This window comes from Bactrocera dorsalis, chromosome 5, assembly GCF_023373825.1.
Source record: "Bactrocera dorsalis isolate Fly_Bdor chromosome 5, ASM2337382v1, whole genome shotgun sequence".
NCBI lineage: Eukaryota > Metazoa > Arthropoda > Insecta > Diptera > Tephritidae > Bactrocera > Bactrocera dorsalis.
In genome coordinates, this window is record NC_064307.1 from 12,499,256 (window position 1) to 12,643,434 (window position 144,179).

Consider the following 144,179-nt stretch of genomic DNA (forward strand, 5'->3'; position numbering starts at 1 on the left):
ATTTTTAATTATATTTTAGCTTAAATCATCTCATAGCTCATTGCTACATTTTTGACTTTTGCTTCTCTTATTCATATTTGCTTCTTATTCATATACTTTATTTATTTACGTGTTTAAAGTCACATACCTGGCCTTGAGCTGCAATTTGATTGCCGTAAAAATGGACACATGTCACAAATTTTGATATAGGAACACTACTGGAATATTCAAAGTCGAATATTTTGCTTCAGCTTTTGTCATCCAGATATTCTATGAATGCAGCAATCTGACAGCCATAAATTATTTTCGCAAAAATTGAAATTTGAAAGTCCACTCAAACGCCTTTTTGAGAGGATACGAGTGATATGTTCAAACGCCTGTGTGTGTGTGTGAATAATGCAATCAATTTCTGTTATTTATTCAGTGGGTTTCAATAATTTTTGTCAGTTTCAATGAATTCCTGTAGTGCAACGTCGTAAACGTTGACCGAACAATGGCTTTATCGTTTGGATAAGCCTTATTCACAATTTCGAACAATTGAAGAAAAGTTTGATTAACGACAAATGTCTTCGCTTTGACAGCATAATTGAAATATTTGTTGCAATAAAACGTTGTTAAATTTTTTTGGTGGAACGGGAAAAAACAGTGAGAAAAATTTATGAGTTTTTTTTGCTGGCTTTGTTACATTTTTCATCTTCATTTCATTTTTAACTTTTTGTATCTATTTTTAGATCTATATTTAAAACTCTGTCCTTATGTCCCTCCATCTCGTCCTCTTTCCTTTTCTTTTTCTTCCTCTCCCGCTTCTGCTCCAGCTCCAGCTACTGCTTCTTATCCCTCTCTACCTCTATCTCTATCTTTATATCTATCTCTATCTCTATCTCTATCTCTATCTCTATCTCTATCTCTATCTCTATCTCTATCTCTATCTCTATCTCTATCTCTATCTCTATCTCTATCTCTATCTCTATCTCTATCTCTATCTCTATCTCTATCTCTATCTCTATCTCTGTTTCTATCTCTATCTCTATCTCTATCTCTATCTCTATCTCTATCTCTATCTCTATCTCTATCTCTATCTCTATCTCTATCTCTATCTCTATCTCTATCTCTATCTCTATCTCTATCTCTATCTCTATCTCTATCTCTATCTCTATCTCTATATCTATCTCTATCTCTATGTCTATATCTATCTCTATCTCTATCTCTTTCTGTATCTCTATCTCTATATCTATCTCTATCTCTATCTCTATCTCTATCTCTATCTCTATCTCTATCTCTATCTCTATCTCTATCTCTATCTCTATCTCTATCTCTATCTCTATCTCTATCTCTATCTCTATCTCTATATCTATATCTATATCTATATCTATATCTCTATCTCTATCTCTATCTCTATCTCTATCTCTATCTCTATCTCTATCTCTATCTCTATCTCTATCTCTATCTCTATCTCTATCTCTATCTCTATCTCTATCTCTATCTATATCTATATCTATATCTATATCTATATCTATATCTATATCTATATCTATATCTATATCTATATCTATATCTATATCTATATCTATATCTATATCTATATCTATATCTATATCTATATCTATATCTATATCTATATCTATATCTATATCTATATCTATATCTATATCTATATCTATATCTATATCTATATCTATATCTATATCTATATCTATATCTATATCTATATCTAACGTCGACTCTATATCTATATCTATATCATCTATATCTATACCTATCTGCATCATATAGCAGGACGGAAATTGTGAGTAACTTATAGAGTTTGGTCTTTGTTCGTCGAGAGAGAACTTTGTAGAATGTAGTCATGTGTAGAAGTTCACTCAAAGAGAGGAAAGTTCTCTGATCGATGATGATCTGGGTAGGCAAAAAACATCCGTCAGAAGGCGAACCATCCCTCACCAGGGTTGCGCTCTGGCTTTGGGACCATTCACGTAAAAAACCCTACCAATGAAAAAAAGAAAACGGCCTCGGTAAATTATTGAATAGGTACATAAATATTGGATCTCTTTTTGGCTTTGATAAGAACGGTTTGGTAGCTACAAAAAGGAGTAACTTAGATTCAAAACTATCGATGGCACGACAAGAATTCGTATGTTTGATGGACCCACATTTCCATTCATTCCGGTTTCGTAAAGTTACTCCGAGGTAGTTTCACATTCAACTGACAAAAGTAGGACACAGCCAGAACTGAATCGGACATACTCATATTATTTATCGTATATCGTATTTAGAAAGTCTCTGCAGGCTTATCGCAGGTTAAAGTGATGATATCCGATAAAAAAATGGGACCTCTGTGTAAGAAGGAAGAATTAGAGAAGAGCTTGGTATAACTTGGCGGTTTTGGTGGGCTCGGTCAATTACTTTTGGTTGTAAAAGTATACAAAGAATCTGATAAAAACACCTCTCAAAAATCTTCATCTGCTAGGAAGATTCTCCTTGAATTTGTTTGTACCCTCCATTTTCTGTTTCGCGAGGTTGAACTGTAAGCTTCTCTCCTGCTATTTTTATTATTATTAATACTGTAATGCCGATCTGCTCGACCGTTATTTTAACACTTTGTTATTGCAATTTACGAGCTTTTGGCCGCGCCGGAGATAAGGCAACGACACGTTAAATTTTCAGTAACCGTAAGTAGATTATGGCGCCTTTTCTTTTACGTGTACTTCAGCGCCATCAATAAACGTGAACAAAGCGAATTACAACAAACAATTCATATGTCTTTCATAGCAATTGACAACAAAGGCATGCCGAAGTCACTGTGTATGTATGTGTGCCTGTGCGCGCGCTTCAATCACTGTGACTCGCGGCGAGCGCACGAAAAATGGCGATTAACATAAAAATTGATTGTTAGCGCTGCGCTATTAATAATAAAAGACCGTTAAGAGAAGAATCGAAGAGCAAATGGCGTCTTGGTTATGGCATTGCCATGCACATACACGTACACTTATAAAGTATATGCGACCATAAGCGCATTTGTGCAACTTGCGAGCGCCGTTTGCTGCTCGTTGTGGCAATTTTCCGCTGGTAATTCGCCCAAACGCATTAATTGCCTTTCGGAAAGCTGCTTGAAAAACATTAAATGGTCGCTCTTGACGCGCCGGCAGTGGAGGGGAAGTACTCGCAGTTGTTGTTTTTGTTGTTGCATGATGAGCCACTTATGGCGACCACAATATTTCCGCTATAAAAGTGCGCATAAAGCCGCCAAGCAAATTGTGGCAGTCAAGTAAGTGAAGTTGCACGAACAGACGCGCGCTTGTGGCTTGTGCCATAAAAAAGTTGCAAGAAAATTTTGTGCAAAAAAACAACACACACACACACGCGTACACATATAGTATTTATATATTTTTTAATAATAAAGTTCTTTGCGTTTTTTGTGTTTTTTTTTATTTCCTTGCTGTTTAATTTGTGGCATTGTGGAATTTATTTATGCAACGGCATAATTTATGAAATTTATAAAAGAGCAAAAGCAAACGCGAAAACAAAAAACACAAGCGGAGGCAGCGCATAAGAATGCAGTGAAAATGGCCATGCCAAATATGCAAAGGACAGCGCCTACTGAGCGGGTGCCGCGGCGCTGGCGGTGTGTGCCGACACGCACGTCGGAATGTTTTAATAACAAAATAAAAATGGCATTGTTAATTTTAATATGGACAACAATATGGTGCAGGCGTGAGTGTGTTGCCGCGGCACGCCATAGCAATCAAGCTGTGTATAATAACTACAACAACAAGAGTAATTTGCACGAGCAGCTGGAGATTAATGTTGTAGACGACAATGAGGATGTTGAAGCGATTGTCAGCAGCTGGGATGAGGTGCTGGATGGCATTGTGCCGGCCGATGTGGCTGCTGAACGCCGTGTGGAGCAAGGTGAGCAATCGAGTGCAATCAATGCAAAGTTAAAAGGGGCGATAATGATATAGAATATCCTTCTTACTTGTATTACCTTTTTCTTGATTTAGAGAGGTATACATATACTACAGTATATATAGTGTAGGCTCGATCTAAACGATTTGTTCGAAGATTGCAGAGTTTCTTTCGGCTTCAATTTTCGCCGAATTTTGTGAAGATATCTCGTCAAATAAAAAAGTTGTCCATACAAGCACTAATTTTTTACTTTTACTTGAAACTAATTTATCCGTATGAGCAAAAGGCTTCTGTATTATAAATTTCAATCAAACACTCTGAAAAACAAATAATATGCTAAGCTCTGCTCTGCCAGCTTCCCTAGCTATTTCAAGTGTACTATGTGGTCTGATCCCGAAAAAAGTTCGGGATCCCGAAATCTTCTTTTCTAAATCCCGAAGTGCGGAAATTTAAAGGAAACCAAAATTGAATGATTTGCTGTATAAATAAGTATTATAGGGATCATTTAGGGTGATCCGAAAATTTGTTTCCGAATGTTCGTAATACTTGTGTACATATGTATGTATGTATGTACAAATGCACCCATTTTGATTGTCTATATGCAGGGTGAAATTTTGTATATTAGATTTCTCAAGCTATCCACATAGAGGTTATTAATATTTCGTGACTATATGTACATATGTGCTGATCCCGAAATATTTGACTGTAAAATATTGATTTCAAATTTCTGTATATTTTTACATTGTGTATTTTTAAAGTAAAATAAATTATTATATTTATCATTTTCTTTTAAACTTAATCAAGTACTTCATTTTGGCACATGTTTACAAAACGTATTGTAAGAATACACATTTCGGGATTATTCTGATATTTCGGGACTGCCTGTACTAATCCCGAAATATTTAAATTTCTTTCAGAAGGTTCAAAGCGTATTTTACGACTTTTCGTTTAGATACATTTTTTTTGGTTTTAATTTTTCGGGATCTTTCCGATATTTCGTGATTGCCTGCACTAAACCCGCAATATTTTAACTTTTTTAAAATGGTTCAAAAGGGTCTTTCTAACTTTTAGTCGAGCCACAATTTGTTTTTGGTTTCAACCTTTCGGGATTTTTTCGGTATTTCGGGATTGCCTGCACTAGTCTCGAAATATTTGAAAATTTTTCCAAATGGTTCAAAGGATTATTTCTAAATTTTTGTCGAGACACAATTTTTTTTAGTTACAACCTTTCGGGATTGTCAGGTCTTGATTGTTCTAAGTTTTCCTCGAGGTATACACATGTAGTTCTAACGTTATGAGATTTTGTATTATTGTATTCGGAAGCAAATTTTGTAGAAACTCAATTTTTTATATCCTTTGAATAACGTTTTCATGTTTTCTTCGATAGATTTTCGTTAAAGAAGTTATAAAACCGTTCCTTCAACGAATAGAAAAGTTCCGATACTAAGTCTTTTTTCCCAAAATCTTACCCTATCTTACGAAACTTACCAAAATTTCGAATGAAAGTTGTCATGAACACGAGAGTGTTACAAAACAAAATCGTCTCAAATTTCTTTAATATTAATCACCGAATTTATTTTCTATATTTTTTTTTATTTTTTCGGCAAAAAGTGTAATTTTGTATCTTTGTTGTACAGTGTTATTCAAACGAGATGCAGCGAAAGCGGCCGAAGGTGAGTCAGCAGAGCTAAATGCTACAGCCGGGTATGAGTTCACAACGTTGGACGCGGTAATGACAGGTGCGGCCGATACAAAACGCATGATGACCCAACAAACAATTGAAATACATACTGACGCAACAACAACAACAACACCAATGTATGATAGCAACAGCGTGGCAACAACTATGAATAACAGCGTCGAAATTAATGAGTACGAAAATGTGAAAAATAATGGAAATGAAAATGCCAAGCGACCAAAGGTTGTTGACAGAAAAATTATAGCAGCCACAACAACACCAACAGCATCGTTATTTGCAGCAGCACATGTAGAAAGCGCCACAGAAGAGGCAGCAGCAGCCACACCACAAACTGGCGACCAACAAAACTTTGCAGAAAACTCAGGCGAGGGGAAGGGGGATGCGCGCGAAACGCAGACGAACGCTTGCGAACCACCGGTGGATGTGACAGCCACGTTGCAGCAGCAGTTAATTTATGAATTTGCAATTAAATACAAGCACATACCGCGTGTCACGTACTTCACCTGCCGCTGGTTGAGCCCCGCGCCCGGCCACACTTTCGGCGAACAAATGACATACTTAAATATGCAGACGCTGGCGATGTTGCAGCGCATGTACGGCGGCAGCAAGGCAGCGGACGAAATGAGGTCAGATGGCGGCGCAGCAAAGGCGAAAAAAGCCAGCGCTGACAAGGTGACAACAAAGCGCAAAAGTGCGCCTGCAAATGCACCGAGCGCAACAAAAGCAATAACAGCAACAACAGCGCGCACAGCAGCCTTATCTAAAGCTGTCGAAACAAATGCCCGGACAGTGCGTGGCAACGGAAATACGCGCGGCAAACGTTCGACCACTGCGGTGCTGAATAACGGAAATGTGACGCAGAGCGGAAAAGGAAGCAACCGTGCCAATCGCCGCGCTACCAGTGAAGCCTCCACCGCTAATGCCACCATCCCCACCGCCGCACCACGGGACATTTTAATTAAAGTTGTACATATCGATCAATTAATCAATAAACGTCCAACCGCTGCCAATAACAAGAATAGCAAAAACAACAACCAACGCTACAATTGGAATGTGCAACGCACATTTGGCGGTGGATTTGCCGCTGGTGGCGGTTATGGTCGATCAGCAGCAGGTAGTGCCGGCGCACGCAATGCGTACACGAATGCAAATTGGCTGGCACAAGTGTTGCGCGACGATGGCAGCCGTCAGGTGGTGGCGCTGAATTTGGCATGCGGTGCAGCGAGTCGTCGGCTGCTCGAAATGGTAAGTCGCATGTGGAAAAATGGTAAAGTGTCATCTGGCCGAGAGGTATGCGTTAGGTAAGAGAGAGAGAGTGGTGTGTATTTTTAAGCCATGTGTACCCGGTTGAATAGCGAATTTTTAAATGCGGTTGCGTATACGCAGTGTAGTGCTCAGAATCTATGATTCTCATGCTTCAAATGTAATGTTTGCTGCAAAGTTTTAATACTTGTATTTGTGTAATATTGTATGAATTTCAGTTTAAGAAACTCTTTAAGGATTAAATACAAATTATTTTCAGATATTTTATAAACTTTTTTCGCCTGAAAATAGTTATAATTTGATTTTTCCTAATAAGAAATATTAGTATCTTTTTAACTTAGTTATTGAATTACAAATGATTGGGGATTTCGATTTTTGCTATATATTACGATGTCAAATTTTGGCTTTGCCACGTAATTTTTAAAAGAATTACAAGGTCTGTCGCAGGACTGTTAAAAAAAAAGCAAAAAATTAATATTTTTCAAATGTTATATTTTTTATTCAAAGTACTTTCCCTGTGCTTCGATATAGCGTTTAGCCCGGTCAATTAGCATTTCAAATGAGTGTTTAAGGTCATTTTTCGGAATGCTCTTGAGAATATCGGTCGTCGCCTTTTGGATAGCTGAAATGTTCTGAAACCAGTGTCCTTTCATGGGCAAATTAAGTTTTCCAAATAGGTAAAAATCACAGGGTGCCAGATCAGGTGAGTGATTAATGGTTAATATGGACTTTTTTGTCAAAAAATCAGTGAGAAGCGTCGACCGATGACACGGCGCATTATCGTGCAACAGCCGCCAGGACCCAGCCTCACAGTATTGTGGTCGAGCACGGCGAATGCGTGACAAAAGACGCTTCATAACATTAATACCAAGGTAAAACACAGCAACAATCGTTTGGCCAGGCGGGACGAACTCTCGGTGTACAAGACCCTCGGAATTGTAAAAACAAATCAGCATTGTCTTAATTCTTCTTCTGAAGACGACTTTTTTTCGGTGACTTTTGATCATCACAGAGGTCCTCACGACCTTAAGTTATATTTAAAAAGTTCTGTTTCTTTTGTGACAGACCTTGTATATATATTTTTGATCATTTTGTCTGCGTATAATAAACTATCTAATTAAAAGTGTTTTATATAGCCAAATATTTGTTATAGTAAAAAGAAATCGGGAAAAAATCTGGAGAAGTAAACTTGTGAAAGCAAAATCATTAAGATTTGACAGGAACAGGCGGTAGTCACTTGGTCTCTGATTCACTTTATAAGTGAACGCATATCAACTTTCCGAAGGAGTCCCTGGTGGTTCTGACTAGTCATAGCCGATCTATGTGGCCTGGCGTTGTCTTGATGGGACGTAATTAGTTTCCTATTGGCCACTTTTGAGTCATTGCTTTCTACAGACAGTTTACAGTGCAGGTCTGAATTAAGTTGTTCTTTATATGAAAGTTCATAGCAGCTGATTCCCTCGCAATTTCCCCAGGCACATAGCAAACTCTTCCTGCCCGTTAATCCTGTCTTGTTCATGGCTTGCGCAGACTTACTTTGACGGGGCTTTCGGTTGACGTTGTCTTAAGTGATAAATAACCATCCGCTCAGAAATGGATCAGTTTTATTGCAATTCATCAGTTATTTGTTGATGAAAATTCTATCCATGAGGACCCCTGTACCTGCAGTTGACTTTTGACCGAAAATATCTGTTAATGTATAGGATATACAACTCAAATTTAGACTAAGACTATACTGACGATAGTTCCTCTGGTAATCAAAAATTGGCTGAATCGGCTCAATACTTCCCCGAGTCTCCATATACCTAATAGAAATATTTTTGAACTTCCAGGCGACTTTATGCTGGATATATCGGCCAATATTTGAGTTATGTGAATAAAAATTACAGACTGTGTTTTAGTGATAGTAGTGTATTTTTAGGCCTAAAATAGATAAAAATGAGGGCTAAGACTATCGTATGAATTCAAATGTTACGTATACGCCCTGGTTCACATACATATGACGTATTTGATAGAAACTATAGAAGATGCTAATTGTAGGTAGAGATATTAGAAAGAGAGAGCTTTGGATGCAGCAGCTTTTTGCATACTTTATGCCATTTATGAAAGGGATTGAATAATATGAAAGTCAACCAAAAAATTTTGTGAAAAATGCATTTTTGCTGGCCTACTGGCCCTACAAAATGTGAATTAATATTTGTGTTAAATTTTGAGATTATTTTTTTTTACTTAATTTATAAAAAACTTAGTTTCTACCGTCCTTACGTTCCAAAACTTAAGTCTTCAAAAATCATTTAAAAAAATTAAACATAAATGATCTCGTTGCAATGGAAATTTTTCATTTATAGTTTTAGTTTAACTAGATTATTAAATTCGCGAAGTTTGAAGCTTAAAATTATTATTTTTTTGCACTACCAAATTTTCTTATTTGAGTTTTAGTTTTAAAATTTCTTTGTTGGTGTCTGAGAAAAGTGGTATGTGAAATGTGTTGAGAATATAAATTATAAATATCCTTAGCTAATAAAATTATTTAAAATAAAAACCTTGAAATGGAAAATAACATCCAGTTACACTTGAAAACAGCTGCATCAAACGGATTATAACGGCATAGCTAAATTGAGTTTTTGCATTAAAATTATTATTATTATAGTAACGTATAGTATCAATAGCGTATGCATTTCACCCACACATGCTCAAATGTGCACATTTATTGAGGCTTTGTCCGTCTGCCGCTTGCCACGCCATGCGATTGCCGCCAAATGTGTTTGAATATCGATATTTGCTCAGATATAGTTACAACTAAATACAGTTTAACTGCGGGCCATTCAACTGTTTTTTCGGAAATTCGTTTGCGGTTCTATACTGAAAGCGCGCTGCAGGAATCGCAACTAATGAGCACGCGCATGTGTGTGTGTTTGCGTGTGCAAAATCGGCCATTCGGCAGTTCCATTTATGTTTGTTATGCACTTTGTGTTCGATTTGCCGTCGATTTGTTGCTATAGGGTGATTTTTTAAGAGCTTGATAACTTTTAAAAAAAAAAAAAACGCATAAAATTTGCAAAATCTCATCGGTTCTTTATTTGAAACGTTAGATTGGTTCATGACATTTACTTTTTGAAGATAATTTCATTTAAATGTTGACCGCGGCTGCGTCTTAGGTGGTCCATTCGGAAAGTCCAATTTTGGGCAACTTTTTCGAGCATTTCGGCCGGAATAGCCCGAATTTCTTCGGAAATGTTGTCTTCCAAAGCTGGAATAGTTGCTGGCTTATTTCTGTAGACTTTAGACTTGACGTAGCCCCACAAAAAATAGTCTAAAGGCGTTAAATCGCATGATCTTGGTGGCCAACTTACGGGTCCATTTCTTGAGATGAATTGTTGTCCGAAGTTTTCCCTCAAAATGGCCATAGAATCGCGAGCTGTGTGGCATGTAGCGCCATCTTGTTGAAACCACATGTCAACCAAGTTCAGTTCTTCCATTTTTGGCAACAAAAAGTTTGTTAGCATCGAACGATAGCGATCGCCATTCACCGTAACGTTGCGTCCAACAGCATCTTGAAAAAATACGGTCCAATGATTCCACCAGCGTACAAACCACACCAAACAGTGCATTTTTCGGGATGCATGGGCAGTTCTTGAACGGCTTCTGGTTGCTCTTCACCCCAAATGCGGCAATTTTGCTTATTTACGTAGCCATTCAACCAGAAATGAGCCTCATCGCTGAACAAAATTTGTCGATAAAACACATTTCGAACCGAACACTGATTTTGGTAATAAAATTCAATGATTTGCAAGCGTTGCTCGTTAGTAAGTCTATTCATGATGAAATGTCAAAGCATACTGAGCATCTTTCTCTTTGACACCATGTCTGAAATCCCAAGTGATCTGTCAAATACTAATGCATGAAAATCCTAACCTCAAAAAAATCACCCGTTATTTTGTAACTGTTAATGCTTATTACTCCGCACATTTGCAATGTCGACTATTCAAAAATTCATCGCCGCACTAAATATAAATGCGCCCGCATGTTTATGTGTGTGTGTGTGTGTGTCGGTGTGCCTTTACAATTCGATGTTAGGTGTAATTATACGGTTTGAGCTTTTAGTTTAAATTGATTGTAAGCCGCCACACATTAGCTATTCAATTCAATTAGCATTAAAATTCGCAAATACATACATATAAATTTATTAAATTTGTTGCTTGTGAATGGAAAAGCTGCCGGATATTTGAAAATTAGAGCCGCATCAATTGTGGCTTTATTTTCAATTGAAGCGCCATTTTTAATTGTGGGAACGCATTTTACTTTTGGTGAATTGAAATTCATTGTTGAATGTGAATGTGAGATTTGCGAAATTATTTGCGTTAAATAAACCGGGAAAAAACAAATAAGAACGAGCTAAGTTCGGTTATAACCAAACATTTGATTTTTTTCCAAATTGCAAGGGTTAAGCCAGGGAATATGGGATTTCGGACGAGTTTTTTCTCCATTTTATTCATTCTAAGCAAAAATAATGTGGGTGACTGACTACCTAAAACTACCCTTAAAATTCCTGTTTCGATTTCTTGAATAAATGAATGCATAAAGTCGGTATGTAGCTTTTAAAGCTTTTGCTTTCAATTAGAAGCCAAAGTTGTGTGACAGATTTTTGGAAGAATATATATAGAACATTATCCGTTCTTCTCCGTATAACCTAGAAAAGAATTTAGTTACGAAAGTGGAAATAAATATTTTCTACTCAGAAATACTTTCCACTGAAAAAATTTGATCTCCAAAGCTATCATTTTTCCGCTGAAATCGAAATAAGCATTAGCTTGTACTTAGAACTGTAGTGTATCAAATCAGAAAGTTATGTATAAACTGAAAAAAGGAGTAGCCAATAAAGTTGTTCTATAAAAAATGCAAATCAAGCTTTGACCATGATACATCAAACGCCAATGGCTGTTTGGCTGCTAAGGAGCGTTGAATCAGCGCTAACAAGAGCAAAAGCGAAATCACGACTTACAAGCAAATCTATGCAATTATCCATGCTTATTGATGTTTTGCGAGAAAAAAGACCAGAAAGATGGGAAAAAGAGCGCTCGCAGCGCATGAAAGTAAATGAATCAGCGAGGAATACTTACAAGCGACTGCTGCAGTTTGTTAGGGTAAAGATGTTTTTGTACAGATTTTGATATTTTTTTTTTGTATTTAACATGCTTTTGTGAATAACAGTAAACAGAAGTAAATGGAGATAATAATAAAAAAACTAAAAGCGAAAATAATACCCTAACACCCTTGTATAAATGCAAAAGATTCCTTCTAACGTGATGTTGATCAAATAGTTTATATGACAGCTATATGTTATACGAGTCCGATGTCGAAAATTTTTTCACATATAGTACCGTTGTTTTAAATAATACTTTGTACCAAATTTAGTGAAGATATCTCATGAAATAAAAAAGTTTTCTATACAAAGGCTTAATTCAGATCGTTCAGTTTGTATGACAGCTATATGTTATAAGAGTCCGATCTTGAAAAGTTTTTCACATATTATACCGTTGTTTTCGATAATACTTTGTGCCAAATTTCGTGAAGATACCTTGTCAATAGAAAAAGTTTTCCATACAAGGACTTAATTCCGATCGTTCAGTTTGTATGGCAGCTATACGCTATAAAAGTCCAATCTGGAAAAATTTTTCACATAATGTACCGTTGTTTCAGGTAATACTTTGTACTAAATTTAGTGAAGATATCATGTCAATAGAAAAAGTTTCCCATACAAGGACTTAATTCCGATCGTTCAATTTGTATGGCAGCTATATGAAAAAGTAGTTCGATATCAGTGGTTCGAACAAATGAGTATCTTCTTTGAGAGAAAAGAGTGTGTGCAAAATTTTAGATCAATATCTCAAGAGCTAAGGGTTAGTTCGCGTATATACTGATCAACGGACAGGCAGATGGACTTGGCTCAATTGACGCAGCTCGTTACGCTGACACTTCAAAGACTCTTCCACGTTTTCTTTTGGTTGTTAGAAACTGCAAAATAAATTGAATACATCCTGTTCAGGGTATAAGCAGCAGGAAAGTGCGCAGAGAGCAGACAACTTACACTTTTCTAAGCTAATGACTCACTTCTATCGATATTTGCTAGCAAAGAAATCAATTTTATTAAGTTTTTTTTTGAAATTTCTTAAATTTTCACTCGACAACGCATCTTGACAAGCTTTGCTATTAACGGTACTTCAACAATGCACAAAGGCGAGTATGGGAGAGTACCGTAAAATAAATATTCAAAATCCCATTTGAAACGTTGGACTAACTTTTTCACTTTCTCACTTCCACTTACATACAAATGAACGCTACATTGTTACGTCAAACAACTCCTACGTGTATACACACACACATGTACGTGGCTGAACGTACGAATGCCAAGGCATCGAGCAAAGCATTGTTCAATGCAACCTATCATTGGCTGTTGATTGAGGATTATACATTTAATCGGAATGCTGACATCGATGACAACGCTGACAACGTTCACAGCGACAACAACAACAGCAATAATAAGAATTGCAAGCGAACCAGCGCACAACAGAATAATGAGACAGTCGACGACGACGACAACAATAAGAGCAGCAACAACGACAACAACAAGGCCAGCAACCTTACCAATAAGTTTTTCGAACAAACTCAAACGCAGCAGCTGCAAAGGAACAAGCAGTTGAATGCGGAGGAGGTGGAGCAGAAGCAGAAGCAGCTGACAGCGACAGCGACATCAACAGTTGCCACTTGGAGTACTTCGATTGCGTCGCCGCGCCCAAAAGCTACTCTTACAGCGACGCCGGTGACTGCCAATAATGAGAACACCATGGAGATTATTGAAAAGTATCTGGAAAAAATCAACATCAACATAAATACTGAGTTAATATTGGCAAAGCGGCACACACGGCGTATACGTGACGGCGCTGCAACCGACGATAACAAAAAATGTGCGGGCGGCGGTGTGGCTGATGGTGATGGAGATGCTGATGGTCGTGGAGATGATGGTGTGCTTTCTGGCCGCGGCTGCGGCACGTCTGACAGTGAAAGCGCTACTAATAATACACTTCAAAGGAAGGATTACTACCGGCTCTACGATGTTTGGTAAGTTTCATTTTATGCTTTTTATACGCGTATTATTTGAGTTGTTGTTGTTTTTCTGTTGGCGTGCGGCATGCACGGCGACGTCGTAAGATATACTCATTAAAAAGGATATGCCTGCTTGCGGAAGATAAACACACACACACACATACACCCATAGAAGAGATTTAAGTTGAATATGTGAGTTTGCGTGTGTGTGTAGTCGTATGCTGCCGTGCTCTTATTGAGTATTGGCAACATATGTGCCGTTACAGCGCAGCAGTTTGCCGTTTGCGTGCGCGTTTTGTATTCTTCCCGATGACAATAATCTTTTGTGAACTTCTACGTGAAATGTGCAATGTGTGTGTGTGTATGTGTGCGTGTTGTTAAGCGAAAGTTTTTCAATTTGCTGATTGAAATTTTTTACGCGTTGCCAAAGTTTGCTTTTTGACAATAATGGGTAATGCCGGCGTATAGCAAGGAAGGCCTTGAATTTGATGTGGTAGTGTTCTTTTATATCTTGTTTTTTAAATAATTGTAGTTTAAAAATGCAAGGGAGCGTTTAAAATATCTTGTTGTTATCATCAAAGTTAGTGAATTTTTGTCGTTGGTCTAGAAATGAGATGATTATGAGAAATATATAAATACTATTTTGAGTAAAAAACAGCAACATTTTGTTCATAATTTTAAAATTCTTCATTTATTCTTTAAAATCTATGTCGTCCCTCTTGGCACCAATATACTTGTGCCAACGCTTTTTTCAAATTCTCGAAAGAGTTCCTAATTTCCGGAATATCCTTCAACGCGTGTAGCGAATAACTTTTGTTGTCTTCAATTGGTTCAAAACGGTTTCCCCGGAGTGTTCGTTTGTATTTAAAGAATAACCAGAAGTATGATAGAGCTAAATCAAGCGAAAACGGTAATTGCGGCAGGATATCGGTTGAAAATTTGTCGAAAAACTTACGAAGCATCAATGCAGTATGCCTTCACATATCCTGGCATTATCCTGGTGCAAAAACCAAGTGTTGTCGGCCCATATTTTTGGTCTCTATTTAACGAATGGGTTCACGCAAACGACGCATAACACGCAAATAGTATTCCTTGTTGACGATTTGGGCGGTCACAAGAAATTCGGAGTGCCCCACACCTCGATAATTGAAGAAAACTGTCAACACAACCTTGATTTTTGATCTGCCTTCACGTGGTTTTTTCGCCGGCGGCTCACTTTTGCCACAATATTCGGCCGATTGAGCTCTTTTGCTGGATCGTGAGCCTAGATCCAAGTCTCATCGCCATAATAATAACTTTCATGACATCCTGACCAGCCGGAAAGCATTGTTTTACAGACGTTAACGCGACGTTGTTTTTCGAAAAAATTGATTTTGAAACCAACCGTGCTTTCACTTTTCATAGGCCCAAACGATCTTTCAAAGTGACTTTCAGTAATCCCTCCAATATTCCAACAATGCTCGTAAGATCTCTGACTATTAGTCGTCGATTCTAAATTTCTTTATTTTTATTTCTTTAAATTATTGAATTGTAATATTTGAGTTTGTCGCAAGTCTCCGTGGGTGATCTTGGGGTGAGAGAAAGGCACTTAGGTGGGGGTTTCTGCAACTGTGTAGTCTCATGGGCGGTTGTCGAACTGTGGTGTTGGTTGGCGACTCCATTGTTGGGTATTGCTTGGCAGACTCCTTAAGCATGGACACACGGAATAGACTGCACGAGGAACCAGCAGTTGCTGAGTGGTTCTCGGACGAGGATCGGAGCGGGATGAGAATTGGGGAGAGGGCGCTAACGATCAGAATGGAAGTCATGATGCCTGATTGAGCTCATATGTATCGTAGGGGTCCTTTGTTGGCCATTCGGATGGCGTAGCGGCATTGCGACCGAGCTTGGTGCAGATTGTAACGTGAAATCAACTGTCTGGGGAATTTTCCGCTTGCTCGCTGCCCTCTCCCTCACTAAATCTACATTCCCATATTCACAAACTGGAACTGGAACTGGACGAATCAGTACAGACTTGATCTTAATATTGTAGTCGATGGCTTTAAGATTCCGACTGTCAATAATCTTAAGGTTTTAGGTGTAACACTCGACAGCCTGTGCTTCTTCACTCCACCAGGACCGCGATTATTGTCAAAGTATAGAGCCGTATTAAAATCTTCAATTTGCTGACCGGCAGCACTTAAGAAAGAAATATTGTCAGCAACATACAAGGCAATCGGCCGGCCGGTCCTTAAATATGCTGCACCAATATGGTCGCCTGGATGCAGTGAAACGTGGACGAGTAAGCTTTAGTCATGAAAGAACTCTTCACTCTGGACTATTAAGGGATGATTTTTAATATCTAGTATCGAACATCTGCACAGTGAGGCCCGCATGCTCCCAGTTAAGGACCATAATGAACTCCTCTTCAAACAGTTTTGCTAAGGTTTTTCGTAGAAATCATCCTTGCAGTCATCTGCTTGAAGCGGAACCTCCTCCTAACTATATCGACGACATAAGTCAATACGCCTATCAAACTTCCGACAGAAATCGGAACAATCTATGGGTAGAAGTGAAAAGGAGGGTGAAACATCTAGCTCAAAGTTGTTTTCATAAAATGAACTCAGGAATTTCATAAGTGATTAATTTAGGAAAAATATTTTTTTAATAAAAAAAAAAAGAAAATTTCCAAAGCTTAATATTGAGACGTTGAAACCTGGTTTATTTATTGGCCCTAAAATCTGGCGATGCATGAGAAATACAGTTTTTGTCATAGCGCTGTTCTGGAAAGTGAGGCTAGGAAAATTTTGGTGCTGGCCGTCGAAAATCTTTCTTATTATATATATATATATATATATATATATAGGGCAACAAAACCCCCGTACCCCTGTTTTATTTCACAAATTCTCGAATTTTACTTGTAGCCAATGAAACCGAGTTATTTTTTTCACGGAAGTAATTTTCTAATACCGTTACTGGACAATTGTGTCCCTCAGAGTAAATAAGAAAATCAAATGAACTTCAACGGTACACAAAATGTTTACCAAAAAGGGCACAAATGTGTCAGCGTACGTAGATACACGTACGTACATATTGCTACCAAAAAGGGACCATGCACACACGCACAGAAAGAGGAAAAAGGCGGGAGAGAAAATAATAATACGGAAATCTACGGATAAACTAGCCGCAAATACAAAACGAGCGTAAAATCGACAGCAAATCTAATATTTGTTTGCCCATTCGCTTAGTCGCACACACACACATACATACAAATGTGTAAATGTTGGATATATAGTATGTGCATATGTAGTACAATAGTGTATATGTATATAGTATGTGTTTACTCGCATATGCATGTATGTGTAAGTATATTATTTGCTGTTTCTTTGTTGACCACAATAGGAATCCAGGACTACAATATGGCGGCCAATTGAACATTTCGGAAATTGGATATTTCGCACTCGATGATGGTCTACAAATTGCCCTCTGGTATCGTAGATCGACCACAATTACGAGGCGAATGGACATGAAGATGGCACGCATCCGTTGCTTGATTGTGGTAAGTGGTGTGCTCAATGGCAAATAATACAACAAATAAAAATTATATACATACATACATATGAGTACCCTGGGGGTATAGAATTCAAAGACATAGTGGACAAAACAGAATTTTGCATAACATTTGGACTGTTCGGAAAATCACTAGTACGCGATTAGTTATACACATTTTTAACTTACTCGAAGAAGTAAGAATTCCCTTAGAAAATTGTAATGCGGTTTTGATTATGTTTAGATACCATTTTCGGATTAGGGACCCGCCTCGTAATAAACCCTACTAATGAAAAGAAGAAAGCAGCCTCGGATGAGAGACCTCCCTTTTGATGACGATCCCTGCAAACGTGTTAATGACTACGATTTGACAACAGAACGATTTTCTACTCGACTTCATTCCTGTTCTCTGCAAAAGAACAGCTGGTACGATGAGGAGTGCCGTGTCACAGCTGAGAGAAACCAGACTGCCTACCTCGTAACATTAAACGTGCGGGATAGGATAGATACCGAGAGTTGAAGAGTTAAGGATTTGCAGACAAATAAGGAGAGAAGACAATGCTCTGTAAATTGATGGAAGAATGTTCTCAGCTCTTTTCTATTTATGTTGGGAATAATAAAACTTAGACTTAAGACATATTTGAACTATTCAGATGATCCACAATTGACTGCCTGCCTCTTCTGTCCACTTTCTTTCCATTTATAGATAATTTCATTATTTTTACACTCAAAGAAGTGCGACTAGTCTTAAACTATAAACAAAGTAATATATTCTATGATAGTTACCGATTATAGATATACAAATTCACATATTCTCCCGTTCACACTTACGCAATAATGCCTGCAGGGCAAAAATTTAGTGAAGATGTGTTACTTAATGGGAATAAAGAGCGCAAACAGTGTGGAACCGGAATAAACCGAAGTGCCGTGCTGTAAAAAAAAAAGAGTCATGTAAAGAAGTAAACTATTGAACAATAGCAAATAAACAAACAAGCAAACAAATAAAAGTTGAGCAGCGCAAATTTGAAAACGCTTAGTTGATTGCGACAGAGGGCGATGTGATTGTGTGATTAGAATGGAAATGCGAGAAAAAGAGCATGGAACTCATATTTGCTTACAGCTAAGCCTCTGCTAACTTGACACTATTTACATACAAACATTCATACATATATGTATATGTTTATAGGGAGTGTGCACATGTGGGCCATAGCACGGTGCTGGTCCTTGTTTGTTTGGTGTCACAATGTCCTTTGATTTCCCAAGTGGAAGTGCGTTTATCTCCTGTGCTTTGCATTGTCCTGCGGCAAAGACCTTTCAAGCGCTCACACATACATATGCACAGCTTATGTATGTGCATTTATTTGTATTTATGTGTGTGTGTGAAATTAGAGTTTGTGTCATTTTTGTACAGCCAAACAACAAGATGTGTAATTTAAAAAAAAAAAATTTAGCAAATTGTCAGCTGAGACCGACCAGGTAGCAAGTAATATGAACAGTATTGATTTTTTAAAGCATTGAAAATATTTTTTTTTTTTTATAGTAATAAAATATTTTTCAACGGAAATCAGTGAGTAACAATACTAGAGTCATTATGGTGTACTGTGTTTTTTCTCTGATGAAGATTTGAAATCTCATCGGCTCGGCCACTAAAGTTGTACAGAGAAGGCACTTGTTCTTGGAATACAATAAATATAAATAGACGTATAAGTGAGCTGTAAGCGCCGGTCAACAACCAGCACTTGTGCGGCTGAGAGAGTCTTCTGAGTCAGAGTGAACCGTAATATGTTCCTTGAACTACTAACTCTGTCCAATAATCTCACACGCGGTGCTGTTAAATATTGGATAGTCGAAAAAGTCTTTTCGTGTTTTTTCAATAGATGTCGTTGCAGTCGTATATCTCCAGTGCTACCACTCATATTGAGTCATGCCATATAGAGTTGGAAAGATGAGGCAATATATTTAGAAATTTTTGTATAAAAAAGGGAAAAAGGTTCGTTAGCTTTCGTTCTAGAAATTTCGATGTGAAAGATGCACCTCGCTTTGGTTGACCTATCTTTGAAAAAGTCAATTAAATCGTGAAAAACATTGACCAAGACCGTCACATAAGCAGCCATGACATCGCTAAGAAACTTAAGATTCCTCATCAAACGGCTTTGAATCATTTTAAAAAAGGCTGGGTTCAAAAAGAAGCTCGATGTTTGGGTACCACATGAATTGTGTGTGAAAAATTTAAGGGGCAAATTAACATCTGCGATTCTTTGCTGAAACGAAATAAAATCGAACCATTTCTTAAAGCGAATGGCAACTGGAGACGAAAAGTAGATCAAATGCGACAATAATGTGCGAAAAAGATTTTGGTTTCTGCGTGATGAAGCTCAACAAATGGTGGCAAAGCCAGAATTGACGCCTCGAAAGGTTATGCTGAGTGTTTGATGGAAAGGAATCATCCACTATGAGCTGCTCCAGCCGGATCGAAGGTTTGATTTTTCATTTTACTGACAACAACTGATGAGATTGAAACAAGCAATCGAAAAAAAAAACGGTCAGAACTGATCAACAGAAAGGGTTTCGTTTTCCATCAGGGCATCGCTAGACCACACACATCTTTGATGACTTGGCAAAAACTAGGAGAGCATGCGTGGGAAGTTTTGATGCATCATATAGTCTTGACCTTGCACCAGCGGACTACCATTTGTTTCAGACAATGCAGAACTCCCTTAGTGGAGTAAAGTTGGCTTCAAGAGAAGCCTGTGAAAATTACTCGCAGTTTTTCGCCGAGAAATCACAAAATTTTTATACTGATGGAATAATGTCTCTAGCTGAAAATTGGCAAAAAGTAGTCAACCAAAATGGTACATATTTCGTTCATTAAGGTTCAATATATAAATATAAAAAAATATGTTCAAATTTCAGTAGAAATACGAAAAGACTTACCGGTATATTGTCGAACGCTTTTTACCAAAGCTGAATGGAAGAAGACTAGATCGAATAATCTTGGTACTATTTCTTTTACTGTCTAACTTTTACCAGAGTTAGATTGAAAAATCATACACCTAGACACAGATTCTTGTTAAATGGCTTAACAAATTTATGAGAATTTGGTAATCCAATTTAAGGAGTTTTTAACTAAAAACAACGCTCACAGCTCAAGTGAGATCCAGCGCTATCTTTGCCCTGAGTACCAAAGCAATGACCTAACCTAACTTAACCTAAAAATATTTCGCTAAGCTTACATTATTTTTCTTAATTTTTCTGACACCGGAGAATTTACTATACATTTTAAAATTCTAAATAACCTTCTTGTCTTAGCTTTTTCGACAAGTTTTTCTGGGTAACGACATATTATTCCAGTTAGCTAGAGAGATTGGCAGCACTAAAAGGACCTAAGGTACTAAAATTTGATTGAGTATGTAAGATTTGTTATCACATACCCACTCCTAATTGTAGGCAATGATTTTAGTAACTAAATAACCGTTGCCAACATTTGGGCTGCAAATGTGTAATGTGACCACTAAGGAAACTATAATATGATTCAAATGTAATTTAGTCAATGTAATGAGAAGTTTGAACATTTTCCACAAAAAATTAAAACTAAAATTTATTTTTAATAAAAAAAGGTGAGCTTCCCATCTCTACGCTCTTAATTCTTAAAAATGGAGCTTTTAGAACAGATATTTAGAACTATATCTCGTACATTGACACGTCTATATGAGAAATTTATTAACCTTTTTAGCCTTAAGTGTGCAATTATACAAAATAATACCCTCGGGACACTCTAAACACTTCGCAATTACACGAACACACCTTTTTCATATATTACTCTGTACACTCTTCGCTGTTTTAGAGAGAGTATGTACTCCTTTATTTATGAAAATGTAGAAGTTCCAAGTATTTTTACCAAAAGAAGTGCGTTTTTCTGTCACGCTGAATGATTATTCCCAAGACGTTACTCATTTTCAGCTGTTTTCAGCTCGTCTTAACTTTTTTCCTAAGTTACTAATGGAAATATACTTTCAAAATGACTTACTTTACCATATTCTCTAAACATACTTATTGATGTTGCTGTTATTGTTGCTGCCGAATTTTAGCAATTTCACCATTCTCTGTGTATTTATTTTGCAGGTAACGAACAAAAATCACACGGATACTCTGGAGCATTATCTAACCGCACACTACGACACGCATCTGGATTCAATGAATCGCTTCAATTTCGCACTACTCTCGAACGTAAGGGACTTGTTCAATTTCAGGTTCGTTACGCAATGCATTTTTTCCTCGATACTTTTGCCGTTTGTGTGTTGCAATGAAAAAAGCAACTTTTCAGAAGAGATTTTTTTTTATTTTTTATTTTTACCTCATTCAAAGATTTCTCATTTTCATCGACATATCTAAGAGAGTGCTTTATAAATATATGCATATATGTAACGGGTGATTTTTTTGAGGTTAGGATTTTCATGCATTAGTATTTGACAGATCACGTGGGATTTCAGACATGGTGTCAAAGAGAAAGATGCTCAGTATGCTTACTTACTACTAACGAGCAACGCTTGCAAATCATTGAATTTTATTACCAAAATCAGTGTTCGGTTCGAAATGTGTTTCGCGCTTTAATTTTGTTCAGCGATGAGGCTCATTTCTGGTTGAATGGCTACGTAAATAAGCAAAATTGCCGCATTTGGGGTGAAGAGCAACCAGAAGCCGTTCAAGAACTGCCCATGCATCCCGAAAAATGCACTGTTTGGTGTGGTTTGTACGCTGGTGGAATCATTGGACCGTATTTTTTCAAAGATGCTGTTGGACGCAACGTTACGGTGAATGGCGATCGCTATCGTTCGATGCTAACAAACTTTTTGTTGCCAAAAATGGAAGAACTGAACTTGGTTGACATGTGGTTTCAACAAGATGGCGCTACATGCCACACAGCTCGCGATTCTATGGCCATTTTGAGGGAAAACTTCGGACAACAATTCATCTCAAGAAATGGACCCGTAAGTTGGCCACCAAGATCATGCGATTTAACGCCTTTAGACTATTTTTTGTGGGGCTACGTCAAGTCTAAAGTCTACAGAAATAAGCCAGCAACTATTCCAGCTTTGGAAGACAACATTTTCCGAAGAAATTCGGGCTATTCCGGCCGAAATGCTCGAAAAAGTTGCCCAAAATTGGACTTTCCGAATGGACCACCTAAGACGCAGCCGCGGTCAACATTTAAATGAAATTATCTTCAAAAAGTAAATGTCATGAACCAATCTAACGTTTCAAATAAAGAACCGATGAGATTTTGCAAATTTTATGCGTTTTTTTTTTAAAAAAAGTTATCAAGCTCTTAAAAAATCACCCTTTATATAAGTTACAATAGTTCCCTATTTGAATTTCCCTTCCCCCCCTTATTCCTGAGTGTTTTGATTGATTGTGTGTGGCGCTGATTAAAGTGGGTGTGGCAACAAATTGAAAATGGCAAAGTATGTACGAATTACTCTGACATGCTTCGTCACTTTCGGAACTAAACACTTATTTATTCCTCTTTCACTTTTTTTTGACAGCCACTCACACACACATAAGCGGCGAGCTTAGATACAACTCTTTTGCTGTTGCCAACAATTTGTCGATAGTCATGTGTAAATTAAGATTTCCCCAGTGTTGAGTAGTAGGAGGGAAGAGAAAATGAAAGGAAAATGTTTTGCAACACGAGTTTTCATTTTCAAATGTATTATATACTCGCAATACATAGACATACTTATACTATATTATATATTATATACTTATTGCATATGTGATTGGGTTATATTTGAATTTAGATATGGAAATTAGAACAAAATTAGCTCGAATGATCAATAATCGATTCAATTAGACATTGTAAGTTTTTTCTATGAAAGCATTTTATTATAAAATCCAAATTTCGAAATAAATTATTTAATAATTATCTGAGTTCGATTGGAATAAGCTTTAGTAAGTAGGAAATCGAACACATTGTACCAACTGTTCAAAGAGACGTTCTGCGGCAGTCATTTTATATTATAAGCTGATCAAATCGGTACAATTTTTCCAGTTTGGTACAACCTTTTTTATATTCATGAGAAATTTGATCTTCATATGTCAATTAGTAGGTGTTTGGCAGCTGTTTTTTTACAACGCGGTATTTTACCATAAAAAAATGGTTAACGAGTTTGTTTGAAATTTTGTTCTGAGCAGTCTACTTTACCATAAATACAAGCACTTGAATGGCATAAAGCATGCGGTTAAGGTTCTGAATTCAACGTAAAATTATTTCGTGTGAGTTACTCTCCCCCTGTTAATGACGGTTATATTGAAAAAGTTCGAGGAACAGTACATTAGAGAGATAGCAGAAGATTTAAACATCTCCAATGAGCGACAGGTCATTCTCCGAATGGATGAGAACACTCCAGCTTTGAGAGTTTTCGACGAAGTACCCTCCGGGGTAGCAGCAGACGAGTAAGACATCCACTCCGCTGGAAAGACCAGGTGGAGAAGAACCTGGCTACACTTGGAATCTCCAATGGGCGCAAAACAACAAAAAGAAAGAACGACTGGCACTTTGTTGTAAACCCGGCTACAATCGCGTAAGGGCTGTTGACGGCCAAAAAGAAGAATTGGTTAACATGTCTCTAATTAATGAACAACGAAACAGAAACAGGGAGTCTTGCCTTTAGAATTGCTCTAAAATCAATATAAATTTATAAACTATTAGGTCTACAAGTTTGATTCCGCCGTTATCTAACAGATGTCTCTAGGGCCAAGCACTGGTCGATTAAATCGTTTTATATCGATCTTGGACATTTGTGTCAACATTAACCTAACAAAATACTTGTAGAGATCTGTTTGCATCGCAAACTTATTCTCAACTGAAAATGCCACTTTTTGAGCCGAATTGTCGACATTTGCGGGAAATTTTGCTTTTTTTTAATTCCAAGAAAAGTGCGGCTGAGGCTCATCGAATGCTTTCGGATACGTACGGTGGGGCTGTCCGAAGTGAAAGAACATGTCGCGAATGGTTTCAACGTTTTAAGAATGGTGATTATGAAGTCAAAGACCGGCATGGTGGTGGAAGGGAGAAGATTTTCGAAGATGCTGAATTGGAAGCATTATTCGACTAAGATGCGTTTCAAACCCAAGATGAATTGGCCGAATCGTTACAAGTGACACAGCAACCGTATTAAAACGCCTCAAAGCAATGGGGATGATTCCGAAACAAGAAAACTGGGTTCCTTACGTCTTATAACCAAGAGATGTTGATCGGCGCTTTTTTGCATGTGAACAGCTGCTTCAAAATCACAACCGAAAGAGATTTTTATATCACATTGTAACTGGGGACGAAAAATGGGTACACTACGATAATCCTAAGCGAAGAAAGTCATGGGGAAAGCCTAGACATGCCTCCACGTCGACGGCAAAAGCGAACATTTACGGCGCCAAGGTCATGCTCTGTGTTTGGTGGGACCACCTGGGGGTGATATATTATGAGCTGCTAAAGGCAAGTGAAACCATCACAGGAGATCGATACCGAACGCAATTTATGCGTTTGAGCCGAGCGCTAAAAGAAAAACGGCCACAGTACGAGGAAAGACACGATAAAGTAATTCTCCAGCATGACAATGCTCGGCCTCACGTCGCAAAGGTGGTCAAAAAATATTTGGTGACGCAGAAATGGGAGATCTTACCCCACCCGCCGCATTCTCCAGACATTGCTCCATCTGATTACCACTTATTCCACTTGATGGCACACGGTATAGCTAACGAGCACTTCAGTTCTTATGAAGAAGTCAAAAATTGGAATGATACTTGGATCGACTCGAAAGATGAAGAGTTCTTTCGTCACGGAATACGCATGCTGCCAGAAAGATGATCAAAAGTAGTAGCTAGCGACGGCCAATATTTTTAGTAACATTTTTGTAACCGTTTTTATACAATAAAGCCTTAAATTTACAAAAAACGGCGGAAGCAAAGTTGTAATAGAATAATAAATACTAAACTAGATTCACAATATTGAAATAAAAGTCTCATTACTACTCTCCCTCTCTACTATTGAAGTTAGTATTAAACTATAATCAGACCACAATTTTAAACTCATAAGACAATCAAAAGAGAATAAATCATGAGTACATTTTTTTATTATAAAAAGTGAGGTTATGAAAAAGTTACATAAATCATATTTGTTTGTTGTTTTTTGTTTTAGGCTGTGAACAAATTTAATCATGTAAAATTCAATTAACACAAAAAATTGAAAATTTTCATGCATACATATGCACAGACACTGTTAAATATGCATACTTTTTGCTTACTGTCAAACATTTTTTTTGCAGTTTCGTGATGTCGAAGACTGCCAGCTGGGGCTACCTGAAGAATGGCAAATTCGATGGCATGATAGGAGCGCTGGTACGCAAACAAGCGGATATTGGTGGCTCGCCGATTTTCTTTCGCAGCGAACGTGCCAAAGTGATTGATTACACGACACGAACGTGGGTGGCCAGGTGAGCAAGCGGGGGAAAGCACACAAAACACACATACAAACAAGCCGGTAAATAAACGGAAAAAATTGCTGGCTGAGCGAAAGTGATAAATGGCAGAAAGAGCGGGCCAAGTAACAAAAAGTCAGTGGGTGTCGGGAAGTCAAAGCAGACAGTGTTTTTTTTGATGTGGTCGACGATGGTTGTTATTCACAGAGCTGTTGCTTTTTCTGTGTGTTGTTGCTTTTTCTGTGTACTGTTGCTTTTTCTGAGTGTTGTTGCCGCGCAGTTATTCAGCATGGGTGCTGCTGGTGTGAGACGAAAAAAGTGACTTATACTAATTCCTAGCAGTGGGAGCGCACAAGCGGTCAACCGCTCAACAGTCACGTGGTGCGCCGCGCTAAAGCTCTTAAACGTGATTGGAGTGTTGGCTATTGTTGTTGTTGTTATTTACGTTTGCCGACTTTTTTCCAGCTTTTTTGTCATGTTTAGCACAACAATAATAGTTGTTATTGCATTTATTGCTTGTGGTTCTTTAGCAAATTTTAAAAAGCAATTTGTCGAAAGCTTTGCACATGAAAGCGCGGCCCAGCTCGGCTCGGTTCGATTCGTTTCGGTACAGCGCAGTTGAGTGACGGCAGCGCGTTTGACGTGAAGGCCATGCCGCCACCATGAATTGCATTAAGTGGTGCGGTATGAAAGTGGTGCGCCTGCTTCGCTTATTTCCCTAATGCTTTTATTGTTGTTGGCTCACCTGTCACCTTTGTTGCTCTCGCCGCACTTGTTGGTGTTATTGTTGCGGTTTATTTAATTTCGCATATTGTAAGCTGTCAATGGCATGAAAAATGATATCAGCACGACTGACACGAGACCCGTCGCCGTTTAACACTAAACTTTTTTGCCATTCATTTTACATTACCGTTATTTGTGTATTGTCGCCAATTGTTGCTTTTGTTTGCAATGCTGTTGTTGCTGGTTGTGGTTTTTGTTGTACCTCGGTATTATTATTGCCAAGATAAATGTTTGTAAGTTTAGCCTTTGCGGTTGACACGCATAAATCTTGTGGACAAAATATCGCCAACAAAAAGTCGCACAGTGTGGCAATGTATGTATGTATGTACATATCTTGAACCCCGAACAATGACATTCGTTTATTGCCTTTATTTATAACAACAATGAATATTTATATGTGTATTAGTTAGTCATTGACAGTTGAGTGCTGAGTATGAGTGTACACTGGTGGCTAATATTGACTTACTATTTCTGTTGCTTTAATACAGAATATCTGTAAAACACCAGTGGTTGTAACAGACATTTTTGATTCCAATGAATTATGTTTTTGAGGAGTTTTGAGAGAAACTATTAGAAAATGACTAGAAAAGTACGAAGCATTCTGTAATATTATATTATAGTGTCACGTTCCGATCGACACTTAATCACAATATTTAGGCTCTTAAGTAGATTTCCTCACTAATCTTCTAGATTTGATCATTTGTTAATCTCGTCACCAAGTAGATTTGAAGTGAATATAATCGAAATCTCCCTGTGCGACTCTGATTTGGCGCCATCTGTTTCACTGATGTAGACACTTCTTCTTCTTTATTTCTCTAGACACCGCTTACTCACTTAAAGCCGAGTTTACAACAGCGCTCCCGTATTTCTTGCTTTTTGCTCTTGGCGCCAATTGAAGATTCCAGGCATAGCCACATCCTTCTCCACCTGGTCTTTCCACCGAATACCCTCAGGGGCAGTGTGTTTTCATCCATTCGGGCGACTTGACCAGCCGGCGTAGCCGTTTTCCATTAATTCGCTGACCTATGTCAATGTCGTCGTACAGCTCACCGTTCCAACGACTGCGGTATTCGACGTTGCTAACGGGCAAGGGACCATAAACCTTCCGCAGAACCTTTCTCTCGAAAACTCGTAACGTCGACTCATTAGATGCTGCAGCATATAGCAAGACGGGAGAATTGAGTGACTTATAGAGTTTGGTCTTTTCTCGTCGATAGAGGACTTTACTTTTCAATTGACTACTCAGTCAGAAGTAGCACCTGTTGGCAAAAGTTATTCTGCATTGGATTTCAAGGTTGATATTGTTGTTGCTGTTAATACTAGCTCCAAGATAGACGAAATTATCTACTACTTCGAAGTTTTGACTGTCAACCGTGACGTGGGAGCCAAGTCGTGAGTGTGACGTTTGTTTATTTGATGACAGGAGATATTTTGTCTTGCCCTCGTTCACTACCAGACCCATTTGCTACGTTTCCTTATCAAGTATGGAGAAAGCAGAACTAGCGGCTGGGGTGTTGCGGTCAACGACTATTATTGAAGATTTTACCTGCTGGATTGAGCTCTGCAGCTCGAACTATTTTCTCCATCAGTAGATTGAAGAAGTCACACGATAGGGATTCTCTCTTTCTTTGTTGTTTTTCAGACAAGTAATTGCTATTTGGACTTCTTCAAGGTCGCACAATGAAACGTCCGTTCCATCGTCACCGATTGGGGAATCGTGTTTACCATCTCTTGGTGTTCTGCTTCCACTGCCATTCAGCTGCTTGGATCCCCTCTGTCGTCTCAAAATGCTTATCCTTCATCGGCCTTTTCAGGCAAGGAATCAAACAAAAAGTCAGCCTGTCACCTATAATTACGTTATTCGAAAATTGGGGGTCACTTTTCCACATGTTCAAAATTTCTTGGCACACTTCCACTTGCCGCTATTTCTGGTCGTCAGTGAGTACTTTTGGGATCATCTTCGTGCACACCTTGCGCATGTTCAAGTGCTTCTTCACAATGTCATGAACCACAGATTTTGATAAATTCAACATCTGGACAATTAAATGAATATTTAGTCGATGATCTGAGTTCAAAAACTTTGCACACATGAGTCACATTATCGGTGTTAGTCGAGGTCCCAGGTCTTCCAACATGGTCTTCATCAGCGACCTCTTGTTGGCCCTCCAAAAAGACCTGGTGCCACCCAAACATCTGGGTAAGCCTGCTTGATCATATCAACGTCTATGCTACAGATTTATCGAGTTTCACACAGAATTTAATCGCGTACCTTTGCTCTAACGAACGCTGGATTTTCTGCTTACACCATTCACAGAAAAACGTTGCGGGAAAATGTTTGTACTGACTCTTCAGGTGCTCGGAGACAACTGACCAGCCGCTCGTTCTTTAGCTAGGAACGCTCTCTACCAAATTCATGGTCATCTTCATCGGAAGAAGATCAGTTCTATTACTTTCCGGAAAAAGCCCTGTATATCGAATTGTCGTTGATCAATTTACCCAGCGGAAGAAAATGATCACATGGTTGTAAAAGTAATCCGTAACTTTCTTTAGACCACCACTGTAGTCTTGTCGTATCACTTCGTTTGGTGTCTTTCCACACTCCGCCGATTAAATACTCATTTCTCTTGTTAAGCGGTGCAAATTTATGCGCTGCTCAATTTTTGCGTCGCGCTTTCGCTACGCTTCTTATCGCTGTGCGGTGATTTGTTGCACGCGTGCTTGTTGCTGCTGTTGTACTTACGCTCATTGCACCCGAGTTCAATTTTATTTGCGTTCTTTGATTTGTTGTAGTCATTCTTTTTGCTCGCCACTTCACCTCCAGCTGTGCTAACGACAATTTAATGCTGCCGCTGCCGACGCCGACGCCGCCTCGCTGGTTGCGTCGCAGGCGCTTAGAGACCGGGTTGCTGTCGCTGCGGCTCCCTTGAGTGTGGAAAGGTCACGCCAACAGCTGACTTGACAGCAACTTAAGTGGCAATGAGACGCTGACTTAAGAGCGTTTGGAGCGTGTTGTTGCGTGTGTAGTTGTTGTTGCAGGCAGATGGCAAAGGACATGGCGTTGGACAAGCAATTTGTTTTTAGTCGCCGCCGTCCGCTCACAGCTCCATGCCACGTACACGCCGAAGATTGACACATTAATTGAAACTAAATCCTGTCGGGGACATGTTTGCTGATTTAATTTCTTTGTGTAAAATAAGATTTATGTTTGTGGCTTTTCACCTGCTGCGCTGTTGGTTTATTTTGTGGGCGTGTCACTTGATAAGGGCAGATTGCTGAAAGCTCTCTACATGCTTACAAGTATGTATGTGTGGACTCGTGTGCTTGTCTAATAGTTTTGTTTATTATTGTAATGTCTTTTTCATTCGTAGGCCTTGCTTCATATTTCGTCATCCGCCGAGCACCAAAAAGGATCGTATAGTGTTTCTGCAACCCTTTTCAAATATGGTCTGGATTTTATTGGGATTATGTGGCATATTCACCATCTGCTTACTGTGGCTACTGACATCGGTGGAGCGTCGCTTGGAGGCGGTCGGTGTGGTGAAGCAGTTGGGTATGTTTAATTTATAATGGCGAAGAAGTAACGCAATTTCGTGCATAACGGTTAATTCTAAGTTTGATATAATTCTTCAATTCTTCGAAACTTGCCATAATTTTTGATATCTCCGTATAATTCAAATCAAAAGTTTTAGAAATCTGATTTCTTCAAACCGATCAGCCAAATATTTTTTGTTGTTGCCGTTCAAAGGCTTATAGAAACTTAATTTATTCAATGGATAACAAGGGATCGAAGTACTCGCTGAAGGAGAGGAGCGGTGAGCTTCGATGGATGTAAAAAAGCTTGCGGAGAGCGTTGGTGAAGGAATGCACTGCCGGGAACTATCCATAACCTGCAGATTTAGGCTTCTTGCTCACTCCAGTAACTTTAAGGTGGAAGAGGAAAAGGTTGTAGTAGATTAACTGCCCCGGAACGTAACCTCATTCAAAGTCGTGGTGTCTACCCACATCGAAAGCTGAAAAGCGATAGTCTTGTCATCGCTGACGGAGAGCTCAAGACTAATAATGGCATGTATAGACATCAGAGATAAACTTTATGATTTTGGTTTGGAAGCCTGGGTACAGAGGACTTGACTAGGTACCTCCTGTTCTAGGCTTACTGTTCAGTCCAGCGACATCCAAACGGAAGTGGCTACCAAAAAGGTGGTAGTAAATCCACTGTTACGGAACGTAACCTCATTTAAAGTGATGCTTACCCACATCGAAAGCAGAAAAGCAATAGCCGTGTCCTGGGTGACGGTGAGCTCGGGACTGATGATGGCATTTATAGACTCCTTATCTCTGGCATACTTTATAATTTTGGTTTGAATGCCTGGGTACAGCGGAATTGTTGGAAACTGTAACGTTGATGAGTCTGCTAGGTAAGTTAGATCAGTCTTACTAGCTCCAACATAGAAGTGGGTAGGAGCTACGTTGGCTTCTTACGGTTCACTTAAGGATGATTGGGCATCAGATAAACTCGAAAAGTGTTGAATAACTACTCCCACCTGTGCAGTCAAAGGTTCATCTGGCCCAGGGTAAGCCATAAGAGGTCTAGCGAAGAGTTCGCCCTCAGGAAAGTCCAACTTTCAGTGGTTATATGTATGAGTTCTAACTGGACCTTCGCTATTCCAAGTATATAAAATAAAAGCTGCAAAGTCTGTTCGAAGCTTCAAGCTTAAGGGTATAAAAAGTTCGCGATTAAAAACTTGCAAAGATCCCTCATTGGGAATACTTGGCAACACTGCCTTGATATCGAAACTAATGCCTCAGGACCTTAAATATAACAAGAAAATATACAATTTGTATGTTAGTCTAACTATCTAATCATAACCTTCAGATGTCTATAAATTCTGTCCTATAAATCTTTGAAAAATAAAGTAAAACTCGTCAAAACGGAGAATGTAGACGTTTTGATTTCTCAGAGCGAAATATTTACTCGAATTTGAAACTATCGATCCGAATGAAATAGTAATCTGTTGAAAGAGCTGTCAGAAGCAAGTTCTGATTTTCTCTTATAAAACATCTCCACCACCTCTTCCACACTTATAGAGTAAAAACTTTTCAGAGTTTCGGCTGTCAGCCCTTTTTCAGCTTAACAAAATGATAGCCGCCTTCGCAACCTCAAAAGTCTTTATATAATGCACTGATGGCACTTATTTGCAAGAACATCAGTTAAATACAACGTTCAACATCAAAAGCCCTGAGCACCAACTCTTCGCTATTTAGTGGAAAAAATAGAGCTCACTCGTGTCATTAACGACTTCCAGTTCCCATCAACCAAAATTAATCGATTCACCACAACAAAGTTGCGCATTAAATGCCATTAAATTATCGGTTATTACAAATTCCGATGATAAAATTTTCCGCACGACGAACGCGATTTCCACTTTTACTATTTGCCGTCGCTCAGACAAAAGTTTGGCATTTTCTTTTCACTTTAGTAATTTTTATAACCTCTGACGATGGCAATTTCATAAAACACCATTTAGAAGGTAGACGAAGGCATGTCGAAGAGAGCAAGAATGCCGATAGACAGTGCGAACTTTGTGAAAGTATAAATCAAAACTTTCAATTTCCAAGCAAACCAAAGGGCCAAAAATTGCAGCAAAACGCCGTTAGGATGCATAGCAAGGCACACGGGACGATAAACGCCGCAATGTCGAGTCGAAGTGCATTGGCACTGTGGCAGTCACATACAATCATTACTATTGCTAACGGAGTGTACGAGGGTGGTTCGATAAGACAATGAAACTGAGGGTGAGGATTTTTATATCGACTTCATCGGAAAGGTTTGGTTGGTTGAAAAGAGAGGCGCTGTTTCACGCCAGCTGCCCAATGTCTATCAAGTTAAAGCACTCAGAGCCTTGGATTAAACCCATCATCTTATCCTTCCCCTCACATGCTTTGCAATCCGCTGAATCCTTCTTCTTATTTATTGGTTTAGACGGCCAGGTCTTTCTCCACCTGGTCTTTCCTCTGCTTTTCCTGGCGAGAGCTGCACCGATTACTGTCACAGTCGGAGTATTTTCAACCATTCGGACTAGCCCTTCATTCGCTGAAATATGTCAATGTCGTTGCCAATTCGCAAAAGACCATAAATCCTTCACAGAACCTTTCTCTCAAAAACTCGTAATGCCGACTCATCAGATGTTGTCATACCTTTAAAGCAGGATGGGGATGATAAATGACTTGTAGAATCTGGTCCGAAGTAGCACCTGTTGGCAAGAGTTATTCTGAGTTGGATTTCGAGGCCTACGTTATTGTGGATGTTAATGCTGGTTCCACGATAAACGAAATTTCGTCTATTCGCCGAATCCACCTTTTCAAATTTTTGCGATGGGATCTTAAAGGTGGTGCCCCATTATGCCCCCTACAATATTACTTAACATATCTTTGCCTAGAAGTGGAAGCTTTTGGGGCTATCCTCCGTCAACACTATTCCAAAGTAACTTTGCAGTATGCCCTGTGTTGCTAGTGTTCCAAGACCCGAGGTGTTCTTTTAGGGTCAACTGCTTCAAACAACCCTTTAAGGAGCTGAATATTTGGCAGCAGTCGTGTACTCATCTGCATTAATTTCTTTCTATTCCTAAGTATGTGACTCATACTCAGAAAGCTTAAAAAAATCGTAGGTGAACAACAGATGATTAGGCTTAAGGCTCAACGTCAGTATTTGACTATTTGACAATAAAAACCGAGCTCAGATAAGTAAGATAAAGTCTTCTCCAAAGGGTGTAGATCTCAGTCAGTCCTTCTCGCGGCCTAGTGAGACCTATTATACAGTCTTCTTTACAGTTATTGAATCCAGTTCGAATGATGTTCGCTGTCCGCTCCATTATTCCGGTAGTTCCTGAGCTGAAAAATATATCATTTACTCTTCAGCACTGCATTATCGGACCGCCTTCGTACCCTCATCGCGCTGGTGATTAGATGTACTATCCACTGTGGCTGACTACAGGACATGCTGGGACACTTCGAGCAAATATCGCTGGCGGAAAGTTTTTGTGCGGCACGAATGCGTGCCTCTGAAAAATGAGAGATCATTGCCATTAAATTCTCAGCTCCATTGCGTACATGGCACATGCTCGTGGTTTTTTTTCCTCGAAAATTTTGGACGATATTACTTGCTGCGCCCGAGGTCAAAAACTACTAGAAACTCGTTTTTAACTCGCATTTCACTCCTTCCTTCCTCTCTAACGTAGCGCTTTTTGCTTTATCTTTTCATTGATTTCGCCAACAATTGACTCCCTGGTGAATGCTGCGACACAAAAGGACACAGCCCGCGCAGCAGCAGCAACATGAACATCGCAGGCGCCACCACCAACAACCAACAAGCGAGTGCAATCGGCGGTAATGATGAACTACCACCAGTTGGTTGCCGCTGTTCCACACGAACGACGCTAAGTGCCGGGACAATGCCGAGCTGCGGCGCTCGCAACGCGCCGTCGGTTGCCGCAGCAACAAAAGAGCAACGGAAACAAAAGCCGGGCAAGTTGATGCAACGAAGTAAGACGGAAGCGCGAAAGAATGTGCAGAGTATTAGCTGCAGGCATTGCATGCACGGCTGCGGTAGTGCGTGCTGCGGCCAGACAGGCAGCGATGTGGCACAACAGCGCGTTGGCTTGTTCTTCGAGTCGATGCTGTTCTACGTGGGTTCCATATGCCAGCAAGGTAAGTTTGTCGAAAAACTACTACTACTACAGTAGTAGATAATGTTAGCGTTAAGGGCACGAGGGGCGAAGAGGGGCGCTTCGAAAACTAATATACGCAGGAACTTTGGCGAAACATACACATAGAGTAAGCTCTCGAGAAATTTTGGGGGGCACAAGTGAGTGGCAGTTACATGTAAGCTGTAGCAGTTGCGTGTGTGTGTTTCTGCGTTTGAGCTCTTAGTTTTATTGGCATGTTTGGTAGCATGTGTGGCATGCAACGCAATTTATGCGCTCACAAGTTTACTTTTCAGCTTTGCTTTCATAACTAAGCACACTACTTTCCCAGTGTGTGGCACATGACTCGCTCTCTCTTTGTTTGTGTGCTACCTCCTCGGGTTGAAGGTTCTTGAGTTCAATTTCGTTTGTTTGGCTTTGTTACAAGACTTTCCCATTCTTGTAAACATAACTGAACAAATTGCTAGTGAATTTGTGGTGGCAAGACGTGCAGCAACTGGGAGAGCGCAAACAGTGCTTCTTCTTACAAATTTTTAAGAAATGCTTTTGAAGCGGAAAAATTGTGCTAAGTCAACACCGAGTAATGCTAGGAAAATATTGCATTTTTATTTAATTACCGTTATATATTTTATTATTTAATTAGGTCACGCTCAGAGCGAGTTAGTTGTTTGGTGCGGCTTAGAATGGTGAAATGAAAGTAAAAGCTTTTCTGCCGTTAGTGAATTTTTATTTAATAAGGAGAGACTTAAAATAGCGTAAGCCTGCTCTTATTCAATTGCATCAATTCTTTGAAGCTTGGGTCCAAGTCTTGGTCTAAGCTAGTTTCATTCTTCTATGAAAAGTTTTTTCTATTGGGAATCATCTAGATTGTTGCCGAAAACTGCTTATATAACTTTGATCCCGAAGATGGGTTCATTTGCGTATAACTGTGCTTCTGATAATACGGTTAAAATTACAGGAGAGTTCTATTTTGAGTTACAAGCTCACGCTCCTTGAGTATTGTCAGTCAGTTTTACAAATAAAAGCTGTTCAGCCTTGGTAAAATATCGAAAACTCTGAAATTTCTGATCCCAGAAACATGTAACCCTATCCTTAAAAGGATGTAGCTACCTATTAGTTATTTTCAGTATAGATAAACCTTTATATTATTATCAATGAAGACCACTGTATTTAGCTTTTGAGTTCTGCTGGATATGCTTTCACAAATAGTAATCAAAAATACTCGAACAGAACTCTTTCATTCCAGTTTCTCAGATGAAAATAATCGGTTTTTGAATAGCGACGCTACAAAGATCGACGCCCACTCTTTTGACATTTGTTTTCAGTAAGGTTCGCCATTTAACCATTAAAAGATATACGATCCAAAAACGTGTCAAAATTATTAAAATTTACTGACGAAATTTGGAGTCAGTGGCCTCAACTCTAAGAGCGCTATATTCAATTTATAGTCGTCATAATCGTCCTCTTAGATCAACAATTAAGCGTCTAAGGGAAAATTTTGAATCCACAGGTACAATAAAAAAGGTTTCCGTGCCAGTGAGACAAAGAAGTGCTCGTAGTGTCGATAATAAAGGGTGATTTTTTAAGAGCTTGATAACTTTTTTTTAAAAAAAAACGCATAAAATTTGCAAAATCTCATCGGTTCTTTATTTGAAACGTTAGATTGGTTCATGACATTTACTTTTTGAAGATAATTTCATTTAAATGTTGACCGCGGCTGCGTCTTAGGTGGTCCATTCGGAAAGTCCAATTTTGGGCAACTTTTTCGAGCATTTCGGCCGGAATAGCCCGAATTTCTTCGGAAATGTTGTCTTCCAAAGCTGGAATAGTTGCTGGCTTATTTCTGTAGACTTTAGACTTGACGTAGCCCCACAAAAAATAGTCTAAAGGCGTTAAATCGCATGATCTTGGTGGCCAACTTACGGGTCCATTTCTTGAGATGAATTGTTGTCCGAAGTTTTCCCTCAAAATGGCCATAGAATCGCGAGCTGTGTGGCATGTAGCGCCATCTTGTTGAAACCACATGTCAACCAAGTTCAGTTCTTCCATTTTTGGCAACAAAAAGTTTGTTAGCATCGAACGATAGCGATCGCCATTCACCGTAACGTTGCGTCCAACAGCATCTTTGAAAAAATACGGTCCAATGATTCCACCAGCGTACAAACCACACCAAACAGTGCATTTTTCGGGATGCATGGGCAGTTCTTGAACGGCTTCTGGTTGCTCTTCACCCCAAATGCGGCAATTTTGCTTATTTACGTAGCCATTCAACCAGAAATGAGCCTCATCGCTGAACAAAATTTGTCGCGAAACACATTTCGAACCGAACACTGATTTTGGTAATAAAATTCAATGATTTGCAAGCGTTGCTCGTTAGTAAGTCTATTCATGATGAAATGTCAAAGCATACTGAGCATCTTTCTCTTTGACACCATGTCTGAAATCCCACGTGATCTGTCAAATACTAATGCATGAAAATCCTAACCTCAAAAAAATCACCCGTTATTGCTGCCGCTCGCGCATCCATTGAGGACGAGCCAAATCCGATTTTCACACGTCTTTCTCAAGCGTTGATCATCTCTGTGACGCCGCTGTGGCGAATTTAGCGAAAATATCTTTGCTTATAACAATAAGATCAAAGAGACCCAAGAACTGAACCCGCTTGATCACCAGAATCGTAGTATTTTCCTGAATTGGGCTGAGCAACAACTTAAGAATGATCCGGATTTTTATCGAAAAATCATCTTAAGCGATGAGGCTCATTTCTGGCCGAATGGCTTAGTTAATAAGCAAGATATGTCTTATAGGTCAAGCGGCGATCCACGCGTACTCTATGGCTCACCATTGCATCTCGAAAAAATTGCAGTTAGGTGTAGTTTATGGGCCGGCGGCGTCATTGGGTCGTACTTCTTCCGTGATGATCAAGACCGGCGACCGGTTACTGTGAATGGGAATCGCTAATACTTAATGACATCCACATATTTTTGATTAAATGTCTCCTTTGTTCTCATTATATGTAGATCTAGACATCAAACTTAGGTGTACTTTCCCGAATCCGAAAGATGAAATATTAATAATAGTTAACAATTAAATATAATACCAATAACCTTTTTTTCTTGCTAAAATAGTGTTAACTTTTTGTTTCAGTTTAGAAGGTCGGTAATAAAAGTTTGTCCTAGGCTGACCCTGTGAACTGAAGTTTGGACAGACAAATAGATTGGGAAATACCACTCCTTATTTCTCTACTCAATTATCGCCTCAAGATCACCTTTATAATCCAATTGTTCATAGAGATTTATTTATACCATTCCTTGTTCAAAACTGTTCTATAACTACTCCACAAATCCAGCGAAGGTGATAATTAAGTCACTACAAAACGTTCAACAAGCGCTAACCTTTGACGGAACCCACTTCGTTTCTTCATCACTCTCTTGAATGTTGATCGATACAACATCCCTGCAAATAATAGATGCCTATTAGCTCCCTTAGCTGGCCAACCCAAGCAACCACACCCCCCCCCCCCCCCCCCATAATGAGTGGAGAAATTTAAACTGATTACCTTTCCGTTGCCTTTACTTCTCCTTCTCCTGAAACATAAACTTCCATCGATTTTCACGTCATGACACGTTTTGTAGAAATCTATGCAACAACAAAACGCATTAAATGGCAACAATCAATGCAATTGGGCAGCAGCTAATGGGTTCTGTTTCTGCTGCTGAGTGGTTGAGAAAATAGCAAAGTCATTACCGTTGTTAGTGACTGCTGCTTACAAACGTGTATAAACCGTTCGGACTAGAATGAGTAGAAACACGAAGAATTGAACTTCAAGGTGGAAGATTTTATACATTACAAGACGAGTAATGTTTGAAACTTGATGGTATTGGCGGAGCAAGAAATTAAGAAATGGTGGGAGTACAATTCGAAAACTTCGAAATATTGTGGATAAATAAATGAGCTCATTAAAGTACATAATGGTGGGTGGAGATCGTAATGTTGCTAATTACTTCATTCGGCTTTTACAAGTATACATACGAGTACATGTATAGTATCTGTGAATCATAGGATTACAGTGTTCACATGATTTGTATGGAGATATATGCTTAGTATTACTTTGATGGTTAAATTTTAGGTTAATATGTAAGAACTTCTGATAAATTAAATGGTACGACTTTTTTAATATTTATTTGGAAACATCAGAATAATATGAATGTGGAAATTATCGATCTTTTCGATGTTCACGAGATGCAAAAAGTGTGAGTCCAGCTGTATGTTGCAGAGAGAAATCAGGACGAGCATAATCCCATTATAATTGGATCAGAAGTGAGCTTTTGCAGATCTGAGGTCTTATGTGAATGAACATAGTAAATATAGCAAGGATTTCCTACGATTCTCCCAGCATACATGAAAGGGAGTGACGTTGTTGTGCGGAGAAATCTAGAAAGCTTAATTTAATCTTATCAATGGTCTCAATCTTGTTCTGAACTAATCATTCTTTCAAAAGCGTTCAATAGATCAAATAACAGTCTTACTTCATAGCATCTCTGAAAGAATCATTAACTTTCAGAACAATCAACAATAGGAAATGTTTTCCTGTGATCTTATTATAAAAATTAGTTCCATCGTCACATACTTTCTAATAATGACAAACGAAAGTACACTGTCCTCATCTTCGCCACCTGCACACTAATTCTGCTTTACTGAGTCTCTTTACTCTCGTGTAGCCTTTTCAAATCTTTATTGAGTCTCTTTACTCTCGTGCAGTCTTTTCAACTTTTATTTCGACAGTATTTTGATGTGTATATGCTGTATGAGCGTGTGTGTCTCCCATTTGTTCCGACAAATTTTATTTCGTTTACTATTATTCTTCATTTCTGTAATGAAAACTCATTCGTATCGACTGCTTGCTGCCGTCTATCATTAGGTCTGACATTTTCTACAAGTTTCTTTTCGGGTCGTTGCATCGTTATTACCAGTCTACTCTTCGCTTTCGCCATCTATCAATTCTATTCGGCCAGCATTGTGGGTACACTATTGATGGAGAAGCCGAAAACGATACGTACATTGCGTGATTTAATACACAGCTCATTGGCAGTCGGTGTGGAGGATATAGCATATAATCGTGACTACTTTTTGGTAAGTGGTTGGAAGTATTGATTATGATATTTGGGGTGGGTTAAATTTTATATAATAGTTTAGAGCAATATTTATTGCCAAGAACGAAGTATCTATTTAGTTTATCAATTAGTTCGTATTACTCAGAAAAAGACGTCGGAGATCTTATAAAATAAAATATAAATGATCAGCAGAATGAAATGAGTCGATTTGTACAGGTTCGCCTGCCCAGCCAGCGGTCTGTATATATATTACCTAGTCGCTCAGTTTTTGGGTTATCGATCTGAAATTTCGGACACGTCCTTTTCTCTCTACGAGGCTACTTATTTGGCCGAATCGCTGATATCGGACCACTATATCATATAGCTGCCATACATACTGAACGATTGGAGTCAAGTCCTTATATGAAGATCTTTTGTATTTAACGAGATATATTCACGAAATTTAGCGCAGACTATTTTCTAAGCCAACCCTACAATATATGAAGGAAGTTTTCAGATCGAACCACTATATCATATTGGTGCCATACAAACTGCACGATCGGAATCTAGTCTTTGTATGGAAACTTTGTTATTTGTGAAGCTATTTCAGCTTCGGTGCCACCGAAGTTTATGTTTTTTCTTGCATTATTTTAATTTTGCACTTTTTTTGATAAAAAAATAAATTTTTCTTTCCTTCCTCAGCGCACTAAGGACCCTATCGCCATCGAGTTATATGCCAAGAAAGTAACTAGCGTGCCGACGGATAGTGAAACGCCCTCCGAAACGACAGCTGACAATGCCACCGCCTTAGCCACGCTCCAACCGAATGTTGAGCTCACCGAAGCGGAGAAGGCCAAGGCATACAGAGACATCCTACACAGCCATGAGACCGGTGCGCATGCTAAGACAAACGAGGCGTCCAACTGGTATGATCCGGCGTATGGTGTCAAACGGATACGCAGAGGCAGTGAGTATGCTAGAGCATCATTCTTTTAATTGATGACCAACACGGTTGCACTGAGCATTACTTACTATGCAGTGCCTACAATTTTCAGCAATTAAATGCGCATAATTTTCAGCATTCTAACTATTCAGCACACATGAGCGGCTAAGTAACCACAGCACTTGGCTTTTATATTTTATATATTCATGCTACATGCTACGCTACTTTCTTTGTTGCAAGTGTACCTACGCATATGCTATACATACATACCTTCGGTGTATGCTCTCGCTTGTGTGGGCTATCTATTTACGCTTCGGAATTTAGCTGGCGGCCATTTAAACTACAATTACTTGGAAAACCAACCGAACTGACAGAAAAGCGAGTGAGCTGTTTTGAGATGAGCAGCATTAGTTGTGTTGCTGTTTTTGTAGTTGTTACTCTTGTCGACCGTGTTGTAACCGAAACGGGAAACCGGAGACCACAAACCGAAAAATTCAAGAATAATTTCTAACGCTTTTCTGCTTTCTCCACACGCCCTGCTTTCGCCCTACTTATTCATATACGCATTTGTGCTATTGTTGTTGTTGGATTTTGAGCGCTTACATGATCTTTTGTGCTGGCAACGCACACCCACACAATGCGCTCATGTTACAAATGTGTATGTATGAGTTGCCTACATCTTCGCTTGATTCACACTTACGCACTTGTGTGTGTGCGTGTTTGTGGGTGCGCTCGCTTAAGCGTGTGTGCGTATGCTTGCTTCGGTTGGACCATAGCTTTGCGGTTTTGTATTTCCATGCCTTGCAGTTATACTGCAGCTACTAGATACCCAATTTTCGTTGCGGTTGGCAAGAGGTGAGGGGGCAGGTTCTAAAGATGAATTAGCCTTGTTTTACTGTGTTTTTTTTTATTTGAAGGGAGAGAATTTTCAGCTTACAATTGCGTGAAAAGTTCCACTTCTCTTTGAGAAAAAGTCATGTAGATCACACTTATGAGTTATTTCCCGTGTTCTTACATTCTGATCGCTAACTTCTGGTCCAATTTTTTAAATACTTTAGGTTCAATTCAAAGGTTTTAGCTCATCTCGAAAGGTTATGCTGTGTGTTTGGTGCGATTGCAAAAAAAAAAACATACACTATGAGCTGCTCGAGCCTGGTTGAATGATTGATTCTATATTTTACTGTCAACTGTTTACTGCTGAGATTGAAGCATGTAATGGAAAAAAGTGGCTATAACTGATCAATAGAGAGGGCTTCGTCTTACATCAGGACAACGCTAGCCCACACACATCTTTGCTGACTCGACAAAAACTGGGAGAGCTTGGCTGAGAAGTTTTGATGCATCCACGAAGTAGCCTTTTGCACCATCGGACTACCATTTGTTTCGGTCAATGCAGAACTCACTTAATGTAGTAAAGTTGGCTTCAAGAGATATTTACTTGATGGAATAATGTCTTTCAAAAAGTGGTCGACCAAAATGTTACATATTTGGTTCATTAAACTTCATTATAAATGTAAAAACAAATTTGATGTTTGATTAAAAGTACGAAAAGATTTTTTCCACTACCCAATATAAACTATTGTCTGCTTTTTTCAAAGATCTAAAGTTGATGACAGGACGGAAAGAGAATTGGTCTTCCTTGCGTGGTTCGAAACAATTTAGAGTTCGCAGAAACCCCCTTGGAAGGAAGAAATCTATGTCAAAGGAAATGTTTGTATCGATCTGATCAATGTCAAGACCTAGTAGAGATGTTCTGCGCATAAAAGCCTACCGTCGGTCATCTGGTCATCTTCTAATAATAATTTATCAGTGGCACTCTGTAAACCGCCATGAAAGTTTCATTTCAACAGATGAAAGCATTTTCACTGCTGAAGAACTTTTTAATAGACAAAACGCCAATATCTACCAAAAAAATTCCAAAAACGCAAAAAGTGTTATTTCAAAGGTTGAAAGTAAACACCATCCACCTGTCAATGGTTTGGTGGGAGTCCCCTGTAAATGCGTTACACCTCTTCACTTCTATGAAATGAGGAATAAGTGTATCAGCAGGATGTTTTGGAAGGAATGATAAAGCAGTCAAGCAAAACTCTCTTCGATGGAGAGCATTGAATTTTCCAGTTCCAACACACAATGCAAGACACACAGCAGTGAAGTACAAATAATATTCCTGGTTGCATTGGTGTACAGTTTGTGATCAGAGTTGAAGAACATGGCCTGCCGAACACTCCATAGAAATTTGGAGTCTCAAAAAAATGTTGGTTCGAGCAGCGCTAAATCAATATCAATATTAGAATAGTGACAGATCCTGATATACTATAATATTTTGCAATATTTGCTGACCTTATCAGTAGAGGAGCGCTATTTTGTTCCCTTGAGATTCCAATTAATTTATTTTAAACCATTCTGGTAACTCTGTCGAGCGTACTCCCCTCTATTGCCTTACATACTACTCTCAAGATAATTAAATTAAACTTACATACGCACCAGCATAAATACGCCTGTTACCATACCGACATTTTGTGCACACACGCACTTGAATACAAATAAAAATATGTGAACACATTTGTAAATATGTATATATTACACGCTTGCAGGATTATTTGAATGCAACGCAAGTGCTCATTGGCTTTATGCAGGGCAAAAGAAGAGCAGCACAGCAAGTATCTAAGTAGCTGCTAGCTTGCCTGCAGCAACGTTTTTTATATTTTCTATTTTCACTAAGCTTCTATTTCGGAATGCCAAGGGGAATTTATCGTACTATACATACTTGTACATATATACAAATTTTGGCTTAATTTTTCCGCATGCTAATTCGGTTTTCTGCTATGAGCCAAGGCATGCTGCAAGTGCTATTTGCTGTATATCTGTGTAGATGTGTGTACATAAGTATATCTGTATGTATGTGTACATATGTACATCTGTGTGTACGTGTGTCTATTTGGTTGCGTTGAAGTAGCAGCGAGTAAGTGCAGTAAGCTTGCGATGGTACTTTTCTATTAGTTATCTGCTGTGAACATGAAGCAGTCGTAGACGCAGGTACTTATATATTCATATATATGTATGTGTGTATGTTTGCAGTTCCTAGAATTAGCACATTTGCACTCTTGTCTATATATATATATATGTGCTCATTTGTTATATTTGGTTCATTGAAACCGCATACTTGCACCACAATGCAAATGTATTAGAATCCAAATTTGGTTTACCCTTGGGTTACCGCTATTCTTTGTGCTTTTTACACCCAGCATGCTGTTAGAGAGTACCTAGATACTGACTAATTCTTATAATAAGAATAAGCAAATATATGCATATTATCGGGAAATAAATAGAACTGTCTGAAGCACTCAATACTCACTAGTTTATTTTATTGTTGGCCTGAATGTCCATTTGCTTAATTTCGAAGGGACGATCAGACCGCTTTCGATAACACTTCGTGTTTTATAGATATAGCTCTGAAATTTTGCACACATCCCTTTCTCTTCAATAGGTCACTCATTTGTCAGAATCGCTGATATTGGAGCACTATAGCATATAGCTGCCATACAAATTAGAGATCAATATCTAGTTTTTGTAAAGAAAACTTTTTTGTTTTATGAGATATCATAACGAAATTCTACTAGGATTATTATCTAAAGCAAAGTTGATATCTCAGAAGAAATTGTTTAGATCGGACGACTATAGCATGTAGCTACCATACAAACCAACCTATCAAAATGAAGTCCTTGTATGGAAATTTTTTTTATTTCACAAGATATCTTCACGAAATTCAATATTTATTATTGCTCAAACTAATGCTATATGCTCTGCACAGACTATTCAGATCGAACACAGAACAAATAAAGCTGCCATACAAACTGCCTTTATAGTGAGTACTCTTAAACATACGCTGGGTATAACATAATTTAGCATATATTTACATTTCTCTAATGATTATATTAATTTTTCTTTGCTGTTTTTTATGATATATAAAAAGCTACCAACAAATTTGGGTTTAAATGCAAAACGAGCATAATAAAAACGAAAGTTTGCTTACTTGCATGCAGCCAGTTTCAGTATGTACATTGTATATATACATACAAGCATCTGTATGTATGCTATGTTATTGCAAGTGAAATGTGAGGCGTGCAAAAGAGAATGAATCTAATATTCCTTTGTAATTATTGTAACACACACCAGGCATTGCGGTTTGCTAGATAATTGCTAAAGTAAATATGCAAAGCACACATACAAGCACACCCACCAACACATACTCAACACACACTTACCCAAGCATACATATCATGTTGCTTTAGGTTTTTAAATATAACACGCACATACACTCTGCTCTTTACTTACACTCCCATACTTTGCATGCACACGTTACTCATACGCCCTGTTGCGCTGCATTGCTCCGTGGCCGCAAGGGACGTGTGCATTTCGAAGTGCTATTATTAAGGTTTATTATTATTTTAGTCAAATTAGCAAGCCTTTTGCACACCAAATTCATAGCAAGTGTTTTTTCTCTGCACTCCCTTCCCTCAAATTCTCTGCTTTTCGCTGCTATTTTGTTTGTCAGTTTTGATTTCATTTCATTTGAACGGCATATTTATTTTAAATATTTATTTATATGCGTCGCTTTTTTCCCAAATTTTTATCAAATTAATATTCGTGTTTTTTCTGCATTCTTGTTTTTTTAGAATTCGCTTTTCATGTTGATGTGGCAACGGCGTATAAAATCATCGCCGACACATTTAGCGAGAAGGAAATTTGCGACCTAACGGAAATACAATTGTTTCCGCCGCAAAAAATGGTCAGCATCGTGCAGAAGGGTTCACCATTGCGCAAAGTTATTACGTATGGGTAAGTGTGGGTTTTTCTAAATACATGTGTATATAAGCATGGATTTATGTTCGAATGACTCTGCGTGGCTGTTGTCTGAGTAATATTATTTTTCATATAATTTTAGAGCTGATTTTTTTAATTATTGCTGTTAGTTATGTGTTACAATTATTTATTGAGGCTGACAGAATTCATCGTTCAGTTCCATTGGTATCAAACTACCGAATGTTTAAGACTCCTTGGGAGAAAATTATGTTTTCTGAATATAAATATTGGATAGCCGAAAAAGTGTTTTCGTATTTTGTCAATAGATGCCATTGCAGTCGTATATCTCCAGTGCTATCAATAACATTATGTCATACCATATATTGAAAAGGTGAGACTTTAGGCTTTCTTTAAACTGAAAAAAAAAATGTAATTCGTTTAAGTGGAAAAAAAGTTACTGCTGTTCAAAAATGAGTAGGAATAAAGAAGAAATTCACTGTATTTAGAAATTTTTGTATAAAAAAAGAAAAGAATGCCACGGAAGCCACCAATGAAATTTTTGATGCTTACGGAGACAATGCTGTATCAGTTCGTGTAGCGCAACAATGGTTCGCTCACTTCCGTTCTAGAAATTTCGTTGTGAAAAATGAACCTCGCTCTGGTCGACCGATCGTTGAAAAAGTCAATTAAATCATGAAAAACATTGACCAGGACCGTCACATAAGCAGCCATTACATCGCTAAGAAACTTAAGATTCATCATCAAACGGCCTTGAACCATTTTAAAAAAAGGTTTTCTTCAAAAAGAAGCTCGGACTGGGTACCACATGAATTGTCTGTGAAAACTTTAATGGACCATATTAACAGCTACGATTCTTTGCTGGAACGAAATGAAATCGAATCATTTCTGAAGCAAATTGTAACAGGAGACGAAAAGTGGATTAAATGCGATAATAATGTGTGAAAAAGATCATTGTCCAAGCGTGATGAAGCTCAACAAATGGTTACACAGCCAGGATTACCGCCTCGAAAGATTATGCTGAGTGTTTGGTCGGATTGGAAAGAATTATCCACTATGAGCTGCTGCAGCCTGGTCGAACGATTGATTCCACATTTTAACTTCAACAAAACTTGCAAAAAGATTTATTAAATTTCATTACAAATATAAAAAAATATAAGTTGATTTTTGATTAGAAATACTAAACGACTTTTTCGACTACGCTATATACCAACCCCAGAGTGCCAAAAAGTTAGAATACCGATGTGTAAAGAACGTCTTATATATATTATTATATTCTACGCTAAATTTGCTGAAGATATCTTATCAAATACAGAAGTTTTCCATTTACGATATTTATTTTATTCGTACTAATTAGCCATATGCTAATTGTCCGATATCGGCGGTCCCGCGAGTGTACAACTTTTTGGGAAGTATGTAAAGGATATGTGAAAAATGTATCAAGAACTGAGGGAACATGGCTAAGTCGACTCAGCTGGTCATGCTGATCTTTTTTATACAGACATTATAGGGTGTACGATAGAGAGAATGAGAAATGGAGTATCGCGAGCAAACTCTGTTTAGGGTATATAAAATGAAATAGCTTGAAAAGCATTATAAAGTCTTGGTTCTTGATGAAGGAATGCTTACTAATACTTCTGATAGGTTTGTAAGAAAAGCAAGGCATCAGTGATCGCAAGCTTTATCTTTTTTATCCCAGCTGCCCAATGTCTCATAAGTTGGAGCATTAAGAGTTGTAGAAGCATTTCATGAGCTTAAGGGTAGCTGTATGACGCTTACAATAACATCCCTTTTTGCTTAAAGGTGGAAGCTTTTGGGCCTATTCACCATCAACACTACCCCAAAATAACTTTTTGGTATGATCTGTTTTGCTAGTGATCCATGACCTGATCTGTTCCTCTAGGGTCCATTTATTCAAACAATTCAGTTGAATGGTCTAGGTCAGGTTAGGGAATTGTGTTCTTACCTGAGCACGAAAGGTCCAACTCGTCTGACTTTTGGTTCCTTCTATTACGATATGATTGTGTGCCCAGTCTAGTTGTTGGTTATCTGCATATCATAATACAGTTAGACTTAGTATTGGCGCTTCGTATAGTCTTAATTTCTATTTGGCTGTCAACTAGAAAGTTTATGGACTTGCTTCTGTTATACTAATAATTTCGGTATGAAAAATTTAACTGAAGTCAGTTAGTTTGAAGTTACTTTCTGGGATCGTTTTACTATAGAAATACCCCACTATTCTCCAATTTCATCCTTTGATCGGTCGAGTACACAAAGAGTCGTTTATCAGTAGCCATAGTGATGGCTCAGGTTTGAATACTATTTTGACTCGATTTCGCTTCTTCGAATACCAATCTAATCACTTCGAGTTTTTATCGAAGATTTAGGGCCTAAAACATTTATTTTCTAAAGTTCTTTGTTCTAAGAAGTTTTGAACAGAAGTATGTATAACTGTATGTATATTACTACTATTTTCACATAAATATTGCTTGAATATGCTTTTAATATCCCTCCTCAAATCAATTCAAATTTATTCTCATAAAACGAACCTCTTTGTGAAGCACTTTTCTTATCAACTCCCTGAAGTATGCTACATTTTTATACATACTTTTATTCTACTGCAAGTTGTTGGACATTGAATTTACATAGCTTAAGTTTTCCCCGAACAGCACATATTTGCTCGCTTCACCAGCTTCCTTTAACATTTCTTTTTTGCCATCTCCTTTTACCATCTAACTGTAGACATTTTTCTGCAGCAAGAAAGTACACACTCCTGCGTTGTAATATCCAAAGAAACAATAAAATTGAGTTAAAAGTTAAAAGTGCTGCGGTCATGGCACATCCTTTCAAAAGCAAAATACACACACAAATACACATGCACAACACGCACTTGCAAGCAGTTTGTCTCTTTCAAAAGTATTTGCTGTCAGACCACTGATAGCAATAAACAGCACACCGATGACTGCAAGCCATGCACCAAATATGCAACTTGTTGTGACGCATAAAGCAACAACAACACCACCAACAAGCACAGCAACAACAGCAGAATAATTGCGAAAATTATGAGGAGACAATATTGTGTGTGTTGGCAACACTGTGTGCTGCTTTGAAATATGTCCGCCAAGCCAAGGGAGGTGCAGTGTGCAATAAATAAAAAAAATTTGCTGAACTTTGCAGAAAGTAAAGAGAAATGGTCAGCAGGTAAACGCAAAATACTCGGTGGCATTTGTTTTGAGTGTGTGTGTGTGTATAAAATGGTATGAGTATGTGTATAAAATGGTGTGAGTGTGTGGCAGTTGTGGAGAGTGTGGTTGCAAGTCTACGCAGCTACTAAGTGCTGCATTTCCTAATGTATGCATATGTATTTATTTATTCGCATTTTATGCAGCAGCCCAGTCATATCTGCGTGGCATACTTCTAGGGGCTTAGAACTCATGATAGCGATGTCAAGTCACAGCAAAGCGCTGGAAGACTAAATTTTGTGTTTGAATTTTAGGGGCTTGAGGCAGTCACACATTTTATAAATAAGCACAATTCTGAAAATAATTTCACCTTTTTTTGAAATATGTATAGCTTACTCTTTCATCTAACTCTCCATGTTTATCTTTTCTCAATAAAATTATTTCTTTCTCGTAGCAGTTAAGTATGTCAGTGCCTCCAAGCTAACCCCAAACTGATTGCTGCACAATCTATCTTATTGCAATACCAATTTTGAGTGCTTGGTTATCAAAATTCAAGTTTTAGTTTCCGAAACTCAGGTCAAAAATATTTTCCTTTACTTCTCTAAGCAGTCAAGTGTTTATTACCGGTTAAAATCTCTCATATATCCTGCCACAAATCCTCAGAAATTTGTTTGTAATTTCTAACACTAGAAAATTTAGGGAACAACTGCCGGTTTGTGTGTGTGCGTGCGATAAGATTTATTACCTTTGCTCATTGAAAAACTGGATAATTGTTCTGGGATACATGCTCATGTGTTAGTTATACGTGATGTTATAGTATTATGTATGCTTGGGTGCTTGTGGATTTGTATGAAAGCAGTTTTATGGAAGACATGTCATGTTCCTGACAAGGGAATGCAAGAGAATTAATACCTTGTGAGGATGGAATATGAGGAGCATTTTAATAAACATACACATAAATATGTGTACGGTAAATTTGTTCATACATATGTACATATGAATGCGGTCCGATATACATATGTATTATGTAGTCTAAAGTACGTTTTTACATAGACATAAGGCAATAGAAATATGAATAATAAATATTTAAGTTAAGTTAAGTTAAGTCAAGTCAAATCAAACTAAGTTAAGTAGAGTTAAGTTAAGTTAGGTTAAGTTAAGTTAAGTTAAGTTAAGTCAAATCAAACTACGTTAAGTAGAGTTAAGTTAAGTTAGGTTAAGTTTATTTAAGTTAAGTTAAGTTAAGTTAAGTTAAGTTAAGTCAAGTCAAATCAAACTAAGTTAAGTAGAGTTAAGTTATGTTATGTTAAGTTAAGTTTAGTTAAGATAAGTTAAGTTAATTTAAGTTAAGATAAGTTAAGTTAAGTTAAAAAAAAAATATTTACTTTGTTTGTAAAATGTTTGTTTGAATAGATTTTTGAGGTGGATTGGCATACAATGTATTACTGTGATCATATTTTCTATTTTCTTAAAGTACATTCAGAATTTAAAATGGAACTTTATGTGTTTAAAAGAATTTTGAAAAGGGTTACCACTTAGTAAAAACGTGTTTGAAGATACCCAATTATGATAGACATACGTATATAGTGTGTACAAATGTATGTACATATATTGGTGGAAAAAGAGAAAAGAGTTTAAGTTAATTTACGTTAAGTTAAAGTTCCGTTTAACGACTTAAGTTAAGTTACGATAAGTTAAGTTTAAGTTACCCTAAGTTAAATTTAAATTACGCTAAGTTAAGTTACGTTAAGTTTAAGTTAAATTACTTTACGATTAAGTTAAGTTTCGGTCAAGTTTAAGTTGCCCTAAGTTAAGTTTAAATTACGTTAAGTTTAAGTTACGACTAAGTTAAGCTAAGTTGTCTTGCGTTAAGTTTAAATTAAGTTTAAGTTAAGTTTAAGCTAGGTTACGTTTAATTTTAAGTTAAGTGTAAGTTTATTTTAAATTAAGTGCAAGTTGAGTGTAAGTTAAGTTTAAGTTCACTTAAGTGGAAATTGTTTTAACTTAAGTATAAGTTGTATAAGTTAAGTATATACATGTGAAGTACTATATTTTTTTTTGCCATAACAATTGTAAGTTCTCAATTGAAAGCATTTCTTCTTCAAAACTAGAAAACCGACTTTAGTTCCCAATCTGGCTATATTTAGTATACATACATACAAAATAGTCATATGCCCACATACTTAAACGCTTGAGTAAAGAACCTACAGCCACAATATATTCATAAGCAGTTGCCACATTTGGCAGCAGTCCGAAGTGAAATTAGTATGAGGAGCAAGCTATATCATACCTGCCTGTGAATTCCCCAAAGAAATATGAATCTGAATGAAAATTAATGCAAGTTTGATTGTCGTAAGCACATGCAATACACAACACACGCACACCACTCAGTTCGGCGTTAGAAATGCGAGCAGCTGTGCAACATGATGTTTGAAATTTAGGTGAGCACATATGCGCCACTTGGGCTGATTGTAGTGGGAGTTGCGTGTCGAAAAGTGAGAAAAAATCGTATAACTTTGTGTGGACTGAAAAAGTTTATTGCAATATGTTTAATAAAAATTTGTTATTAAAATTGAATTTATAATATTAAAAAAAAAAAATTTTTTTCAAGTTTGCGGCGTGTTACCGAATCGGGTCTAATGGATTACCAGCGCAAAGTTTGGCACTCACCGAAACCGCGCTGTGTTAAACAAATACATACGGACGATTTGAGGGTGAGTGAAAGGGGAGAGGTGATAAATAAATCAAGTTGAATAAATAGAAAGTTGGCGCAGGCAAGTATTTGACAAATTGCAAAGAAATTATAAAAGAAAATGTAGAAAAGGTGGCATATGGATTATACTAAGATATGACGATATTTATTATATATCGGACTTCGTACCATGAGAAATTTCTCCTTCAAGCCACCTTAGTCCCTTATCGGATTCCAGGCATGGAGTTTGCCTTCGGTTAACTTCGTTCACTTGACAGAAAAACTTTAGAGGTAACGTTTGTTAGCGCGTTTTCACCAATACTCAGAGTATCAGAGAAGATCGACTTCATTTCTTTCGGGACAGTAGTCAAGCAGATCCTCTTACTGTTCTTAGTGGCTGAAAATTTGGTCCACTTAAGGAATGAATTCTTTCCCAGAATAAAGATATCTGGAATTATTGCATATATGGTGCTAAACTTCTGTATGTGACACCCTGTATACGTCTAAATTGAAATTGATACTTTTCACTAAAAGAGTACAAAAAATCGATTTAGGTTACTCTATGCACACCGTCCAAGTAGGGACATATTTGAATATAAGCGCAAAATTATGCCACTAAATATTTTCCATACTTCCTACTCATAATATCTCTACTCCTTTTACTTTTTTCATATGCGCGCACACGAACATACACACACAAACATGGGCAGGTCGACTTGCAAACCTTCGCATCAGCACTTTTGGTTCTTATCTTCGGCTGTGCAGTTAGTTTACTGGCACTCAGCATCGAGATTATACAACATAAATTATGGCAACGCTACCGAGCACTAGAGGAGGACGACGACGACGTCGACGACGAAGAGACTGTGGAGCAAAATTGAGGCTGCAGAGTTGTGGCCACTGCTAGCTGCCAGCCTGTAGCCTGTCTGCCCTGACAACAGTGACAACCCACACGAGTGATACTTTGCGGCGCCGCACACGCTCTAAGTACACTACCTGAGCCAATGACACTTAAACGAGATACTAAACGCCAGCACACGGCTCACACGGCGTAGGAAGACACAGCTAAACACTTTCACACCACACACATTTGCATAGCGCACAACTGGCGCTCGCTCGACTGTGTATGCGTGTGTTGTGTGCAACATTATCTGAGCGACGGTCGGTGTTGCTGCTGCAACATGTCAGTGGTGTAGGTTGTCACGTTGCTGTGGCCATATTAACCACACACACACACACACCTGTATGCACTCGTACTTGGTTCTAAACGGCTGCCTCGTCAGCTGATGCACACATACATACACACACCTTCATGTTAGTTAATGCATTTAAACCGTTGCCGTCACCGACACCGGCACTGCTGCTGACACTAATGCATGCACCGGCTTTGGCAGCTACACCGGTAGCACCGGCGCCGACACTGACTGAGTTACCGTCACGGCCGCTGACATTGACGTGTTGGACACTGAGACAATATGGTTAATTGCATATTTTTAGCTGCACAAAATGTTAGTGCCGAACAGCAGCTAACGGTAATTCAATCTGCTTGGCGTATTAAATTTTCTAGCTCTTATTAAGCCGACTCATATTTTGAGCGGAGAATGAATAAATTTGTCACTTGTGCTTAGTACTGAAAAGAATTTGCATTTAATTTTTGACTTGCTAGAAGCCGAGTTATCTGAAGGAAGGTAAGGTATGGTAAAATACATATCAACATATTTAGTAATGCCACTATACGCGTGAATAACGTGATCAACTACACTTAATTGTTTTATGTAGATAAGCCTTAAGTTGAATTAATGTTATTTAATAAAGAAATAATATATTTTTTTGAATTATTTGAATTCGTTAGCTTATATGGTAGCTGCATGCCTTAGCCATCTGCTAATCTGAAAAATTTGTACCAAGATTTAACGTTGTTTTCGATATTAACTGGTCAATTGAAAAGTCCACGGCGTGACACTTACATTAGTTTGTGAATTATAACGGGTGATCCAAGTAGAGATATGTTTTTCGACATCATTTTTTGACAGATCACGCATTAGTCAAGCTGTCATATTATTTATGTTCGGTATTGTTTGGCATTTCATCATGGAAAGACTTTCCCTTGAACAGCGTTTAAAATCATATAACTTTGTTACGAAATTGTTCTTCTTCGTTTTGTAAATATTGTATTTCCCGTGCTTCGCTCAACTTATGGTTAACATAATCGCCTTACTGAGTGTACTATTCGCAACACCATAACCCATCTTGAGATCCGGCATTCATTTTTGGATAATATTCGACTGAATAGACTACGTTGAGCACGCAGTGAAAAAAATATAGCAGCTGAGCTATACTGAGAGTGTACACGAAGTCGATTCGACACCGTTTTCATCAGCTCGGACCGACAGATGGAGCGACTGGGCACATTTTACAACGAGATCTTAAATTTAAAGCGTACAACTTGAGCAAGAACTGAAGCCGCTCGACCTTTCCAAGCGAAATCGCTTCGCTCTATGGACTCTTGAAAAGTTCCAAGAAGATTCGACGTGTTTGAGCCAAATTTTGTTTAGCGTTTCTGACTCAATGGGTATGTGATCGAGCAAAATGGCCGCATTTGGGTCGATGAGGAACCTGTAGATATTAAGTTTGGTGTGGTTTGTGCGGCAGTGCAATCATCGGTCGATATTTTTTCAAAAATGATGCCGTTGTCGTTTTTGGTGGCTATTTGATGCCTGAAAATCGAAATAAAGCATAACTATTTTTTTTTGTTCTTTGCTAATTGTGGTCCAGACTTATCATAATTCATCCATATTCTTGCCAAACTTCCGTACTTAGTATGAGAGGTCTTATGTCCTACTTGTACAAGTATTTTTTCTATGAAAATCTTCAAAATCTGCATGAGTTTTCTTAATGAAATTAAGGGAGAAACGTGATCACATTCGGATTTACTGCTAAAGTTGTTCCTGTCACTACAGATTAATCTTGAGACATTGGCCCACAAAGAGATTCTTCTCTTTATTTCGATCTTGTGCTAGTCTCTCGATTTTGTTCCAACTTTTTTGGCCCTTAGATAGTTCGTAGTCCAAATTTCTTCTCTAGGTTAGAGCAGTTTGGCCTTTCTGTTAGCTGCCTTCTGGATTCAATTCGATAGCGTTCCGGATAATTGTGTCTGAATCTCGTCTCAAAACACGCCTAATTTCTTTTGAGAATTTCGTTTCATCGGAGTGTTTGGCTTGTGCCTGACTATAGGTTCGTAATAGGAAGTATGTAGGACTTGGAAAGACGGCCAATATGTTTGTAAAAACGTACAGCTTTTGGATGTCAGATGCTCCGTATTACATGTTTCGCAGCTATATAGAAGTGTGAACAAGAGTCGAAACCAGAAGTGGATAAGTAGGCTGACAACCTGTCAATGTTAAGCCCATCTCATCGACGAAATTACAATTAAGAAGGTTGGATTATCCTACAACATATATAATACTTCTATTCTTTATTTTAGGTTAAAATTGATTGCAGGAGGTCCAGCTCTCATGTATACTGCACATTTTGATAATTTTCGATCCTTTGATTGACTTTATGACGTATAAATCAGTCAATGTCTGGGCTATATGAATTGTAAGATACTATCTTTGGTGTCTTCAAATGTCTATGGTATACATATTGTTGAATAACATTGATAGATTGTCTAAAATAGACGAATTGCTGAAGGAGTAAGGTACATAACAATATTGTTACGAGTTCAAAAAAGGATGTATGTCGATAGAAGAAGGGTTACTTTTACTTTAGTAAGATCTTATATAACTTATCTTGTATTCTGGAGATGCGACATATCTTGTGAACATTAAGGAATGATTTCGAAACTCAGAGACTAACTAGAAAGGTTATAGTTCCATAGAATATATTGTGGGGCCTAGTGACTAACCACTATGGTTAGTCACACTGGCTTCACTTGGAGCTCCTTTTCAAAAAATGGGAGAGAGAAATAGATAGAGAGAGTTAGAGAGAGGGTAAAAGAGAGAGAAAGACAGACGGCTTTAGAAGAAGTGTGAGAAGAAGAGGAAGAGAGAGGGAGACGAAGATAGTGAATTGTGAATTTCCTTTGCAAACTGTAATATCTTTAAAATGAGGAGAAATAGAGCAATATTACTCAACTTTACCATAAATAAAAATATGTGAGCCAAACTCAGTCAAAATTTTTCTATATAAGTTTGCACAAAATTATGCTCAAAATCGATATTTAACTAAATTGTTAACAGTCGCTCTCCTACTAACATAACAGAAGACCAAATTTATTGGATTTTGGCAAAGTAAAGACTTGAAATTTAATTCTTGAAGAAAAAATTTAATAATATTTTATCATGTGCTGTTCTACATATTATATCGCCAAGGCTTCAAGGCAAATATGCTTTTATATGTCATCATAACATGCAAGCAGAAAATTTGTACTTTGGTGCAAAGAGGATTGCAACATTTGTCTGTATATGTACTTGCACATGCAAAAGGTATAACGGAAAATAAGCAGGTGTTGCCGACATCTGTCGCCTGTGTGTGCGTGTGCGTAAACTTGTTGTGACATAAGTTTAAACATATGTTCGGAGCAACAGCATGGACAAGAGGCTACTGAGGCTACCGAGGCGACCGTATAGAGGTCAACAAGTCCAATTCACTGGGGCATATGCGTATGCAATGTGTTGACAATTTAAAATGTGAATTAAATTTAAATATTTAAAAATGCAATTACCACATACAAATTAACATGTCAGCACATTTGCTCGCCACGGAGCGCTCAAACGAACAGACGAACAGACGAGCAAAATGATGCAAGGAGCAGCCAATATCAACGTGCAAACAAATATAAACATGTGTAAATAGAGACATATAATATGAAATTATTCAGACACAGATGTATACACACACACACACACTGTTGCATGTGTCTGTGTGTGGCTGTGAAGTAAACGAGATGGGAGTTTGTGTTGCTGCAAGCAAATGCCAAGCAGTAAATTGTGTCAACTCCAAATTGATGCGGAACCCATTGTTTTTGGTTGAGTATCGAATAATTCGCGGTGGAATGAACCGATTTGAAGCTTTCACATGAATTTTCTGGATCTAATGCTAGGTAGTGACAGAGGGATTAAACGTTTTGATAGTAATTTTGATTTTTTAAGCTTTTTTGAAATTTCTACCTTTTTGCCAAAAAACAACTTTTAATGGGAAGCCAAATTTTTTTAAAAAATCCATATTTTGATTAGTCCTAAAATCTTTAACTGCATTCATCTATTATAAAATTCCCCTTTTTTGGTTTTTGTATTTGAAATAATTTTACACCGAAATATCTTCCTCACCGTCAGGTAGCTTTTTTCGGAGGTCCTCACGGAATTCAACTGATAGAGGGAAGCTATGCTCAATTGAAAAATAACTGACCTACATTATTTACTTTTGACACTAGTTTACAACTAGTTACAAGGTATGTAGTTCAAGGCTAGTTATTTGTGTTGATAAAGTTCACTTGTGTTTTATACTGAATCAAATACTAAATATGTATTTTGACACCAGTTCACAACTAGTTACAAGGTAAGTAGTTCAAGTCTAGTTATTTTTTCTTTTGGTTTAAACTGAATCAAATCCTGTTTGACATTAAGTACTTTTGACACCAGTTCACAACTAGTTCCAAGGTAAGTAGTTCAAGACGAGTTATTTATATTGTTAAAAATATCTTTTAGTTTAAACTGAATCAAATACTACTTGTTCAAAATTAAGTACTTTTGATACTAGTTTACAACTACTTGCAAGGTATGTAGTTCAAGACTAGTTATTTATATTGTTAAAAATTTCTTTTGGTTTAAATTGAATCAAATACTAACTAACCCCTATTATGTACTTTTTACATCAGCCCAAATATAGTAACTAGTTATACCTGTTGATCCAATTGACTGTTTTTCCAAGCCGAGTCAAATATTAAATGGCCCACATTAGCCACTTTTAACACCAGATCACAGCTAGTAACAAAGTAAGCAGTTTCAAAATAGTTACATCTGTTGATCCAGTTTACTGTTTATTTCCAAACTAAATCGCGCACTAACTGATCCAAATTGCGTCTATTTGACACTAGTTCCCATCTGCTTACAAAATATGCATTTCGTAACTAGTTTCCTCAGCGCATATATTCTCACTTTTATTGCTCCCGTTCAATGTCTGCCTTGTTTGTAGTATTTAGCTTCACTCTTGGATTGCTCTATTGCCACTGCTCTTGCATATTTTTGTTGTTTTCGCTACAACCTTTGACTCGGCTTCTGCAGCTGCTGCTGCTGCTGTCAGTGCAGATTGTTTGCTATGCTATTTTAATTTTCATTGCATTCATTGCTGTCACAAAAGCCTGAGCAATGCTGTGCTCCGCTCCGTTGGACGAGCTGCTCCAGTGCCACGAATATGAGCCGCAAGCGAAGCAAAACAAGCACGCTCTTAAATACACACACACACATACATACATATATATGTACATATATAGTAAAGTGAAGCCGAGCAACAATGAAAAAATTAAAATGGTAAATGGAATTTTATGTCCAGTGTGATTGCGAAATTGTTTTTTGCATAACAAAAAATGCAGTTGCTCTGTTGCTTTGATACACGCATACTACCACTCATATATACGTATATATGTATATACATATTTATATGTTTTGTGCCAAGAGGAATAATAACTGTGAGTCGGGCAAAACCTTTAGGGATCTAGGCTGGGTTACTCTTAGCAATTTATGACTTGTGTTTGGATTTTCTCGTTTGAGTTTTACTGTTACTAAAAAGAATTTGGATCGTAATTAATATTATTTCCTTTGTTTCAGTGAGAAAAGTTTCAAAAAGCAGCTAATCATTTTGAAGTAATTGCTTCCATATTACTCAGATATTTGTCGGCATTCATGAAGAAGATGAAATTGGGTAAATCTAATAAGCTTGGCTGTACGTAAGGAGCTTGGAATGCTTTCCCATTGTTCCTGAGTTGTCGACGAATGCGTTCAGAGAACAGGCGTGCAAGTCAAGTAGAAAATCGTTTGGTCTGTTGTGATTGCAGCTTCTCTACGTCGACCTTGGGGCTGTTGTGCGTTTCTTGGTTCACAGAGGCGGTTGCGTATATTGAATGCAACAAGATAGTGGTTCGAGTCGATGTAAGGACCTCGGAGCGTACGCACGTTTAAAACACTGGAGACGTGTCTTCCGTCTATCCCAACATGAGCGATCTGGTTGGTGGTGTTTTGATCTGGAGAAAGCCAGGTAGCTTCATGAATTTTCTTATACTGGAATCTAGTACCACAGGTAGCCATATTTTGGTCCCCGGCGAAGTCCATCAGCCTCAATCCATTTGGGGATGTTTCATCGTGGAGGCGGAATTTACCGACCGTAGTGCCAAATATATGTTCTTTACCTACCCTGGCGTTAATGTCGAAAAGCACGCTTTGATGCGGATTGTGGATAGACGTTCATCCCCGGAGTAAAAAAAAGACAGCACTCGGCGACGGAGTCTCTCTCCCATCCGCACCGAACTTGTGTTCCTTTAAATGGCCACCACGAAGATATTAACCAGCTGGGGTCATCTTCCCAATTTACATGCCCTAAAATCACAATCCTTAGAACGTTTGCAATGGTCGTGATCAAAAGAGGGTCTCTTATCCGTATTATTTACGTGGCGAGTTCCAAACCCTGCGTACAATCCTGGGGTCGATGTTTCGTCTTCTCACTTTAGTTCGCCTTCAATCGGATGTTTTTTGGTTATCCAGAGGGTACTTGGTCTAATACTGGAAGTCGTGAACTTCTTTAGCTATATGTAAAATAATCATTTCTGGCCATTCACAAGTGAATTGCGCTCAGAGAACTTTCCTCACATGCGTAAACTTCTTCACATAGCTCAAACACCCCATAATGGTTTTGCAAAATATAGTATCAGGTACCAATCTCTTAGAGTCAGGTCCATACTATAAAGTGTATACATAAGAACCTTCTAATGCAGAGCGAGCGAGTCCCAATGGTTGTGTCTGACCCGGCGCTGTACAAACGGCAATCAATTCCTTTCCCGCTGCTTAAAGCTGGCCATTTTTTTGCGATTGCTTCCTTTAGATGGTCTCACTGTTGACAGTTCGTATTAAAAACTGGGTCGTAGATGAGCAGATGATTTCCTTTCAATTCCACCAAACACCTAGTAAAAGCTTTCCAATTGGCAATTCTGGCAACGCTTGCACCGGCACGCCGCTTTTCGATCAGGTTTGACATTGTTACTTTTCATAAACGGTATTCATTTGTTACTAAAATGGATCAATTTTATTACAATTCAGCGGTGATTCGGATATTGAAATTTGGTCCTTGAGGACAAATCGAATTTGTTTTTGATCCTGCTTTTAGTTGCGAAACAACTTTTTATTACAACATTTAGATTCTGGGTGATCGAAATCGCTGTCTACATGGCCGACGGATTCTATTTTCCATTTATTTATCAATATTTTTGACAATTGGCCTTCCAGAGCGTGGTGTACCTTTGAAATTAAAATTAGCGTATATAATCGATGAATACAAAACCTCGTGTACTTGCTCGCTGCAGAATCATAAACTCTATACACATTTTCTGTCGCCTGGGTTGGGTTTTCGCGTTCAAAGTAGACAAACTTTAAAATATGGCCTATTTCCTCTTTGATGCTGTCCATCTGTGATAAGTGCTCAAACAATACTGAGTCATGTAGTCACAAAGTTGTCTGACACGTTTCTAAGTATGATTTTCATTTTTTTAATGTAATAGGTATAGCGAACCTTTGCAATGCAAAAAGTGTAGCTACCTTTTGAAAACAAAAATTACTTTTATTTAGACCTTTAATAGGTTTAAAACCATTTGTGGTGGCATTTACTTAAAATCAAATATGTATATATCCCAATTATGGTCCGAATTGGTCTAAACAGTAAATTTTTGATCGTGGATAAACACTTATTCAAAGATCAATTCAGATTATGGGGGAAGTCCTTTAACTAGATTATTATACTCAGAACAAGATATATTGGGTTGTCAAAAAAGCCATCAAAGACGATCGATTTAGCTCGCATTTGAAGCTAAAACGCAATAAGTACCATCAATCAAACATAGTCTTATTCAGATTTGGCTTTTTGTGATTTTCTTGTTCCCCAAACTGAAATTGCCGCTCCGTGGAAGCCGTCTTCAGTCTATCAAAGAAATAAAAAAAAATCGCTGAAGGAATTGAAGGTCATCCTATAAAGTGTTTATGAAAAGTGTTTTGAGGACTGGAAAAATTTTAGGCGTAAGTGTATTACATCTAATCCCCAGCAGATGTAATTCACTTACGCCTAAAATTTTTCCAGTCCTTAAAACACTTTGAAGGCGACAAAATAAATATTTTAATAATTAAATATTTTATTTTAATTTACAATTTTCGGTTACTTTTTTGTCACAATTTAGTTCATACAATTTTTTTTTCAAGCTACATAAGTGCCAAATCCACAATCCTTTCCACAATATCACTTTGAAGTATTTACTCAATAGAATGTAATTAATATGACAAAGAACGCGGGAATGCTTATTTAATTCTCTGACTATGTGATTAAGAGCAATTGTACAGTTACACGCGTGATTAGTTATCAAATGTATCCATATAAATGATGTGCCATTATTTCATACAATACAAACTGATTTCGCATTGTGCTGCATTAGTGAAACGAAATGATTTATTGTGCAATGTGTGCTAAGCTTATTAAAATGTTACTCATACGCCACGTGCAACAGCAGCAACATCTCAACACAAGAGCAGATAGTACAATCAAAGCATTCCAGGAAACGGGAAGAGTTAAAGAAGCTGTCCAAACGGTTGAACAATCGCATTTTGATGGAACAATTGCAACAGTGGCTGCCAAAAGTCATGCACACATATGCGGACACATAATCCTTCACGGGTAGCCGCGCTGCTCGTGCTGTGGCAGCACTACACGCTGACCACTCAACATTCAAATGATAAATCCGATAGTTAAACGAATTTATTGCTCGTGATTTTCTCATTAATTTGATTTATCACGTTGACGCTGTGCATTCATTTTTTCACAAACAACATTTTTCTCAATTCTTTAGCACTTTTCTGTCTTTTTCTCACATGAAACTACACATGTATGTTGTTGTATATGTTGAAAGCTTTGAATGCATATGTGTGCGTGTGTGCTGACTTTCGGTTACAACTCAATTCTCTCATCGGTGGCGCATGCAGGCGGTAACAATGAAGAATGACTTGTACCCATTGAGTGGGCGTTGGACTGCATGTTGGAGGTGTGTATGTGTGTGTGGCAGCACGTTACGCATACATGGACTTCTTCAAATGTATGGTATGGTAGACACACGCGTGCATGTCAATTTTCGTGTGCCTTCATATGGGCACTCAATGCGTTCAACCGACCACAAGGCCACTAAAGGCAGTTTTCCAGCCATTAAGCACACATGCAAAACTTTTGCTTTATGCTTTCTTTGTACGCCTGTTTATTCGAGTTTGTATGCGTGTGTGTGGTTGTACATTTGGCCCAACTCAATTTGATTGTGTCCGTTGACCGTACGCCTGGTTGAATTAAAATGCATATTACGCTTCATAAAAGGGACACATAATAAATTTTCGAAAGTCAAATGACATAAAAATGAATTGATGCTATCGAAGTTTGACCACAGAATGGTCAACAACAAACAATAAAGTGAGGAAGGAGTGCCAGTGAAAAGATAAGGCAGTTCTTCTTATATGAGTAATTCTCTAGGGATGAGAAATGACCATAAGAATGTAAAGGTTTTAATAAGTATAAGTGAAAGAATGAAAAGTTTTAAGATTTACAAATGCTCTTAAGCAAAAAATGAAGGATTGTAAATTTAAGTCTTTTCCGAATATTTTTCCTTTAGTCGGAAAGTATCAATATTGTCTTTTAAGAGGGCATTGTAGTCTAGAAGCATGAAGTGATTGATATTTTTACTTTACATTCTTTTCGCATTTATGTACTCAGTTTAAACTTATTGAATATAAAGAATATGCTCTTGGAGCATTCCTTGACATTTATGGAGCGTACAACAACGTCTATACGGAATCTATTCTGAACAGCGTCAAGTCAATAAGTAATGATCCGGCTATACAATCTTTTAGACGGAAGAGAGCTGAATGAAGCGACACTAAAATAACCAAGGAACTTTGTAAAGGAACTCCGCAAGGTGGAGTACTATCACCGCTTCTGTGAACATTAGCGGTAAATAAACTGTGAAAAAAATTGGACGACAAAGTCCTAAGAATGTGGCATATGCGGACGACATTGCCATCTTAACAACGGGGAAGAGTTTGCAGACCATTAGCAGTATTATAACTACCACTTTAAAATTGGGCATCGCAAGCGGGCCTGGGGTTGAAAATGGAGAAAACAGGTTTGATTGTGTTCACAAGAAATCACAAAATTCCTCTAAGGAGGTTTATTTCGATGAATGGGACACAATTCTCTCTCAAGGACCGCACCAAGTACTTTGGGTAGTCTTTAACAGCAAACTACTGGAGAAGCACAAGGTAGAAGAAAGAGTGAGGAAAGCCAGCAATGCTCTATGCTCTTCAAACGTGTAGGCAGATGGTCGGCATAACCTGGTGGGTGTCTCTCTCTCTTATGCAGTGGTACTATACAGCTATTGGTAGATCAGTTCTGTTTTAGGGTGCAGTAGTATGGTGGACAGGCGTACGGAAATCCACCTGCCGGATGCCAATGGAAAAGGTTCAAAGGCTCGCTTCGTTGTGCATAACGGGAGCTTTAAGAACAACTTCAACGGCGGCTTTTGAACTGATACTAAACCTGCCACCTATAGACCTCTTCTTAATGAGTTTTTCAATAAGACCGCTACAAAAGTTATGTATGGAACCCAATTTCTTTTCCCTGGCCACTACAGACATGCTTGCAGAAGCCAGGATGCTGAACCCAATTTTCGACGGTTTTCAAACATAAAACGGTTGATGCTGCTGCAATTTCACGTTCAATATTCGTACGAAGTTCATCAATCGTCGTTGGGATGTTGGCATAGACTATAGACTTGCCGTACTCCCATAAGAGGCGGCCGTTTGACTGGACCATTTCGTGAAGTTTTCAATAAATCGATTCTGACATACGCTTTGTGGATTGTGACGCCGTCCTGTTGGAACCACATATTCTCTAATTCCATATAATCCAATTCCGACCAAAAATTTTCGGTTACCATTGGCACGTCGGCTCATAAATCACACCAAACTGTAATTTTTTCGAGATGCAATGATGACTCATGGAGTATGTGTCGATTGCTGCCTGACCAATGATGAATATTCTGCTTATTGATGAAGGCATTCAGCCAGAAATGAGCCTCGTCGCTGAAGATGATTTTTCGATGAAAATCCGGATCGTTTTCAAGTTGCTCAGCCCAATTCAAGTACATACGACGATTCTGGTGGTCCAGCGACTTCAGTTCTTGCATCAATTTGATGTTTTAAGGATGTAGATCAAGATGTCACAGAAATACCCAACGCTTGAGAACAAAGTGTGAGAGACTGATATGGGTCTTCCTCAATTGAATATCAGGAACACTTTGTACTGTGCCTGTTGATCTGACAGGTCGATTATGACGACCATAAATTGGACGTAGCGCTGGAAGTTAACATTGCAAAGATTCTTAAGTTATATTACGATATGCTGCTGCATTCAAAATATATTTCAGATATTGTTTTTACTCTGTTGTACTCTGAAGAAGTAGGAGAGAGAGGATAAGGAAAGGCTTCAGTCGGGTGCTTTTCATTTCATTGATCTTAAAAGCCTTAAGTTAAGACTTATTTAAGGTATAATTTATTAGATAGAAAATAATATTTCTGAAATCTGTCACATTTTCGAAATTGCCTCTAACGCATAGTACGACATCCCTTATAATGGAATATACTTAATTCCATCAAAACAAAATGGCAGGTTATGCTGATTTTCATTTTCATATTTGCTTCTGCACTGGTATATAAAATATAATCTCAAGGAAGTAAATAGAAGGAGACACGCAGTCGTGCAGCAGCAGCTTGTGCTCTATCTGCCTGACTATCTGCGCTACGGTTATGATAGTATTAATGCTTGTGAAAAAATCCAAATCAAAGTCAAAAGCAGTTGCAGCTGCAACATTATGTTGCAAAAGACGCAGCCGAAACAAAAGCAACAAAAACTAAATTAAGCTGGCTGCTTGGTAGAAAAGCTAAAGGACTGACGAGTTAAGCAGGCGGAAAGTGAGTCAGCCTGGCAAAGACAGCTGTTGCAAAGCATAAAGCGTCTGCAAGAGAGACAGCGCGGTAGCAGCAACAACAACAACAGCAGTGGCATCGGCAGCTGTGAGCGCCATGCTGAGCGCTCGCTCAACAAGCTGAAGAAGCGCTTTAAATTGTATTAAAATAATAAAATTATTTCCGCTTCGAAAGCCATGCAGCGGGGTGAAAGGGTGCACTGGCATCGCTTTGAGTATTTTTTTTATTTATTTTTTTTTATTTCATAGACGTTGCATATAGTGTAGTGTAACGAAGAAGCGTATTTGAAGCCAACAACCGGAAAAAATTATGAAATTTCGGCCAAACATACATATTTACATGGCAAAATGAGCAAAACTTGCGAAAGTGCGCACTCACTTCAAAGTCAATGTGCAAGAATGAGTGGGTGAGTGAAGTATACCAAGTGGCGCTGAAGCAGCTTAAAGTTGAGGTGAGAGGAAGAAAGTAGTTGTAATGTTAAAATGTGCATAAATTCCCTCATATACTCATATACATATATACATACACTATATAATATCGCATATAACGGTATTTGTGCTAAACAGTTACTTTTCGTGTTTAAGTGCTACTAACATTTAATGGTGCTTTTTTCGATGCTGCTTTAATGAGAAAAAGTGAAAAAGTGCAAAGGCTTCATTACACTCGCGCTCATTTGCAAAGACATGCATTAGGGTGGTTCGAAAATTTTTTTTTTCATTTTTTACTCCTAAAAAATGAGGAAAAGTGCTACGGATTCTTTATGCTCGCATTCATTTGTAAAGACTTGCATTAGGGTGGAAAAAAAAAATTTTTTTTTGTTTTTTACTTCATACTCAGAAAAATTTGTTATTAGACACCTTCAAGAATGATTATTACTGTGGGTCAAAAAAATCTATATATTAATTTTTACACATAAAAATCATTTCTTGTTTACTTTATACTCAGAAAAATTTGTTAGTAGACACCTCTAAGAAATACTATTAGGGTGGGTAAAAAAAAATCGATATATTATTTTTACACTCAAAAATCCTCTCTAATATGTGCTGCTAATAGTAATATTCTCCGATTTTCAATTCGTTAGCGCAATTTTTTTAGAAAAAATATCTCTACTTGTATATTTGAAGAAACCTGGATTTCCTAGAAAAAAGTATCTCAAAAATTTTTTCCATACATCTGTATATCAAACTATGTACATACCTACTACAAAGATTTAACGAAGTTTTTTCGATTTTGCTTTATTGAGCAAAAGCGCTGCGAATTCATTACACTCATATGCAATCATATACATTAGGGTGGTAAAAAAAAAAGATTTTTTTTTGGTTAATTTTTTCTCTTAATACTTTCAAAAATTTGTCGGTAGACCTCTCTAAAAATCACTTGCATTAGGGTGGTAAAAAAAAAAATTATTATTATTTTACACTTCCAAAAAATTTTCTCCAAGTGTGAACTCTTAATCTCTTCTTCGGTATCGCATTTTTTCTTTATTATCGGAAAGAAAAGTTCATATCTCAGAATTTTTTATTCAAAAAGATACCTCGTCTCTTAGGCTTGAACGAAATCTAACTCTCTACAAAACCGATCTCCAACAATTTTTTCATAAACCTCACAGTTCAAAAGTTACCAATCAATTTTGCCGGAAAGAAAGTGAAAAAATAATAATTTTTTTGGACCACCCTATCATATGTATGTATATATTCAAAAACTCATACGTGTAACCCCGCTAAAACTGTTATCACTTCGCGCAGCACTTACCTCAAATGAGTGACAACGTATGCGTAACGGGAAAACTGCAAAGGAAATATCGCCAATGGTTATGCAACGCGCTGTTGCAACACATCAACTTTAGCTGAACTTTGACTTCATTACTGCATTTGCCAGGCACTCAGCGTAATGAAATTTCTTAGCCACTCAGCGCGCTGCTCACATATGCATACACTAATACAAATGCAGCTACTAGTGCGGTGCGAAGTGAATGGCAGCTGGTGGCAAGTATTTAAAAATAGTTTTGTTGCAACAAAAATAAAAAGTGCGTTGAACAGCTTTCACTAGCTCATAGTTAACCTGCTAAAAAGTTATGACACATTGCGCACACACACATACATATAAAAACATAAACGCGTACACACATACATATGCACATATGTATTACGACACACACACACAGAGAAAATTCGATTTCCCACGCGTTTCTTGAAAAGTTTATATGCTCATTTACTCGCGAGATGAGTTCATCACTCACACACGCACACACACTAAAACACACAACTCCTTAAGCTTGTCATCATAAAGTCAGGAATTTTTTTCTGCGTTATTTCACATCATTTGTCAACATTCTAAATTTTTAAACTGCAATATGTCAACAGAAAATGAAAAGCTGAAATTTTTTATGAGCACTCACATTGATAGTGTTGGAAAATAATGTCATCATTCGAAATCATCATTCTTATTAGTGAGTTCATTGACTTTTTTTTAAACATTTCCATTTGTAGAATTCGCAAATGGCAGTCATCAATCATGTTATTTAATTTCTTGTAGAATGGGTAATGACATTGTCTGTATACACAATGAACGGGGAAAAAGTGTGTGTTTTATATAAAGATGCTATTTTAAGAATTTCCAATAAAACGTTTGCAGAAAAAGTCATATTTTTTCGAGTTACACGTCATTTTTGAAGTTGCCTTCCTGCTACAGTGATTCCAGTTTTCTCCCAAGATGAAACCTTGAAAAAAGAACTTACCCTAGAAATATTATCTGTATGTATTACATAGATCCTGCCTTATACGTTAATTACCGGGGTATCAGCCTTCTTAAAATTACTTATAAAGTTCTTTCGACAGTGTTGTGTGAAAAACTTAAGCCCTTTGTAAATAAACTGTTTGTGTCTGATCAGTGTGGCTTTAGGCATATCAAATCCACCATAGACAAGATTTTTACAATACGTCAAGTCCGAGAGAAGACCATTGACAATTAGATCGACACTTAGCACCTTTTTGTCGATTTCAAAGTCGTCTTAGACAGCACTGGTAGGAGCTGCCTATTTGAACGCCATGTCTAAATTTGGTGTCCTTGCGCAACTCTTACGGTTATGCAGCAGGACGTGTTGTAAGTACAATTATCAGCACCACCAAAATCAGTAAGATCGTCTCATAGCTGTTCGATGTCAGATGAAGTTTTAGACATTGTGATTACCTCATTAGAATGCTAGAAAAAGTCATATGTGCCACTAATATGAACCACAGTGTCACTCTCTACTCGAAAAGTAAAATGCTACTGAGGTACGCAGATGATGTTGACATCATAGGCCTTAACAACAGAGCCGTCAGCTCAGCCTTTTCAAGCCAAGAAGCCAAAAGGGTTGGTATTATGGAGAAAGAAGGCAACACAAAGTGACAAAGCCACACACAAATGTGTGCCCAGACCGACCATCCAATGTAATGCCAAAGAAGAGTAAGAAGATAGACAGAGCAAGCAAATGACAATTGTGATAGCTGATAGCGCTCATATCATTTTTCTCCGAGTAATCAATAAATGGAAAAGTACTATTTCGAGAAAATGCTTTGAGACATAAACCGATTAAAGGTCAGTAGGGCAATCTGGCCTATTTTTTTGAATTTTTTTTTCCATAGAAATTTTTATTCTACAATAGAACCTTTTTCACATATCATGAGGTATATCTTGGAGTGTATAAACAATGTTTTTCGAAATTTTTTGATGGCATCTGCCGCAGAAATGGCTGGGTGAATGAGATGCGTTTTTTTACTGACAGACACAATTTCTCATGTTTGGATCATCTGAAACACAAAAATCCAATTTATTCTTAAAAAATACGTGAATGGTTATCGTCCCTATTAGAATCATGAAAAAATGTTAATAAATAAAAAAATTGTTTTTTTTTTTTATTTTTTCTCATTTTTTTTTACGTAAATTTTGCCATAACATTGTCAATAAATTATAAAAAAATATGAATCTAGTAGGGACGATAATCAGGCCTTTGTGAACATTTAAAAAAAAAATTAAGCAAATCGGTTGAGTAGTTCGACCGGAATCATGCCCGCCATTTTAAAAAAGTGTATTTTGAGAAAAACACGTTTAAAGCGCCAGGGGTGCACTCCGAGCGCTCCGAGTGCTCTCGAGCAGTATTATTATTTTTGGGGCTTTTTCGAAACTTTCCAATGGTAAAGTAGGTTTCTACATTATTTATAAAGGTATAAGGGAACAGAAAATACAAAAAAAAAAACAAATTAGAAAAAAGATTACCCTACTGACCCCTTAAGCTGATTGAACCAAACGGCTGCTCATATTGTAAGTCTAACATAATTTGAGACATCCTTTTAGAATTTAAATATATTACGTATAACGTTTTTAAAAAATTTTACAAAATTTAAACAAACAATATTTCTTATTTCTTTGCTTGTATCGATGTCAAAATGCTGTGAAATTCATCCGAGCGTCGAGATCAATAATCCATTAACATATGTATGTTCAAACAAGCATATGCGATAGTTTCTTTAGAACATTAATTTTATGCTGTCTGCAATTCGAAACTACTTGCACGATTGACTTTATTTACATGCAGAAAAATTTGCATGATTTGCATTACAAATTGTTTAAATTCCTAGAAGATTGATCGATTTAGAAATCCCTCTTTTGATAAACTGACGCTGAGCAATACCAAAAGCTCCAATGTCGGGAAGAATATCTCCGAGCCGTTCGATACCAAACGAGTTAAGAAACAGTGGCAGTCGTCCAAATGTAAGAAAACACTCCAGCTCTAAAATTGTTCGACGTAGTATCCATCTGTGGAAGTAGAGAAAGATCTCCACTAAGCTGGAAAGGTCAGGTGCAGAGGAACGTGTCTACATTTGGGATCTTCGATCAAAAAACAAAAAGGAAAAAAGACTGTAACCCCTACGCCAATGAAGTAGAAGTAGAGAAAAACGAAAAAAATATATATTTTTGACATATATTAATACAAATTTTAATTATCCAATTTTCTAAATTTTTTTCTGGTTTGGGATGAACTTCAGTATCTTCAATGAATTTTGGTGTTTTCGGTTACGAGTCATGTTTGGGGTAACATTTTCTAGATTCATGGACAGTTTCGGCGTCACAGGTCCCCAGGTCTTTTCAGCACTGTTGAGGAATGAAGGATGCTCAGCTACTTTGTTAAGTACTTATCATTTGTGCAAACTCCACTTGAATTCGGTTTTCAAAAGTCTTTTTCTACGGCATTGATGCAATTATACTCAAAACATTAATCAAAACGTCTTTATATGATCCACAGTATTCAAACACTGTTTCTTAACGTTTTTGAGGTTATCATCATTAATGATATAGTGAATGGAGGGCAGGCATAAGGTTTTCGTTGACTTCATGAACTTCATTGAAAAATTGTATCAATTTGGTTTGCGTCAGCGGTTTAAATGCTTTTCAGTTTCAATTAAATTTGACCATGTCTGATATATTTAGAAGATTGTGTATTTACAGACGCTTAAAAAGAAACTAGGCAAAACAAAAATATATATAATAATATGCTTAACCACGCATTTGTTTATTTTTTACGTAGCACTCAAATATCGAAGACCAGAAATCTAGTATAACGCATAAAGCCGGAAAGCTGATTGCTTTGTTTGTCTTCTATCAAATATTCTTCTGCTACTTTTTTCTGAAACTAACTAAGAATTTTATTACACACACACAAAGACCGCAATGACAGCAGTAAAATGCATAAAACTTATTTGCTAATCTGATATTTTTAATATGACAACAACAAATAGCAACATTAGTAAACACACCAGCAGCAACTGCAATCAGAATTATTGCATTTTCTCTAAGCGAAATAAGAAAGATGGAAATTTACGGACTAAAGAAGCTGCCAAGAAGCATGAAATGAGTATAACAAATATGGCTGCCGGCACTAAAAACAATAATGAAAAGAATTTTGCACAAAAAAGAAACGAAAACAAAAACAAAATGCACACATCTTGACTTTTGCACATTTCTTTGTTGTTGCTGCAAGTGTTTTTGCACGCTGGCATTGGCAGTGTTGCAACAAGTCTCAGCTGCATAACTGGCATATTGCACATTTTGACCTTTTTTACGGTTAGTTGCCTACACTTTGAGTGCCGTCGAGTTGACGTTGCCAATCAGTTTGCCACATTGCAGCCACAAATGTTTTGCCACGTCAACTCTGCGCTCAACTCTTGCCTGCCAAGACAATAATTACATGAAGAACTTTGTGAGTGCTTGAGTATGTCTGTGTGTTTATGAGTGCATGGGTATGTGTGTTGTGAGTGTCTATGTATGTCGTGAGTGTGTATGTGTGTGTGGATGAAGTTAAATGCCCGTAGGCAGTAATTTATGTGGCTAACTGTGCGCTGTACTCATTTTCGTGACCACCACTGTATAATACTTTATATTAAATAAGTGTGCATGTATATATGTGAGTATATGTGTGTGTGAGCGTGTTGGTGTTCGCACCATAATTTCATCTGAAGAATGTTAAAGTTCGTTAAAGAGGAGAAATCAATTTATGAGCCACGTTAAGTGAAAAAGTTTTACCATCAACCAGAGGCCAAAGGTGAGCGGCAAGACAAACACAACACACCGGTGAACACCGGCAAGAGTTGTTCGGCAAAGTTGGCAGCTTCAAAACACACACAAAAAAGAAGAAAAAAGGAACACAGGAGAAAGCAGATATTGAAACACTAAGTTAATGTTAAAGGTTGCATCAAGTTGAGAAATTTAGTGAAAGGACAGCCTGCAGGCTGTGCCAGCTGTGTGTGCGTGTGTGTGTTGGTGTGTGAGAAAAGTTGGCAAAGATGCAACATTAGCAATAAACCATGAATGCCAGCACATGCAGTTGCCTTTTGTTGTACAACATAAGTCGGTTTTTGTGTCGGTGACAGGTGTGAAAATTTCCTCAAGATATCCACACACACACACGCACGCATGCACATATATTTTGCACATAGCCAAAGAGCTTTCTTTCATTACCACTGGCTTGTAAAGTGTGTGGAGGTGTGTTTGTGGTGTTGCAGAGATCAATTCTGATTTTAACAATTTACAATAACTTTTTAGCCCCGGTCATGGCCGACAAGTAGTGAAGTTGAAAAGTTGGCGTGTAAAAGCTTTCAATGGGCTTTCAAATACTTTATAATGGCAGTGCATTTAGTTGGGTCAGCGTATGTGTTTGTAAAATTGCTGGTTGTAGGTGTGGGCGGGTGCGTTTATAGCTCCTTAAGGACCAGTTCAAGCTCATAATACTCTACAAACTTTTTCAGTGCCTCAGAATAGATAGAGAAATGAGTCATGTAATGAAGGACAATTAAAATATAGTTACATTACTTTGGACGTTCTGGACTATTTGAGGTGTCAATATTTTTAAACTATTGTTTTATACTCTAAACAGGGATCGATGTTGTAACCAAAAAATCTATGAGTTTCATCATTCATAATGATTTTTTTTCATTGAGTTATAAAATTCAAAAAAAAAAAAAAATAAAAAAATTTCCCAAAAATAATCAAACTTTAACTGTTAATATCTTTTAAATGGTTGGGTTTACGAAAATATCATACGAGACCTTTTTTGTAGATCATTCAATTTCCTACAAAATCTATGGAACAAGATATTTTTGAAGTAGTTGGAAGCGAGATATAAATTTTTCTATCTGATAATAAGAAAAAAATAAAAAACTGTAAGAAGGAGGACTTTCCCGTTACAATTTAGAACTCATGCTTGGAGAGGCTTTCTTAGAGGTGTCTAGAGAGCAATCCCCACCAGATGTAAAATCGTTATTTTCCAGTCTTCGAAACACTTTTCATAAAGCCTTTTTGCTATGGCCTTCAACTCCTTGACCGATAGTTTTCATCACGTTTTTGGCTTTCAATTCAGTCACAATCTATGAATTGTTCTTCCCTACTCCCAGCAGTTTTCGAAGGATGTTCTCACGTCACTGCCTCAATACGGCCACATAGAACTCCTTATTGACCCAAAATCTTTCAGGAACAAATTCGTGACGTACTAAATCACGAATATTCAAAAAAAAAAAAAAACAATAAGCTTCACCTTAATTTTTGAGCGGCTTTGGTGTGGTTTTTTTGGTTTTGGCTCGGTTTTCCGCGATGATTGACTTGTTCTTGCTCTCTATGAATGTCGGAACGGAACTTACAAGACCAAACATGTTCAAAGAGATCTGTTTACGGTACTCTTTTTGAAAAAAACTAGCTTTCTAGGGACGAAATATTCACAAAAATCATTCAAATGGACTCTCTGGAGATGCCCAGCTCTCTTGCCATCTCCCTAACACTCGTTTGACGATTTTCTAGCACCATGTCCTTATTTTTTTTTAATATTTTTTACAGTTGAAAATTTCGAAGGTCATCCAGAACGAAGCATTACTTTAAAAACGATCTACTGTCTTCCGTCAAGGATTGTGTTGTTATTACTATGCATGTTTTTGTTGTCATATTAGTTATAATCTTATTTTTATGGTGTAGTAATCGTTACCATTTTCTCTTACATCCATTGGAGGAAAGAGCCATAATAAAACCAATTCCATCTGCTTCTACCTTGACCCAGCATATTAAGTTGGTTTAACGATTTTCAACATTCATCGAATTTTTGTTTTAAGAATCTTCTTCAAGTGTTCTTAGAACACTTACTCTTATGACTTCCTTGGGTGTTCCAATCCAGAGTTTATCGGCAAGCTTCTGTAGCATCTTTTTGTAGTGTGTGATTAACTCATCTCCATTTTTTATTATTATTATTTGACATAGTTGGTCTTGGCAACCATGAAGTTTTTATATGGAACATCGTTGATGATAACGTCAGCGCTTGAGGATATGCCGCAGGCATTTGTAAAGAAAGCTCTGAATACTTCCAAGGAGGTAGCCGTTTACGAACAAGGTTTCACATCCGTAAAGCAGTCAAGAGACAACGAAGGATTCAATAAGGTAACACTTGCATCAAGTTGAATATTTGGGTTGGCCGTGTATATGCGCCAATTGCTCAACTTTTTCCCAAAATGCACTGTTTTCTTAGGTTTTTACATTACCTGGGTAAGTGAAGTCTTGGACATAACTTATTTCTTAGTCTTGTTATTTTTAGTGTTCATTTTTTACTAATTTAGATTTTTTGGTGTTGAAGGCATGAGAAAAAATGGAATGCGATAGCCCAAAAAGTCCGTTTCATTGCTAATACTAACAGCATGTAGGGTAAAATTTGAGGACTGAAGTACGTTTGATCAATATGTGACTCTAAAATTTGGCACCCTTGAAAGTAGTTGACGTCGAATAGATTCCCAAAACGGGAAATAATTTTTACGCTTAATTTAACATGAATTATGTACACTTGGAAGTAAGAGGCCTTTAAAATGGTTCGCTTTTTTTCCACCATCTATTCTGAGTACGTTCTATCATTAAATGCCTCAATATCTTTTTTCTCAAGTACCATATTCATTAAGGCGTGACCACACACGATATCAAGTGAAATAAAGTAAACTGGCATTGGCTTTGATATGAAGAATCGATTTGGAAACTGGCTGATCTAACTACCAAAATAATATAAATTTTTTAAACTCTGTTGAAATTTAATTTGAATTCTGCTTTAGTTCTATGCTTTTACTCATCTCTAAATTAATAAAAAAATATCCCTTACTGCAACAAAAGCATTGCCAGAACAGAATTATTGATTTGTATATTCTTTTTTACAATTTTTTGAACCAACACATCGTAATTCCTTTTCAAATATGATTATCTAACACTCTTTGGCAACATTTTGAGCTACTCCAGTTTATAACACTATATATGTATATTTCTGTTTCCAATACATGCTTACCCTCTAGTGTTGGAATATTAAGCAGCTACTTTAAATCTCAAATGCCTCACACTTCAAATTCAGCAAGCAACGTTATACAAAACCCCTTCATGTGTTAGTGTGTTCGAATATGAATGTATTCAAATGAATTGCGCAACAGAGCAGGGTTTATCGTCCGATTGGCGATTTTGCTATTGTGTTATTATTAAGGGGATAACTTGTGATAAGCTGCAAAATATTTGCATGCATTTGTGTTATAGTATATATATATATATAGTATAGTATGTATATATGGTATAGTATGTACATATATATGGTATATTTTATTGTTGCTTTGTGTGTATTCATGCTTTCACACTTATTTAAGCACCGCATTGTGTAGCAGAATTTACATGTATGAAGTTTAAAGGGTAATATTTGATATGGAAACATTATTGCAAGCATGAAAGAAGTACGATTTGATTTGCAAGCGTAAAGGAAAGGGTTAAGATGGTTTGAAAGCATTAAAGTCAAATTTAAATCATACAAAAGAAATATTTTTGTATTTTTTTTTTTAAATTTCATCTATGTATCTTCATGTAGATTACTGCAAGCGGTTCATCAAAGAACTCAACAGAGGAGAAGCAATTTTTGCTCAAAATAATTTTCAGTTTACTTTTCATATTTATGATTTTATGAATGGTGATGTCTTAATCTAAGATTTTTTTTATGCTCTTTTATGTATTAATACTTTCTTTATACAATTCCAATAATAAAAAATGCACGACTATATTTTTACTTTTTTTTTATCTGCAATAGAACAGAAAGTACCTGGTTTTTTCCATCAAAACTTCTTTCATACAACTTTTATAGTTTGTTTCTAACGAGATTTTTACTCTTAACGTATGAATGCCTATTGAACAATAATCATAAAATATTACGAACGCCTTCTAAGTGCTTGCGAGATCCATAGGTCCGGTGCCAGAACGCTAGGTGATATTGAGAACATACATGATTATTTAATGTGACTTCAAAACAATTAAAAGTTTATGATTTGTAAATGATTTGCGTGATTTTATTGTTTATAAATTTTCAAATCCATATGCATCTTTTAGCATTAAAAATTATAAAAAAAAGTTATGTCGAAATTCACATAAAAATTTGAGATTAAAACCTTCTTCAGCCTATGATCGTACCATAAAATAATTTTATTTCTAAAGAAATTGGGAAAATGAAAATGTTTTGCCTTGATGTACAAATAATAATGTCGGATCCTCTTACTGAATTTCTCAAAATCCAATAGCAACGGCTATTAATACAGCTTTCAACATTTCTTTCCATAAGGACTTCTATAGACTGCATACAAGTGCAAAAATATTTAATCATTACTAATCAAAATTTCAAAAGCTTGTTGAGAAATCACTTTGTTCTTAATTTCCTGTGGCGATCGACCATGGTTTCTTCCCTGGAGTATGGAGATTATGAATTAGCTGAAAAAGGAAAGCATCGTAGGGAAAAATGTCAAGAAGAATTTAGTGGTACTTTTGCTACTGATACGCTGGAGAGTATTTCTTCTGGAACTCAAATTCATTTAAAATTTGTTTGAAAATATTTTTTTGTGTACCAGGTACTCTTAATTATTTCATATTTCGCGTCTAATTCCCCTTGATATAGTTTTAAATTTTTTTTTTTTTTAATAGAAACATATTTAGTGAATTATGTCAACTTACACAATCTAATCACCTAAATTTCAGATTACAATCAGCGAAATTATTACGTATACGCTACGTAGCACATGTGCTGCGATTTTTGAAAGATTCGTAATAGTTACGTATACGCCATGAATCACATGTGTGGTGATTCCAGAAAGATTCGTAATAGTTACGTATACGCCATGAATCACATGTGTGGTGATTCCAGAAAGAATCGTTATAGTTACGTATACGCAATGTATAACTTACGTACAAGTGGTATTGATCCTAGAAATTGTCTCTAAAAACTAAAAGATTCACTCCATATGCAAATCAATCAAAACTTCACAAGCAATCTACTGCTTATTGCAAATTGCCAGAAAATTTAGGGTCAGCACATTTTTTTTTGATATTTATTTTGAAAGCAACTGTAAGCCTCAAATACGTACGACAAAAAATAGTTTGAAGAAACCACCCACATAAACGCTTTGCACCGCTCGTTGAATTGCCAAACTCTTTTCTTCCCCACTTATTCTAATCATATGATGCTCACAGCCAATCAAGTGAATTCGAAAGCCCTTGAAATTTGCAAAATACATTTGAGAGCATTTTCCACATTTTCATAGTGTGTATTTACATCCCTTTCGTTTCGATTTCTTAAAAGGCAGCAAATATGCATAAATTTGAATTAAATAAATTATTTATGAAAAATGAAATAGCAGCAGAAATATGCCATGCTTCAGCGCAGCATTATGTGTGTGTTAGTACAGTGCACGTATATAATATATATAAAAGTTTAACTGTGTGTATGTGTATGTATGTTTGCTGGACTTAAAATCAAATAGCGAAAGCAACAAAAGCAAAAAGAAGAGCAGAAATTGTAAAACAGCAGCAAAAATGCGTAACAAGCAATGCATGAAATGGCAAAAGTTCGGCGCGCAGCTGTGTGTGGTGAAAAAGTTGTTTGAGAAAAAATATAAATATGCCGTTTTTTCTCCTCCTGCCAACCGAAATTGCGATCCTTTTGAACGCAGTCAACTGACGCAAACGCAGCAATTCATAAATATTAAATGATGCTCATCAATACAGCGGAGTGGAGCGTGCACTGCCGCGCATACACACGCTAATACATACATAACATTATATGTATCGCATGGACGATACACATACACATACATATTTATGTATTTTATCAGATAATAAGGACAACACGCTTTTTACCAGCGCTTTATTTGCATGTTTTACATATCATATTTTCATTGAGCTTGTTTTTTTCGCACCAGTGTATTTTTTCACGCACACTTGCATGCATATTTATATATTGATGCGGTTACATCACAATATTGAGTGTTGCAAAGCACATTTGCGCGCATTATTGCAAAAACACCAATAAATAAGTGGCGCGTTTGCATTACGTATCGGTGCATAATCGTACATGTGTGTGTGTATGTGTGTGAGAGTAGGTATGTATGTGCGCTGTGAGAGTTGCAAATATGTTTTGAGACCCTTTGCTATCCCGCATTTACATAATCTTACTATTTGCATACTTTTGTATTTAAAAAAATGTAGCTTTACGGCGAGAGTGTTCGCTTATTACTGTTTGTATCCGCTTTAGCAGCATTGCTATTGGCTTATTTGGTGTTCGACTGGTGATCATTGAAATTCTGTTGAAATTATTTCGATATTCGCTGTGTTCCAATTATTGCTCAAAGAAAAAGTGGCATCGTTGCTTGCTGGAGAACTATGAGTTTTAGTTATTTAGGAGTGTGGCTGAAAATGCTTAGTCGTAATGAAAATTATCTTAGAAGTATCGAATGAGTTCTGTTAAATGACATCATTCTTACGTGTTCTGTATATTAAGTATATTATTTATTATATATTTGATAATTCAAAGCGGTAATCATTTTCTGCTTCTTTGACTCTACAATCGTTAGTGAGTCTGTGCAGATTACACAGAATTTCGCTAGTTTCCTCTATCGCTTAGGAGGTCATAACATTTATATACGCGAGGTACATACAGGTCTATATGTACTTGCTCCATTTATGCGCTTAACTATATACATATCACCATAGAACTCATACAGCTCTTTGTTATATCCTCTGCGGTAATCATTTCTCATGTGAACGGGTGCAAATGTCTTGGCGATAAAATTTTCTCTACTCTTTCTCATATCACAAGGTTACCATTCATGTTTTTTCGCAATATAAAAGTACGGTTTATAGAGTATATGTGAGAAGAAAAAAATATTTTTCGATTTCCAATCGATCCAAAGAAGCATCTTGTTCTATGGTAGTCAAAGTCTTTTAATTTTTAAAATTTATAGCTATCAACGTGAATTTTTGAATATTTCTGTATGGTCTCCAGATAGTTTTTCTTTGCCTTCGTTGGCCACAAGACCAATCTCTTTTTCTATGTTTGAAAAGGTTGCGTTGAGAGCAATGTTGTTAAAGCCTATGGTGTCACATCTGCTTACTTCAGTAGCATTGTATTTTTAGATTAGTTGGCAACACTGCGGTTCAGATAAGCGTTTCTCACAGCAAAAATTTATACAAGGCGCACTAGGGGAAGTCAGCCTCTTTAAAACGTCGTTTGGTGTCGAATAGATCGAAATGGTCTTTCAGATTTTGACTGAGCTGATGGTAGTGCTCAAAATTATTCTGCATAACCATGAGTTCCGCAGCGATACCAAATGCAGACGTAACGTATAGGCAGCTCATGATAAAGTGATAGTAACTTAAGATGGAAGTGCTTACTAGAAGGAGTTTGGTTACGTTTGTATAATTCGTAAAAGAAACTATGCATACAAATGTCATTATCTTTTGAACCAAAAAAAAATTGGAAAATAAACATTCTTTTAATATTTTTCATAAAAACATGGCTACTCAAAAATAGAAATAGATTTTTTCCAGAAATTTTTTATATTTCTTCTATTTACTGAAAATATGAGGAATAAGAATATTTCTTATTCATGTAGAAATAATCAATTTAAACACTTTAGATTTCAAAATTGTACCGTATATCAGATAGTTCAGAATTACAAACTATATTAAACGAAATTCAAAATTGTACCGTATATTTATATATAAAAAGAGTTCACAAATATATATATGTATATTAAAATTGTCACAAGTTGAAAGCGCGGTGTGATGTGTTGCGCACGACGGTATGATCAGGAATGCCTTATATATCTTACGCTATGATGGACGCTAGCCTTACCGCCCACAACTCTTTTGTAATCCACTATTTAGAATCCACGATTCGATGTTCGAATCAGTGGTTGCCCATTGTTCATTAATTCAGATAAATTTCGGCTATGAATTCTAATCCCACATTCATGACATCAGATCTGTCTGACATCAGATCTATCTAAAACTTCTGCGTTAGAAAACTCCCTCTATGCAATTTTGATACTACTTTGTGTCTAATAAGCATTTGGTACTTTGAAAATTTTTAGTCGATCAAAAGCTAAGCTTCTTAATTCTATGGTTTAAATATTTTCTAAAGCATAACATATGTATATTGTATGTATTTGATGACTCATGACTTCCATTCAATTAATCATATGCCCTGGTACCTTGCACTTTATTGCTTATTTACACACTACGTCTTTGCAATTGCAACAAAAAAAGCATCAAACAGTACGGTCGTCATCTATTTGCAATGAAATTCTTGACATATGCCTGGAGTCAACTATATAATATCCCAAGCATACCCAACTTGATGATTTGTATTAATACATGGGAAAATTTGACATTGCTCCAGGCGACTACTACCGAACAAATATTTTTGTGTCCACTTCTAGAATTATTGTACAATATTATTTTTTTAGATCATATGACCCTAGAAGACTGTAAAACTAATTATGGTAAATAGCTTGAATGGTGAGGTTGAGGTAATAAGCGCATATATTTAGTACTCTGAAAGAAGACTGAATCCAACATCACATTTAAAAGTTGAGGGTGGGAAAGTAAAATTATATTTTGTCAAAATAAAAAATGTATAATTTAAAGCATAAAATAAGTATGCAACATATTGACAAATTTTTAAAAAACTAAGTTTTACTTTAATTAATTTTTTTCTTGTCATGTCTGGTCTTAGAGGATTCGATTCGAAGAATATTTTTGAAATTCAAACTAAATTCTTGTATAATTTTAGTATGGTACAAAATTTCTTTAATATCTGCATACAGATTGTATCTGTACAGTTCTAATATGTATATATTATTTGTAATATCTGTATATCCGTATTTAAATATTTTTTATTATAGCCAAAATTATTAGTTAAAGTGTATGTTGTAGCACGCATGTGCGCTGTAAGTGATATGATTTATGTGGTGCGGCAAATTACATAACTTTTTAATGACTTTTTAATAAGTTTGTTTGCATTTTTTTTAACTTTCGTTGTCACGAATACGTTTGTAGCCATTTTGTATTATAAAATAGAAATGATATAGAAATAATCAAATCAAAACAAGTTATAATTGCGTGATCAAAATTTGTTCTATGCTTATAAATTATATTAAATCATATTATAGACAATTTTGATGGACGAGTGTTGATGCGTGACTTTCAAAACTTTTGATTATAAAAAACAGTAGATAATCTACTTATATATATATTGGGTAGTCGGAAAAGTCTTTTCGTATTTTGTCTATAGATGCTTCCGTCGTATATCTACAGTGCTACCAACCACATTGTGTCAAACCATACAGAGTTGAAAAGCTTCATTTAACCAAATTAGGTTAATTTTCTTCAAATAAAAGTTTTTTATAATGGCTATAAGATACATATATTTACCTATATCATATTACCATATTCTTCTATAAATTTCTTCCATGCATACTATACGTATCATTTACATGAAATATACTAACCCACTCAACCTTTTTGCTATCAAAACGTAAAATAAAGTATAACCCCATCACACAAATAAAATTGACATATACATACACAAAGACTTCGTGTGTGCTTATATTATATATGTATGTACAATGTACACATATATGATATTGCCATTGGTCAAGTAATTTCCTAATGTAGTCACGTTTATATTTAAGTGCCACTTAAATTTCCCAGTTGCCCATATGCAACACTGGCACTTTGTGATTAAGGTTAAACGAATAGTTAGAAAAGAATTATGGTTATGTAAAACTGTGCATAAATATATGATAGCTCTTCGGAAATTTATTAACATCGATAAAATATAAAAAGAGCAAATGGAGCATTAAAAGAGCTAAAGTATGAGCGTTGTATGAGTGAGTTGGATCTGAAGTGAAGTTAAGACCTATGAGACGGCGGTAAAATGGCAAAATAAAATCGTGATTAGTAGGGGTTTACTAAGTGGGTATTAAATTTTAAATACTATAAATTTTATTGAACCTAGTCCTCAGCGGTTTGCGTATTCAAAAAGGAAAAAAAGATACGGGGCAAATTTTTTCTATGGAAAATATTTAGTTTTAAAGTTTTGGTATAAAATGACTTAAAAATTTGATAAAAAAAAGAAATTTTTGAAAAAAAATTTTATTAAAAAAAATTTCGAAAAAAATTTTTTGGTTCTTGAAATAAAATCGAAAACTTAAAAAAAGAAAAATTGCAAACAAATACTTTTGAAAGATTAATATCTGCTGGGAACGTTCCAATATTTGGCATATTTATTTGAAAAGAACTTTCAATGCAAAAAATGCTTGAATTTCGAAAATTCGAAACTATAAAGAAAAAAATAGCACCGCATATGTTTTTCTTGAATAAAATTTAAACGAAATTTTTGAATTCGACATTACATAATTTAAAAATTCGAAGAAAGAAATTTCGAAAATTCGAAGTTCGAAAAAGTCATATTTCCAGAATCATAAAAAGTGAAAGTTCAAGCATTTTATAAGTGAGAAAAATTGTATTGATAATTTTTTCCTTTTTTGCTCACATCTACTTGCCTAATTGGAATACATAATATGTAATTCAGCCTATAAGCAAATAAAGTGGGTTCGACTTAAATACAATAATATTCCATAAGAACTATATTGAACACATAAGAACAAAAGAAGCTCTTAATTTGCTTAAATATTGCAAATTTCCACATTCCAAGGCATTAATTTATAATCAAAATGTACAAAAATCCACATACAAAGCCAAGCGTGGAATGCAAGCGCAAAGCGCCGATAAATATTCCTGCAACAAAGCAAAATTTACTGCACTCCTGACAATTTCGACTGTTATGCATTTTGCTGCAAGTATTTCATCTATCCAATGAGCATGCACTCACACAAGCACACATGTGTATTTGAATTATTAAGTATGCAGAGATATGCAGTTTACTAATTTTACGTATACGTCATGGCATACTGGAGGGGCTCTTAGCTATAGCATATTACTGGACCTTCAGTGTTGAAGGAGAGATAAAATAAGGGGTTGCAAAAGTATGTATTTACAAGTTGGTTGTTGGAATGTTGTTGCAATGTTGGATTTATAAGATATTTTAAAAGATAAAAGTACGACAGTAAATTATTGATTGAGTGAAAAAATTTAGAATTCTTCACACGAGGAAAAAATTTAACAGATAAAGATGTTGTGAAATAAATAACTTAAATGTATAAAAAATAAAAAAAATTAAATTAAACAAAACATATTTATTATAAATAAATAATGTAAATAAATTGAAATTAGATTAAATAAAAAAATAAATAAAATAAAAAATGGAATATTATGCAAAAAAACTTGGAAAAATGCAATAAAAATGTAGAAGAAGGTAAAGTAAAAAATAAAAAGAAATAACTAGAAAAATAAATTTAATTTAATAAGAAGGATTAAAATAAACATAAATATATAAAAAAATAATAGAAAAAAATCTATTTATATAATTAAATATAAAAATTTTATTAAAACATCAAAAAATAGAAATATGCCAAATAAAATAATGAAAAAACATTCAAAAATAAAAATAAAACAAAAAAAATTACAACTATTTTTTAATTTTATAAAATAAAATCAAAAATCGAATAAAAAGGAAGGCAAAGTAAAATAAAACAATAAAAACTAGAAAATTTTAATCACGTAAGAAAAGTTGAAATAAAAATATAAAAAAAGAAAATATAAAAAAAATAATAATTTAAAATTTCTAACTAAAAAAAAAATATGAAATAAAATTTCATTTTATTTAATTAAATAAAACATTTAGAAAATATAAACCCCAATAAAATAATGAAAAATATTAAAAAATAAAACAAAATAGTATAAAATAACGTAAAATAAAAAATACAACGCATGAAAAAAATTTAAATAAAAAAGTAAGCTATATAAAAAAATAAAAATAAAATAAAGTAAAATAAAATAATATAAAAAGAAAATATTACACAAATTAAAAAATATAGTAAAAGAATATAACCAGATAAAACAACATAATAAAAATAGCATAAAATTATAAATTAAAAAAAAAAAAATAAAAACAAAAACCAATAAAAATATAATAATATTTAATGAATTAAAATAAGCTAAAATAATGTTAAATAAAAAAAATTAAAAATTAAAAAGTACCACGAAAAACTAAAATTAGACATATATAATTAAAAAACAAAGAAAAAAAATAATTTTTATTTTATTATTTTTATTTTCTGCACATTAACTTGATGCTTTTTTTTGTCAATTTTACCCAAAATAAAACAAAGTAAAACAAACTGAGTTATAAATCAAAAACCTGAAACAAAAGTTTCCTAATAAACCAAGACTTTTTTTTAAATAGAAACCACAAGAAAGGTGACCACCAGCTGCTAAAGCAAGAAAGAGAGAGGGGTGCACACATACAAGTATATTTCTTACGGTGACACAACGTGCTCCATATAAAATTGCCGGAACTTAGCAACTTTGCTTGTGTGCATAAAAGGTTTGCAAAATATTTTGATTAAAAATTATTTTTTTGCATTAATTTAAATTTTTTGTTTGCAGAAATTGCACAATGTTATCAAATATCAAACTAACGGCATACGAAAAATAACGGTTGTACATATAAATAGCTTATATTTCACATAGTAAATATCATAAAAGCGTTTGTATGTAGTTACCAAAATAGTATAGCTTTTATTAAAAACTGTCCCTTACGGTATTTTGCTGTTGTTGTGGTTGTTGAAGAAAGCCATAACTTCATCATTGCATTTTTTGTCTGAATATTGTTGACCTAATTCAACGAAATACACAGTACGGGGAGTGTATGAGTGAGTGTAACAAATTGCATGCTTGCATAAGTTTTGGTATGTGTATGTGTGTTTGGGTTTGTGTGGTGGCAAGATGCAACAACGTACTGCTGCTGCCTACCATTAGGCGTTTTTAACTACTTCGGCTTAGTTGTTTAGAGTGCGCAGTCTCTTTTGTGGTTTTGGTCAACCAAAATGTACAAACTGTTAACTCACTAGAGGCTGTGCCGCAAACAAAGTACGTAAAATTCTGAAAGTGGCCAAAGGACAACGGCAAACTATAACAATGTGTTGGCAGAGAGAAAAAACAAAAGGAAACACGTAAAACAACAAATGCAAATTTCATTGTTCATTTATATGCAAAGTAGAGGTGGTGTTGGCAATATATTAACATATACTAATACACATACATATATACATATATATGTATGTGGGTATACCTCAGCTTGCACCAAAGTTTCCTGGAAAAATGCTGCTTTCGAAAAATGCAACTTTTGTGGCGAGTGCTGCAGGCGTGTGGCAAAAAAGGCATTTAAAGTGGCGACAGAGCGGTGAAAAATGTATTTTTCCCAAAACCACCGAAAAGTAGAAACCCAAGTGTATGTTGCTATTTATATATTTGGGTTTGCAGGTACATAAGTAGACTGGTGAGAGTATTTGTGGTCGACTTTTTAACTGAAATGTAGATTAATATTAGAATTTATAATATAAAAGCATGATGACACATTTTCGAAAGGAAAACATATTAAGTCAGTATATGTTTTTCTAACATTAAGGCCAAACATCTTCTGGGAATTGAATTTGAATTTATTCAATTAGGCTTGGGAATCAGATCACTAGATGCCAAGCAAGAAATAAAATTGAAGAGAGTCAACTTACTTCATGCCATATAACACTATTTAAACGTTGTAGAATACATACATACTCGTATATAATATAATGTATTATGTATTTTTGCAGATTCTTTCATAAGTGAAACGTTTGGATTTTGAAAGATTTCTAATTGCATCAATTTCTATGCCGAAAAGTTTTAATTTTAAAATTCCAAATCAATTTGGAAATCGAAAAATATAGATTTCGAAATTAAAAATGTTTCAAGCACAGCCATTTTTAACACAAAAGTAAAAGCAAAAAATTCGAAAATCTCAATGTTTGAAAAAATTTCAAATTTCTAAAATTGAAAATCGATAAATTTTAAATCGAAAAGAATTATTCGAAATCATGTAGGCGTGTTATACAAACAAAACTATGATACCTTTGCTTATCTACACATATGTATGTGAAAAGTTTGTATTTTAATAATAAATTAAGAAAACTACTTTTGAGTTCGAAAAATAAAATTTCGAAATTCAAAACGACTCGAGCTGAAACCGGTTTTGGCAGCAGAAAATAAATTTAAAATTCGAAATAAAAAAATTATAATTTTGAATTTCGAAGAGTTTCAAATCAGAACATTTGACATTCGAAAATTTTCAAGTCAGAAATTATAATACGAAAACTAATATTTTTCACAGAGATAAAAAAAAAATATATTTTTGCATATTCGAAATATAAATTTCGAAAGATACAAATTTCGAAATTCAGATATTCTCATCCTCAACAATTTTTAACAAAAAGGTATGAGTAGAAATGTGAAGTTGACACAAATAAAACTCGCTGAATTTGGAAAAAAATTTGATATCGAAAATATTGAAGTTCGGAAATTGAAAAATTAGAATACGAAATCTTTTACAAAATAGAAAAGCTGATATTTTGATTTATTAACATATCAATTTCGAATTCAAAAAATATAGTTATCGACACTCACACCTTTTCAAGCTGAGCGAATTTTATTGAAAATTAGAAGTAAACCAACAAGAAATTTTAAACAAATGGAAAATTCGGAACTTCGAAAAGTGTTTAGTCGAAAAATTTGAAATTTGAAAAATTCAAACAAAATTTATATATGATATACATACATATTTCATTGTTTCGTTGTAGCAAAGAAAAAAATTTGTATTTTTTTCAAGTTCACTAAATACATCAATTTCAAATTTGAAAGACATAAATTTCGTAATTTAGAAATTTTCAAACTCAACCATTTTTTATCAGAAGTAGTAGAACGAAAAAATTTGGAAATTATTACAATTCGAAAACTTCGAAAATTTTTCAAATCTAAAGTTTGGATATTCGAAAATCGAAAAATGTAAACTAAAAATAAGAAAACGAAACTTAATATATTCGCATGTGAAATTTTGTATTTTTAGAATCACCAATTTCGAATTCGAAAAATTTGTCCAATAATAAAGTCTATTTCGAATTCAAAAAATTTTAATTTCGAAATTAAAAAATTTTCGCCCTCAACGATTTTTAAGAGAAAAGTGGAAGAAAAAATGGAAACTGAATAATTCTGATGATTCTCCTGCGCAATGTTTTAGAAAATTCGATGTTTTACAAACATATCAGCTTTGAGATGATCAAGTCATATAATTATTCCTAATAAAGGAAAAGAAGATTCACTAGATAGCGTCATGACAATCAATTTAGGTTATTATGAATTTTTTTATTCAAATTGGCCAGAGGCTGGAATCTGAATCCACCTAGTCACATTGCTATATTTCTAACCGATAATTTATCAACAAAGCTAAGGCGAAGGTCATAATGCAATAGACATTAAGTCAGCTTAAGGGTAATAATTAAAGAAAGTTATAATGGAAAAAAAAAATTTACAGTTATCTACTTCGAAATATGTAAAAATATTCGTAACTAAAAATACTAAAAACATATGTACATTTAATCCACCTTCTTTTCAACACTTCACTGAAAAAAGCACTGAATTTATAAAGATGTCAATGTAAAACTCTCGATTTAATGGCCATTGATTGCCCCTCACAGCGTGTGCATACAGCGAGTGCAAAGGCGCTCCTCAAAAGTGCATTATTTTACGATTTTAAAATAAATTCGCACGCCAGCGAACACATTGTCGAAGCTTAGCTTACATATGTACGATTAATATTGTACATATGTAGCCAACAAACTGAGCCATTAACATTGATAGCGGCTTAAGTGTGCTTAGAAACGCTTACGCACACCCACACTCATATACGTTTATGTGTGTATGTGTGTGTGTTTTATAAGACCCTGCAATTTGAGTTAAGAAAGCGAGAAAGGAATTTTTCAAAGTCTCATCTCCGCAATTCTAAGCAGCTTAAATGCTGCTGCAATACTAATACAACCGACACCGTTCTAACTACACCTACATGTACATATGTATGTAGTTGATTGTGTGAACAATTGCAAGCAAGCAGCTGAAGTATCTCAATAAATCTTGAACTTAACATTTGCTCAAGCTTGCAAAATGTGCCATACGTGACTGCTTGGCGTAAATGAAGGCACGCAAACGCGGTTGATAATACGCAGACGCACACACGCATACACCTGTATATACGTACAAACAATAGTTGCGCATTGGCACTTAGGCATACATACATGCATACATATCTCTATATACATAGCAAATATGCTCATATGCACCTTCGCTTGCGCAAATATTTGCGTCACTTGTATGTGTTGATGTGTGTGTGTGCGCGTGACGCGTATGCCCGTTGGTTGGAGGTGAAATGAAACGAATTGCAGAAACTTGGTCTTTGAGTTCATTTGCAGCACCGCTATCTGCGCGTCACTGTGCGTACGTGCATATAATAAATTATCGCATTTAAAGAGACTTGTGTAAGTAGCAAAATATGCTCGAACATACCGAGCGCAGCGCACCTTCTCACGACGCATCTCACGATTCTGCCAGATGGAAACCAGTTAACGTTGCAGCGTTGGCTGGGAAGAGTAGCGACTGCCATTCGTTGTATAATGATATATACATATACATACATACATATATATTTATAATAATTTATTTCCCTTGACTGACTTACAGGAGATGTCTGCAGCTTCAGAATCATATATAGAGATTTATATATAAATGAATACACGCTTATAATGATTAAGAACACTTGCCACTTCCTTTTTATTCTATTATGTTTTCACAAGTTGTTGTTCGAGTAAATTTTTAAGGAAAGTTATTGCTTTTACACAACTAAAGAGAGTGAAATAAAGGAAAAATTTTAACTTCCGTTGCACCGATGTAACACCACCCTTTACATATACAAGCAATCCCTAACATGAACTTGATCGGTCAGTTTGTATGCCAGATGCATATATGCTAGAGTAGTCCGATCTGAATAATTTCTGCTGAGATTATAGTTGTGCTTTGGAAAATATATCGTGGAAAATTTTGTGAAGTCATCTCGTCAAATAAAAAAGTTTTCTATAAATCGTTGGTTCTCCAACAATTGACCAGCTTTTTCAAGAGAAAAAGACGTGTGCAAAATTTTAGATGGATATCTCAAAAGCTGAGGGAATAGTTGGGGTATATATAGATAGACAAACAGACAGATAGACGGATATCACCAAACTTATAAAGCAGACGATTCGCGTTTATTTCTGCCTATCTGAATTCTGTACCCATACATAAAAATAACATTTCTCTAGTAAGAAGAGCAGTAAGAGAGGTTGGCTTCCTTAAGATACAGATATGAAGTATACAATTCAGCTAATTAGACGAGATGGCATAAGATTCTAGAACCAATTTTTCCAAAGTAGGAAAAGGTAAGATAATTCTGCCTCAAATTTTTTCAAATAACTTCGACATATGGTTAGGATAAAAAAATGGTCGATTTTTTGCAATCGCCAACACAGATCTCACTGGGACACTTTGAAATGCCAGTCCTCTATGATTCCAAAATTTTCCATATAGTGATTAGACAATCATCGCGAATCGCTTTGAGCTGATTGAAAATTTCTTGAGGTAGCTAATATAAGCTTCAGATAAGTCTCCAGATTCGCCGATGGTATGACTATGGTAAGAAAAGTGCTTGGATGTTTCTATCTTTCTCTTTCTTCATACAACTTTGGTAATTTCGTATGCGAAAAGATATTTAGCCTTATCGTATTGTTACCTTTTGGACAATACCAGTATAGAACTCCTGCTATCGTGGAAAAATGAACCTTGCTGAGAGGAAGTAGTTCAATGTATCTTCTGCGATCTGCTTAAGGCTGCAAAGACTTCACATTCGAAAATTAGGCGGTCAGTGACCAACCGGGTCAGGTCCACAGGTACTGTGCTGGAATGCAGAAGGACAATTCAGTTCGTTCCCACTCCAACGTAAGTGAAGCTTTGATCTGTCCGTGAAAAACCTCACTGCGTCCCTTTTAAGGCAAAGATTGTTAGCCTTATCGAATGGAATTCACCTGCGATTTACTATACTGAATCTGAATTTCTTCATGGCCACGAAAGTACTTTGCTAAATGATTAAGCTTTGAGCAGAATATATAACAATCAATTTTCTTTAAGAAAAGGAACCACTATCTTATCTTCTAGTGAATACCGTGAGCACGAGGGTGGTCCGGTAAGTACTTAAACTCATCCTTGCCCCTCTATCTCAGAAAATATACTGTCTTGTTGAACATTCTTGTATACTTCTATTGTCGAGCCGAAGGAGTCAAGATCCACGGACAATTACTAGACAACGCTGATGATTTAGATGTTAGGTATCTTAAAATACTACATTCTTAAGCGCTATTGACGTTTTCTTGTTTCTTATCCGAAAAAGTTTCAGCTTTGACAAAAGTGGATCCGTTGGTACACACCAAAGATCAAAGAGCAGTCGAAAAAGGCGAGATCTGTCATATGTGTGGAAAAGATGAAAACCGCCATTTTCAGGAACTGTCAAATAATGGAATAAAGTTTATACCTAGCTAGACTTAGTGCGCCGCCATGAAACGCGTTTTTTTCGAAACCGTGTTTTTGAAGTTGGCTGGCAAGATTTCTCATGAACTATTCAACAGAAAGACTATTTGAAAAAAATATAATATGTCGGGAAATTGTCACTGAAATTTTAATTTTTTGGTAAAAATGTCTGCAAAAAATCCAATTTTTAGTTTTTCCAAGTTCTAAGTTATAATTTTAACTAAAACACGATTTTTTTTTTTAATTTTAGATGATCCTGTAAGGAGTTATTCTGCCAACGCAGGCGCACTTTTTTCTGAGGGGTCACCGGAAATCACCATTGCGACAGTCAAATTTACAAAATTTTTTCTCAAAAATTTCAGAAAATCTGTATTAAAAATATATGTTTGTAACAATAAGAAATTCTAATAAAGTATTTAATTTTTCTATGAGAAATTTTTTTTTGGCGAGGAAACCCATGTAACCCTTTAAATAAAGAAATGGTCTGTGGCTCTTTCTACAAATTCGTGCAATTTTTCTAGATGTTTAGAAAAACTAATCTACTACACCTTATCCATTATTTAACTCAATATTACGTAATTGATTAAATAATTGAATTAATAGAATTAAAAGAATTTCAATCTAAAAGAAAGTGCATTTTTACTACCTACCTGTTGCTATTCCGCGAACTCTGCGCTTGAAATTAACACTCAACACTCGCACAATTTCTTTTTGTGCCTCCCGCGTGGCAGTTTAATTATATAAATAGAAAATTAACACCTAAGTAAATAATTAATTTTCCCACACATGCAATTTTCCAGCTTCATACGAATGTAAGTGAATATATGGCTCATATACATATAAGCTTGTGTATGGAAATATTTTATGCGAGCGCCGGGGGCGTCTAACCAACAAAACATGTCGACACGCAAGGAAATGTACGCCCTTAATGTTGTAAAATATTATGTATTTGCATGTCGGTGCTGTTGCTAAGCTGTGGCTTTGGTTTAGCTTTCAGCAAATATGTTGCAAGCGAGCTAAATTGTGGCAGCCACACCTCCTTCCGCTCTAACCACATATGTTTTACACATACTTACATATATGCTGGAGTGTATAATTTTTGTTTTTGCATATGTAAGTTATGCGCTTTTTTGCCTGAAGCTCGCTTGGTCGCTCGCGGCAATTAAAGGCTTTAAGACCAGCAGAGCAAAACAGAGTAAAAGAAAGTTGAGTATGTTATAATAGAGAACTATACTTAGAAATATAATATATATTTTTTATATGCGCGGAATGATAGATCGGTAATATTTATATTAAAATCCATAAAACTTGTTTGACCACTGGAAAGGCTGAGATGGCTCCACATTGTGCTTCGACTTTATCTTCTGCCTATATGGCGCAGTAATGTTATAGCTCTTCTCACTCAAGGCGGCTGATTTTAAGAATCATCTCGCTTAAAATACGCTGAGTAGCCTAGAAAAGAAACCACGGCTGTTCGGCACACCTTATGAGTTCCTATTTAACCAACAAAAAAAATATTCACCATTCAGTTTATAACAGCACTGAAAATTAAATCACTTAATAAATTAAGTAATTCTCCACAAGTCGTTCTCACAGAAATAGTCTAAATGAAATGCAATTAAACGCAGAACACTTTAATTTATGACGACAGAGCACTCAACAGTCACTTACTCATTCGTTCGCTCACTCACTCATAATCCACTCACTGACAGCTATGCAAACATTGCGCAGATAATTATTTTTCTGAGTTGTGTTAACAGTTTTTTTGCTTTGCTTCGGCAAATATACACAGAGGAAGTAGTTCAGCAACTGTTGGCTTCCCACCGCGTGCTTGACACTTGAAACATCACTTGCCACTTGCTGAGAACCATTCATTAAGCGACCAAAATCACCGCTGACTGGACGGAGTACACTGCCAAAACTCAATTCAACTCGACACAAAAGTTTGAATTTAATTTGTCAACTGCACTCACACACACACGTACATATTTATATATTATTTCTGCCAGCAGACACGCTGTGAAAGTGTTGCGTCAAATGAAAGCAACAAATAAAGGTGTTTTGTGGCGATTTGCGTTGAAAGACCCGTGGAGTGGGAGGCAACTGCGTGGCGCGGCAATTTAGTTTAGAAACGCCGACTTTTTTATACCCAACACAGATATTTGGCATATAGATATAGTTCTGTGTTGTTGATTTTAATGCAAGCTGCCGAGTCAGTCCTTCTCCGGATATAAGCCAGACTCGAACCAGATCCGAGCCAGAGTTTTTTACTTTCCTATTAACTGAAGATTTACTCACATTATGTACTGAGTTTACTGTGATTTTAGCCAATTTGAATATAGAACCCTGGTAAATATTTCATTTTTTGGTATAGGTGTGCTCTGGTTAATACACTTAGATCTAATTTCTCCATTTTCGCCGAAAAAGAGAGAGACCTTTTGTATTCTTGATTTACTAGATGAGAGAGAGAAAAAATTGTTATGTTCTTTAATGTTTCTAATAAAGTTTTTCAGTAAAATCGATACTAAGCTGTATGTAAAGAAACATTTTTTTTGTTTTTCTATTTCAAGAGTGAATCTGAAAACATATACATATATGGTTTATTTGTTGGCTATTGCAAAGGTAGGTCAGTGAACACAACATGGCACGCTCTTGTCTTGTCCCGGCTCGAGAGAACCATAAGGAATAAGGACTTTAGAGTTGTGACCTTTCTCTACATCGATGGAAAATTCTGCAATGTTTTGCAGAAAACGGTCATTAAAGCATCAAATAATTTTATGACTGATTTTAATCTTAAGTATTCCAACTCAAATTTCTCCGGGATAGAATGATCGTAGCGGAATGGGGTAGTGCGAGGACACAACGGAAATCGAGGAGGGGCACAAGCGGAAGTTCTCTCGCCACCTCTCCGAATCATGGTTGTCTATAATCTTAAGAAGAATATGGAGGAAATTGGCTGCCACATAGTTGAGAGAAAATCTGTGAATACCGTGTATGAGTTAGCTCAGAGATACCTCAGCATCCTAAGCAACTGGATTGCTGAAGATTATCTCTCCATAAACCTTATCAAAACCGAACTTATTTTATTCAAGGTCTGAAGGCTCATTCAAGACAGGAAGTTGTTGTAGAAATGCAATGTCTAGAAAAGAGCAAGGAAGACATTGGTTGCTATGAACCTCTGAAGAGGAGCCAGAAGCCATTGCTCTCTGAAACAATAGCCAAGCCTCTAAGGTTTTACGTAAGTTTTGTATGAAAAAGGTCATCTTTCCGAAGAAACCGGGTTGTCCACACTTTAATTGATTAGCTGTCCGACTTCAGCGGCAGGAAATTGTAAGGTTGATGAGCATGCTATCACAGGTATTATACTTCAGTCTCAATAACTGCGCAATGGATTGTTGGGCCTCAGAGCAGCTCAGCAAGTATTCTACTAGCAGCTGTGCATTCGCAAGATACTTTTGGTATAGTGTAAATTTACATGACTTAACCTATAGTTTTTTTATCATATTTTACTAAGCTTTCGAGGTTTTCTTCCTTTCACTTGGGGTTAGAGAGACACTTTGACTTTTATTATTTTTCAAATTTACAAGGTGAGAGATAGGAAGAGTAATTGGAAAAAAGACACTTCGTTTGTAAATTTGTTAGTTTCCTAGTCAAACAAGAAGGGCGATTGTGAGCCTTTTTTCTCCTTGTTAGGAGTTTGCCATAAGTATTTCTTGAAAGGTTTCGCGCTATAACGAGTTTACAAATAGGTCTCTTTATTTTCAAACCGAATCCGAATCGCTCAAAATATTGTCTAAAATGACACCAATGAAATCAAAAATAGTTTTTAACGAACCACCGTTATGAATTTTTGAAGGCTTGTAAGCGGTATGATATATTTAGATGTATAAGTATTTATAGGATAGAAATAACTAAAGTGCAAGTTACAACTCAGGGTTCAAGGCGACTTGACTAAGCTTTTGCTGAGGTTATGTAACTATTTGTGGCAGAAACCAAAGCAACATCCCACCGAAACAATAACAGCGCCCACATACTGCGCTGACGAGCTAGTGAGTGCCATAAGTTTCGTCATCAACTTGTCGTTGCTATGGTGGCTGCGTTGCTTCTCGTGTTGTGCCTTTACTGTTATTGTTTTCAACAAATTTCAAGTACAATTAAGCGCAATTAAATGCAAAAAGCTAAGAAGCAAACTAAGATCAGCTGAGTTACGGCAGCAGATGAGTGTTGTTTGCAGAAGTTTGGCCATTTTAATGGGTTGCTCATTTTCTTTAGCATTGTAGTTGTTGTGCACTTTTTATGCTTTTCCCCCAACCCCGCAGAGTTAGAAAGTTCCTCCATGGCGCTCCAGTGGCTTTTTGTCTTGTTTCCTGTTTGTTTGTTGTTTCCTTGGGGTTGGTGCTGAAGTGCCGCTTACGCGCTCAGCCACTAATGCGATTTCCTTTTTAGCAAATTATGAATTTCATAAATTCTCCAAACTTCACCTTTTGTTTTACCTGCCCATTAGTTTGGAGGTGTTGCGCATTTGCGTTGCCCGAGTGGGCTTTGAAAGCCTTTCATTATTTATTTGTTCAAGTGTTTTATCATTTTAACTTTCCGAAAATTAATTTAGATTATTTGTGAGCGAAATAAATTAAGTGCGTCCGCATTTTAGTACTCTCCAATGTTTGGTCACTTTGATTCAATTAAGCCGTGGAGGAGTGTACCATAAGTGCGCACTTGTGAATTCAATTGTGCTTGTATGTATGCTTGAGGTAGCAGTTATGACGCGGGATTTCGTGGATTGTGGATTTAAGAGCTCTTGCGGAAATTAATTTTGAAAGCCAATTTTATTGACATAATGAAGAGATTTTTTAAAGATTTTTCCTTAAATATGCCAAAGCTCTGAATAAAACAGTCTGATCAATACATGTGGCATTAAGCTAAGTTCTGTTTTTTTAGTTGGGAGTTCATTAATTCTCATTAACACAACATTGGTATGGAAGTCTTACTGTGATTAAGATACAAAATAGGATGGATTAAGATATTATCCGACCCATGCTGAGTATTAGGCTGACTGGGCGCCCAAGGCTCAGAGGGTGCTTACGGATACCTAACGACCTCTCTTATAAGATATGCCTTTCTTGCGTAACGGGGCTATAAACAAGGAGCTCTACTTTCCCCTATACTCGTGGGTCCAGACTATAAGCCAGAGCAAAAACAATACTATAAGATTAAAGGAGTCCGGCTTTCCCAGAGGAAATTAGTTGTTTCGTGAAGAGGACAGTGGGTGATTGATTGATTTATTGCTAAAGGAGGAATACACCGCGACTTTAGGTCTATTGTGCCCTCTCCTTAAGCGCAAGATTCACCTAGCCCCGGCATATTAAAACAGTCCAATATTCTGCTGGGTGCTAGGTCCCTATTTTGAAAGATGGATCCAAAGGCCTTTAACCTGCGTCTGCAGACTGCTGTGCAGTCAAGCAGGTGTACTGGTGCTTCACGCTCCCTATCGCAGAACCGGCAATTTACGCAAGAAACTAGGCTCATTTTATGTAAATGATATTTATCTTGTAGTAGTGAGTATAAAATGCGATCGGTAATCTGACTTTATACCCTAAAGAGGTTGAATGTATATTTAAATTTGCTGAGGTTATAGCCGCCCCACTGCTCCCATCAGCAACTTGGTATGCCGCATGCTATGTATTTCTTGCTAAAAACTCTTTCTGCCTACTCCTTCTTCCTTACGGATCAGCACCTTTACGGTATGGGTACCCACTCCAGTGAAGGGTTCAGGTCCTACCATGTTAGTGGATGCGCAAAGCGGGCGAGCTCATCAGCCAGTTCGTACCGGGCACACAATGAGGTGAACATGGTTACGTTCCGCTAAGCTATTCAGCCATTCTCTACATTCCTTCTACCAGTAGCGATTTGATCAAAAAGGAGGAGACTAAAAGCAGTGCTGCTTGATAATGGTTATACGTTCGTTGCGATAGTTGTGTTGGAGACTTAGCTCTATGCACCGACTTATGCTCGGAAAATTTCCCATAGATATGTAGAGTTCAATGTGTGATTTGCACCGATTATTTCCGACGTTTTCTAGCCGTCAGTCTATCACTTGAGCGCACTATCTCTAAGCACTAGCTTGAGAATATAATCATTCCATTCAGCCTTGCTGCCAAGAGTAACCTTTAACTTTTTGATGAAATTAACCCTTTTAGTAATGCTGTTCCTTGGGAGAAGGGCCAATGGTGTATCTGGGATGAGATTACCTTACCTCTGCTACACATTTCTGCTGTCATTTGTAGCAGTCTGTGATTGGCTACCCGACCGATCACTAAAAGTAGCGGTGTGAGCTCAAGAATGACTTCAAGCGCTGCCGTCGGAAAAGTGCAAGTCGTTGCAGTTTCGATAGTTGGAGCCTTACCGAAGTCTGCCGAGCTTTTGTGGACCAGGTCGCCGTCCCATTTGTGATTATCGATCGCACGATTATGGTGTATAACCACCAAACGATCTTTGGCTTGCAGCCCCAGGATTTTCCAGCCAGCCAGCCAGCCAGCCAGCCAGCCAGTTGTACACCATTAGTGTTTTAGTCGCCTTCACTAAGGTCAGGTCAATATGCTGCTTCCACCGTAAAGTGGAATCCAGCGTGAGACCAAGATATTTTACGATGCTGGTAATTTTTTCCTCTCTGCCCCCAAATGTAAGGATGCTGAAGGTAAAGACCTATGTCTTGTGAGGATAGCGTTAGTTAAGAGCTCGAAAATAACCAGTAGAAGCTGTCAAAAGGCTTAATAAGAAGAGACTGCTTAACTAAAGGTTTGAAGAGTGTGGAATGTTAAGGTTTGTATATAAAAATAAGCGCAACTATCGTTTGAGGGATTCTTGACAGGAAACTGTTGAGAAATCTACCGGATGCCAGTTGTAGGAGCTGTTTGAATAGAGACGAGGTAAAAATAGCTCAACACTCTTTTAAACACCTGGGAGCCCACACTTTCGGACATCTCGCTGAGCTGATGGCAACGTCGGAGACCCTATAAAATAACTATTTATTGCAAGTCTTGATCGCCTGTCCTGAACTAGTCCTTCAGTTTTTAGATATCGATAAAAAGTTTCACAAGTTCTCTTACCTCCAAGAGACTGCGCATTTTTCGGAACTGTCTATATCGGCCTAATATATCAAATAGCTGCCATACAATTTGTAGGATTGGAATCAATAGCTTGTATGGAAAACTTCAAAAGAATCGGCATGGGTTGTTGTCCAAAGCAACAGGGCAATATGCGATGAATTGTTTCGATCGAGTCACTATAGCATATAGCATATAGCTGCTATACAAACTGACCAAACCAGATCAAGTTCTTTTAAGGAATCTTTTGTATTTGTGAAGGGTATTATAACTTTGATACAACCCAAGTGAATGCTATTTTTTTATTTTTATTATTTATAAACTTTCTCGTTTAAATTTTTTAGGTATTATTTATAATTATTTATTATAATTCAATCAAATAGAAAAAGTAACTCTTAGTCATAATATGACTTATTATTAATCTTTCAATTAGAAAGGCTACAATAATCTACTTCAAGGCAAACAGGCTTGGTGCCAAAATCAGCCTGCCGCCGTAAGTGTTGCTTAAGTACCGTTAAAAAGGGGTCTGAGTGGATGTAGAAGCAAAGTGACAAAAAGTTATGATGATGTTATTTTGAGCGTAAAAGCACTTCGAGTGCTCATTTTAATGCGAGCATGCACTTCAAACACACACGAATATAAACTAACATAAATATGCACATTTAAACGCCATGAACGATGCCAAGTCAGTCAGCCGACAGGGACACACACTTTACGAGCGCATCTTCCAGCTGCTGATGGTGGCGTTGGCGTTCGCCAGAGTTGGCAAGCTGCCAGCAAACATGCGGCATGCAATTGTTGCTGACATGCGCTGCTGGCATTGCCGCATCCAGCGCTTCCCAGGCAGCAAGCAAATTGCCGTCGATTTCTCACCGTCAGCAGCGTGCGCAAAAGCATATAAATAACGGGAAATATGTGCTAGCCAACAATGAAAAAAAAAACAAAAGCAGCGAGAAACTAAAAATGTTGTGATTGCAATAATAATAATGTTAGAATAAATGCTCTAAACTGGCATAAGGACATGCGCCTAAAAGCGCGCTATGCAAACGGGAGTTACAGGGAGTTCTGCTGCCGCTAATGTTGCGCTATTTGTAATTGTTTGCGGATTTTGTGCCGTTTTGAGAGTGATGTAAAGGAAATGTGTATATTAGGGGTGTTCTGAAATAAATTAAATTTCTTTTATTTTTATTTTTTTTTTTGTTAAATGAAGTGAATGTTATGCCCAAGACAGTCAATATTTTAGAATTGTCAAAAAAAGTTTAATAATTAAGCAAATGCAAAACCAAAACACTCATAAGGGCTATCTCAATATCGTTTGACTGCAGAAATCTCAGAATATATGTATGTATGTAGACGCTTAAATATTTTCGGAATAATTTTAACCAAAAAATCATGAAAAATGTATGTTGGCCACCAGTAAATGTATGTTCTGTGCTTATATCCTTGTTTTGTTTGTGCTAAAAAATTTTTTATAATTTTTAGATTATTTTATTATTGATAATATGGATCTATTGGTATTATTTAGTAAATTTTTAAGACAATTTTATGCCATATTCAGCGATTCATCATTTTTTCAAAGCAAAAATTTCTTGTTTTCGTATTAAATAAAAAAAAAATCAAAAATAATATTAGAACATCCCTAATGTTCACTTGTAGCTCATTGCTACTGTCATTGCCGCAGTAGTTAACGTAATGTTGACAAAAAAAAAAAAAAACACTTATATATGTACGTTGCCCGAAAAAAGTAGTTCTACAGTAATTGGCGCTGTTTCAAGATTTTTTGGCCGATTTTTTTTTTATTACTTAGACATATACTGTTTAACATAGATCCCTTTTTATTAGCCTGTTTTTTTGCGCTTCGCTAGTCATCGTCGAACCCCGCTTGTAGGCTTTTAATATAAAAAAAAATTATACGCTTTATTTATTTGCTTGGCAGCGTTCGAAGCCGCTGCGGCACTCTGCCAAATCGGCGGCATGCAGATGGACCAATAATTGTCAGGAAATGCTATGAGATCTAATATTTATTGAGCTATGTAAACGCGGATGGGTTTTTGCAAGCGTTGACTTGATGACTTTTTGATTGCGTAGAAATCAGGGAATATTTTATTGGGATGTTATTGAGATAGTGTGCATAAATTTTAGCCAGATGTGGCTTAAAGTTTTCATACATTTTCGTGAAAAAGAACAAGGATCGCTATCTTTACTTATAGTTTTACCACGCATGTCTGTTAATGTTTGGAATGGTATTGTCTATTTGGATTCTCTCTTTTAACTCCTCATCTATGTTAGAGCGATTATTTAGGCCTGTTTCTCGGGTACTCTCGAAGTTTCGAGCTGATTTTAGAGAGATATTGTGTGATATGCCACTGACGTCGAGCGATTTTAGGAGAGAATACTGCGGCCACTGCTCTTTGCATAGCGAGAGCACCAGGCACTACTCTAACTGCTGCACTTGAAAGGTTACTCAATATGTAACCAACTGATATTGCAGTGGAGAGCTCCGCAGCGAAATTAGCTGCAAGGTTGGTGGCGTTTTGTAAATTTTCCATAAGATCTTTCTGACAAGGCAGGTAATCGGTGGATAAAATAAAAATGCCAAATGAATCACATACACTCACGCTTTATCTCAAAGAGAAGGTCACAAATCACGCGAAAAGATGGTCGATGGTGCTTGAATGCGCGACTTACCAGCAGAACTTTCAACAACTGCACGGATGGATTAGAATTGGTTGATGGAGTGTGCGCCTGGATCTATTACGCGGTGCTAGATCTCAGGTGACTCTTAAACATGCCGGCATAGCTAATAACGCAGGAAACGACATAAAGACAGGCCATAAGAGCATTCTAGGAAACGAAATAGCTGATGAGATGGTCAGAAATGCCATTCGTTTGTCTACCGAACCAGTTAAAGAAATACGCAAGCCACTAAAGGCGATACAAAATGAGATTTCCGAAAGGGCTGACAGGCGGATCAGTAATGCCTTGGAGACATGTAGAATCGCCAAGATCAAGTACAAGAGAGCGGAAATAAAGCAAGCAGGTTTTCTACTCACATGGCCTCGATTCGATGAAATATGTCACCTTTATTCACCCTGCTGTTAAAGTCGCCTAGCATGATTTTGGCATAGTGGCGGGGACAGCTCTCATAGGTGTGTTACAAGCGCTCATAGAAGACATATTTGGTCACATTGTCCTTATCTCGCCTATTACACTTCTTGGACGGCGGTGACGGCTTGGTAGCGGCACCTTCTCTATTAAGGGATCGAACGTTCCAGGTACATGGGAGGAATGAATCGCCCCTTCACTTTAGCTCGCCTTCAAACGGATATTCTTTGACTATCCAGAGGATACTTGGCCTATGACTGAAAGTCGTGAGCTGCTTGAGCCATATGTAAAATAATCGTTTCTGGCTACTCCCAAGTGCCGTCACTCAGAGAACTCTCCTCATTTGCGTGAACTTCTTCACATAACTCCTATCCTCTTGTAACGGGTGATTTTTTTGAGGTTAGGATTTTCATGCATTAGTACTTGACAGATCACGTGGGATTTCAGACATGGTGTCAAAGAGAAAGATGCTCAGTATGCTTTGACATTTCATCATGAATAGACTTACTAACGAGCAACGCTTGCAAATCATTGAATTTTATTACCAAAATCAGTGTTCGGTTCGAAATGTGTTTCGCGCTTTACGTCCGATTTATGGTCTACATAATCGACCAAGTGAGCAAACAATTAATGCGATTGTGACCAAGTTTCGCACTCAGTTTACTTTATTGGACATTAAACCAACCACACGAATGCGTACAGTGCGTACAGAAGAGAATATTGCGTCTGTTTCTGAGAGTGTGGCTGAAGACCGTGAAATGTCGATTCGTCGCCGTTCGCAGCAATTGGGTTTGTGTTATTCGACCACATGGAAGATTTTACGCAAAGATCTTGGTGTAAAACCGTATAAAATACAGCTCGTGCACACAACGTCGAATTTTCAGTGAATGGGCCCTAGAAAAGTTGGCAGAAAATCCGCTTTTTTATCGACAAATTTTGTTCAGCGATGAGGCTCATTTCTGGTTGAATGGCTACGTAAATAAGCAAAATTGCCGCATTTGGGGTGAAGAGCAACCAGAAGCCGTTCAAGAACTGCCCATGCATCCCGAAAAATGCACTGTTTGGTGTGGTTTGTACGCTGGTGGAATCATTGGACCGTATTTTTTCAAAGATGCTGTTGGACGCAACGTTACGGTGAATGGCGATCGCTATCGTTCGATGCTAACAAACTTTTTGTTGCCAAAAATGGAAGAACTGAACTTGGTTGACATGTGGTTTCAACAAGATGGCGCTACATGCCACACAGCTCGCGATTCTATGGCCATTTTGAGGGAAAACTTCGGACAACAATTCATCTCAAGAAATGGACCCGTAAGTTGGCCACCAAGATCATGCGATTTAACGCCTTTAGACTATTTTTTGTGGGGCTACGTCAAGTCTAAAGTCTACAGAAATAAGCCAGCAACTATTCCAGCTTTGGAAGACAACATTTCCGAAGAAATTCGGGCTATTCCGGCCGAAATGCTCGAAAAAGTTGCCCAAAATTGGACTTTCCGAATGGACCACCTAAGACGCAGCCGCGGTCAACATTTAAATGAAATTATCTTCAAAAAGTAAATGTCATGAACCAATCTAACGTTTCAAATAAAGAACCGATGAGATTTTGCAAATTTTATGCGTTTTTTTTTTTAAAAAAGTTATTAAGCTCTTAAAAAATCACCCTATATATTCACTATGATAATATTCTGAAAAGGAGATTTAATATCTCTCTAATACAGTTTTGGCATCTTTAGAAGCGCTTCTAAGACAAACTCTTCTATTAAAGCTCCATAATAAGTATGTGGCTATATGAAAATGTAAAAATTAGTCAAAATAATCATTCCATATAAAATTATATAGTACATATTGTATATCATATTACTTTAAAAAGCCAGCAGCCACACACATAAATTACAGCTTTTATCTCCCAAATTTGGCATTCTTCTAATTTCATAACAAATAAATAGTCTCGTAAAGCTATTTGGTTCAGAAGGTTAACCCATTATAATTAAATACAAATGTCTGCGCATAACTGCGCCACCTCATAGTCCACAGCCGACATGAGAAATGTGTCCAACGCAGACAAGAAAAGGTAAGCATATCTCTCTTCTAAAACCAGCTTAGTGAGTGCAGTTTTGCGAAGCAAGCTACTGAATACTAATTTGGCTGCAAATTGTTAGTATTGGACGCACTCAAAGAAGTGAGCACACGCAAGAGCATTAGACAGATGAAAGAGCATATGCATGGCAGTAATACGAAGAATATCATCGAAGCTTTTACCACGCCCAGTTCATTAGAAAGCAACTTGTGCTCGTCTCCACTGCGAACGCACTTTATTTTACTGCTAAAAGTAGCTGCGTGCAATGGGTTGCAAACATCTATTCAGATTGAGTACGTGCGTGGCGCACTCCCCTATGATTACCGTTAATCCTTTGTGTACGTTATGTAGTGGCACATGTTTGGCGTAATTCAAGGTTACATGAAATAATGTTGCTATGTAAAAGCGCTTAGCTATTATTATATCGTAAATGATGCAGTAAATGAGCAGAGTTTCAGTTGTAAATCTGTTTCTAAAAAAAACTTTTTAGATTTGCAACTAATCGAGCGGTATTTTTTGGTCAAGGTAACTTAAGCGATTATAATCTCTGTATGAATATCAAAATTTAGGTAGCAAGGTAGCTCGACGATATGTAATTCTGTCACTCTAATATTAAAGTTGCTATAAAAACTCAAGGAAATTTGGTACTGAAAAAATATTAAACATCTTTGAGAAAGGTTAAATAAGTCTATATACTTCATAGACTACTTCAATGTCAAATTGGCTTGGAGAATTAATTGTTAGAGTGTGTACGGCTTTATTCCAAGTCTATAACTTAGCATGAGGCATATTATAGCTATATATGTATAGTCCTCAAACGATTCGGAATTTCTTTTTCCATGTCTTCCTACCGTAATAACGGGCTTTTCAATAAGAGCGCTACAACTTTATGGAACTCGGTTACTTTTCCGCGGCCACGACAGGCATTCTGCAAGTTCAGACGCTGAACCCAGTTTTCGACGGTTTATAAGCATAATTTGTCCGATACTGCTCCAATTTCACGTTCGATATTCGTACGAAGTTCATCAGTCGGCGCTGGTTTGTTGGCATAAGCAATATACTTGTCGTAGGTCTACGAGAAATAGTCTAACTGCGTCAAATCACACGACTGAGGCGCCCAATTGACTCGGTTCACCAAAATTAGTTTCCAATAATATTGTGACATACGCTGTGTGGCTTGGGGCGCCGTCCTGTTGGAGCCACATATTGTTCAAGTCCATATCATCCAATTTGGGCCAAAAATATTTGGTTATCATTGAGTAGTAGCGATTCCCATTCACAGTAACGTGTCGGTCTTGATCATCATATAAACCGCACCAAACTGAAATTTTTCGGCGACTCATAGAGTACGTGTGGATTGTTGCCTGACCAATAACGCATATTTTGCTTATTGACGAAGCCATTCAGCCAGAAATGAGCCTCTTCGCTGAAGATGATTTTCCGATACAAATTCGGATCATTTTCAAGTTGTTGCTCAGCCCAATTTCGAACATACGACGTTTCTTGTGGAAACCTTACTGAAGAGAAATGTCAAAAGATCGAGAAAAACATGGCGTCGTTTGCTGTCCCTATCGGTCTACTTTTGTAGCATCCCTATTGAAAAACCCCGTTAGATATATATTTTCGTGGATAACGATACGACTTTTAAGAGTCTGGCCAGCAGACGAAAGGTATAACATTATTAGTTAAATACATATAAATATAGAGGATTATTGCTTATATCCTTCGTTTGCTTTTATAAAAAGCTTAGATTAAAATATAATATTTAAGGCTATCCGGGCCTCACCAACCGATGTACGTACACTAGATCTCCTCTAATAGCATTCACTATTCGATTGAAATTAGTGCATTTCGAAGTCTAAGAAAGTTGTCACTCGGTGTAGCAATGGGAGGAAAAGTGGATTTAGTTGTTGGATAAGCACACGGTTTGTCTCGGTTATATAAATATGTAAGTTAATGAAACATTCACCGTAAATAAAAACAGTAAGTAATCCGTTGATGTCAGGTCCGCATTATATGATTGATGCGTAAGAATCTCTCAAGGAAATCGGCCAATGCTGACACCTTCTGGGCGATTGCTTTCTACAGATAGGCAAATTGTTGTCAGTATAGATCCCAATTAAAAGTTTGGTACTCAAGTAGCTCATAGGAAATGTTTCCCTGCTTAACCTACATGAACACATGGATGATTTGCCCAGATATAGAATATCATAGTCTTCTTTTAAGAAATACTGTAATATAATGAACACAAAATGTCTATTTACTAGACTTTTTATGTCACTGTAGCAACTAAGCTATTAGGAGTCGTAAGAGAAACAATGTCTTCTTACGTCTGGCAGAATTGATAGTTCATACTAATAGGTTTTTGTTGAACTTACGATTGATCAGTCATATAAGAAATGTGAAAACTATAATGATTTTGCAAACCGGTACTTCTTAGTTTCTAATTTTCACTGATATGAGACTTTCAGTGGAGATACTAAAACTCTATCATCTTACCCACATTTGCGCACATATTTGAATGATTTTGAACAAAAATTAAAAACTCCACTGCAGGATTGTAATTGTTTGATGTTATGTATTTTATTAAATCTGGGCGAAGATTTTTCTTGAACACTGAGGATATCAGCATTTTTAATCCAATATGGTATATTTTAACAAATTTTCCTAGCTTTTATGCAAAAGTCACGCAAACACGTTTTCTAGCATTGACTACTAAATTGCTCCTTCATGGTAAATGTCAACTTTAATTAACCTTCAAAAGGCTTATTACCACATCAATAATATTACATAATCGCACACGCCATCAACTGGCGCTGCACAGCATTTCCGAGTAGAGCCAATTATTTCAAACAGCCAAGCATCACCCGCTGAGGGCCACATTATGCCGTAATCAAGAGTGTGCGCCTGCATTATTCAGTAAAACAATAATTTTCTATTACTTAGCGGATATCCTCCATTGAATTGAAATCGCTGGGGCTTTGCACGCGAAGCGCCTAGAACACAAATCACTTCGAAAACTTTCGCGGCGTTTCCGCCCAGAACATCAATATTTATTAACTGCAATATAATGTTGTAAATTTCACAACAAACATTACATTACCGACAGTGCTTAGTTCGTGCTATTATTATTATTATTGTTGTTGTTGTTGTTATGAGTGTTTGTTGTAAAGTTGAAATTCGCAGCACGTTGCCACAGCGATTGACATTATATTTTCATAAAATAAACATAATTTTCGGATGCGCCGCACAAAAAAGTTTCGCTATTAAAACAAAACGATAACACAAACAATAACAACAACAAAGCACAAACAAAAAGTTATCTCTGAAAACACAAGTCACCAAAAATTTACGCGACATTCAAAAGTGCAAAAGCGAAGCACGTACAGCTGTAAGTGAGGTCGAGTGGATGGAGGGAGAGAGGGAGGGAGAAAGAGAGAGGGAGAGGGAGAGGGAGAGAGAGAGAGAGGGAAGACGAGCAGATAGCGTGGCAGCGCCAATGGGAAAAGTCGGCAGCCGCGCGCCACAAACTGTGCTTCCGTCCATCCATAACAATTGCGTCTCGATGGCATTGAAGTCGATTTGCTTATGACACAAGCAATACAAATAAAGCAACAATAATATGGAAAACAAAAAAGCAGCAACAAAACACATTAACATTAACAGCAGAAAAAATGACTACCAGATAGAGCAAAGAGCACAACAACAATGCAGTCTCTCCTTAATTTGTTGGATAGCGTCAGACCCACAAGCTTCCCACTGCAACGTTGTACAAGCTCTCCACCGCGCCAGCTAGCGAAAGTTTCGCCGCAAAATCTCCAATGCAATATTTTGCGCTCGTGTCCGCTGCCGTCGCGTTATCCGAGCGCGTAAGCAGACTTTCTCATTGTGGCGAAAACTTTTAAAGCCCCGCGGAAGGGCGAAGTGGATTTCGTTGCGGCAACCGAAGCGCTGACATTAATGCTAATAAAAGCGCTTACATTTTTGACTTGCCTAGCCAATCTATAGGTCTATGAAATACGCAAAAAGTGGAGAAAAGGGAGAAATGTGTCTTTTTTTATTTGTCAAATGAAGTTGATCGCTTCAAATCCAAAGAAAACTAGGCGAGTTGAGTGCCATTTGGTTTTCATTAATATTTAAAATTGCGTCAATGTCATAATGCGGAAACGACAGATGCACAAAGGCGGATCGTTTGTGGGTGATTCTGTGTAAAATAACAGGAAGTCCGGCCATCTGTAGAGCACAAAGTGTGTTATCTACTGCTTTCTAGTACAAACAAGTAAACCTATATGGAAAATTGGTTATACATACATACATGCATAAATATTGAAATAAGACTTTATATAAACAGTATTAGCAGCATTTTTAAAATGCAGTAAGGCAAGCCATTCATATTCATCATATTCTTATACTTTTAGCAAGATTAGTTGGAAGCTTTGTTTAATTTAACTGTTATCGGCTGAAGAGGATTACAAAGGAGTAGATATTTATATTGATATGCGACTCAAAACGCATGATAAACTATGTGCAAGAAGCTCAAAGAAGTCTTAGAAGGTTGGGTAAGAAATATGCCTTGTAGAAGTTCACCAGATTGATGATGATTTCAATATAACATCTGATCAAATTTGATCGCGGACTGGAAACCTCAAGTATTTCAATATGAATGTTAATAATTTCTTCAAAGTATGTGTAGACTCTTAAGCGAGCACGCCCACGCTTAATAAAATAATCCATACATTTGCCATAAGTCTCGGCTGGGATGGCCTTTAGTGTCTTAAGCAACTTTTGTGTTGTTTTCGGTACCGGCTCAGTTTTGGAGCGCCATACGTTATTTTGTTGGACAGTTGTGACGTCACATTCTTAAGCCCACGTCTTGTTGTCAATAACAACTTTGATGAATATAGGTTCCTCACCTACTTTTGTCAAGTATTTCTTGTGCGATCTCTAGTCGATGTTGTTTTTGCAAAATATTCAGGTCTTTTGGGTATCCTATTGATTATTTGTTAGAATTGGGCAGATCGGATAACTATAATATATCACAAATTACAAATTTTTCATACAACCACTTATTCAGATTTTTATACTCTTGCAACCTTTTACTGCAGAGTATAATATTTTTGATCACGGCTGTACGCATCACCTAAAACTAAGTGAGATAGATATATGGATATACACATATAATTGATCAGGATGACGAGAAAAGTTGAAATCTGCTTGACTGTCTGTCTGCCCATCCGTCCGTCCATGCAAGCTGTAGTTTGAGTAAAAATTGAAATATTCTGATGAAATTTGGTATGCAGGTTTCCTAGTACAAAAAAAAAAGAATTACGAGTTTGTTAAAACTTATAAAGCGATATAATTTTGCACAGGGGATCGCAGTAGCCAGGGAAATTGTGAGCTAAATTTTTGAAAAAGTGTGTCTGTACAAATCTCCTAAACCACTAAAGCTACAACAAATAAATTCGCTAATGTTCTTGCTTCGGCAGAACATATACTAAAATTGGAACGATACAGAGAAGATTAGCATGGCCCCTGCGCAAGGATGACACGCAAAATCGTGAAGCGTTCCACATTTTTAAGTATCTATTTAAAGATCACTGCAACTATATAAGAAATTTTCTTGTACATAGACTAAATATTATTAAGTATCTCACTTGTAAACATAGCATATACACCCTGCCATTCTTATCAATGTTGTCAGAGCACTAATGCTATCCAAACTCGACTAAGCCTTACCTATCTACGGACACGGCGCAACATCCCAAATGCGTAAAGTCTCTGTGCCTTATCATACAGCAATCCGCCGGAGCCTTAAAGAATTCCCTACTTCACCAACGAAGTTTTTACTTATTGAATCCGGCTTGCCGAGCATCTCTAGTAGAGTGGCCGATGCAACATATAGCATTCTTGCGAAAAAACTTGACGGAACAAACATGGCATTACCAAATACCTTCACGAGAACAAATTCACGTAAAAGACCACTAAGAATACCATCGGCAGTATCCAGATCTCTTGAATATATCAGGGACAATTTCACATCTTTTTACGGAAGCAAAAAGAGCTCTGAGACATTTCCTCCTTGATCCATTAGTCCAGTATCTACACCTAACGCAGTCTACCAAGCAAAGTTTGCATACATTCGCGATTAATATAGTACATCGAATTGGCGTTTTATCTTTACGGATGGATCTAAGACATTAGACCACACCTCGTTGGCCGTTGTTGATAAAGATGGAGACGTAATATGCCAATGGCTCCTTGATCCGATGTGTACAATATTCACCGCCGAAGCCTTAGCTATTGAACTTGCTGTTGAGCATGCTAAAAAAAATAGAGAAAAATATTTGATTTGCAGTGACAGTAAATCATGCATTGCGGCAATTCAATCACCTGCAAATTCCCACAAGATAATTTCATCAATCAGAAACTCCCTGATTGCGGCTGGAAATAAAATCAAGCTTATGTGGATCCCAGGCCATGTGGGAATCTCAGGAAACGAACGAGCTCATACTGTCGAAAAAGAAGTTAGCAGATCTCCTATTCTAATGCTCGACTTTTTAGGTAAGGGCGATTTGTACAGGCATATTAAGATAAAAAGAAAAAATCTGGAATTCTCGGACTGGGTATCGCAAAACCATTACTACATTGGAATAAACCCAAGGAAAATCATTCCAACTTACCCTGCAAACACGGCAAACAACATCCTGAAGCCGTACATACGTCTAAGGCTTGGCCACACTATATTTAGCCACTCTCATCTTCTAACAAGGAGCGACCCATCTTGCTGCCTGCTATGCAATGGCCCAAATACAGTTAAGCACCTAATTTCGCAATATCCGAACACAAGGCTGACTGAGTGTTCTGGTAACAATTCCACAATGGAGGCACTATCTACTAGGGATGGCAAAATTGGTTACAGAATCGATTCTCGATTCTGACTAGTTTTCTATATTTTTCGATTCTAAGAATCGATTATCCGGGGGCAAAAATCGATTCTTTCGATTCTAATCGATTTTAAATTAAAAGGACAAAAGTTTATTTATTAAATCACAAGGCATAAATTGAATGAATAATCGATTAAATAAAACACAAAAATAGTTAAAAACAATTATATTGTTTTGCTTATAAATAAGGTACAGGGAACATTACATATCATTTAAATTTTTTTTAAATAATTCAAGTTGTTTAAAGAAGTTTAATAAAATAAGTTTTTAAATAAATTTAAAATAAGTAAAAGAACAATAAGCTAATTGTCAGTTTAAGAAAACCATACATTTTCCGGGACAGATCTTAAAAACAGAAGCATATTTAAGTGATCTGGCGTTAGCCGGCTGCGAATTTGATTCGCAGTTAGCCCAGTATGCGAAAATAAACGTTCACAAGGTTTTGAAGTCGCAACAATTGATAAGTATTTTCTTGCAATCCTCGATACGTGAGGATACTCATTTTCGATACTTTTCCAAACAAGTAATGGATCTGGTGTACTACCTCTATCTACTATCGGCCGATTAATAAATTGCCTTAATTCAATTGGTACTCCACCCGCTTCAGTAAATTTATTGTAGGAAAGTTTCTTGACCGTTTCTTAAGCGTTTTTTTATATGAAGTTTTTACATTTCTTGAGAGCTGGATACTAAGCTTATAACTTGAAACTGGTCACTTAATTAATAGTAAAGTCGAATGTCAAGAATCGATTCTTAATCGACTCCGACTACTGAAGATCGATTCCGAAAACTCGAGTATTTTACGAGAAAACTCGATTCTCGAGTAGAATCGGAATCGAGTTTGCCATCCCTACTATCTACACCCAGCCACGACAACATTATGTATATTTACAATTTCCTTAAAGATAATAACATCCTTAACCTAATTTAGCGTAGTTTAAGATATCATAGTTAAAATATCATAATTATTTATTAGTACTACGAACTTAAGCAACAAAACTTAGTATTAAAACGATGACTGAAAGCCTTGCGGCTAGTGTCATTTTAAAGTTTATGCTGTAATTTATTGCTGTGTAAACTGTTGTAAATAAATAAATAAATAAATTCGCTAAGAAGGAATATTATCATACGCTATATAAACCGGATATCTCTATTAACCATGCATATTGGCCGATCCCATAATTTGTTGATGGTTATTAGGTAAAATCTATTAAGTTGACAACTATATTAACTGGACAGAAAGGCTGGTAACAACACATTGATCCCATTTTGGATCTTTTCATATATCTTAAGTAATTTTGGAAGCTCCGAAGTATATTTTTTTATATAACATTGAAATATCCTATTTTGAAAGGATTATGATAGAAGAGGGTATAAATCTTGACGGTGAACTCAATATAGTAATAAAAGCTCATTTATTATAATTACTATTCTTGTCTAAAACAAGCAAAACGGTCAAAGCCAGAAAGTAGCTATCCTTTTTTTTAGTAAGGATATTCAAATAATCTATACTTGACTGTTTTTAAATTTTGCCAACACATAATGCCATACAATTCCACCATTTATCACCGCTGCAAATAAAATCCTTTAAATATCAGCTCAAACGAAAAAAAATAATACTTAATTAGTATCATGAAATTAATAATGTTGTCGCAGAGAATTACCCAAGTGCAAACGTGCAACAAAAGCCAAAGGACTAAAAAAATCCGAACACAACATCAATTAACTATAATCACATATGAATGCGTTGGCGCACACATACATACTCACTATACATAAATATGTACATTACATAACGGTTTGTTTGCCACACTCACACGAAGGACTCAATCAGGAGAGTCACTTTTGAATTCAAAGCAACTTAACGTAATTAAAAAATCATTATTAACACGCTAATCCAATTGTTGCCTTAACGCACCAGCACTCCGCTCAGCTCCCCCCACTCCACACCACCGCCTGCCGGCAATCGGCAAGCATGCTTTAACTCGCACAAAACCATTAAGCCCACTAACAGCACGACATAATACATAACGGCAAATGTTATTTCATTGAAGCGCAAAAAAGACAGAAAATAAATAAAGCTCTTTTTGCAACGTTTGATTTTCTCTTTTTTCAGTACATATTGGACCACGTTCTGCTGCTGTCTGTCAGCCGTTCGTGCAGCCGGTATTACTTCCGCTTTGTTGCTTCATTATAAAACATCAGCAGCAAGCGACGGAAGAGCCATTTACCGCATATTATATAAGAGCCTTCATAACAGCCTGTTGCTTTTGACATTCGCTCTCTTTCCACTGGATCTATGCAACTTCCTGTTCATTTAGCTCTTTTAGCGCCCATACACACATGTGTGGGTGTACTAATGAGTGTGTGTAAGCATGTTGTGTGGTTGTGTTGGTGAGCTCAATCGCTTAATATGCCAAGCATAATTAAATTTCCTACAGTTAATGCTGTCTCTTTAATTATTTTCTCGCTGAATACAAGCCTGTGTGCATTTACATAAAAATACATATTTTATGCGAGTGTGTATGTTTCTTCATGTGTATAAAATCCTTATATAATTGAAGATTATTTCACTAAATATACCATGTGTTGAATAGATTTTTGAAAAACGTTTTTTAACATCAAAATTATTAGAATAATGACAGGAATTAATTTCTCTTCATTCGTCTATTAGTCAGAGTCTGTTCGTCCATTTATTTGTATAACTCTTCATATGTCTGTCCTTCCAACAGTCTACCCGTCCATCTTTATGTTGTTCCAATTGTATCTGTCCGTCTTTGGTTCATTGTTACATTTCTTCATAATTTATTTTGTCTAAAGATCCAATCTTCCATAAGTCTCTTCATTTATTCGCTCACCTCCATCATTACGTCCATCCATTGGTCCATTCGTCCTACGTTTTTCATGTTCGAACGTCGTGCACGAATAACCATTCGTCTAATTTTCTATTATCCATATATCTCAGAACAGCCATTGGTCTATATTTTCATCGGCCTACCTTCCATCAGTTTGCCCGTTCGGCATTCTATTTTTTGCTTGTATAAGTCCGTATATTGGTAATTTCTTCTAACATTTCACTCCGTTTATAGGCAGATCAGTCCGTTCTTCCATCGCCCCATCCATTCGTCCACTTGTATCTGCCCGTATTTGGTTAATTGGTACATCATTTCATAATTAATTCTGTCTAAAGTTTCTTACACATCCATTAATCGCTCACTTCCATCATTCCGTTCATCCATTGGTCCATCCGTCGGTTTGCATATTCGTCCTTTATTCATTGGTCAATCAGATATTCGTCTATGATTCCACCTATCTCCGACCGAGCAATGGTCTATATTTTCGTGGGCCCACCTTCCATAAATCTGTTCGTCCATCCTTCCATGCGGTCATCGATCCATTTTTGCACTTACTTGTCTCCGCCTGTTTATTGGTCTATCTTACTTCATTCCATCTTTTCTCCAGTCCGTCCAACGATTGATCTATCCCTGTTTTGGTTTACATATTCGTCCATTGGTACATCAACTATGAGTCCACCCATCACCGCCCATCTATTGGTCTTGGTTCACTTTTCATCAGTCCGTGCATCCATCAATCCATGCGTGCATTGATACGTCTCTTTGATAAGTGGTCAATCGGGTCGTCGATTCGTTCATCCGGCCGATCGCTCATTTGACCATCTTTGCATTTAGTCCTCCGATCATCCATTCAGGCAACCATATATTGACCGATATGTATACGTATATCTAGTATACGAAGGAAATAATCTTAACCCGGGGACTGGGGAAAGATGTGAACTGATTTATTCCACTTTCAGAAGAGAGTATCAATAAATATTAAGAACGATATATTTATTTATTACATATTCATTATGGAAAAAACCGTGGCTTTGGTTAAATTTTTTAGTCCTGGAGGATGTTATCAAAACCAGTAATAGTAGTAACGGTGATAAATCAAGTTAAGACTTCGGCCCACAATGCTCACATAGTAGTAAGAATGCAACTGAGTTGGATATCTTGATTGGATATTTACACGATAAATCAACAAAACCTGCTTACAAAAACTGCTTTTTTTGTGTTTGACCCACAGCGACATCTACGCCTTAATTATTTCCGCAAAGATGAAACAATGCCAAATCAGAGGACCGGAATTGTATTTTTGTAGTAAAAATCTGTTAGGCTTTGAAATATTTTGACGTGACTATTAATGTCCTTTATAAGAACCTTAGCGAAGTTTGAAGTCTCCACCAGGAGTTTATACAAGCACGTTGGGCATAAACAAAGGCTGTTTTCAATACTTGCTTTGATCCTAGGCTAGTAAATGATTTATCACGTGAACCAATATTCAGCGAAGGCCATGAAGTTATCGAAAACTTGCTTCCCGTGAGTCATTCATTCAGCTCTATTAATGACGATAACAACGAAAAGCTTAAGAAATAGTGCCTACAAATCGTTATGTTGGCATCAGAGAGATAGTGGAAGATCTTAGCACTTTTTACGAAGAATCTCAACAGTTTTTATGAGTCGAATTTACACATTTTGGTAAATATTTTGGGCCTCATATTGCAGTCATACCAAAATATTCGAATCTTTTGCATAAACCACAAAGAGCAGAGATCACAAAAGAGATGCTTCATAAAATAGCTGAAGACGCAAGCAGTATATTCATCAAAATTATCATTATTGGTGGCAAGACATGGGTTTATGACGTCGAAACTTTCCAACAATCTGGCGAATAGCGCTCCAGAAATGAGGCGAAACTGAAGAAACTAAAATGACAATGAATTCATCCCAGCCGGGGCTTATAGAAAGTTTATAGAAAATTGAAATAAATATTGGTATTGGGTTAGGAGCCTATTTTAAAGGCGACAATGATATGAGAATACATTTCCTTTATAAATCCGAGTTATATTTGATCAGATTTGATTTCATTAAAGTAAAAAGTTTTGAGTCTGAGGTAATATTTATTTTCAAATATGTTTCTTAGACAGTAATTAACTAAAGTTTTCTCGAAGATGGTTTTTAAGGAAGGCAAACCAAACAAAGGAAGATTTGGTGAAAATTTTGCAATGACTATGTAATACCAACTGATTATACTTTCTTGTTGCTATCTAAAGGGTGATTTTTTAAGAGCTTGATAACTTTTTTTAAAAAAAAAACGCATAAAATTTGCAAAATCTCATCGGTTCTTTATTTGAAACGTTAGATTGGTTCATGACATTTACTTTTTGAAGATAATTTCATTTAAATGTTGACCGCGGCTGCGTCTTAGGTGGTCCATTCGGAAAGTCCAATTTTGGGCAACTTTTTCGAGCATTTCGGCCGGAATAGCCCGAATTTCTTCGGAAATGTTGTCTTCCAAAGCTGGAATAGTTGCTGGCTTATTTCTTTAGACTTTAGACTTGACGTAGCCCCACAAAAAATAGTCTAAAGGCGTTAAATCGCATGATCTTGGTGGCCAACTTACGGGTCCATTTCTTGAGATGAATTGTTGTCGCGAGCTGTGTGGCATGTAGCGCCATCTTGTTGAAACCACATGTCAACCAAGTTCAGTTCTTCCATTTTTGGCAACAAAAAGTTTGTTAGCATCGAACGATAGCGATCGCCATTCACCGTAACGTTGCGTCCAACAGCATCTTTGAAAAAATACGGTCCAATGATTCCACCAGCGTACAAACCACACCAAACAGTGCATTTTTCGGGATGCATGGGCAGTTCTTGAACGGCTTCTGGTTGCTCTTCACCCCAAATGCGGCAATTTTGCTTATTTACGTAGCCATTCAACCAGAAATGAGCCTCATCGCTGAACAAAATTTGTCGATAAAAAAGCGGATTACGGAACACTGATTTTGGTAATAAAATTCAATGATTTGCAAGCGTTGCTCGTTAGTAAGTCTATTCATGATGAAATGTCAAAGCATACTGAGCATCTTTCTCTTTGACACCATGTCTGAAATCCCACGTGATCTGTCAAATACTAATGCATGAAAATCCTAACCTCAAAAAAATCACCCGTTATTTAATATGTGCGCCATAGAATAATCCCTTAAAGTTACAAAGTATTACGTCTAGCCTAATTTATCGTACATATTAATGTCTGAAACCGCATAAATGCGTAACGATTTAATAATTATTAATTCAGGTATTTCTCTAATGCAACAGCAATAGTAAGCAGCTGAATTATAAGCAAAATCATCACTGAGAATCCCATAAATATATATGGTAAGCAGCGCATGCAATTGAAGGATGATGATGTGCTGAATATATAGTATACTATACATAAACCGTTAGTCATCATTTGGCACATATAAATATTACAGCATACACCTACTTAACAATGGAAATGCACACACAAAGGCTATGAATGCGTAATCCTCCCAGCAATTGACTACATGCCTGCATTCGAGTCTTTATACGCATATGTGTGCGGCGTGTGCATTTGCAAAACGAGGCAAACAATACGAGTGGCTGCAGGCGGACGCACTATGCAATCGACACTAGAACGATTAGGCTAACACCCACATTAAAATGCATGTGTGTAGGCAAGTGTGTGTGCGCCAACACACCGAGGCTTTTGCTACAAGCAAATATTTACCGTTACAGTGTATGTGTGCAAGTGTGCGGTAAGTGCATAATACTTGTATGAGTATATTTACACACACACACACACACCTGTAGCGTGCGTTGAACTCAATCCGGCTTGCAGCTAGAAACTGTACAAGGCGCATTAATTGATAGAGCCACTGTATGTTTATAAGCAATTAGATGCCGGTATGAAATTCATTGGATGATCATTAACCAATCGATTTGCCTGCGGGGCATACAGCTATAATATCTACATATGTGTGATGTTCCCGCATAACTATATTATGTGCATAATAATTACCCCAATCGGTGTGTTTGTGTATATGTATTTGTGTGTCGTGGCAACGCAGCAGGCGCTCGTTACTGATTTATGCTGGTCCGAAATGCTTTTGTCCGATTGCTTGAATAGACACTATTGAACATTTCGCATTTAAGTACTAACCTTACAACCTTGCTACCTTCCTTCTAATTCAGCCAGTTTTAGTATGCAGTTGACAGCTGCTGCTGCTGATATATTGGCGTTTAGGCACATGAAATGCAGCTGAATGGCTGCCATGAGGCACGCTCTGGTCCATGAGTGGCGTTAGTCAAATCACATGCTTGTTAGTTAATATACATATGTTTGTTGCTGTTGCAATTACATCTTGAGTGTAGGTCTATATGATGTATGAGTAACATTTCTAAAGTGCCCGTAGCGTTGAGTTCATCAAAAAATCAGCTGTCTTTGCTGACATCTGATTTTGGAGTTCATTTTGGGTATGATAACAAATAACAGTTCGTTTGTGCTGTGGCCCTTAAGTAACAAGATTGTGTTAGACAAGTGCTCGTATACTTTACTATCACATCTCTTAGCCGTTGGAGTCCAAATCCGCACTGTTGGTACAATATGGCAGTGAGTACTGATGACCTGCCTCCTAAACTTACAAAACGAATGTGATTCTAGGAGTCAAGTAAGATATTCTATCCGCTCTAAGATTTGCGCTTTCCTCGAAACGACATTTTTCAAAATTGCTGACATCATAACTCAACGATAAATTAAGCGATCGACTTCAAAAACTGAGTATTGGTGAATACATTTACTATACAATGACTTGCGATCTTTTTGATTGGTTCAAAATTGTCAATTTGGCATTGAAAAAACTACCATTTATTTCCTAAAAACGATTTTTTTTCAAAATTACGCCATTTTGTTAAATTTTGCTATTTTTCAAATATCGTATGTCATTGTATAGGAAATATTTTTAAGTTTAATATGCTTTTTGAATATTTTTGTTTCAGCTACTCATTCGGCCGGAATCATGTCAGCAGTTGGGTCACCTCCAAAGACAGCCCATAACTCTTTTATTTTTCAACATTTTTGTAAAAAAAAAAAATCCTAAAATATAGCTGAAAACATACCTTATTACGTTCATAGAAGTACTAATAAATATAATATTAAAGTAAATAAATATAATATTCAATCTCGTAGTTTCTCTTAAAAAAATTCACGAAAATCGTTTAATTTTTCATGCGTTACACTGGTATCGACCCTTCAAGTCCTCACGCCTGGATACTTCATGGCTGACGAACCGCTAAAGAGAATTCCCTACCATGATGTTGAGATCTTCAAGGGAACTATATTTCAACCTTGCGAGGCATTGTGTCAATTAGACAGCACTTCTGGAATCAGTGGCGAGATGAGTATCTTGTCAGTCTTTAGCACCGTTCGAAATGGATACGCTCAACGCCGAATTTAAGGAAAGCTGGCATCTTTATCATACACATTCCCATTGATGTTCGAGTTATATGATCAAACTAATTCAGCTCGCTCGGACGACCAACTTTAGCCCATCGAATTAAGATGACGAATACATTTTTTATCTTTCCTCAGATATTGACTCTTTGTCTGGTTCATTATGATTGAACGGTTCCAAACGGCGTAGAATCTTCAGTTCGTTTACGTTGTTGTCCGATTGTGATGCGTTCTCAGCTGTCCTTAAAGGTTTTCCAATCTAAAGGTTTTGCAAAATTGAACACGAGTAAAAGTTGCAAAAGAACTATTTTGTAGCAGCGTAGCGTACTTCCTCGAGCAAAAAATGGCTATAATATGTTTCAATAATTTTTTTCATCATGAAAGTTGGGACCATACAAAGTTTCTACAATTTTCAAAAGTTGCTCCATAGGGAAAAGGCACTGAGAGTTATTTAAGCAGAGGCTATTTAACAGATCATGTAAAGAAAATTTGAAGGCTTCGCGGTTTAAATGGTTTCCTGAGCAAAAAATGCAAGTTTTGGCAAAGAATTTTTTGATCATCCAGAAGGAAACATATATTAATGATGATCATGGTGATTTACATATAGTTACAATGACTCACACATGCGATCACGCTTTCGTAAGCTTTGTTTGATTTTTAGCAAATTATTTTAAAGAGCTGCACGCATATGTATGTATATGTTATATCAACGTTATCACTTCGTTTTTTGGAAATACTCAATAATAACGATGCCTTTATTGAGTAACGCGCGAGACCAGGGCATTGGAAGAGATGTCTTTGTGAGTTTTCGTCGTGTTTTCAGAATTTTTAATTACTTCAAATTCATTTGCCAGAACGGGAAGAAACAACAAAGTTTTAGTAAAAGTCTTCGGCAGGAAATCAAAAGCTCCTATATAGTGGCGAAACTCATAGGAAACATCGAGGTCTATAGTTTTCCGTAGATGTTGTAAGCAAATCAAGGCAAACACTTTCAAATTTAAGTCATCAAATAAGCTGGGTGCAGAGGAAAGCTAAGTGAAATTCATTAGGGAGGGGCATATTTGGACGTGGTAATTTTTTTATCAAGCGGGACGAGTCCGAAGACGTGCCCGCCCCCCTACTCAGAGGTTTTTTGTACATATCTCGGAATTACAACGCTTAATTGGTCATCGCAGCTTCACGACCTTAACCTATTGAGCACTTGGGGTCGATTGCGAGTGAAGAGTATTCGTTTAATGACATTATGGGACAAGATACAAATTACTGGAGTTCTATTGCGAATAATAACCACTGTTGATGGTCTGCGATAAGAAAAGAAGCAGTCCATTGACAAAGAGGCTATACAAAATATTTATATCACTTTCTAAAGAAATATTTGCTAATTCAAAAAAATGATCACAGTGAACAACTTTGTTTTTTCCCCTTATCTGTTTTAAACAAAAGCTATTTATGATATTTAAACCACCTAACCTAACCACCTAATGCATATAATCTTTAAAAAATAAAAATACAATTTTCTATAAAATCACTTCAGAAATCTTGATTATACACTTGTATAAATAACTTAAGCGTTGATCGAAAATGTTCGGTGACACCCGAACTTAGCCCTTCCTTACTTGTTAAAATACCCATTCGTTAATTTTGTACGTGACCTTTTTCATGAAACTGTCGAAGGCTGCTTTCAAACAAACTGAACGATCAAAATAATGTCCTTTCAAGACAAACTTTTTAACGTGATGTAATATCGTCACTAAATTTGGCATGGATTATTATCCAAGGCAACAGTGAAATCTACGAATAAATTGTTCAGTTCGAACTATTAAAGCATATAGCTATCATACAATCTGATAAATCTAAATCAAGTTCATTTATGGAATTTTTTGTATTTGTGAATAGTATTTTAGCTGGAATTTGATATTGTCTTGATAATCTCAGCTTAAATCAATCGACATTTGAAAATATTACTACTTGTCCTTAAGTGCTTATTAAACTAAATGCCTTTTTGTTTACCTAACTAAATGCGAAGACTTAACGCGCAATTATATAAGTGCAAAATATTGCATTCAAGTGCTTTTATTACATAATCACAAATGTATGTATGTATGTTTGTGCGTATAAATGTATGTGTAAACACACCTAACTGTCAGCTTTATCAGCTTTTATAATTCATTAGGTTCCAAAGGTGTGTGCTCCAAAGTTTCATAATTAATTCTCTACGAGTGGGCACATACACACACAAACTGACAGGCGTATACGTACATCTATGTATCCTCATATAAATACGAGCAACGGTAAAAGTTATGAGCATATGTATATGTACATATATATCACTATAATTGCTACAAATTCGCAAATGCCTGCTGCGTTTATACATATTTAATATGCACACATACACATGCAACAACAATTATAAATACATTTGCATATTTTATTGTAGGCCAACACTTGTGAAGTAAATGGAGTGCGTACCTTTAAGTGAATAATATGAATACAGTTTATATGTTTTTGTTTGTATGTGTATTTGTGCATGCGTGTGTGTTTGTAGTCGCAACTGTTGTTGCTGTACAATCATATAATTGCTGCGAAAGTCTCATTAAATGAGTTATTTGTGCACTGACTTAATTTGCTGACACAAACTTAAATATGTGTATGTATATTATGCATATATGCATATATATAAATAAATATAATGGGACTATATTTATATATAAATATTTATGTGAATGTATTTGTATTGCAGTTAACGGTAAAAGTTTATTGACATATTTAGTTTTGCCAAAATTTGTGCGTTTAATGACTCTCACGTCGAGTTTATCACTTATAAATGAGAGATTGTGAATTAGTATAAGTATATATGTAAGTATATCTAACGGATATGACATTCATGCACTAATAAAATATGTTTATATACATATATACATTCACAAATATATGCGCATGTATTAGTTATCACACACACACATTTCACCACTTGAGAAAGTCTAACTTTAGCCCATCGAAAGTCACACAACTTCACTCTCCCGTATGTGTATATGTATGTGCACATTAATATTTGCTTGGTGCTTTCGCTATGACATAATCAGAAGTATTTATCTAATCGCAATAATGTAACACATACTCAAACGCTTGAGTAGATTCACTAACACAGTTCTGCTTAATGGTTGGCCTTGAGTAGATCTAACATATTACTCATACATATGTTTGTATATACATATTTTATATAAGCGCAGTTATATGTGAGTGCTTATAAACTTTCATTTATGGAAGCACGAAAGTTTCCGTTAGACTTGGGTGTGAAAGAAATTAATTTATCTTTGAAACTGTGTTGATGCCACAGTGAACTAAGCAGCAGAGAAAAAACTTATGACAGCATAAAGCGAGACTGATTGGTCAACAAATCCTTTGGAAAGCGTAAGTAAATGCGCTATATACTTATAATATATATTATATTTGGAGCTATATTTATCTCTATTCAATCACTTCGTTACATTAAATTAAATAATGCAGATGCGTGGCGTTTGTCTTGTGATGGATTTAATATCATTACTAATTGCTCTTTTGTGCAGCAATTTCAATTTGACTTGTCGTTAAAATTACTATACCTAATTCAGATATTTGAGGATATATCTCTTAAATTTTGAATTGTAAGGAATTAAGGAATTTATAAGTGAAGGACATTTATACTAAATATTTGTAATGGCTGCTGATGGCCTCAATCAATCAATAACTTATGCATAGGGAGAAGTCCGTGACCTGGAAATTGTAAAAGATGTCTCAGAAATGAATTTAATTTTTGTATTTCGTAGCAATCAACCTTTTTTAGGCTTCTGGTATCAACCGTGAAAATACTAATGAAGTATAGCTAACTAAGGGCTAAAAAGGAATTCCGGGATTGCCATCCGTCTATCTACTGAACTTACCGGATATATGTAGGTCGCTAAAAAGGATACTTAATAAAGTATAACCCCTTACATGATAAAATTATCAAAAAAAGTCTATCTTTTCTTTTAGGGATGCAAAGAAAATTTCGCATATTTTTTAATGTACTTATGATTTAACAGAATACACCCTTGGTAAACTTGAAAAGGCGCTGTTTACACTGAGTGCTTAGAAAGTGGCATTCCAGCTTTATTAATGCTGGTACACGCAGTAATGCAGGGAAATAGTCTTGAGAAAGACGCTGGTATGCCATCTTATATACATCCTGTATGAAGACTACTTCAAACGAATTAAATTGAACCTCAAATATATATTTTTAGTAATTAATATAATTTTTTTTTTTGACAAGCTAGTATAATCCAGTCGTGAAGTCATAAACTAATTTATGGCCTCGTACATCCATTTCAAATAATCGATAACATTTCGTCAAAATTTTAAAGAATAGTGCTTTTGCAAATCGTAATTAATTACTAGAAACTTCAACATTACTTTAATGAGAATCTGTTTGGTTTATTATAATTTAAAGAAATCCATTTCAGATATATAGTGATTACCGCAAAACGACTATCTCTTTTTAAATGTTGGCCGCGGAGGTCTCGATGATCAGCTAGCAGTTCCATTTTTGATAAGTCTTCGAAGCTAGAGTTGAAAGATACTATATTATGTATAAAATCGAAGCGGGATTGTCCGCATAGACTTTGGACTTTACATACAAATAGTCCAACCGTCTAATATCACATGATATTGGTGGCCAATCGACCTGACCAAAATATTTTGTATATTATGTACTCGTATATATGTAATATACAGTGGAAATGGGATAAGAGCTACGATTATAGGCAATGATATCGCTATATTTAGTTCTTAAGATTGGGATCAATAATTTTCGTATATAATATAACGAGCTCGACAGTTTGTTTAAAACAAGCGCTTCAATACCAAACTACTCTTTAGCCCACAAATGGAGAGATAAAAAGTGAGATAAAAATTAACCAACAGCAAGATCTTCAAGAAAGTTGGAAGCCAGCATTCAAACACTAAGATCAAAATTTTGGAACTACTAAAGTGGATACTGATAGCAATTTCCATTCAGTTTTAGGCATTTATTAAAAATAAAGTCTACAACAATATATCGGAAATATTTTTATGATCTCTTAGTTTCCACTTACCTTTAAGTAGTGAGTAAATTCAAATAAGGCAATGAATTTGCCTAATTAATAATTAGACCCATAGGACCTAGGGCGTTCTCCAGGATTTTGCACGTATTATTTGGAAAAACTAATCTCAATTTACTGGAATTTTGAAAATTTTTGAAACATCCGATTAGTTGCTGTATGGTCAAAATTTGCCACTAAATGTTATTTAATATAGAAAAATGTTAAGTATTTAAAATTTAAATGCCAAACAAACGGATGATTGAAAATATTATAGATGATATTAAGAAAATCGGAAGAATTTATTTGCAAGAACGCGCAGAAAATAGCGACCCAGATACCCAGACTTAACATTTTGTGCATACTTACGAATCTGAATCCAGAAGGAAAGTGTCTGAAATCTACTATATAAAGTATATATATGTAAACTTTAATGTTATCATAGAAATTTGAGTCAATGATGAGCTACGTTGACTTAGCCATATCCATCTGTCTGTTTGTACATATGTATATCGGTGAAATAGTCCCTCAGTTTTTGAGATATTAAACTGGAATTTGGCACACTTATTTTCACCATAAGAAGCTGCTCATTTTTCGAGGTCGCTGATATTGGAAAACTATAAAGTATGTAGCTGCTGTATGATCGGAATTAAATAAATCATATAAGAAAAAATATGTATTTTATTTTACGAAACGCTAAAAACCCGAACATATGGTTTATATTGATCATTATAGTATATGTAAGCGCTACAATCTCCGAAGATTTTGTTTACATGGGATCTCATTAGCATATAACTGCCCCACAAACTAACTGCTTAAAATCAGGATAGAGATCTCTTTATAGCCCTCTATGGCTAATGAAGCTGTAGATGGTATTTTATCTTCAGCGTTATCGAAGTAAACATGTTTTTCTGGTTTTCAATAGTTTTATTAACAATTCTGTCTAATCCTAATGGTTGCACAATCTGGTCAGCTTCTAAGCGTAAATACCACCTATATACATATCAATACAATTTCATCTAATTTGAACTACGTTATGTGGTTCCAAAACCTTTCTACAATTTCATAAACTGCAATACCCCATTCATAACTTTTTATTTTATTGCCAAAAAATCTTTTGTCAAAAAAAAAAAATATTTTTACCTAAAAAACTTTTTACTTTTAAACTAATAATTTACGCTCACTGCACTGAAACGCAACATTTGCTCCCTCCCACTACCTAGATTTATACAAATACGTCTACGCATATTACTCATACGTCACGTCCGCCCCAACAGTTGACTACAGCTCAATCGTTGTGGAGTTGTCGAAACTATTCACGGCATGAAAAGCGGCTACATATGTACTGTCAGTGCTAACGCAAAGCACTAAATCAAAGTTTGCCGCACTGACACCGGACGCGGCGGTTGGCCCGAATGGTTGCGCGTTGCATGCAGCCACCGACGTTAACAGTTGTTAGCTGGCTGCCAAAACCAAAAAGCGCCGAAAATAAGGTGGCAAAAAATAAAAGAAGAGAGAGCAGAAGGCTACGCGTGCACGAAAAATGGCGTTTCAGTCGATTTGTGGAGAATCGCTTTGCGCTGATTGCTGATTGCTTTGCACCGTTTTCGGTGTGCGTTTTATGTGTGCGTTAAGTTAAATGGTGTGCGGAGAAATCGAGAAATCGCTACTAAAATGAAGTAATCGAGTAATTGTTATTAAAGTGAATGTGTCACTTGAGTGTTAGTGAGTAGGTGAGTGGGTGGGGTGAGTGAGTGAGTGAGTGCAATAAAAATTATGCACACTTGAGCGCACACAATGCTGCTTAACGAGTCAGCGGCGGGCGGCAATGTCAAAAAGCTTTAGCATTCAATTGATTTGGCCAAACCGCGTCAATGTTGCGTGACGTATTTTTATGGTTGACACTTTTGCAAATATATCCACACACAAATACATGTACATGTGTACCTACCACTAACCTTAAAAGCCATCGTTTTCATTTCGCTGCCGCTGATTGCTCGTGTCTGCGTCAAATATAACTCTTGTTATAATTAATTGCTGCCGCAATACCAATTCACATCTCTTCTTGTAGACTACTATGCTGCTATCACTGAATGTCAACTTTTTTGATTATACCCTGAACAGTTGAGTTTGCTGGATCGAAGGAAATGGGGAATGATGACCTAGTAAGTCTATTTGGCCATGTTCGTCTGCTTGTATATACATGAATTTATCTCCCAGTTTTCGAGATATCGCTTTTAAATTTCGCACTCTTATTTTCCTCCTCTGGGAGCTGCTCAGTTGTTAGTATCGGCGATGTCGGATCACTATAGCACAGAGCTGCCATACAAACTGACCTATCTACTTGAAATCCTTGTATGGAAAACTTCTACATTTGTCGAGATACCGTCAATTAGTTTGGCGTGGGATATAACCTAAGGTAACGGCTTAATGTCCGAATTTTTTTTTCAAATCGGACCACCATAACATATAGCTGTCATATAAAACAAACGAGCTAATACATGCCCTTGTATGGGAAACTTTTTTATTTGACGAAATATCTTGTCGAAATTTAGCATAGATTATTACCAAAGACAAAGATTTAATCACGGAAGAAATATTTCAAAACACACCACTATAGCATATAGCTGCCATACAAACTGTACGATCGGAACTAAGTACTTGTATGGAAAACTTTTTGATTTTATAAGATATATCCACGAAATTCAGCAGAAATTATTGCAAGAGGCAACACTATAGTATATCAAGAAATTGTTCAGATCGGACAAAAATAGGATATAGCTGCCGTACAAGCTGAACTATAAAATACATGTCCTTGTATGAAAAACTTTTTTATTTGACGAAATATCTTATCGAAATTTGGCATGAAATATTAGCAAAGACAACAATACAATCTCTGAAGAAATTATTCAGATCGAATCACTATAGCATATAGCTGCCATACAAACTGACCGCACAAAATGCAGATACAAGTTTTGTTATACCCTTTTATACTAACAGAAACGCACCTGTGTATGGTATTACAGCGTTGATGCAACCGTAGTTAACTTTTTTTCTTCCCTTTTTTTGTTTTTGTAATCATCTGCAACTTCCGTTGAATCTGCACCGAATCACGCGCAGCTTATGTTCATCTCCTTCCGCATGTCTACCATTTCACAAAGCCAAAAAATATGAGTACAATGTCAAGTAATCTGTGGCCGCTACTAGCGCTCGTTATGGCTGCTCTCATATGCAACCACACACATATGCACACACACGCTTACATACTCACATTGTTATTATATGCTCTATGTTATAGATGTGTCTTTCTTTTGGCAATCCAAGTCGGAATTACTGTGGCGTGCTCTGAATGACAATTTTACTATGTAATTTTATTGTTTTACTTCTGCCTTTTCGTTGTTCTTCGTCGGTGACATTTTGGGTGTGTCTTAAATTGATTTTCTGGGTCGTGATTGCTGTCGTTCACTTATAAATACTCACGCATGCATGCCACACATGTGTGTGAGTGTGTGTGTGTATGTTTTTGCGCTCAGCAAGTTAGCCGTGACTTTATGGCACGTTCTATTAATTAGAAACAGATTTGTGTAATTGTGTTACCGTAAGTTGCTTCAACCATCATTGGTTGGGAGTCAATCAAACGCTAATGAGTGTGCTTCACAAAGGACAAAGTGTGGTTTTTGTGATGGGCTTTTAGTAAAATTGCACACATCCTACAATCAAGTCATATGTCTGTTGATTTCAGTGCGTGTTGCAAATGTTGTCGTTATATAAGATAACTGATTGGTAGGGAATAATAAATAGTTAGTACTGTGGTGAGTATAATATCACCTTAACTTTGTAAGTTACTGGAAGTCGAGCTACTATTCAAACTATTCATTGTTGCATCAGTTCTGCTGTTTAACTACTATCGGTTAAGTATCGGTTAAATGTCGGTTAAAGAAGCGGTAAATAAATTTTAATTATTATCGAGGAGAATGCACAAAGTTAAACCGAAATATTTTATTCTATGCTATCTGTTCAAAATCGTGATTTGATTGATATCCACAGTTAAATGTTAGGTAGAAGGAACACCAAAAGCTTATTAGTACTAAGTTCTAGTATACGACTCCTTTTTATACCTATTTCCCGGACTTTTGGCTTAGATTCTATTGCAAGTTGTCAGATTTTTTAGAAATTTGCAAATATCTCTCCTCAACACTTCATACTGAAAAAACCATTCCATTATCCAAAATAAGTCAGATTATGTTTAATTAAGTCATAAGGCTTCATACCATGGATAACGCCAGATCCTACTTGGATCGTTGTAAATGCTGGCGTTTTGTAATAATAAAAAATCCTAAATTTTTTTCTGGTAAGTAGTTATATGTTTTGCAAGCTTATTAAGGCGTCTAATATCGATCTTACCCACATCACCTAGTTCGCCGAAGTTTTGTCTACCGAGATGGTTCAACTTAAGTTTTGCTCCAGTTGGACAGTAGAGAAGAAAATTACATGATAATTCCACCTCGCCTTCATCCACATAGCTTTGGTAATTTATACTAGACAATATATTTAGCTCCACCGCAGGTAAGCCTATCGGACAGTGGAAAGTCATACTAATGCTGGGATGAACTCTGCTAAGGGTAAGTTTCTGGTTCAGAGAAACTCTTGTGTTTCACTCTAAGCCAGAGGGACCTAACAGCCGCACAAGTTTCGATTTAGATCCATTGTCGAGTTCATGGTAGGTTCATTTATCCCGTTCTAGAGCTGGAAATTTATTCGACGAAGTGGGATATAAAAACAATGCAATAGTCAGCAGGAAAAATCAAATATAACACAACTCTAAAGTCAGCTCTGACAGCTCAGGTTTCCCGGTATAAATCTGGCATCATTATAGCTAAAAATATGAACTTTTACTAATGGCTGAACTCAAACTAGACAGAATATGAACGTAAAATGATCACTTATTGAAGAATGGAAGCGATAGTATCTGCGATAATAATTAAATCAAATCTGCTATTATGTTTAGTGCCTGTATCCATACTGGAGCTGTATATAGCATAGCTTAGCTCATCGTTTTTGCCATTAGAAGTCTCCGTCTTTGCCATCATTTTTGGAAAGGCATTGTAAATCTTAATCTTAATGAATTTCATTTTGGAGTCCAATAGTAATCGCGCACTCTCTCCCGTAGTGAAAGTTATCTTTTCCTCAATTTTCCAGGTGCTTATGTGCAATACTTTCGTTTTGTGCTGTGTCAGTTTCAAACCCATGGAAGGAAACCATTGGCGCAGACCATTTATGCATTCATCAAGTTGTTTAGCTACTGTTACCATAATAAGATATGTAGTTCGCGTATGCGATTAGTCTAACGTCTTTTGGTAGTTGTATTCTGTTTTTATTATTTGTTGTTTTTGTCTATTTTGGTAAATTTTGATCTTATGATCTACTAAATTTTATATTTTCGAAAAATTATTGACCGCTGATTCTACCGGCCCACAAACCACACCAAACCGTATTTTTTCAGGAGGAAGTACCAGCTCTTGAATCTCTTAGCGTTGCTCTTCGTCCAAATTTTCTTCTTTACTTACACATTGAGCTAGAAATGGGCCTCATCGCTGAACAAAATTTGGCTCGAAAATGTAGAATCTTCCTGGAACTTTTTTACAGCTCATACACCGAAGCGAAGTCGCTTGGAAAGGTCGAGCGGCTTCAGTTCTTGCACAAACTGTATTTTGTATGATTTTACCTGTAATTTAAATCTCGACGTAAACTGCGCGTAGTCGTTCGATGGGTTATTCCGAATTGCTACGAACGGCGCCGAATCGACTATCCACCGTCTTCGTGTACTCTCTCAGCTACGGCTGGTACAGGTGTATTTTCTTCACTGCATATTGGACGTGGTTTATTCGGTCGAATATTATCCAATAAAGAATGCTGGGTCTCAAGATGGATATTGGTGTTTATAATAGTAGGTTCAGCAGGTCGATTATGTTGACCATAAGTTGAGCGAAGTGCGGGAAAGACATTCTTTACAGAACGTCAAATTTCGTACGATGTACATAAGTACATATACAGATTGTGTAGGCGTAAGTCTTTCCATAATGAAATGCATAACAATGCTGAACAAAAATAACATGACAGCTTGACAAGACTTACGCGTGATCTGTCAGAAAAAGGCTATTGAAAAAAGTAACTCTACTTGGACCATCCCTTAGTAGTTGGAGGCTAATGCTTCTATGTGATAATAAAAAATAGAGAAGTGTTACCTACTTTTTTAAAAGTGCTAAGAACCTATTTTGAGAGTACTAAATGAAAAAAAATTATTAGATTTTCTTATCCATTTTATGTATATATCTGTATATTCAAGCTCTTTCTCTTAAGCAATATGCCACGGTGTTCAAATAATCAATGCCTACAAGCAGGCGTTATTTTCTAGATCCCAACTAACATATACATATGTAGTATATCCATTCATGCGTGTACAAATAGCTGGCTTGTATTGCTCATTGCTCTACTAGCGATTTCATCAGCGAATTTACAAGAAATAAAGAAAAGCCAGAAATGCATTAAAGGATTTGCGGTTTAATTTTCACAGCCAATTCTCAACACTTCAAGGCACTTAACAACAAATTGATACACATGTGAACAGTTGCACAAACACTTGCTACAGATGTGTATATGTGTGTGAGTAGTTTTAACTTAAGTGTTTGTGCTGCGTCGCCGCCAAACTCTTTTGTTGCCGCTTCATGACTTCTGTGAACGCGCGTAAGTTGTGTGTGAGCGAGTGGTGGCAGCGAAACAGCTTGCCACAAATATATGTATATTTATTGTTGTTGTACTTTTTCTTCTTCAACAAGCGTTGATTCCCAGCAATTGTTGCTTGCTGCGCTCTTGTTGTTAATGCCGTTGTATTTGTTATTGTATTGTTATTTGTTGCTTTCGTATTATTTGTTGTTCTGCGTGTATTTTTTGTTGTTCTTTTTGTATTTTTTCGGTTTGTATACACTTGTTAAGCAATCATCATCAATATCCTGCGACTGTTGTTGCCTTTGTTGTTGTTGTTATTATGTATTATGCTGTTAATACAGAAGCACTTCAAGTATGTTTTTACTGTGGCAACAACAGCAATAACAAAGGCTAGCTTACAGCGAGCGATACTTGATAGTCAGTTGAAGTAGACGCATTTATTTTCACAGCTGATATAATTTATTTGATTTGTTCATGCACGAAGTGGAGAGAATGTGTGCGTGTGTGTAGCATGTGTGGCGGGTGCGTGTGTGTGCTCGCCTGTAGTCTGTGGTAAACAGCAGACAAACACGCAGCTGCTACTAAATCGCTACAGATTATGTTGTGCCGTTTTCGTTGTTGTTGTTGTTGTTGGGCATTATTCACATCCTCTCGGTTATGCTTGCGTGTGTGTCATTGTGTTGGCGTGTGTGCGTGTGCGTTACACAATCTGCTTAGATGGATCGCCAGCGGCGCATAAGCATGCATACATGCACAAACTCATACATACACATATACATACATATTTGTGATGGGGGTACAAGGCATAATCGCATACACCTACACACACAGATACATGTATGTATGTATGTGCACATTTGACACAGAGAATTGAATTGTGAGTAAATTGAATAAACTCGCTACAATAGCTTGCCGCATGTCGCTTGTCGCACGCCGTATGCCACATGCCACACCAGCGCACACATGAACATACAAACAATCATATGCTTATACATACATATATATTTGTATCGCTGTTTACTTGTCAACTGATATGCGCACACCTTGGAGCGGCCGTAATTTTAGATCCCTTAATAAAGCCAAAGCGGCTTCAGTGTGACAAGTTGTTGCTCCCCTGCGATGAGACTGCTATTCATACGCCTATACTTGTGTGTATGTGCGTTTCAAATACGTATCAACGCATAAGTGTCGTGTTATACAGTGAAGCACCTTAAAATGTTTATGGAAGGGGTTTCTAAGTTAACTTCGTACAACTATTTGAATAATTTGCTACACAAGTGAAGCACTTTGGGAGACCACTTGGTGCGACAGCCGAAAAAAGAATATTTGGTAATGTAAATAAAAAAATCGACTGCAATAATTATTTTTAAGTTTTAACCTCAAATTTTTTATTTATTTTAAGAATTCTCCGTAAAATTTTTGAAGCAAAAAATGAAATATTTTTCAATTTTTCCACTGCTGCAGTGATCACGACCTGCCACACAGATGAAAGCTAACTACTATTCCTACTAAAAGGTCCAATCTATACAACTAACTATAGTAAAAAAATCAAAAATTGATAAAAATGGAAAACGGAGGCCTTAAAAAGACTAATTTTAAATAATTCTGCACAAAAGTTTGGTTGTTCATATTTCGTCTGCCGAAATTCATGTTTTGATCTTATCATACTAATAAGAGACTAATAAGACATCGACCTAGCAGAGCACATTTTTTTGCCAAAACATGTTTTTTTATTCAAAATGAGAAGTAAGGGTGATATACTGCTTATAGTGACTCTCCAACTTTTTATAGCACGATTTGTTATTTGCTTCAAAATAGGTCTCTGTTTCGGCGATCACCTTTTCATTCAACATAACTTTCTTCTCAAAGAACATTATTTTGTGATCTGAGAACAAGAAAGAATCACGTGGGGCCAGTTCTGAGGAATACGGTAGATGCGGAATCCATTCGAAGCATAAATCAATGGTTTTTGCCATCATTTTTTTGACTTGGTGAAGCAGCACTTTCTTTTGCTTTAAACGAGGTCATATTACGATGATTTCCTCCTTCAAATGGTCCCATAACGTATGTAATAGTCGCTGTTCATGGTTCTCATGATAGTCTATAAAAATTATTCCATGCGCATCCTAAATTACAGACGTCAAAGCTTTGCCAGCGGATTGTTGCGTTTTTCTACACCTTGGATCGGGTTCATCATGTGCAGTCCATTCGGATGACTATCGTTTGGACTTCGGAGTAAAATGCTGGAGCCATATTTCATCCATTGTAACATATTGGTGCAAAAACCTGGGTTTATTACGCCTGAACATCTCCAAGCACTGCTCTTAATTATCAACTAGCCGTTGGTTTTGGTCAAAATGAATCCACTTTTGACAAAGCTTTCTCACACCTAAATATTTGTGAATGATATGATATACAAGTTCAGTTGATATCTTTAGAGTGGCTGCTATGGCGAACAACTTTACTTTACGGTCTTCAAAAATTATTTTGCGGGCTTTTGAGATATTTTCGTTGGTAATAAACTCTTGTGGGCGTCTATTGCATTTATCCTTTACGGTACTCTTTTCAACATGTCTAAACTTAGCATACCAACCCTTAATGGTTGATTTTTCTTGAAGGTTTTCGGAAATTTTTGTTGTTATGAATTTTTTTGAATTTTGTCCTATGGGCGCAACCATTGTGCAGTGTCCGGAAACTCGTCATCAAGACTAGTCAATTACAGTATGGTTCTGCTTTGCACCTGTCTTCTATTAATAAATTTGGGAAGTGAGTGTTTAATGTAGGTAAAATCTGGAGATATCGAGCTTTTCGAAAAATTTGTGAGCTGGTTTCAGCTTTTAAGGTTATGAAAAGATATTGAGGATAGTGTTGTTACTTAAAAGCTTGACAGAAACTATTATCATAATGAAAGCCTTTATACACAACCTATAGCCTAAGCATCAATGTCAAAAAGCCTCTTTTATTGTCTATAAAAGTGCCTGTTAAAAAGAGTAAAGCTACTGCGTTAGTGAAAGCTACTAATCATGACTAAAAACTAAAGCACTAGGATGGACGATAGCTTAGTGCCTTAGTTGTTGGTTATGCTTAGAAGCTTTCACTATCGCAGTAGCTTCCCTCAAGCTTTTAACAGGCCCTATTATGGACAATAAAAGTTTTTTTTGACATTTTCTTTCTGCGAAATTAGTTATACTAGTGCTGTTATATGTAAGCTTTATTAAAATTAAGAAGAAAGTGAAAGCTTCTAAGGATAAACAAAGCAATGGGCCAAAGTTCTCCAAGGAACACAATGATTTTACACTAAGCACACCTGTTTTTTTCCTAAATTTGGGGTTGCAAATTTAGATACCTTAGTGATCAGACCACAATATCGTTTTTCGCTTTCCTACCCTCAAATTATATAGAAGAGCGTATCAATTTTGAATTCATAATGAATAGTGTTGATCTCTATACATTCATTAGATATTTCATCTTGTATAAATAAAAACAGATTTTAAGAAATAATTTTAACGTCTTCGGCTTTTGTCCTCCCCTTTGAGACGCCACTGTAATACAACACATTAAATCTACATATGGCAAGCTTTCAAATACATACATGTCATTGTAAGCCCAACCAATATGTGCCGCAGCGCTTTACATATGTGTAAGCTATACACATGTTGAGATTTGCCTGCACGCCGTGGGAATTCCGGATTACTTTGTCACCAATACAAATACAATTTTCGTCATTATTGACAGTTAGAATTGCTGCTGTTGATTGTGTTAGTGTTTGCAAATGATATTATTGCCTTGCCTTTGGCTAAGTTGAGTGGCATTAATGGGTTGCTTAATGAGTATTAACTTCTACCAAAGTCAGGCCAAAAGTAGGCGGTTTACGAAGTCAATTTTGTTCTGAAGCAAATGGATTTCATTTACTTTGTAAGTAGAGAGTGCTAGAGTCAAAAGGATTTTGGTAAAAAATTGTTTAAATGAAACGAAATTGTTTCGGTCGGAGCACTTAGACAAAGCCAGCTTAGGAAAGGAGCTATCGATTTAATTGTATTTATTTATTGGGTTGGAAGTTCGAAAGTTATAATTTGCTTGAAATTTATATGTTGAAAGCATTGATGCGATGATGAGGAGACAGCTCAGTTTAGGTTTATAACTATGACAATAAAAAAGTATTTTTTTGAGGTATAAAATTAAATAGAATAAAAATAAATTCAATGGAATTAGCAAAAAAATGAACAAAAAACATTTATATATCTTTTTAACTTACATATGAACATTAAACACTTGTTCATTTTAATAAAAAAATGCCTTTTATTTTGTATAAAAAACCCAAGCAAACATTGATAGATGATGCCATTCGGCGACAACCAGTAGTCAATTTTTTTTGTTAGCGGTGTAACGCACACTTTCAAGCACTAAAAAGAGAAATTTGCATTTTTTAACTATTCGCAAAGAAATAGTGAAACACTGCTCATATGACATCGATCTCGCGCTAAAAATCAGAAAAAGTTGACTACTGGTTGTTGTCGAATATCACCACATAACATATCTCCACATATAGTAGTTATAACTACCATATAAGAATGGGAGAGTGGAAGTAAAACATTGCTGGTGCCATGTTCTCCACAAAGAAAATTTAATTTAGCGGTACGAGTACAACCAGCAGTTCGCAGAACAGTGAGTAATGGATATGGTGATTAAATTGGTGGTGGCAAGAGTAGTGGAATATAACTGTTAGAGGTGCTTATCTCAGATTTTTGCGAACGTGATTTTCATAGAATTGAATTAAGCGATTATAACAGCATAATAATATAACAGGATAACCAATTTGACACTACTATAAATAAATCTATATGATTTTAATTAGTTCAAAAAGGACAAGTATAAATCCGACAACTGTTGGATCATTAGTTTGTGAATTATATCATTTTGAATGAAGCTCTGGTTATTGTGAAAAAATTAATTAAGAGGAATTTCATGTGTTTATAAAATATTACTTTTTGATAGGGAGAAAATACAGCAGAAGCAAAAACTTGGTTTGATGACGATATTCCAAACACTGACCTAAAAAAATCAACCATCAAAGATTGATATGCTAAGTTTTGACGTGGTGGAATGACCACCGAATACGGTGAGCACAGTGGATGTACAAGAGAGTTTGTTACCGGCAAAAACATCAGAAAAAGTCCACCAGATAGTTTTGGATCATCGAAAAGTTAAGTTGTTCGAGACAGCAGGCATTCTAATGATATCAACTGAATGTGTACATCCTATCATTCAAGAATATTTGGGTATGAGAAAGCTCTGTGCAAAGCGTGTGCTGTGTGAGCTCACTTTTGACCGAAAATAACGACGAATCATCAATTTGGAGGAGTCTTTGGAGATGTTCCAATGTAATAAATCTGAGCTTTAGCTTCGATACGTGACAATGTATGAAAAATGGCTCCATCATTTCATTTCGAAGTCCAATCGACAGTCATCCGAGTTACCTACATACGATGAACCCGCTCCAAAGCGTAATACAAACGCGATAGTCGGCTATGAATTGGGAAGTCCATAGAATAATTTTTATTGGCTACCTTGAAAAAGGAAGGACTGCCATTACATAGCGTTAGTAGACCATTTACAAGACAAAATCGTCGCTGCAGTTGAGGTAAAAGAAAGTGCTCTTTCCCCAAGACAATCCACCATGTCAGACGTCAGTGAAAACGTTGACCAAAACCCATGAATTGGGCTTCGAAAATGCTTTCACATCCACCGTATTCTCCAGATCTGCCCTTCAGCGACTATTACGTGTTCTGAGGTTTCAAAAGAATGCTCGATATGAAGAAATTTTCGTTAAATTAAGAGTTAATTGCCGAAACTGAAGCCTATTTTGGAGCAACGAACACGTACTACAAAAAGTTGAAGGGTCGCTATAATCAGTGTACATATCTCTCGTATTTCCCATTCAGAATAAAAAACAACGAATTTAACCAAAAAATATGTGTTTTATTATGGTAGGCCAGATCCTTTCCTAATGTTCTGTTATTGGTATGATCAGATAAAAATTTGAATTTCGTTAGGCCCAAACTTTTGGATAAAATTAATTTAAAAAATTATTTAAGACTACCATTTTTGTTATTTTTTGATTTTTTCGACCGTAGATAGTTGTTTGGATTACACCTTCTAGTGAGAATATTAGTTTCTTAGCTTTCAACGACGAATAATGCCAAAGTCAATGCAGTTCTGACTATTTATATATACAATATAACCCTATATCTATTTCGCTTAGTTTTACATGATGCATACAACCGTTAGGTGAACTAAACTATTATAGTTTATAGCAACATGTTGTAAGAGTATCCAAACGGAAAGTGTATCAATCTTTTTACTATGGTAGGCTGGGGACTTTTCATTTGGCCTGTTATTAAGTGGTTAAGTTAGAATAAACGCGTTGTATTGTAAATTTTTTAGGACCACATTTAGTAAATAAAAAAAAGTACATTTAAAAAATTTAAGCTATTTTAATAATCGGTTATTCCTTTTTGAAAAATTTTGATCTTCTTTATGCCGTAGCCGCGCATCAGGAGCACTTTCGAAAAAGGGTCTCTGGCGCTGAAGACAATTTTGCTGCTTAAAATTTTTAACTGGACATAAACTCATAATTTATTGTATTTAAAACAGTAAAGTATCCTTAAAACCAATACTTTTACAATAGTATTTGATTTAAGCCATGTGTGCAACCAAGCGGCGCCCAATAGTGCACTCAAGACATTTCGTCATACTTACTTATAAGCCAAGTTAATTCAAATTAATTAAGTGAGTGCCCGTACTTGACTGTGTCCATATGGTTTTGAAATAATCAACTAGATAAGCACGAGAGTGCTTAAGTTTTGATGCAATTAAATAGCGATTGTGCTTTCATACTCGTAAGCTTGCCTAATTAATACATTATAATGTCTCGAATTACTTTGTTAGTCGTGAATTAATTAGAAACAATTCGACTTCACTTTGAATTAGCTTGTGTAATGGTGAGTTCATAAATTTAATTATTCGACGATAAGGGTATTAGGGTGCACCTATTTTGCAAGAATACATTCTATTTTCAAAGAGACCAATACACATTTTTATCATATTTTAACATCGGCATTAACTCTTTCTAAACTGAAATTGCTCAATTTACAGAAATAAACCGGTTATTTGTCTTAGTACAAAATCAGTTATATATCTTCATTTTAATCTTATTTTATTGGCTTTTCGCACACCTCTAATGCTACCGTCACATGTCCTTTCGCATTCCACACACACACATACTACAATATATACGGACGTATTGTGTGCAATTTGAATGCCTAATTGTTTAAAGAGTTATTGCATAAACTATGTCAATTGCAAGATTTCTAAGCAGTCGCTTAATTCAATACCGAGCGATGCGATAAATTCAAATTAGCGTACATTACTGGTCTATTTACTCAATGGAGCTGCAAATAATTTATGCTTAATGCATTCCAAGTGACAGCTTATGTATTTAATATAATCATAATCATCATACTAAAGACTAAACTGCATTGATCGCATTACTTTGGCCAAAAATACACAAAGAGTGTTACTAAAGTGGTTAAGGTTGCTCGGTTACAGAAATTGCCAGTTTTTAATAACTAGTCTAAACGTGTTGGATTTTAATAAGTTGGAAGAAAAACACAAGTTTTAAGTGGAGTATTTTCAAAAAACAATTATTAATATATTTTTCATACAAACCACTAAAGCTAAACTTACTCTACTCTCTTCAGCTTCATCTCAGACAGTGTGAAAATATGTGAAATCGCATAATAATCCCTTCACTTCGCATATAAAGGTTATCACGAACACTAAAGTTGGATAACTTACTTGAAAAGCACCTCAAATTTCTCAACTCGCTTGAAACGGAACGATCCTATGTGAGCCGATAACAAAACTGGACATTGAGCTTAACACTGCTCAATACCTTCTTTACTGAACAGTGTATAAATCGAGAGCCAATGAGGTTATGTGAATAAGACCTTGCACAAATAGTGCTTCCGTTTTCAAGGTCCATCTTAAGTCTAATCATTTTTAAAATCGTTTTATTATTTTTGAAGCCCCAGTCTTATACCGAAATTATCGTGAAAACTTTGAGACACATTCTTAATGAAACTGAGAGAGCATTTTTTCTGATCCCGCATGTCAAGCACAATTAAATCCGGTCAATAGTTTACCTAGCTCCCATATACCTGATATAAAAATTTTCGAACTTTTGGTTACCTTTATAACAGGTTATCCAGGTAAAGTTAATCAATCATCGGTCCAAACTTCTTAAAAAAGGTTGGCGATGAGAATGTAACCGAAAATAATGAACGTTATCGCGCCATAATAACCAACTATTTGATATCTGAGATTGAAACTTGTGATCTCGGCAACATTTGGTTTCAACAAGACTTCGGTGAGCAGATATTTTCACATTTTGGGCCGGTCGATTGGTCACTGAGATCGTGTGATATCACACCGTTAGACTTTTTTCTGTGAGGATATGTAAAGTCTAAGATCTATGTAGACAATCCCGCTTCGATTCAGGTCTTGGATGCTTGAAGGAATCATCGAAAATTGGACTCAACGGATAGACCATCTAAGAGGTAGCCGCGGCCGTTATTTCAAAACAAAAAAAATACCAAAAAATTTTCTTTGGAATGAAATTTGAAGTGTCTGTTGTTTTTTTTTTAAAAAGTAGAGAGCCTCGAAATGGATCACCCTTTTTGTATATTTGTATAGAAGAACTATATAATCGCGACAAACTTTTTTAAATTACTGACATGGTTTTGATTTTTATCACCCTTTGAAGACTCCGAATTCTAAGACAGTATTAGGTCAACGAAGAAAGATATTTCTTTATCTAGGAACCCCTAAATAAAGATGGTCTTGATACTTAGTTTTAAGGTCAGTTTCCAGAATGGATAGACAATTGGCGTGAACGGTATACTTTTTTCAACTAACTCTGATCGACCTTTGCTTGACATGGCGTATTTTTTCATTTTGGTTTGATTCCATCTCAAATTCAATTATAATTACATCTTTGCTAAGAAAATAAAATCAAAAAAGGTGGAAAAAATCTAAAGCAGGTGCCTGAGGTGTCATTTCGTAATTGGTTGTGTCAAGGCGGAAACCACTTGGGTCAGCAAATAAGCTCATTACCAAAATTTCATACCCTACGGTCGGCAATGTCAATGGCATGGCAAATGAAATAAAAAGCAAAGATCGCAAAAAGAAAAAAAAAACATAAATATGTATACTGAAGACCGAGAAAATCACTTGCCGCGCATAATTGCCGCCCACAGAGATGTTCAACGGCTTTGAGTCCACTGTTTACCGTTTATTCATAACATTATCTAAATATTTGTAGACGCACATGGTGCGGAAACTTTGCCAGGCCCATTAAAATGACAGCCGAGCTTTAAGTACTGCTTTCCTTAACATCCATCGCCGTTCGCCGGCACATTTCTTTTCCATTTTTATGACCACTTTCAACTTTTAACTTCATGGAATTTCCATTTTTTTATCATCTTATGCCCATTGACTGACACGGTTTTCACTTTTTGTTGCTTTTATTACCCCAGCTTTGTATGCTGCCCCACCACTTGTCGGCGGTACTGTTGTTGTTGTTGCCGTTGCTGTTGTCGCTTAACTTTTTATGTTGTTTGACGAACAAGTGCCATGAAAATAAATATTGATGTTTCGTGCGCGCGAAAACACAGCTGGGACCATGACTCCCCCACGCTAAGCGCCGTAAGTTAGCACTTCGCCGCAGTTGATGGACTTTCTTGCACCCCTGTCGAACCTCATTTCCCGGCTCAGCTTTCGGCGGTGACGATGGCCGGTAATTGTCATTAAGTTGATAAGACCGATGGCGTTGTGGCTCTTTGTTGCGACGTCTCTGGATGGCTTTGCTGATGTCGAGGGCGTTACTGTTACAGTTGTTATTGTATTGTTGTTGTTGCTGTTTTGTGTTGATGTTTATAACTGTTGCTATTTCACTTTCGGTATTGCTAACCATCAGTGTTAAGTTGATGACATTTAAAAAGGACAGCGTCGCCGTCGCGATGGCCACTTTTGCTGATGCAGATCATTTGGCTGATGGCCGATTGTCAGTCGTTTGCTTTATGGGTGTGAGTAATTTACGAGTTGCCCACCTTATCAGTTGGCTGTGGACATTTCATATTTTGAAGAAGCCGTTTTTTGTTGGTTTTGTTGTTTGGAAAGTATATTTGAACTGTACTGATTTAATTTCCCTGGTACCTTGGGGTATTTACACAAAGTGGTGAAATGGAATTTCCAGTAAGATTGAAAACATTTATGACATGGTGTCTTATCTCATGGTTTTTCAATAGTATAATCAAATAAAACGGTTGGCACATGGCTTTTTTCTATTTCGTTATGGACCTCCTGTAGCCTACTGTTGTCACAGTAATGTAAGTCGTATTATTGTGACAACACTGGATCTCTACGGATCTGAAGTAAAGTTCAATCATTTTTGTAAGACTCAAGAAGTTTCTATAGATAAATTACAAGCTCTTCACTTAGTCTAGGTAATTCTATATTTCAATAAAGTTTTGTACTCCTAGTTCTTGTGGACCTGTAGTTATGACTTCAAAAACAAATCGTAAAACAATGAAAAGGTAGTTGAGGAAAAAAAAGCCGAGTTAACTGTCAATTTATTTTCCAGAGAATAAGATAGGGTGTTAGAGAGTGAGTATAGTACTCGCGTAAGATAATGAGAGGAAAATTGTTCTAAGCATGATTTTAATGTTAGTCCAGGAACTATTTGTCGCCTTGAACCAATAAATGGTATGTGGAAACCCTCCATAAATTTAGTAAGCCATGATTGTTCTTAAAATTTTCCAGAACTCTTCCTTGGAATCAAAAACTTCGTCGTGCAATGAAAGTCTCTATTCCGCCATTATATTATATATCAGTGGAAAGTAGAGCAGTTATACTGGATATTTAAGGTTCACTTTTATAAATTATACAATATAAGAAAATCTTCGGGGAATTTTCGAAATTTAGAAAACTCCGCATGACCAAATTTTTCTCGCAATCTCATAAGGAGTCTTGATTCATTTTTTGTTCGATTATAACTTTAATTTTAAAATAAGAGGAATAACATTACCAAAAATCGATTTTTAACAACTGATCAAATTTGACCCGGACTGGGCCATTTCATGCTCAGACAGATTTCTTGGGTAGAGGCATCTCATAACGTTTTACATTCTACAGTCTTGGATTAATTCTTCTTCTTCTATATTTGGACACCGTTTACGAGGTTTTAGCTGAGTTTACAACAACAGGCCAGCCGTTCCTCAAGATTCCAAGTATAGACAGGTCATTCTCCACCTGGTCTTTAGAACGGAGTAGAGGTTTTCCTTTTTCTTTGCTTCCCTCGGCGGGTACCATGTCAAATACTTTCAGAGCTGGAGTATTTTCGTCCAATCGGTCGACAAGACCTAGCCAGGGTAGCCGCTGTCTCTTAATTTGCTGAACTATGTCAATGTCGTCGTATGTCTCATACAGCTCATCGTTCCATCGGTAGGCGTTAAGGACCATAAATCTTCAACAGAATCATTTTCTGGAAAACTCGTAACGTCGAATCATCAGATGTTGTCATCATCCATGCCTCTGCACCATATAGCAGGCCGGCGATGATGAGTGACTTGTAGAATTTGATCTTTCTCAACCACGAACGAGAAGACTGTAGAACCTGTTGATCGTATGACTATCAACAGTGATGATTGGAGATATTTCGTCTTGACCTCGGTCACCACCCATTTGCTTCGCTTCTTTGTCTAACCTGGAGAAAGCGGAACTAACGGACCGGTTGTTACGGCCAATGAAATCGATTTCATCGGCGAACGCTAGCGGCTGCACTTCTCTATTAAGCTCTGCAGCTCCAATTATTTTCTCCAGCAGCAGATTCGCACGATAGGCAGTCGTTTTGTCTGAAATCTCGTTTGTTATCAAAAGGCTCGTGGAGACCTTTCCCGATCCGGACGGAGCTTTTGATGTTACTCAACGTCAGTTCACTCAGCCGTATTGGGTTTGCTGGGATACGAAAATCAGTCATAACATTGATCCTCTTTTCACGCGTCTTTTCCAATATTTGGCGCATGGTGAAAATCTGGTCAGTTGGGGATTTTCCAGAGCTAAAGTCTTACTGATGAGGTTCAATATTTAACCTTGCACACAGTACTCTTAATAGAACCTTATGTACGATCTTGAGTAGGTAGAAGGCGCAGATTGTGAAGCCCACCTTTTTGTGGATTGGCAGAGCACACTAAAACTCCAATCATTGAGCATGCTTTCGTCCTTATCAGTTCTTCGCCGGAGTACTTGAATTGCTTGGCCGGCAATCTATTGGCCCCCGCCGCATTGTTGTTTTTCAGATGGATAATTGGTATTTTAATCTCTTCATCGCGCAGTGGAACGTTGGTTTCACCTTCATCGATTGGGAAAACGGCTTACCATCTCATACTGTTATAATGAATATTGGCTCCACGTTTTTAGTGGCCGATTTTGTTACCTTCTAATCAGTTTTGAGTGGCTCACTAAACTAATCTGCTCTTCTCCGTCATAAAATAAATTGCGGATGAAATAATCACATTAGTTAAGTACTTTTAATTATATAGTAAAGCACTGCTACTACTAGAGAGTCATTTCTGAGTGCATATCAATGCGTATATATGTATATATACTTGTATAGACATATGTATATACATATATGTATACTAAATTACCCAAGCAAAACTCTTTTCATCTTCTAGCACATGTTTTAATATGAGTGGCCATCACCGAAGAAATATATTCAGCACCTCCAAGAAGCGCAACGCATTTATGTATTACGTGATCTCATCATATGAGTTGGGGAAATGTTGAGATTTATTGCTTTTCCACGAGAATTGCACTGCATAAAGATGATAAAATGAGGAAGCCAGTAACCAAGCACCGAAACTTGAAGATTGAGATGGTGAAACTTGTTTCTCAGCTGCGTAGAGTTGTTCGTGAAAGATTTGCTTTTATGCTACTTACGCTCAGCAACGGTACTTTAAACGACTGCAAGCGGTAGGAAAAGGGATATACATGTATGTATATTACACATACACATCTATACACATACATATGGATAATAAAGTTTGTAAGCGAATATAAAGTGAGACAGGTGCCATAGTGAAATGATGTCACGAAGTGAGTAACAGTAAAAAAACAGCTTAGTTGGTAAGAGCTTGTTGCGACAAAGCTAATGCACACATACCCTCTTAAGTATATTTATATATGTATATACAAACATTGAAGCTTACATCGTTAGAAAGGATTATCAGGTTTATGTCTGCCACTTAAGAATGCTAACAGTACAAAAGTCAAATACATATACTTATGCATACATATATACTCAGCTATATAGTAGTATGGTATTTGTTGTTGGCAGTATTATTGTACTTGTCATGCAAAGTGCATAATGACTATGCAATAAACCTTTGTCAATTTTTATTTAATACTTGCGATAAGTTTACTTCTGATATTTTACGCTTGAAATCTGTTTAGTTTGGATTTTATTTGTGCTTCATAGCGTTCGTGGTGTTAATAGCCATGGTGGTGCAAACAAAGATTAAATGGTGAAGCATGGCTGAAGAGATAGGGTGAAACAATTTAGATAAGTTAAAAAAATTCTCAGACCTTCGAGAGGCGTATGGTTTTGGTTGGAGTTGAGGAAATTCTTTCTAAATAGAACAACTTTAATGTTGAGTTGTTTAGTCGAAGAGACCGAAACCCATGTCATATGATAGATAATATGTATGTACATATGTGAGTACAAAAAGATATAAGTCGAAATTTAGTAGAAAATTTACCAAAACTCAATAATTGTTTAATAATACTTTATGTATATAACCCTAACACCATTTAAAATACGAAAAACCATCTGATCAAATTTGACCCGGACTGACATTTTCATGTATTTTAACACATAACATTATTATCTTCTTCAAAATAGCTTGCTTTTAACCCAATATAAGCATTTAATTCAAATTCCCAGCACTGCTTATAAAACAGGTCTGGCCTTCAGTGTCTAGTCTCAAGACACCTTTTAGTATGAGTCTGGTATTTAAGGCTTCATAGCCAAAAAAAATTATCCAACTGGTTCAGTCGATCAAGAGTTTTAATGGTACGTTTTGTTGAAATCTTCAGCCATCTTTCTTATGCCAACATTATGATTTCCAAGCTCAATTTCCTTAACGTTTTCGATGATATCGTTTCAACAGTGGTGGATGGACAACTTCAAGCGGGTGTTCAATGATTTCAGACATTCACTGAAAGCTATGTGCCACTCAAATACTTGTTTTTGTAATAACGTGATGCGATTCCGCAGCCGACATTCCAAAAAATTTCAAGAAAACTGGTAGTCCAATTTTTCCTGATAAAAATCACGTCATAAATAAACATCTGCCACACACACACTAGTTGACATATGAGGATCAAGCATCATACGAATATTAAATGCGGTTGTTCCGGGTTAGATTATACTGGCCGGCTGTCACGTCTTATACATACCCACTATCCTTGGTAAACGATCAACGTTTGGTTTAATTTGAGTTTAAATATTTGTCATATAGGATATCAACGCTTTTTGCGAGCTTTAAGAGAGACTTGATATCTAATTTTGATACTTCATCTAGTCCCTTGAAATGCGAAACTCCTAAATATCTAAGACGAGTTCTAGATAAGGATAGACACAGACGATGTGTTCCAAGGTCTCCTTTATGCCTACTTCCTTGTACTTTCGGCATGTAACGGCGTTATTAATGCTCATCCGATTTGCTCATTAGGCCAACAACCGTTCTGCAGTCCTGTTGATATCACGTGCGTAAATAGTAGGCGTGTTTTCCATCGGGGCCTTTGAAG

General features: G+C 36.6%; 1 protein-coding gene and 1 non-coding gene across 2 annotated transcripts; both read left to right on the forward strand.

Moving 5' to 3' along the window:
• Positions 1–3,244: 3,244 nt before the first annotated feature.
• Positions 3,245–52,793, forward strand: LOC105224490 (uncharacterized). Its single transcript, XM_049458481.1, has 13 exons — positions 3,245–3,888; positions 5,523–6,829; positions 13,260–13,966; positions 17,333–17,489; positions 21,602–21,729; positions 25,801–25,968; positions 30,105–30,286; positions 34,042–34,440; positions 39,358–39,569; positions 40,232–40,496; positions 45,149–45,311; positions 51,087–51,189; positions 51,878–52,793. The coding sequence occupies exons 1-13, from the start codon at positions 3,465–3,467 to the stop codon at positions 52,046–52,048; spliced, it is 4,386 nt and encodes a 1,461-aa protein (XP_049314438.1). The 5' UTR covers positions 3,245–3,464; the 3' UTR covers positions 52,049–52,793.
• Positions 52,794–107,645: 54,852 nt separating this feature from the next.
• Positions 107,646–107,752, forward strand: LOC125779086 (U6 spliceosomal RNA). Its single transcript, XR_007423108.1, has one exon. It is a non-coding gene; the product is annotated as a U6 spliceosomal RNA (small nuclear RNA).
• Positions 107,753–144,179: the final 36,427 nt, after the last annotated feature.

Excerpts from the sequence above, each read along its gene's own strand:
- LOC105224490 (XM_049458481.1), top strand. The coding sequence starts at position 3,465 with ATGAAATTTATAAAAGAGCAAAAGCAAACGCGAAAACAAAAAACACAA. Across the intron at positions 30,287-34,041 it reads CGGTGTGGTGAAGCAGTTGG|GACACAGCCCGCGCAGCAGC; the intron begins GTATGTTTAATT and ends GCGACACAAAAG. Across the intron at positions 51,190-51,877 it reads TACATACGGACGATTTGAGG|GTCGACTTGCAAACCTTCGC; the intron begins GTGAGTGAAAGG and ends AAACATGGGCAG.